The sequence below is a fragment of the Chrysemys picta genome, chromosome 7, assembly GCF_011386835.1.
Source record: "Chrysemys picta bellii isolate R12L10 chromosome 7, ASM1138683v2, whole genome shotgun sequence".
NCBI classification, from domain to species: Eukaryota; Metazoa; Chordata; order Testudines; family Emydidae; genus Chrysemys; species Chrysemys picta.
In genome coordinates, this window is record NC_088797.1 from 34,015,401 (window position 1) to 34,150,102 (window position 134,702).

A 134,702-nucleotide genomic window follows, 5' to 3' on the forward strand; every position below is an offset into this window, starting at 1 on the left:
GTCTGCAAGACAGGTGCCACCTTTTCCCAGCAGTGCTTGTAAAACACCTGGGAACCTGAGAATGGCACCGCTCTGCTCACCTCCTGCCCCATATGCCCTGATTCTCTCTCCCAGAGAGCACTGCTCTCACCCCCACACACACTCAGTACAGATCCTCTCCAGCCCAGGGGACGAAGCCTCTCCCACGCGCACTGTACAGAAGCCAGGTGGTTGGTAGGTCTCTCTGTTATGTTTCATTTATTAGCGGGTGTACGGAGCGCACCTGGCCCAGCCTGACCTGGCTCTGCTCCCCAGCTCCTCCCAGCCCTGTTCCTCGTGCCCCACCCCCAGTGCGCAGCTCCCTGCACCGGAGCCACAGAGATGGGGGCCATAGGACCCCTCGATGGCGCAGCAAGCCCCCTAGCTGGGGACAGACATGCCGAGAACTGGCACCACCTCCTGCATTTTTGAGGCAGCAAGGGGGAAGGTTGGGGTTCAAAGCACTCCCAGAGGGGGAAGGGAGATGCTGAGACTGGGGAACGAGGGGGGCTGATCCAGGCTGGGCAAGCACGCATCTACTTGGGCAGCAGCAAAGACACAGAGATTAGGCAGCTCCTAGCTAGAGCTGGGCTTTGGGGAGAACTGGGGGTAAGATGTGGGGGATAGAGGGTCCTAACCCAGACAGATCCCCATCCATCTGTCCAGGCCGCATAGGGCTCCACAGTGTCGTCGTTCCATGGGGCAGGGTGGTGGTGGGGGAATCCAGGGCAGGTTCCCCCCCCGATCGGGGGGAGGGGTGTCGATCCTGTGAGGTGCAGCGGGGGCTCCCAGGGTGGGGGTTACAGGTCGCTCTCCCCGTACAGGGCGCTGGAGAAGGAGACGTAGTCCAATGCGCCTGACACCGTGTCAGCCCCACTGTACTTTGTCATGCGGCTGATGCAATACTCGGCCTGCTCCGGGGGCAGCTCCCGCCGCAGCTCCTCCACGGTGATGTAGTTCTGAAAGGTGAGAGGGGAGATGGTTAGAGGGGAAATGGTTAGGGGGCAACAGCCCAGCCCCCCCTCCCCACCCATCGGGGTCCTGGCTAGCCTAGGGAGACGAGCACAGGGCAGTGCAGTGCTGGAGTGAGGTCTGTGGGGCCCGTTCAGGCCTGCACTGCCCACACTCACTGTTCTAGCACAGTCTCTCCCGGGGACTTGCTGCAGGGCCACCCCACCGGTGCCACCTGGCCGCGAGGGTCTAACTCAGCGGTTCTCAAACTGTGGGTCAGGACCCCAAAGTGGGTCACGACCAGAGCCGAAGCTCAAGCCCAACTGCCTGGGGCCAAAGCCTGAGGACGTCAGCCCTGGGTGGCGGGGCTCAGGTTACAGGCTCTCTGCCGGGGACTGAAGCCCAGGGGTTCAGCCTTCGGTCCCCCCTCCTGAGGCTGTGTAGTAATCTTTGTTGTCAGAAGGGGGTCACGGTGCAATGAAGTTTGAGAACCTCTGATCTAACTACATGAGCAGATGGCCCAGATCCAAGATGCTCTGAGACCCTAGTGACGCTGCATTCAAAACTGGGGAGGGGGGAACCCTCCTGAACCGCAGCCTGTGACTCAGGGTCCTCGACAGCTTGGGGTAGGGGTGCGTCCCTGGAGGCCAGTGGAGGCGGCGTGGAATAAAACCTGCCCCCCACATACCTTCACAGCAAACAAGAGACCCGAGGGAAATTCCAGCAGACCCATGGGAGCTGGCTCAGTGTGACCTAGAGAGGCTACCAATCCCATCATGCACTGCAGCAAGGCCAGCCCCATGCCTTTCATCAGCTGCTACCCCACAGGCCCCAGGGGTTGAGGAAGACGCTCCCAGCCCAGCAGAGCCCTCCGAGAGGTCGGGGGGGAGGGGTGAGGGGGATATGGCTGGACTGACCTTGTCTGATGCCAGGATCTTGAAGGAGGCCACGACCTGCTCAGCCGTGTCGGTCTCGGCCGTCTCGCGGGTCATGAAGTCGATGAAGGCCTGGAACGTCACCACGCCCGTGCTGTTGGGATCCACCAGCATCATGATCCGGGCAAACTCCACCTCACCCTGGGGGGTAGGAATGGGGGTGAGGCTGGGGCTGCACTGAGTTAGGCTCAGGGCTGAGCCCAGTGTGGCACTAAGGGGTGCTGTGCTGCAGGGAGTGGGGCAGGGGCTTAGTACAACCAGTACTGGCCCTCCTGTGTGGGAGGGTCTCTTACCAGGTCATAGCCCATGGAGATGAGGCAGGCACGGAAGTCATCAGGGTCCATCATCCCGTTCCTCTTCTGTGGCAGGAGACAGGGAGGGAAGAGAAGACGTCAAGCCAGAAATGTGCCCCCAGGGTCCAGACCGGCCTGACAGGGGTGCAGCCCAGGCAGCCTGAGCTTCTGCTACCAGTGAGTTCTCCCCAAAGCCCCGCAGGGACCTCCACTAGGGTGCAAAGCTTCACCTCTGTGAGCCATTCATGCCCCCACACACTCAGGCTGTGTCAGGATTGAGGGGCGTTGGCAGAGCTGTGGGTTGGGACTACGAGGCACCAGCAAAGCTGGCTGTGGGCAGCAGTGGTGGGGAGCTGGGTTACCTAGATGGGGGACAGGTGGGGGGAGTGGGGTTATCTAGAAAGGTTATCAATGGGGGCGGGGCTATCTGGGTAAGAGTGGAATTATTGAAGAGGGTTATCTATGGGGGTGGAGCTAACCAGGCAGGGACGGGGTTATTGATGGGGGCAGGCTGTCCAGCAGGGGCGGAGTTATTGATGGGGCAGGGCTATCCAAAGCGGGCAGGGTTATTGATGGGGTGGGGCTATCCAGACAGGGGCAGGGTTATTGATGGGACAGGGCTATCCAGGCAGAGTCAGGGTCATCAGGATGCGGGGGGGCCGTATCTCACCCGATCAAAGTGGTTGAAGGACGCCCGGAACTCGTTCATCTGCTCCTGGCTGATGCCCTTGGCATCGCGGGTAAGGATCTGGTTCTCCACCTCGTTGATGGTTCGGGCAATCGTCGTCAGCAGCTGCTCCCAGCCCACCCGGATGTGCTATGGGGACAGGAGAGGGGATCACAGCACCTGGGGATCACCCCACCAAGATCACCCTCCCATCACTCTTGCACATAACTACACACCCGAAGTGCCCCATGCACAAAGCACAATCACATGTCCCCTCATGATTCATGACAACCTTCCCCTCCAAACCCCTCCCCTGAGACCCTCTGCCCCTCTCAGAGTACCCTTAGTCATCCCCTCCTCCCAAGTGCCCCTGTCAGCCCCCGATCCCTGCTTGGAGAGCCCCCCCACAAGGAGCCCCGCAGCCCCATCTGGTCTCTCACCTCCATAGTGTAGCTGGTGTGCTTGTTGTCAAAGACCAGGGCCTCTTGGATGAGCTGGTGGTCGCCCTCCAGCTTGTCGATGTTGGCCTTGTAATTAATGATGTTCTGCTCCTGCTGCTTGAGATGGTTCATCTGGTCCTCGAGGGAGCCACTGATGTCCACTGAGATGTGCCCAATCTCCTGCAAGGGGCAAGGGGCTGTCACTGGGTGAGGACACTGTGCCCTGCTCTTCTTACTGCACCCCACTCCCTTCCCAGAGCTGAGAGAGAACCCAGGAGTCCTGGCGCCCCGCTTCCCACTCCCCCGCTCTAACCATTATAGACTCATAGAATCATAGGAGTGGAAGGGACCTTAAGTGGTCACCTGCACTCCATCAGGACTAAGTAATAACAGGACCATCCCTGGCAGGTGTGTGTCTAACCTGCTCTTAAAAACCTCCAGTGATGGAGATTCCACAACCTCCCTGGGCAATTTATTCCAGCCTGACAGGAAGTTTTTCCTAATGTCCAACCTAAACCTCTCAGGCTGCAATTTAAGCCCATTGTTTCTTGTCCTATCCTCAGAGGTTAAGGAGAACAATTTACCTCCCTCCTCCTTGTAACAAGCTTTATTGTACTTGAAAACTATTATCATGTCCCCCCCTCAGTCTTCTCTTCTCCAGATTTCCCTCACAGGTCATGTTTTCTAGACATTTAATAATTTTTGTCACTCTTCTCAAGACTTTCTCCAATTTGTCCACATCTTTCCTGAAATGTGGCGCCCAGAACTGGACACAATACTTCAGCTGAGGCCTAATCAGCGTGGAGTAGAGCAGAAGAATTACTTCTCGTGTCTTGCTTACAACACTCCTGCTAATACATCCCAGAATGATGTTTGCCTTTTTTACAACAGTGTTACATTGTTGACCCATATTTAGCTTGGGATCCACTATGACCCCCAGATCCCTTTCCGCAGAACTCCTTCCTAGGCAGTCATTTCCCATTTTGTATGTGTGCAATGATTGTTCCTTCCTAAGTGGAGTACTTTGCATTTGTCCTTACTGAATTTCATCCTACTTACTTCAGACCATTTCTCCAGTTTGTCCAGATCATTTTGAATTTCAATCCTATCCTCCAAAGCACTTGCAACCCCTCCCAGCTTGGTATTGTCCACAAACTTTATAAGTGTACTCTCTATGCCATTATCTAAATCATTGATGAAGGTATTGATTAGAGCCAGGTCCAGAACTGATCCCTGCAGGACCCCCCCCTTGTTATGCCCTTCCAGCCTGACTGTGAACCACTGATAACTCCTCCTGGGAATGGTTTTCCAAACAGTTATGCACTCACCTTATAATTAGGGCCCTACCAAATTCATGGTCCAATTGGTCAATTTCACGGTCATAAGATTTTTAAAATCGTAAATGTCATGATTTCAGATATTTAAATCTGAAATTTCATGGTGTTGTAACTGTAGGGGTCATGTCCCAAAAGGGAGCTGTGGGGGTGTTGCAAGGTTATCGTAGGGGGGTCGCAGTATTGCCACCTTTACTTCTGTGCTGCTGCTGGTGGGATGCTGCCATCAGAGCTAGGTGCCTGGCCAGCAGCCTCTGCTCTCCGGCCACCCAGCTCTGAAGGCAGCACAGAAGTAAGGGTGGCAATACTGCGACCCCCCCCCCACCATCAATAACTTTGCTACCCCCCACAATCCCCTTTTAGTTCAGGCCCCCCAGTTTGAGAAATGCTGGTCTTCCCTATGAAATCTGTATAGGTAAAAGTACACAAAAGACCAGATTTCATGGTCCGTGACGTGTTTTTCATGGCCTTGAATTTGGTAGGGCCCTACTTATAGTAGCTCCATCTAGGTTGCATTTCCCTAGTTTGTTTATGAGAAGATCATGCGAGACAGTACTAAGGCCTTACTAAAGTCAAGATCTATCACATCTACCAGTTCCCCCCATCCACAAGGCTTGTTACCCTTGTCAAAGAAAACTATTAAGTTAGTTTGACAGGATTTGTTCTTGATAAATCCATGCTGACTGTCACTTATCACCTTATTATCGTCTAGGTGTTTGCAAATTGATTGCTTAATTATTTGCTCCATTATTTTTCTGGGTACTGAAGTTATGCTGACTGGTCTGTAATTCCCCAGGTTGTCCTTATTCCCCTTTCTATAGATGGGCACTATATTTGCCCTTTTCCAGTCTTCTGCAATCTCTCTCGTCTTCCATGACGTTAGAAGATAATTGCTAATGGTTCATATATCTCCTCAGTCAGCTCCTTGAGTATTCTAGGATGCATTTCATCAGGCCCTGGTGACTTGAAGACAGCTGACTTGTCTAAGTAATTTTTAACTTGTTCTTTCCCTATTTTAGCCTCTGATCCTATCTCATTTTCACTGGCATTCACTGTGTTAGACGTCCAATTACTACTAACCTTTTTGGTGAAAACAAACAAAAAAAAGTCATTTAGCACTTCTGCCATTCCCACATTTTCTGTTGTGTTTTCCGTCTCATTGAGTAATGGGCCTACCTGTCCTTGGTCATCTTCTTGCTTCTAATGTATTTGTAGAACGTTTTCTTGTTACCCCTTTATGTCTCTAGCTAGTTTGATCTCGTTTTGTGCCTTGGCCTTTCTGATTTTGTTGCTACATACTTTTGTTATTTGTTTATATTCATCCTTTGTAATTTGACCAAGTTTCCACTTGTTGTAAGACTCTTTTTTGAATTGTAGCTAGAACCCAGGAGCTGTAGCTAGAACTCAGGAGTCCTGACTCCCAGCCCAGCCCCCTCCCAACCATTAGTCCTCACGCCTTTCCCAGAGCCGTGGCTAGAATCCACACATGAGCTCTCACCTCCATCTTGGTCTGGATCCAGGGCCCCAAGACATTGGCCTGGGCAGCGAATTGGCGCCGCAGCCGCTCATTGGCCTGTTGCCGCGCCAGCTCCTCCTGCAGCGTCTGGTCTCGGTGTGGCACCAGCTGCTTCACCTGTGGGGGAGGGAGCAGCAGGTGAGAGGCTGTGGGACAGGGTTCCAGATGGGAGGAGGCTGAGCGCAATGGGCTGGGAAGGTGGGGTTCCAGCTCGGGGAGGCCAGGGCCCAAGAGCAATGGGGCTGGGGAGGCAGGGCCAGACAGAGAGGCACTGACAGACAGGCAGGGGGTGTGATGCCTGTGGGGTCAGATGGCTAGCTGGACAGGGGTGGAACAGACACAGTCAGCAGGAGGGAGGGTCAGCTGGGTCCCCGCTCCCAGTGGCCGCACTCACCGTGTCCCACTTGCTGGCGATGTCGAGGTGCGAGAGGTTGGTGTAGGGGTTCACCCCGCTCAGCTTGATGCCGTAAGTCTGGGCGATCTTCTGGATCTCGTTCTGGATGCCTAGGATGGCCATGCGCTCCTTGTCGGCCTCGGGCAGCGTGGCCTTGAACTGCTCATGGGCCGTGATCAGGCTCTGTGGGCAGGGGGACAGTCGCCATGGGGAGAGTGTGGCCCGAAGAGCCCCTCACAGCCCGTGGGCTGAGGGCCCACAGCCCTGTGTCAGATCCAGCCTGACACCCTCACTGTCCAGCACGCTGGGGGCAGAACGTGTCCTGCGAGGTCTGGTGTGTACAGCGGTGGCCCGCTGGTCCCCAGAGCCCTGTCGGATGCCTGTGCAGGCTCTGCCCAGAGTTACCGATGTGCTGGTTGTATGTTCGTACAGGGCATTTGGGAGGCAGAGCTCACACCCAGCCTGGACAGCGCAAGGGGCAGCGACCCAGCTGGCTGGTTGGACAGTGACAGGATATTTACATTAAGCTAACAAGAGGTGAAAGAGACACCTGAGTGATCATGCCTGGGACAGAGCCTGCACCCCAGGCCGCCCTCTGGCTCCGGATGCAGGGACAACGGCCTCTGGTGACACAGGGGGAACAATGAGACCTTCTCGTTACCCGTCACGGAGGGGCCAGAGGAAGCAGAGCCTCTGAGCCTAGGAAAGCTGGGACCCCGGGCCTGGGGGCTGGAGATGCTGCAAACTTGAAGTGGATGAGAAAACTGCTTGGGCAAAGGCTGGAACTTTGGGAAATGAAGTGTGATAGCTAGAAAGCGGGTTTTGTTCTCTCCAGCAAAGCTCTGTCTTGCTGAGGCTGAGGGGTAACACCGGGGCTTACAGTTCTGGACACCTAAGCAGAGCAACACAGGGACACTGTGCCCGACTGTGCCGCACCCCATAGACCCCCCACTTCCCTCGACCCACTCCCACCCAGCCCCAGCCCTGCCACTTCCCCTAATTCCCCCCATCTCCCCTGACCCCAGAGAGCAGTGGGCCGAGGGATTCATACACAGAGAGGAAACTAAGGCACAGAGCAGGAAGGTCAAAGGCAAAGCCAGGACAGAACCCAGGAGTCCTGGCTCCCAGCGCTCCCTGTGGTAACCACTAGACCCCACTCCCCTCCCAGAGCCAGGGATCTAGCCCAGGGGCCCAGTGGGCCACACCTGGATCTCCTCAATGCTGTGCACGATGAACATGTCCTGCAGGTCCTCGGTGGCGCCATCCATCCAGTTGTTGAAGGGGGCGGCTCTCTTGGCAAACTCCAGGTACAGCTGGTCGATGGTCTCCAGCAGCTTCTCCACCCGCTGGGCAGGGGCAGAGCCAGAGGGTTAGAGGGGAAGGGGCACCACCATCCCCCCAGCCCCTGCACCGGAGCAGGCCTGTCCCCCGGCCAACTCTGGTTGGCAGCAGGAGCTCCCTGCCATCCGGGACCCCCTCTCACCTCCAGCGCGTCCCTCCTCTTCTGGGTCAGGGTGCCCAGCGTGTCCCATTGGTCACAGATGGCCTGGCAGCGGGAGTTCACCGACGCGGCATCATGGTAGTCCAGCTCGCTGCGGGGGAGGGGAGAGATGGTGGGAAGGTAAGGGCAATGAGCCACGGGGCAAAGCACAGAGCCACTGGGCTGCCATGGGGCAAGGCACAGAGCCACTGGGCTGCCACAGGGCAAGGCCCAGAGCCATGGGGAAAGGCACAGAGCCCTGGATATTGCCCACCTAGCTAGGGACACCACCTGCCCGGGCACTAGGAGCTGGGTGGGGCCTCGTGGTTAGAGCAGGAGGCTGAGGGCCAGGACTCTTGGGTTCTCTCCCTGGCTCTGGCATGGGGATTTTGACCGGGGTGTGTGTCTCAGGCCCAGCACTTACTTAAGCTCCTGGGCGATGGCGGCGATCTGCTCCACGCGGTCCTGGTGGGCGGCCAGGTCGCTCTCAAAGGCCTCGTGTTTGCGCATCAGCGCCCGAACCTCCATGAGTGAGGCTGACTCATAGTCCCTCTGTGAAAGCATTTCCTCCTTCCCTGCAGGGGCAGCACAGTCTGAGCCTGGCCAACCTTCTCCACCCCCAGCCCACCAGCTCCCGCCCTTTGTACCTCCTGCCCCTCACCCTATGGGCCTCTGGGGCACAGAGGAACCCAGAGGGCTGGGAGGAGCCCAGGGCAGGGGGGCAGGGCCTGAGAGGTAGTGCCCTCCTGGGGCGGGGACTGGAGCAGTTCCCTCTGGGGGAGATCCACAGTGGGAGTACCCCATAGCGGAGGTGTAGGGGAAGGCAGGGTGATCCCTGTAGCAGAAAGGGGTATTCCTGTAGTGAAGGATGGGGGTGGGGGGAGCCCTATAGCAGAAGGGGCTGGGGGGATCCCTGGCCCAGGGGGGCAGGGGGCTGATACCTCTGGTCCAGGACTCGTGCAGCGTCGCCTTCTGCTTGAACTTCTCAGCCAGGTGCTCCAGGCGCTCCAAGCGGCGGATCTCGGTCAGCAGCCACTCCTCATAGCCCTTCTCCACCTGCTCCAGCCCCTTCCAGGCGTTGGCGATATCCTATCCCCACCGCAGACAGAGATGCGTGAACCTGGGCGCTGCCCCCTCCTCCCACACACACAGCACCAGGGGAGTGCTGGAGCAGGCCACCTGTCCTGCCTCACCCCTGCCCGTCCCCTGGGGCAGTAGCACCCAGATCACAGCCACCCTATGCCCACCTGGGAGGCAGGAACTGCCCCCTGGACACACCAGCCTGGGCCCCATCAGCAACTGACAAGCTCTGTGATAGTCCATGCCCTGTGTGTGTCCTCACCACCCTCAATACGTGGCTCCACACAACATGGGCACCGCCTCCCGGGCACACATGGCTCCCCACCCCATGGGCACTGCCTCTGGGCACACATGCCTTCTTGCCCCCTGGGCACACATAGCTCCCTACCCAGTGGGCACCACCCCCCGGGTATACATGCCTCCCCACCCCCTGGACACATGTGGCTCTGTGCTTCATGAGCACCATTGCACAACAGGGATGTGTCGGTCCCTGGTCCATGTGGACCCATGTCCCATGGATGTGCCATGCAGGCCTCATCCCCACTCAGGGTAGCAGAGGCAGTGTCATGGATGGATGGCAGATTCCCCTGCAGGTGCCAATGGCCCCATGGCAGGTGCGTGGCCTTCCTGTGCCATAGCTCACCGACACCATCTTGCCCTCGGAGGGCATGAAGGCAGGCCGGTTGCTGAGGCGCAGCTTGGTCTGCAGGGTGTTGAAGTTGATCTCAAGCTGGCATTTCTCCTGCACGCGGGGTGGTTTGTGGACTCGGCGATAGTCCCGGAAATCCTCCAGCTTGCGCCGCATGGCGCTCATGCTCTTCTCTGCCACGCGGTTCTCTAGCCATGGGATGGTGCGCCGGATCCACTCCAGCAGCTGTAGGGAGCCGTGGGAAGGGTAAGGGCCAGCAGGGGGCAGTACTGGGTCACTCCAGCCCCTATAGGCCCTTGGGGGAGAGCCACAGGCACATAGCCCAACACTAGCTCCTCACTCCCCAGCCTGGCCCTCAGCACCCCTTCCCTCCCCCTCCCCCCCCCAAGCATTAATTAATACAGCTGTACCTCATCAGGCCAGTATATCACCCCCACTGCACCCAGGGGACCTGGCTCCCAACCCCTCCCACTGCTCTAACCCACTAGATCTCCCTCCACTGCTAGAGCCAGGTGAGAACCCAGGAGTCCTGATGCCCATTCAAGGCCTTGCTGCCTCTCTCCAGTGAGCCCAGGTCTGGGAGCAAGCCCCCAGCAGGTGTCGGGCGAGGGGGCATGGCTTCTTCAGGGGAGGATGGATTGATACCTCGCTTGCCAGCTTCTCGTACTCCTCCATCAGTTTCTCGTTCTCCTGATTGACAGCCAGCACCTTGCAGATCCTGTTTGCAGCCGTCTCGGCCTGGGGTGGGGTGGGGGGAATAGAGCAGCCTGAGCACAGTCCTTCCCTTCCCCTGACCGAGATCAGGGCCCCCTGTAGAACATCTTTGGGGCCTCACGGGAGAGAGCTGTGCTGGGCCCTGCATGGACCCTGAGCAAAGTCAGGCACCTGTTGGGCAGGGTGCTGCACAGACGCCCTCACCTGAGATCGGGACCCCTGTTGTGCCAAGCATTGCACTGATCCCAACAGAGACTGGGGCCCCATGGGGGTGGGCACCACACAGACCCCGACCAAGACTGTCCCCACCCCCAGCCCCATTTGCACTGGAGACACACACACACGCACGCACGCACACGCACCTGCTCTGCTCCAGCAAAGGCATGGTAGAAGCAGGACACGTAGGTCATGATGGCTTTCTCGTCTGGCTTGGGCGTGTTGACAATATCTGCAGAAAGATGCCAGCAGCTCAGTGGGGGTGGGGGAGCGATGGTGTGACCTGGCCACACACCCTGCGCTTGGAGTTTCAACTACTTCCCCCCCAACCCAGCACCCTGTGTGACCTCCTACAGCCCCTCCGTCCCTCCCTCCTGGAACACCTGTCCCCAGTGCACTCCCCCCCAGCCCCAGCCCTTCCCTCGGGATGTGCCTGTGAGAGAGTGGGAACGTTTCATAATATTTTTATGAATCCTATGTGTGCCTCAGTTTCCCCCTGTACTTCGCATGGCTAGCCAGTGGGGGGAAGGGATTATGTTTGCTCTCAGGGCTGGTCTACACTAGACACTTACAGCGGCATAGCCATGTCTCCCTGGGGTGTGAAAAATCCATCCCCCATGATATAGCTATACTGACCTCCCCCCAGTGTGGACAGGGCTAGAAGGATAGAAGAATTCTCCCGCTGACCTAGCTACCGCCTCTCGGGGAGGTGGGAAACTACAGCCATGGGCAAAGCCCTCTCCTGGTATAGGTGGTGTCTACAGTGAAGCGCTGCAGTGGCTGAAGTGTAGAGATACCCGGCCCAGGAGTCACAGGGCTGCATCACTTCCCTGCTAGGCTGGAGTGAATACATTTGTTAAGAAACTGGCTGAAGCTGACCAGATCAACAAGGGGGCCAGCGAGACAACGCCAACCCAGAGAGTCAGGGATCTAGGAGAGGGATGTGAATTCAGCCCAGCCCAGCCTGGGTACCAAGGACTAAGCCTGGCCCAGGAAGCCCAACATCCAGAGCCTGGCACTGGAGGTGACTGCGGCTGGGCTGGTGAATTGCTCTGGGCTGAGCAGATGGACTGTGCTGGAGCCTTGATTTCTTTGTATGAATATCAGGACTCCAGGTGACCCACAAGCCCTGCTCCGTTTGGAGAAGGCTCTTTGGTGCCATGGCAGATCCCAGGTGGGGGTGTCAGTCCTGAGGGGTAGACAAGGCTCTGCCAGGAGCTTGTCTCAGCTGGACTCGCAGGGCAGAGCTCATGGGGTGAAGCAGGGGGGCAGGAGCCCCGGAGCTCAGTCTAGGAGGCAGTGAGGCCACATGGCCTGTCCTGAAGGGTTCCTCCACGGGGGGGGGAGGGGGTCTGGCACATGTAGGGGTTCCTCTAAGAGAGAGTTTCAGAGCTGGGATGTAGCGCAGATCCTGGGGGTCTATGACAGTGTCCCCCAGCCCCTGCCTGGAAGCATGCTCCCCCCCAGGCTGGGCTGCACAGGCCCAGAGCACCAGCTGCCCTGGGCATTAGAGCCATGTCCCCTGGATCCACGGCCCGCAAGGCCATGAAGGGTGGGGAGAGTCTGGCTCCAGGCCCCTCATTCCACAGAGCATCCCAGTGTGGTGGGTCAAGGGGACAGCCTGAGATCCCCACAGGAGGAAACGGAAAAAGGGACACTGGAGAGAAGGATTCCCTCTTACCTACCCACCAAGGAATCAGTGGCAGAGCCAAAAACAAAACCCAGGAGTTCTGGCTCCCAGCCCCCTGCTCTAACCCACTAGATCCCCTCCTGAGCTGGGAGAGAACCCAGGCGTCCTGATCTACAGAATCAGGTCTGGGGGCTGAAGCGGGAGCTCAGGTAGGAAGAGGATAAATGATCACATTTCCAGGGCCAAGCTGGTTCAGCCAGACCCTCACAGGGCCCAGGAGAAGGGTCGGGGTCAGAGGTCAGGATCAGGTTCAAGGGTTAGGAGTTGGGATTAGGACTAGGAGCCAAGATCAGGATTAGAGGGCCGAGGTCAGGCCAAGGTTCCAGGGTCAGGGTCACGCGAAGGGCCAGGCCAGAGCACTGGGTCCCCAGGCCCCTCTGTGCAGCTTTCGGAGTGCAGCGCCCGGCCCTCACCTTCAGCGTCCAGCATCTTGGGGATGTCGAGGTACTTCTCAGCCACCTCAAAGGCCGTGTTGAGGTTCCCGATGGGGTCATCCTAGGCACAGAGAGGCAGAGCCGTGAGACTGCGGGGGGGCTTGGTGACAGGCTGGGGCAGGGGGCAAAGAGGGCTGCGTGAGCCACAGGCAAGGGGGGCACCATGAGAGGGACGGGGCCCTGCAGGGAGCAGGGTAGGAAGGGGGGCCTGAGCCATGGGGTGGGCACGTCAGCAGTAACAGGGAGGGGAGGGCGTTCACGGGGACAGGAAGCTGCTGCTCAGAGCTCGGATAACAGGTCAGGGACAGGGATCTGGCCAGCAAAGAGCTGAACGTCCTTGGGCAGAAACAGCTGGGGGGAGGGGGGAGAAGAAAACTAAATGGGGGGCTGGGGCAGTGCCAGGAGCCAGGACCAATGTCACTGGGCTGGTAGCTGGGGAGGGCTGTCCTGTGGTAGCAGGGAGCTGGTGGGGAAGGGGATGGGAGGAGGGGAAGCAGCAAGGGTGGGGGCTGGGGCAATGGGGGGAATGCCTGGGGAAGGGTGGGGGAAGACAGCAGGGGCAGGGGCTGTCGCACCTTTCTGAGCTTGGCATAGTCAATGAGGTCAGGCCGGTGGCGGTGGATCAGGGCGCACAGGGCCAGCCCATCCTTCCAGCTGCGCCGCATCCGGGGGGAAGGAGAAGGAGAAGTCGGGTGATCCTCGGCTATGACCCCTGGCCAGCTGCAGGCGCTGTGCTGGGGCCTGGCACTACACACACACCCCAGCCCCGCCCTACGCTCCCTCCTCCGGCCCAGCTGCCCCTGGGCTCCTTCACTCAAGCCAGCACTGCTGGAGCTGCTGCCTCCTGGGAGTGGGGCTGAGCCCTAGCCACCTCGACTCATGAAGGCTGCAGGGCGAGGGCGCCCCTGGGGCCTGCCCCAAAGCCCCGAGCCCCGAGTGAAACCCCCCTCCCCACAGCGCCCCCTACCTGATGTGGAAGTTCTGCACATTGACGTTCCGGTACGGAGCTGTCTTCCTCTGGCACCACAGCAGCAGCCCCTCCTTGGCCGAAGTCTCTGCAAGAAACCAGGTAGCATGGCTCAGACCCCCCTGGTCCAGGTGCACGGACGGGCTGAGAAGCAGGAGATGGGTTGGGGGTGGAGTGCCCCCTGGCAGGAAGGGCCTGCAGTGCAAGGGAGAGCCTTACCCACAGCCCCCCATTGGTGGGTGTGTGGGGGCAGCAGGGATGTCTTAGATTCATGGAGTGCCAGCCCAGAAAGGACTCAGACTCAGACTGTAAGGTCAGAAGGGACCATTATGATCTTCTAGTCTGACCTACACAACACAGGCCACAGAATCTCACCCACCCACTCCTGTAACGAACCCCTAACCTATGTCTGAGCTACTGAAGTCCTCAACTTGTGGTTTAAATACTTCAAGGTGCAGAGAATCCTCCAGCAAATGACCCGTGCCCCACGCTGCAGAGGAAGGTGAAAACCCCCCAGGGCCTCTGCCAATCTGCCCTGGAGGAAAATTCCTTCCCGACCCCAAATATGGCAATCAGCTAAACCCTGAGCATGTGGGCAAGACTCACCCGCCAGACACCCAGGAAAGAATTCTCTGTAGTAACTGAGATCCCACCCTATCTCGTGTCCCATCACAGGCCATTGGGCATATTTTACCGCTATATTTTACCAAAATTAGGCTATCCCATCATACCATCCCGTCCATAAACTTATCAAGCTCAGTTTTGAAGCCAGATATGTCTTTTGCCTCCACTGCTCCCCTTGGAAGGCTATTCCAGAACTTCACTCCTCTGATGGTTAGAAACCTTTGTCTAATTTCAAGTCTAAACTTCCCGACGGCCAGTTTATATCCATTTGTTCTTGTGTTCACATTGGTACTGAGCTTAAATAATTCCTCTCCCTCCCTGATATTTATCCCTCTGATATATTTATAGAGAGCAATCATATCTCCCCTCAGCCTTCTTTTGGTTAGGCTAAACAAGCCAAGCTCTTTGAGTCTCCTTTCATAAGACAGGTTTTCCATTCCTCGGATCATCCTAGGAGCCCTTCTCTGTACCTGTTCCAGTTTGAATTCATCCTTCTTAAACATGGGAGACCAGAACTGCACACAATATTAGATCACCCAGTCTGCCCTGCTGCACAGCCCAGGCCAGAGAACCTCACTCAGCTACTACTGCATTGCACCCATCACTTCTGTTTGGCTAAAGCATTTCAGGCCTCAGGAGACTGACCTGTTGTGAGCCCCAGGCCAAAACCAGCAGAGACCCAGGGGCCACGAATGCCCAAGCCCCCTATGATGACAGAGAATGGCTTTGGCAAGGCCCAGATGATCCCCGCTGGTGACCCATGCCTGTGCTGCAGGGGAAGGCGATAGGTCCCTGCCAATCAGACTGAGGTGAAATTATTCCTGACCCCCAATCTGGCCATCAGTGACCCTGAGCATGGGAGCAAGACACACCAGTCAGGCAGCTAAGCCAGAGTCTCTGGACCATCTCAGAGCACTAGCCATCCCTACATGTGTCTCATCTTCAGCTATGGCCGATCTCTAATGTGTCAGAGAAAGAAGGAAAAAACACCCAGACATAGCCGGCCAATTGTGAACTGGAGAAAAAATTCCTTCCTGACCCCTGCCCTGACCAGCTGCAGCCATGAAGCATGAGATTAGATTATAGTCAATACTGGGGTGTAAGGGTGAATATGTGTATGGCTATATACAGGGATGTGTAATGTATAGGAGGTGTATGGAGTGTGCCGCTAAAAGGCATTTGTATGGGGGTGTATAACGTACAGGGATTGGTATGGGGTATACAGTGTATAGGAGTGTGTATAGGGGCTGTTCGGGGTGCATAGGGGTATGTGCATAGGATATGTAGGGAGTATATAATGTACAGGGGTGTATGGGGGGTGTAGTACAGTGTATAGGAGATATATGGAGTGTGTAGGGTCCATGTATAGGGGTTTATATGGGGTGCATGATTGTGTAGATGGGTATGCATATAATAGTGTATAAGGGTGTGTATAGGGGCCATATGGGATATATAGTGTACAGGACTATGTATATGTGGTGTGTATGATCTAATGTATAGGGGTGTAGGTGTGTAGAGTATAGGAGTCTATGGAGTGTTTAGTGTATAGGGGTGTGTGTAATGTATAGGAGATATATGGAGTGTATAGTGTTTGGGGTGCATGTACAGGGGTTTATATGGGGGGGTGTTTGCAGATAGTTATGTATAGGGGCTATATGGGATGTATTGAGTAGAGGGGTATATATATGGGGTGTGCATGGAGTGTATTATGTATAAGGATATGTGTGGGGTGTAGGTATAGGGGTGCACAATATATAGGGGTATGTGTAGTGTCCGGGAGATATAGGGAGTATGTAGTGTATAGGGTTTATATAGGGTGTATGTGTATGTGGACGGGGTGCAGTATAGACGGGTGTCTGGAGTATACGCTACAGGAGTTTGTATCGGGGAAGGGGGTGTAAAGGGGCAGAGCCCAGCCCCGCACTCACCTTCCACTGAGATGTCCTGGATGGCGAAGCGCAGGATAATTGTCCAGATCATCCCCAGAGTCATCTTCAGATTCCCGTCCACAATTTCTGAAGGAGGAGCGAGGGAGAGTCAGAGCGGGGTTGGGCGAGTGACAGAAAGAGACGGGTGTCCAGGGGGCAGGGGGAGAGATGGGATGTGTCATGAATATAGGGGGAAGGGTATGCCAGCCCATTCAGTAGCATAAAATCCCTCCTTGGCAGCTATACTGGATTGCCTTACCTGTAAAGGGTTAAGCAGTTCAAATAACCTAGTTGGCACCTGACCAGAAGGATCAATGAGGAAAGAAGATACTTTCAAATCTGGGGGGGAAGGATTTGTTTTGTTGTTCTGTGTGTTGTTCCCTCTCCGGATGGAGAGAGAGAAGCCAAACAGGTACAACATGTCCTGAAAAATATACCTGGAATAATCAATCTAAAACCACAGAAACTGTGAGTAAGGCAAGGAAATGCGTTAGGTTATCTCTTGTTTTGGCTTGTGAATTTCCCTATGCTACAGAGGTAGTTTCATTCCTGTTTTTGTAACTGTGAAACTGAGCCCAGAGGTGGAATCCTCTGCATTTTAAATCTTTTTATCACCCTGTAAAGTTACCTTCCATCCGGATTTTGCAGGTATGATTCTTTTACTTTTTTCTTTATAATAAATGTTCTCCTTTTAAGAACCTGATTGATTTCAGTGTCCTAAAGACAAAGGGTCTGGTTGAGCTCACGTTGCTAAGGCAACTGGATGGTATTTTATTCTTAAGCCTCCCCAGGAAAGGGGGCAAAGGGGGTTGGAGGGATATTTTTTGGGGGACAGGGATTTCAAGTGCCCCTTCCCTGAATTTTGTGTAAATCATTTGGTGGTGGCAGCAATATACCATCCAAGGACAAGGAAAGAAATGTGTGCCTTGAAGAAGTTTTAACCTAAGCTGGCAGAATATAAGCTTAGAGGGTCTTTCATGTGGGTCCCCACATCTGTACCCCAGAGTTCAGAGTGTGTGGGGGGGTACCCTGACAGAGTGCATAGAGATAGAGAGATGGGGATGCACGTGCAGGGAGAGGAGAGCATATGGGGGTGGACAGACGGACAGACAGAAGTAAACCCAGCCCCAGCCCCGCAGTGTTTGTGCTGCTTGGGGGGCCTGCACATCCCCAGTCCAGGCACCGCTGACAGGCAGCCTCCCCCTCCCTCGAGACAGAGCAGCCCATGGGATTATGAGGGAACATGGCTCAATCTCAACCCAGCCCCCCCGGCCCTGCATGGAGGGTGGTGCCAGTGCCTGTGGCCACCGTACCCTCCCAGACATGCACAGCGCCAGAGCAATGGGGCTGGCATCGCCATGGTAATGGGACATGCAGGAGGAGACTGCGCCAGTGCTGTGGACCCTCATCACCCTAGTCAGGACTGCTTCCCCCCCCCGACCCCACTCACCCTCAGCCCCGATGGAGACCAGCTTGACCCCCTTGCTGGAAATGAAGTCCAGGGCCTTGTTGACATTGGCGATCTTGTGGAAACGCATCTTGCCCTTGTCCGGCTTTGGCAACCGCTCACCTGAGGGGTGGGAGGAGAGTCACCAATCGGGGGAGGAACAGAGCCCCCCACACACCCATGCACCTGCCCACTCGCCTGGGGGCAGAGTCAGTGATGGGGTGAGGGGGTCCCCTGCCCCCCCCACCTGACTGAGAGGGAGTCAGCAGTTGGGGTGGGGAAGCAGAAATTCCCCCCCCCTCCACCCCCACATACCCTCCTCACACACACTCACATCCGGGGGCAGAGTCGGTGACAGACTCGCCCCCATCTCAGCCACACAAACCGGGCACTCCCCACATCGCCAGGCCACAACACACCCTACCACACAGACACCCAAGCACTGTGACACAGACAGCCCCACATTGCATAATCCCTTCGGGTCCAGAGCCCCCCACACACACACTCTGCAGCTTGGCTACACCCCGGTGACTGCACCCTCTGGGTCCCCCCAAGTCTCCCTTATCTTCCCACGGATTCTCTCCCACACACTCCCACATGGCTTCTTGCCCCTCATGGCCACTGAACCCTCACCGGCAGCTCCCCATGGCTTCTTGCCCCTCCCCTCATCACCCCCACATGGCCCTCCGTGGATCTGTACCCCTTGGCTCCCCCACCTTACCCGAGATCACCTCCAGCAGCAGCATGAGTTTCAGCCCATTGCGGAAATCCTCCTCAATGTTCTCGATCTGGGTGCCTGCCTTGCGCAGGTGGGAGTTGCACCAGGCTGTGAATGTCTGCAGGAGAAGATGGGGGGGGGGTTAGAGAGACCCCCCACAGCCCTTCCCCCCGGGGAACAGGACAGCGGAACGAGCAGGAGGGACTGGGCTATTCCCACGCCAGCACCAGGGTTGGTGTTGGTAGGGACAGGCTGCCCGCACCTCACATAGCCCTCCATTTAGGGTGACCAGACGTCCCGATAAAATTGGGACTGTCTCGATATTTAGTTACAGAGAGCCCTGTGGCACCTTTAAGACTAACAGATGTATTGGAGCATAAGCTTTCGTGGGTGAATGCCCACTTCGTCGGATGCATGGGACATGTCTGGGACATGCATCCAACGAAGTGGGTATTCACCCACAAAAGCTTATGCTCCAATACATCTGTTAGTCTTAAAGGTGCCACAGGACTCTCTGTTGCTTTTTACAGATCCAGACTAACACGGCTACCCCTCTGATACTCGATATTTAGTTGTTTGTCCCACGTCCTTACCGTTGTTTGGTATTGATATTGTCCTGCTATTTGCATTCCGTTTCCCCCCCCCCATGTGTCCCGATATTTTGTTCCTCTCATCTAGTCACCCTACCCCCATTGCTCACCCTCCCTGAGGCTTCTTCCCCATAGCTCCCCCATCCTCACTTCACAGCACCCACCTCCCCCCAGGACCACGTCCTGCTCAGCTCCCTGCATCAGCAGGATCAAGGCTCTGCTCGCTGGAGGGGACCCAGCCCAGCTGGGTTCCCAGGGCACTGTGCCAGGCCCTTGGCACAAGGAGCTGATTCTCACCAGAGCCGGGGCCCCCACAAGCCTTACCGCACAAGCCAGGCACAGGCTTGACTCCCACATCGCTGACCTCTGACCCTAACCCCACCCTGGGATGGGCAAGCCCTGCCCCAAACATCAACATCACCAAGCTCTACCCTTAAGCCCACCGCCAACTCTGGCATCACACGGTCCTCTGACCCTAACCCCGGTGAGCCCCACCCCAACACTGGTATTGGCCTGCCCTGCCCCTAACCCTGCTCCCCACCCCAGTCCTGGGGACCCCACACCTAACCTGAGGGCTGGCCAGCCCCACCCCAACGCCCCCTATTGCTGAGCCTTCACCCTCTTCTTTTAACCTACCCTCCCAAACCACATGGACCCTGCACCTGCAACACTCCCAGCTCCTTCACCCTCTTCTTTTAACCTACCCTCCCAAACCACATGGACCCTGCACCTGCAACACTCCCAGCTCCCCCTTAATGCACTGCTGACCCCGGGACTCCCTGAGTTCTACTAATAACACAAACGCTGCTGGCCCCCACTGCACCCCTCCTGGCTGGCTGCAGGGAAGGGAGAGAGAAAGAGAGAGAGAGAGAGAGAGAGAGAGAGAGAGAGACACTGTTCCCCCTGCTGGTGCATGTCCCTGCCCACAACGCCTCCCCATATTTAGCCCCAGCCTGGGAGCCTGGTTGTCCGGGAGTGGGTGCGTGAGTCAGGCCTACAGCAATGCATCGACTCGACTCTGCAGATCTAGATGGCACATGACACCGTGCCTGGTGGGGGGCAGGGTGTACCTGGGCATCCCAGAGGGGTGAGCTCATGATTGGCAGGCCGCAGCCAAAGGGCCCCGGCTGGCTGCCACCCCCACTCCTGAGAGGGGACACTGGGAATCCTGGCCCACAGGCCCCCCTCCCCTTCTCAGTGCAGAGTGTTCCTGCTCCCTTTGCCTGCCCGGCCCAGCGTGGGGTTGGGTGGACGGGACACCCCCCACCCCCACCCTGCAGACAGGATGCAGCCTCATTCCTAACATGACTAAGATAGAACATGGCAGGGGGAGGGAACAGCTGTTCTAGTCCCCCACCTCCAGCCACCCTGAACAGAACAGCTGCTGGGATTCAGCGTCTGGGATTTCCTGGGCAGGGGGATGGGCTAGATGGGACCTGGGTGGCTCTAACCATAGTCCCACTAGCCCTGCCACCCCTCCCACTGCACAGCAGAGTATCACAGAATGCATTGCTGCCCCCCCACTCCATGTGCCCCTCCCACCCCTGGGCACACTAACACTGTTGGGGTCACACCTTCCGGCTTCCCTGGTCCCCTAGGGTGAGCGAGCTCCTTTGGGTTTAAATGGGAGTGGAGATTCCCAGGACTCCGGGAGCTGGGGATTGATGGGAAAGACCAAACAGCAGGAGAGCTGCAATGAAACTACAGGGGTTGGCAGCACCGGGCCTGGGGGTCTGCAGAGCCCCACTGTAAAGCACCTGGTGCACATGCAGGTGACTACGTGCGTGCTCGCATACTTCTCTGTGAGGGGTGGGGGAGTGGTGATTACAAGGTGTGGCATAAATGGCCTGGGCGTTAGAGCAGGTCTATAGCCGAGGATATTTCTCTAGTGTAGGTCTGACTCCATTCGGGGGCACTGTCACTCTCTTTTTACATCCTGGCCCCAATTCTCTCCCTCAGGGGGCCGTGGGGCCCTCTCTCACACACACACAGATCTTATGCAATACAGCAGAGGCGATGATACACTGCCACACACTCACACCTTGTAGCTTTAAGTCCCTATTGGAGAGCTGTGGATGCCCCATGCTGAGGGTCTGCAAGACACAACCAGGTTGGAAGGAGGTTGGTTGGGTGAGGGGAGGGGGGTTAGGATGCCCCCTGACTGGCAGGATTATCTAGGGTCATCCTAATAGTCCCTTGGAATCACCCTCCACCTTGCACTCTATTCCTCGCCCATCCCCCATGAAAACTCTACTCTGCACTGATGCCGCAGAGGACGCCCTGGCCCCGTGCTTCCCACCCCATCCCGGCAGCACAACACAACAGCTGAGCAAGAACTATTCCCAGGGGAAAGAAAGGGAAATCCTGAAAATTCCCAGCCAGGAAGAGCACAATGGGAAAGCCTAGCCCACACCCACCACAATCTCCTTAGGATCCCTTTGGGACCTCGCTGAACCATAAAGAAGGTTTAAAAGATGTAAGCTCAGGGAGACTCTATGGCTGATGGGAGAACTTAAAGGGTCGTGGCAACCTAAGGAGATGGACTGAAGGGGGAAGAGTTTCTAGCCGGACTGATTCAAGATCTGTGGCACTTTGGTATCTTTACAGTTATCTGAATGCTCCTAATTAGAACTGACCAACAACATATGGGAGAAGAGCGCTCATTGTTAAAATCACTGCTAGATGACAGTAGCTTCTAGGGGCCTGTCACGTTGGTCGCTGCAGAAACCCACAGCGAGGGACAGTCCCTACCCCAGACAGCTCACAGTCTGAACAGACAACGAGTGGGAGGGGAAAGAAGCACCAAGAAAGGCCAGGACTTCCCCAAGTTCTGCAGCAGAGCTCGGAATAGGACCTAGGAGCACCCCCGGCTCTAGCCCACTAGACCTGGGGACAAAACCCTGCAGTTCTGACTCCCAGCCCATCATGCTACCTGCAAGCCCCTGTGCCCTGTCGCGAGCTGAGCTCCCTGCCCAGACAGACCCAGCTCTGGAGACCAGGCTGGATGATTTATAAATAGATTCTTCCTGCCTTGTTGCAACATTTTCTCCAGCTCAGCCACAGGGTTATTTTTAGGGGGCCCTAGAATTTCATAGCATCATCCAAATGCCAAGCTGCCACCTCCCGCGCCTGAGCAGGCCCCCAAGGTGTCACCAGGGATGTGCACCCCCCCTTGAGCTCTGCCAGAGGGCTCAGTGGATGACACAGAGATGTGGAGCAGGCGCCTTTTCAGCATCCAGCCCCAAGGCCTGAGCGACAATGAAATCTTAAGGGAGGCAGCATGGTCTAATGGCTTATGCATTGCACCTGCCATCAGGACACCTGGCTTCCATTCCCAGCTCGGCTACTGGCCTTGAACAAGCCCTTTCCCCTCTCGGTGGCTCCATTTAGTAGTTTTCAAGGCCAGAAGGGACCATTAGATCACATAGTCTGCCCTCCTGTGTATCACAGGCCAGAGAATGTCCCCCAGGCACCCCTGCATTGAGCACTGTGAGACTTGTATTGACTAAAGCATCTTCCAGAAAGGCAGCCAGCCTGGAGCTTAGGGTGACCAGATGTCCCGATTTTATAGGGACAGTCCCGATTTTTGGATCTTTTTCTTATATAGGCTCCTATTACCCCCCCCCCCGCCCCGATTTTTCACACTTGCTGTCTGATCTCCCTGCTGGAGCTGGAGAATCCACCCTGCCCTGGGGGGTTTGTTCCACTAGGTTGTCACCATCCCTGTAAAAAACGGGCCTTATTTCTCATTTGAGGTTGTCTGGCTTTTACTCCAAACCTAGTACGCCCACATCTTGAATACTGCGTGCAGATGGGGTCACTCCATCTCAAAAAAGATATGTTGGAATTGGAAAAGGTTCAGAAAAGGGCAACAAAAATGATGAGGGGTATGGAACAGCTTCTGTATGAGGAGAGATTAATAAGACTGGGACTTTTCAGCTCGGAAAAGAGACGACTAAGAGGGGATAGGATAGAGGTCTACAAAATCATGACTGGTGTGGAGAAAGTGAATAAGGAAGTGTTATTTACTCCTTCTCATAACACAAGAACTAGGGTCACAAAATGAAATTAATAGGCAGCAGGTTTAAAACAAAGGAAAGGACGTATTTCTTCACACAATGCACAGGCAACCTGTGGAACTCTGCCAGAGGATGTTGTGAAGGCCAAGACTATAATAGGGTTCAAAAAATAAGTTCATGAAGGATAGGTCCAACAATGGCTATTAGCCAGGATGGACAGGGATGGTGTCCCTAGCATCTGTTTCCAGAAGCTGGGAATGGGCGGCAGGGGATGGATCACTTGATGAGTACCTGTTCTGTTCATTCCCTCTGAAGCACCTAGCACTGGCCACGGTCGGCAGAGAGGATACTGGGCTAGAAGGACCATTGGTCTGACCCAGTATGGCCGGTCTTATGTTCTTATGGTTCTTGTTCTGCCTGTTTATGCTAGATTGAAGAGCCCTCTAGTACCCAGGGCTTTCTCCCCGCGAAGGTCCTTGTACACCGTGATCAATCACCTCTAAATCTGCTTTTAGAGACGCTAAACAGATGGAGCTCTTTCCCGTTCTCATAATCAGGCATTTTCTCCAGCCCTTGAATCGTTTGTTGTGGCTCTTTTCAGCACCCTCTTCAATTTCTCAACATCCAGTCTAAAGTGTGGATCCCAGCGCTATACGCAGTCCCAGTACCAGCCCATCAGTGCCATGTCCTGAGGGAAAATCACCATCCAGCTACTCCTGTTTATTCATCCATGGGCCGCATTCGCTCTTTTTGGGCAGTCACACTGGGAGCTCATGCTGAGTTGCTGGTCCACTCTGACTCCCTAGGTCTTTTTCAGTCACTGCTTCCCAGAACACTGTCCCTCATTCTGCAGGGGCTGACCTGCCCTCCTTGGCCCCAGGAGTATAACTTTGCATTTGGCTGTATTAAAACACGGGGTTTGAATGGGCGCACTCTACCAAGCGATCAAGGAATGGCCCAACCTGATCACACCATCATCTTTGTGTCATGTGCACACTTCACCAGCAGTAACTTTATATTTACTTCCTGGTCACTGATTAAAATGTTAATCAGCACCTGGCCTGGAACCGATCCCTGCAGGACCCCACTAGACACACAGCCCTGCCTCTCCGGCTGGAGCTAAATGACTCTCCATTCACAGAGGCCAGCAGCAGACTCATAAGCCCCTGTACAAGGCCCAGCCCTACCAGGGGACTGTGCCAGGTGGGTTTCCTAGACACGAGCTCTCAGTGTAAGGGCTAATGTGATCCCAGGATGTGCAGACCGTGAGTGGGCAGTGCAGGGAGGGGATGGGGCCTCTGTACACAATGTGGCAGAGCCCACAGCCCCACTGTGAAAGCCTGGGGAGGGGCAGAGAGGAGCCACAGGAACGGCCCACAGGCTGGGATCCTGCCACCTGGCCAGACACTAAAGCAGCCCTGCAATTCAGAGGGGGCTGCATCCCAAGCTAGAGCCGCGAACATGGGGACATTTCAGACCTGAGGAGGCTCATGAATCTCACAGACAAAAGCTGAGCAGAGCCAGGAGCCAACGCTGGCCAAACCCACCCTGGGAAGAAGGGGAAAATGTTTAGCAGGGATTTCCTAGTGGGGCAGCTCCCCCTGGAATGGGCGCTGAACAAATCCTAACTGGGATCAGCCTCTGGCGTACTAGGCGCTGCACAGACAAGAGACACAGCCTGCCCCCAAGAGCTCAGACAAATGGGCAAACAGCAGCATCAAGAGTAACTTGCCCAAGGTCAAAGGCAAAGGTGGGAATAGAACCCAGGAGTCCTGAGTCCCAGCCCCACCTCCTTCTCAACCACTAGATCCCATGCCCCTCCCAGAGCTAGGGATAGAACCCAGAAGTCCTGGCTCAGAGCCCCTGTGCTCTAACCCCTAGACACCATTCCCCTCCCAGAGGTGGGATTAGAAGCCATGCATCCTGGCTCACACTCCAGCGTCCTAGCCGGGGCTATATCAGCATAGCGAGGTAAGTCGGAGATGTGAACAAAACACCCTGACTGCTGTAGCTCCCAGAGCCGACACAGCTGTGCAGACGAAGGGCATATGTAGACATAACCCTTCCTTTAGGGAGGGGTTCCTACCCCTTTTGTCGGTGTAAGTTGTGTCTACACCACGGGGCCATGCCGGAAAAGTCCCAACAGACACTGGTCTATGCTGCCTGGCAGGAGGCTGGCCTGGTGTGTCTCTGGGGAAGCTGCTTTTGCTCCCAGCCCCTACCCCACCACTCCCCCAGCCACGCGCCGGCACTCTGGCTCCCGGCTCACCCAGCAGGCATCTACCTGGGCAGCGGGAGCTGCGGCACAGCTGGATTTCCACTGGCACTGGGAAGCTCTGTCCTGTGCCTGGCAGCGGGCTGGGATCCCCTGGGGCTAATCCTTTGTTATGGCAGGAGTATTTGTGGCTCATTCCCCGCTATTTACAAGGGCTTAAGGGATTTGGCTCCAGCTAACACAATAGTCTGAGGGGCCGCCCTCCCTGTGGGTGCTGGTAAATACGCTGGGAGCTGACGCAGCATGGGGGGAGGAGGGAGCTTCCCCACTCCCAGCTTGGCCTGTGCTCATCCACCCACATCTACACACACTGCACCAGCATCTATTCATCTGGCCATCCAGCACCCGCCTCCAGCCATCCAGCCTTCCCTGGGCACCCCTCTCTCCAGCCAGCCTTTCTTCCCTTCTCCCCATTCCAGTCATCTCTCTGTCCATCCATCCCCACACATCCCTTCCCCCATCTTCCCTTCCATTGCGGGGGTCAGGGAGAGCTTTGTTCTCCCGGCATGTCTCCAGTTCCCCACCCTGCCCATCTCTTGGCCAAGGCTGCTCCCTCTGAGATTCACTCAGGCTCTCTGCCCTCTCCAGCTTTCACCCCCCTCCACTAGTCTCGTTCCCCTGATGCTCAGCCACACAGACCTCCCCCCATCCTGCCGGTTGCTCAAGAAAGTGTATGGCTGCATCTCGGCCTCCTCCAGTTGTGGACCTCCAAGCAGCGAGCACTTGAGCATCCTCAGGGCAGATACCTCCCTGCTCCTTCCCCAATTCTGGCTGTACCCCACAACTAAGAGATACCCCTTCCATCTCCCAGCTGAGACCTTGCATCCAGTCCTGGGGCTGCGCTGTGAAAGACCAGGGAGGAGGGTGCACAGAACGACCTGCCTGCTGGGAACCTAACTGCTGGCCAGAGACTGAAGCAGCTCCCATGATTCAGCATGATGGGGAATGGGGGGATGTGGATGGACCTTGATCCAGGGCTAGAGGCACCAACATGGGAGATTTCTGATCCATGGGGACTCGAGAATCTCACAGACAAAGGCCTAGCAGGGCCAGTGGCTGGGAGCAGATGCTGGACAAATCCACTCTGGAACGAAGGCAGATGTTTAGCAGGGAGGGGGATTCCCCACTGGGTAGCTTCCCCTTGGATGGGGGGAGGAGATTCTCCAGTCCTTGGGGGCTTTAAATCCAGGCCAGAAGGCTCTAGGCGATGGTCCTGCCACCAGATCTGGACTGGGGCAGGAATCGGCTCAAGGGAAGGTGCTGCAGGGGGTCAGACTGTGTGAGTCTAAGGGCCCTTAGCATAGACAGGAGCTCCTGTGCCGGAACAGCAGCACATTCCCAGCCCTGCTGCAGTGTGGTCCCTCCGCACATGCCCCAGCCCCTCATGCAGCCATTTCCACAGCTTACACTGGCCTTGTGCAGGGCAGAGGGAGCACATGAGAACAGGGCATTCTGGGTAGAGTTGGCCTGTGGACTGGCTATGTGGGGCTCTGCAGAACATTCGGGGTAGAGCAGGCCTGCGAGCTGGCGGTGGGGCACCTGCGACAGGAATACCAGGAAACCCTTCTCCCAGAAGGACTGCAAGGTGCTCTGCAAACACCTGTCTGTAGATAGCACTAGTCCCATCCTACAGACAGGGAAATCGAGGCAGAGAGACCGGTGCAATGTCACACAGCAAATGTGGAAAGAGAACCCAGTAGTCCTGAATTCCAGCCCCCCCATCCCCACTCTAACCATTAGATCCCACATCCCCTCCCAGATCTGAGAACAGAGCCCAGGAGTCCTGGCTCCCAAGCCAGTGCCCTAATCACTGGACCCCACTCCCCTCAGCCCCTGGCACTCACCCTCCCCCAGTCCCACAAGCACACAAACACACAATCCTCTTGAAGCCACTTGCTCTGCCCATGGGAGCAAGTGTGCCCCCCCCCCCCCCCCCCGTCTCTGTAGTTGATTCACGGTCTCTTCCAGACCTCTTTAAATAGCCTCTCCCACAGGAGCCCAACAGCAAGGCCCACCCAGGCTGTGGGGCTGCTGTAGCCCCCACCCCACCCTACCCCCTTCTCCTAGGCCATAGCCTAATTAAGAGGTGTCCTCTTCCAAAATACCCACATGAGCTCACCCCACCCGGGAAGCAGCGGGGGGCGGACAGAGGGTGGGGGGGGCAGTTTATTATAGAAACCACCTTACAAGGACAGGGCGTCTGGAATAGCAGCAGCCACCTGATCCCCCTTCCCAATCCCCCAAAACACTCGCATCAGCAGGAACAGCTTCCCAAGCACATGAAACTATCCCTGCTCCACTAACAAGGGGGTGAGGGACTCAAAACAGACAATCCCCTGCTCTGATCAAACGCCTATTCTTTGTACTGGGGTAGTGCTGAGGATCCCCCGTTGTGCTAAGCACGGTACAAACACAGAACAGAATGACAGTCCCTGCCCCAAACAGCATACAACTTAATCAGACACTCTGGGGAAAAAATCAAGACATGCAGATTCCTCCAACAGGCGGCTTGGGGGATGGGGATCCCTGAGGGGGTGTTAGGTTCTCAGACGGAACAATCGGGCAGGTCACCTGTCTGTGTCATGTTGGCACCCTCCCAAGCACTGACACACTGGGGTGTGCACACACACAAACACAGCACTGACACATCAGAGTACACACACACAGACACCCAGAGCACTGATCTGCATAACACTGGTACACAAGGGTACACACACACACACGCACATGCATACCCAAAGCACTGACACACTGGGTTCCACACACACATACGCACACACACAACTTGTGCACTGGGCCCTTCCCTGACAACTTAACACAAGAGTCTAACAAAGAGCCGGTGCAAACTCGCACAGGCGTGGCCCACTAGGGTCAGCTCAGGGCCCACCTACCCCAGTATCCTGTCACCCCAATACCCAGCACTAGCTGCTCAGAGGAAGGGGCAAGAGCCCTGCAGTGGTAGGATAACCTGCCCCCAGAGAAAACACCTTCTTGACCCCAACTGCTAGAGTTCAGGGTGTAGCAGTGAGTTCCACAGGCTGACAGGACCGTGTGTCAATGAGACAACAGGTGAGCAGGGACAGGCAAACATCTGTATGGGGAGGGTGGGGAGCGGTGGCCCAAGCGCTCTAGTGTGAGCGAGTGGTACTTGTGGGACTCAGGGCAGCATTGTGCAGGCTGGATAAGGGCTGGCAATACCCAGCCTGCAGCTTGACCTAGACAGCAGCACCATTCGGTGGGGACTTGTGCCAACAGAAAGGGCTGAATTCTGATCTCCAGAGTCACCCCCTGACTGCAACGAGACCAAGGCCGGATTCTGATCTCAGCTTCCCCAGGACCAATCCAGAGTCAACCAGAGATCCCCAGAATTGCCCTGGTGTAGGGAGGATCAGGTCCTGCCCTGACCCTACATCCTGACTTTTACATTGGAGGCAACTACTTCAAGGAGGGTGGCATTATCTGTGATGTGCCCCTAGCCGGACAGTGCTCCTTGCCAGGAGGGGCAGCCTGGCTGTCCCCTGGCCACAGAGGCTCTAATAGCCTTTCCTCACCTGATGTAGCTGTGCCACCTCCCTGGATATAGGGTGCCAAGTTAGAGCCTGGTGTTATTGCCGCACGGGGCACAGGCAGAGAGGATCCCGGGGGGCTGGGGATCAAGATTAGGGCTGGTAGGAGGAAGGAACATCCCACCTTGTGCCATCCCCACCTGCTCAAAGCTCCCTGCAGCAGTGGCAGACCAGGGGAGAAAGACTCCAATGGTTTGGGCAGAACCAAAGGAAGGGGACACGTGGCTCCCGCGCCCGACGAAGAACAGCAATGTGCACGCCTGCCATATTGCAGCCCCCTGGGCACGCCTCAGCCGAGAGTTCTGTGGTGCTGGGACCAGGGGCTTTGGGTTAGCAGTTTGGGTTGTGCTCTGGCTCTAGGGGTTCCTGGGCCCGATCCACCTGGGCATAAGAACATGGACTTGACAGAGGTTCCTGGGGAAAGGGACACAGAATTCGCTGGGCCTGCTCCTGCTCCGGCTCCCACCCACGCCAGTGGTACTGCATCAATTGCAAGGGAGACAGCCTGGATGTGTTGCGGGCTGAGATCAGGATCAGGCCCACTGCTCTCTGGGGGTGTCTCACTTTGAGAGTGTGTGTGTGAGAGAGAGAGAATGGGGGGAGCTGTTGTGTGTCTGTGTGTGTGTGTGAGTTTGTTGTGGGTCACTGTATGCGGGAGGGTAGTTGTGTGTAGGAGTGGGATTGTTGTAGGTTAGTATATGTACGGGGTTGTATGTGTGTGAGAGTGGGGTTGTTATGGATCAGTGTATGCAGGGGAGTTGTGTGTGTATGATAATGGAGTTGTGGGTCAGTGTACAGGGGGGTTGTTGTGGGTCAGTGTATGTAGGGGGGTTGTGTGTGCATGACAGTGGGGTTATTGCGGGTCAGTGTATGCAGGGGGGTTGTGGTGTGGGGGTGAGAGTGGGGTTGTGGGTCAGTGTGTGCAGGGGGGTTGTTGTGGGTCAGTATGCAAGGGGGTTGTGTGTGGGAGTGGGGTTTTGTGGATGGTCAGTGTTTGCAGGGAGGTTGTGTGTGTGTGAGAGTGGGGTTGTTGTGGGTGAGTGTATGCAGGGGGGTTGTTGTGTGTGGGAATGGAGTTGTGTGTCAGTGTTTGCAGGGAGGTTGTGTGTGGGAGTGGGGTTTTTGTGGGTGGTCAGTGTTTGCAGGGGGGTTGTTGTGGGTCAGTGTTTGCAGAGGGTTGTTGTGGGTGTATGAGTGGGATTGTTGTGGGTCACTGTATGCAGGGGGGTTGTTGCGTGTGTGTGAGTGGGGTTGTTGTGGGTCAGTGTTTGCAGGGGTTGTTGCAAGGGAGAGTTTGGGTGTGTGGTGTGTGTGCGTGAACCAATCGCCCGAGGTTCTCACAGCCACTGCACACACAACATCTCGGCCCAAGCGGGCGAGCATGCCACATACACCTGGAGGAGCCTGGTGCACCGCCTGCCCCGAGCCCAGATTGCCCAGATCGCAGCGAGGCAGGTGGATATATTTAGCCCAGCAGGGCTCTTGCATCCCCATCATTCCTGACATAGTTTGGATGCCACAGACTCTGTTCCAGGACACACGCGGCCGCCTCCTCGAACTCCCCACTGCTGGCGTCACCCATCTGGGGCTGGGGGCTGGGAAGGGGCATCAAGCCGTATCAGTTACCCTTGCACAGCAGCTGCCTGCTCCAAAGATCACCTCCCCACACCCGCCACTTTGGGGCTTGGCTCCTGACAATCCTACATGGCATGGAGCCCGGCTCTCCAACCTTGTGCACTGCTTGGAGACTGCCCTTGCAGAGATGGGGGCTTCTGCCTGCCCCTGTAACCCGGGACACCTGGGGCTGCCCATTGCAGAGATGGAGCCCTGTGCCCGGCCCCTGTAACTCCAAGCACCTGGCACCGCTCGGAGGCTGCCCTCACAGAGATGAGATCTGGCCTGCACCCACCCGTGTAACCCCTAGCACCAGTCAGTGGCTGCCCCCCAAAAGCCCCAAATCTTTACAGTAATGGCATCCCGTACCTGTCCATCCAGTGCCTAACTCGGCCTCTCTCCTGCTCAGGATCCCCCCCTCCCCCGAGTCCCACCTGACTCTCTCGCTTGCAGAGATGGGGCCCTGGGCCAGCTTCTCACCATAGTGCCTGGCACCTCTCTGAGGTTCCCACCCTGCTGAGTTTCCCCCATGGGCCCTGACTCTCCCCATCAGGCAGACACAGCACCTTGCCCAGTTCTCCAAACCTGGGTACCATGGGAACCCCCCCACAGCAGCTCTCGCAGGCTCCCACCCTGCTTCCCCTGCCCATAACTGTCCCCCATAGCCACCCACCTTCCTCTGCTGCTTCTCCCAGGCGGGGTCCAGCAACAGGTCCCGGTCCCAGTCCTCCTCCTGCTGCATGTACTCTTCGGTCATCATGTACGAGTGGTTGTACTGGATATGGCTCTCTACTTGCGTGGTCATTGTGGCTTGTCCTCTTGTCCCTCTCTGCACGTCTGACTGTCCCCTCTTCCCCCTTAGCCTCCGGTTGTCCCTCTCACAGGCCCTCCTCGCTGCTCTGTACTGCCCCTTGCCCAAGGCACCAGCTCCCTTCTCCTGGAGGTCAGATCCCCCTGCCCCTGGTGGCTGGCAGCTTTGCCCTGTCCCGAGCTCCTGGTCAAAAAATACCCACGTGACTGGTCCCCATTAAGTATTATCAGCCTGGGGAAGGGGGATCAGGTTCCACCTTTAAAAGGCCAGGGGGAGGATATAGAGGGGCTGTCCTCACCAACCAGGGAGGGTGAGGACAGCTGCTGGCAGGCCACAGACCCGACCCTCCCTCCTTGCAGGCTCTTAAAGGGACCTTGTACCTGGAGGGGAGGGAGGATGGCTTGCTGGTGGTCTGGGGACAGGAAATGCACAATAAGCCCCAGCGGGAGCTGGGGGCGGCCAGTTCCCAATGAGGAGCAGAGGTGTCAGACCTGGAAAAGGCCATTAAGTCATCAGGAGGAACCCAGGGCCAAGGAATGAGCTGGGAGCAGGGATAGGATGGCGTCAGCTGCAAAAATCAAAGGGAGGCAGCTTGGCCAGTGATAGAGCCAGGACTCCCGGGTTGCACTCCCAGCTCTGCCAGTGCCCTGTTGTGTGACCTTGACCAAGTTCCATCCCTGCTCAGTGCCTCAGTTTCCCAGCTCTAAAATCAAGGGACTGACACTCCCCTCCCCCCCCCCCCCCGCACCCCACACAAAGCTCTTGGAGATACTTGCAAGAAGCACAAGTCTAACTACCATTCTGCAAGTCCCCTGCAGGGAAGAACATGTCACTGACCAGTGCCATGCATGGGGGGAGACCTGGGAGGGCAATACCATATCCATCAGCCAGCACCTGGCAGCGAAGCTGTGACCTGGTACCCCACCCCCATCCCAGCAACACATAAACACCCCAGGCACCTGCAGGGGGGCTCAGGTGGGGAGATTGCCCCGGGAAGGGAAAGCTGTAGGGACTAGGGGAGCTGACTTAGAGAACACTGATTCCCCCCAATTCAGCAGCACTGCAGGTCTCAAGTGCCCTCTCCCTGTGCTGTAGCTCTGGTTACACCAGGGCTATTATTAGCAGCACAGGCTGGGCTGGGCGCTCCCAGAAGTGGCTAGCGATTGTGGGCCGGAGAGGAAATCTCAAAGGAGGACCCAAATTTCCAGGTACCTGAACCCTCACCTTTTGCAGACCGGGCCCATTTGCCTCCCCAAAAATGGCAGTTCCCCCTCCACCCCAAACACTAATCGCTTGGCTCTGGGATTTCAAGGCACTGTCCAGCACTGCCACTGCCTGGCAGCATGTGTCCAACCACAGGGTGTGGCATCCCACAGGACAGCATGTGGAATGGTGGGTGTCTCTGGCCTGCACTTAGCAGGGGAGGGTCTGTACCAAACAAGCAACCCAAAGGAGATACCATGGAATGAACCTCCAGGGCAGGGGCTGGACTGCACCGAGGTGTGGCAGCGGGACAGAGCATGGGCCCGGGAACAAGGGGGTAGGGTGGCCACCTTGAAAAAGGGCAAAGCTCTGCTAATTTCATCTGAGACCTATGGGCATTGTGGGCCCTCAGGCACGGTGACCCCATTCCCCTCACTGGGCACCATGACTCCCCTGGGCACCATGTCTCCCCCAGGCACGGTGACCCCGCTCCTCTCACTGGGCACCAGGACTTCCCCGGGCACGGTGACCCTGCTCCCCTCACTGGGCACCATGACTCCCCCGGGCACCATGTCTCCCCCGGGCACGGTGACCCCGCTCCTCTCACTGGGCACCATGTCTCCCCCGGGCACGGTGACCCCGCTTCTCTCACTGGGCACCATGTCTCCCCCGGGCACGGTGACTCCACTCCTCTCACTGGGCACCATGTCTCCCCCGGGCACCATGTCTCCCCCAGGCACGGTGACCCCGCTCCTCTCACTGGGCACCAGGACTTCCCCAGGCACGGTGACCCTGCTCCCCTCACTGGGCACCATGACTCCCCCGGGCACCATGTCTCCCCCGGGCACGGTGACCCCGCTCCTCTCACTGGGCACCATGTCTCCCCCGGGCACGGTGACCCCGCTCCTCTCACTGGGCACCATGACTCCCCCGGGCACCATGTCTCCCCCAGGCACGGTGACCCCGCTCCTCTCACTGGGCACCAGGACTTCCCCGGGCACGGTGACCCCGCTCCTCTCACTGGGCACCATGTCTCCCCCGGGCGCGGTGACCCCGCTCCTCTCACTGGGCACCATGTCTCCCCCGGGCGCGGTGACCCCGCTCCTCTCACTGGGCACCATGACTCCCCCCTGAGCATCGTGATTGGTCGATCGCGGTTTCTGTCAGAGGGAAGGTTGGGCAAAGGGGCCCTCCCAGCCCCTGATTGGCCGGGCGCGCTGCCGCACCCGAGCTGGAGGCGGAAGCGGAGGCCGAGGAGAGTGAAAGAGAGGCCTCCCTAGAGCCCCGACCCGGGACAGAGACCCACCCCCCCCGGTGCAGAGATCTTGGGGAGGGCACCAGGCCCAGGAGAGACGCCCCCTCCCCTTAGGGCAGGGTGGCAGTCAGCACCCCCGCCCCACCCGGCGGGAGAGGCTGATCTGTGCCCCTGGGAGCGCTCGCGTGGGGCGCCCCCTGGCAGCCATGCAGGCGGGCTGGGGCGGGCGGTGGCCGCGCCTGGATGCCGCGCTGTGCCTGCCCCTGTGTGTGACCGTGGCCCTGATGGGGGCCTTGTGCATAGAGGTGCTCTGCCTGCTTCTCTGGGCTGCGGAGCCCACCCAGCTGCCCCTGGCCCTGCACCTGCCCCTCCTGCTCTTCCTCCTGGCCAACGTGCTGGGCAACATGGGCCTCTTCGTCACCACCAGCCCAAGCATCAAAGGTGTCATGCTGTCCGAAAGCGCCGTGGGACAGGGCTGGGAGTGAGTATGGCTGGGCTAGAGGGAGGCAGAGGGCTCTCCCACAGCCCAGAGGCACCTTCATCTCAGGGCCAGGTAAGGGATCCCTATGTAAACAGCCCTGGTACCCCACTCCAGAGGTGGCTGCATCTCTGTGCCAGGTGAGAGATGGGATCCCTGTATAAACAGCCCCACTCCCCTCTACCCCCATGGCGGCTTCATCTTTGTGCCGGGCGAGGGATGGGATCCCTGTATAAACAGTACCTGCGCCCCACCTGAGGCAGCTGCAGCTCAGCACCGGGCAAACTTTAGGTTGGTGCTAGAGCACTGTCAGCTGCCATTCGCTGAGTTTGTGAGAGAGCTCTTCTACAAGATGGGGCATGGCAGTGGCCTGGGATTGGGATGGGGACAGTTGCCCATTGTCCTTTGCTGGGGACTCCCTGCCCAGGACTGCCCTGCTTTTGGGGCTGCCACTCTATTTCCGGCCCTAGGGAAAGCACAATATGACGTGCTATTGGAATGGGGGGGGGGAGAGAGAGACAGAGAAACGCTGCATCACCCCCCTGATTCCCTTCCAGGTACTGCTACACCTGCCAGTCCCATGTCCCCCCCCGCTGTCTCCACTGCTACACCTGCAATGTGTGCATGCTGCGCCGGGACCACCACTGTGTGCTGCTGGGCCAGTGTGTGGGCTACCATAACTACCGTTACTTCCTGTGCCTCCTGCTGCACGGCTGGGTGGCCCTGCTCTACGCCAGCCTGCTCAACGCTGACATCTTCATGGACCTCCTGCACGAGGGAGTCACCCTGCACAGCATCGTCCTCCTCCTTATGCCGTGGCTCATGCTGCTGACGGGTACAGCCATGGCAGGACCTGCCGGGAGGGGTCCATCCACATGTGGGGACTGAGCACCACTGGTTTCCCTGGGACCAAGCTGTTCTCAACTGGTTTTATTAAAAAAAACCCCTAGGAAATACCTAGATAAAAAAACTTTGTGAGTTGCAGCCGAGCCTCGGGAACATCAGATCAAAATTTGGTGATTTTGGGCATCAGCCAGAAGCTCCATAAAGGGCCCTGATTTTATATATTGCTGATCCTCTACCCTCTGAAAAATAGAGCCTTTTAGGACATCTCCTTGGAAACTGAGAAACCCCTAAATCACATGTTGCTTTTGCAGATTGTGGTTTGAGTGTGCACCTCGGGGGCTCTTCCAGCATAGGCAGCTCCTTAGAAACCCCACAACCCATTCCCCTGTCACCTGAGCCACCAAGCCCTCCCTCAGTCCCTACTCCAGAGGCCACTATGATATCCCAGTATAAACAGTCCCTGTGCCCTACCCCAGAGGCCGGCGCATGTCAGTGGAACAGGGAGCAGAGCAGGGTTAATGAGAACATGCCAATACCTGGTTGTGACTGGGGGATGCTAGGTGCACCCTTGGGGAATGCTAGGTGCACCCTTGGGGAATGCCTGGCTCCTAGCACTGACTGCACCCCCTTGTGTTTCCCCAGGCCAGGTGAACACCTCGACTTTCATCTATGCTTTCATGGCTGACACCTGCGTGGTCAGTTTCCTCTTCTGCTCCGGCTTCCTGTTCTTACACGTGCTGCTAAGCCTGCGTGGCCAGACGACCAGGGAGTGTTTTGGGAAGAGCCGCTGCTATGACCTGGGCTGGCGTCGCAACCTGCAGGAGGCATTGGGGGACAGGTGGCACCTCGTCTGGCTGTGCCCGCTCCTGGCCTCTCCCCTTCCTGGGAATGGCCTGGCCTTCGAGAGCAGAGCTCTCCGCACTGAGCCCTCCACCAAGGCAGTCATTTTCTGAAGGTGGGTTCAGGAGCCACTCCCAATGCTGAGGGGGTAGGATGTGCCACGGTCCCAGCCACTTTGCCAACACCAGCTGACTGGCATAATGGGTAGGGCACTGGGGTGCAGGACTTCTGGTTTCTGTTCCCAGCTCTGCTGCTGACCTTGTACAAGAAGAGAGTCTCTAAATACAGCAGAAATAAGAGTAAGACTAAGGAAAGTGTAGGTCGTTACTCAATGGGGAAGGAGAGCATATAATGGAGGAGAGAGAGAGAAGGTTGAAGTGTTTAATGCCTTTTTTGCTTCAGTCTTCACTAAAAAGGTTAATTGGGAGCAGATGCTTAACAATTACTATTAGCATGGGGGAAGGATCTCAGACCAGATTAGGGAAAGAACAGATTAAAGGAGATGGGGGGAGGGAACAATCTTCATATATGTTAAGGGTTGTTGTAAAGAGGCCAATGTTCTCCATGTCCACCGAAGGTAGGACAGACAGTCATGAGCTTAATCTGCAGCAAGAGAGATTTAGGTTATAGTAGGAAAAACTTCCTAACTATAATGGTAGTTAAGCTCTGGAACAGGCTTCCAGGGGTGGTTGTGGAATCCCCATCAGTGGAGGTTTTTAAGGACATGTTGGACAAACACCTGTCAGGGATGGTCTAGGTTTTACTTGGTTCTGCTTCAGTGCTGGGAGGTGGACTTGATGGCCTCTTAAGGTCCCTTCCAGCCCTGCAGTTCCATGATTTTATAGTATTTAGATAAGTTAGATGTATTCACGTTGGCAGGGCCTGATGAAAATTGCCCGATGGTACTTAAGGAACTAGCCAAAGCAATCTCAGAACCATTATGGTGAGGTCCCAGGGGACTGGAAAAGGGTAACATAGTATCTGTCTTTAAAAACGGGGGAGGGGGGAGTAGGACCTGGGAATGTATAGACCAGTCTGCCTAACTACAATACAGGAAAGATACTGGAACAAATGATTAAACAACCAGTTTGTAAGCACCTAGAAGAAACTAGGGTTATAAGAAATAGCTGCACGGGTTTGTCAAGAACCAATCATACCAAACCAATCTAATTTCCTTCTTTGACAGGGTTACTGGCCTAGTGGATAAAGGGGAAGCAGTGGACATGATTTCTGGACTTTAGTAAAGCTTTTGACGCAGTCCCACAGGACAGTCTCTTAAGTAAACTAGGGAAATGTCGTCTAGATTAAATTGCTATAAAAGGCTGCACAACTGGTTGAAAGACCATCCTCAAAGAGTAGTTCTCAATGGTTCGCTGTCAAACTGGGAGGATGTATTCAGTGGGGTCCTGCAGGGGTCTGTCCTGGATCTGGTTCTATTCAGTATTTTCACTAATGCCTTGGATGATGGAGCGAAGAGTATGCTTATAACATTTGCAGATGATGCCCAGTTGGGAGGGGCTGCCAGCTCTTTGGTGCATGGAATTAGAATGAAAAATGATGGTGATAAACTGGAGAACTGATCTGAAATCAGCAAGGTGAAAGTCAGTACAGACAAGTGCAAAGTACTCCATTTAGGAAAGAAAAATGAAATGCACAACTATCAAATGGGGACGTATTGGGTAGGCAGTCGGGTTGCAGAAAAGGATCTGGGGGGGTAGTGGATCACAAATTGAACATGAGCCAAGAGCATGATGCTGTTGTGAAAAGGGCAAATGTCATGCTGGGCTCTGTCAGCAGCAGGGGGCGGATGGAAGACACAGGAGGTAATTGCTGTGCTCTGCTCAGCACTGTTGAGGCCTCAGCTGGAGTGCTGGGTCCCGTTTTGTGTCCCACACTTTAGGAAAGCTCTGAACAAACAGGAGAGTCCATAGGAGAGCAAGGATTTGTGAGGAACGGTTGAAAGAATTGGGCATGTTTAGGCGAGAGAACTGAAGGCTGAAGGGGGACATAAGTCTTCAAATATGTAAAAGGTTGTACTAAAGAGGATGGTGAGCAATTGTTCTCCATGCCCACCTAGGGTAGAACAAGAAATAAATGGCTTAATTCACAGCAAGGGAGATTTAGGTGGCTATCAGGAAAAACTTTGTAACTCTCAGGTGGTTAAGCACTGGAACAGATCACCCAGGGAGGATGTGGAATCTCCGTCACTGGAGGTTTCAAGAACAAGTTAGACACACACCTGTCAGGGATGGGCTAGATCTATGTAACGCTGCCATAGCGTGGGGCTATGGATTAGATGGCCTCCTGAGGTCCTTTCCAGCCCTACAATTCTATCATTCTACATCCTTTCCCTGCTCTGTGCCTCAGTTTCCCCATCTGTAAATGGGAATGATCCCTCACTAGATGAATTCACTAATGAGGTAAGGGTCAGCAGCTGGTGGGCTGAGGGACAGACCGGCACTCAGACAGAGAGAGAGCCTAGCTCGAGACACTGCTGTTCTATTGGTATTACCTAGGTAGCACCTAAAAGCCTTGCCCCCCACAAGATCAGGTGCAGCACAGACACAGTGGGAGACAGGCCCTGCCCCAAGAGCTCTCAGTCTGAACAGACAAAGGACGGAAAGGAAACAGGCACCAAGAGAGTGAAGGGACTCCCCCAAAGTCACTGGAGAGTCAGCAGCAGAGCCAGGGACAGAACAGAACCCAGGAGTCCTGGCTCCCATACCTCCCTCCTCCCCTGCCGCTCTAACCACTAGACCCCTCTCCCCTCCCAGAGCTGGGGATGGAACCTAGGAGTCCTGTTTCCGAGCCCCCACACTGTAACCCACTGGCCTGTCACCCTACTTCATAATCAGTTCATCCCAAGCTTAGGCTACTCTGCTCCAGTTATTGCTGGTTGTGGAGCTGGCAACCTCAGGCCTGTGGGAGGGGGAGTGAATTTATGCTGGCCAGTCTGTGGCTGAGATCCAGGGATCATCCCCCACCCTCTCTCGTCCCTGTCAGGCATTGAGAGGGGCCAGAGATGGGGGACACAAAACTGCTCTGGGTTTGTCCCATCGGAGGCCTGGCCCATGATGGCCCAGGTCAGCTCTGATCCCTCCCTCTCTGATTGCAGGTCTCCTTCTGGATGGCGCTACAGTACTGCAGTGGGGCTGGCACTGGGTTTGCCTCTCCCCGGAGGGGGAGCGCTGCCGAGGGGCAAGTGTCAAGCTGTGTCCACTGCTCTGCCCCATGGATTACTGGCACCTGACCTGGGTCCTGACACTGCCCGGTGGGTGATTGAGCCAATCTGCACTGGACTCTGCAGTTGTTGGGACTGTTGCGCCAGGCACCGGACAGACTCCAACTGAGATTGGGGGGCCCTGTTGCACTGGGCATAGTGCAGCCCGTGAGCAAGATCAGAGACCCCTGTTGGTCCAGGTGCAGCTCAAATACAGAATGAGAAACAGTCCCTGCCCTGAAGACCTCACAGTCGTAACAGACCCAAGGTGGGAGGGTAAACAGGCACCCAGAGGAAAAGGGACTGCCCAGCTCAGGGAATAGAGCCCAGGAGTCCTGGCTCCCAGTCCAGTGCCCTCCTGACTGCACTAACCTTTTGTGGTTCCCAGTTCTGCTCCATTTAAAGCACTAGCAGCACAAGACCACCCTTCTGCGAGCCCAGGGCTAAAACTGCTTGTCTTCTGTGTTTGCACAGTTCTCCCATGGCTGGCCCAGCCCAGCAGGACAGCCCACCCCCCAGAGGCTGGAGTCATTGCCTTACCCAGCCACTCTCCCGGGGGGGGTCCTTTCCTCTGGCACCATCCCCACTGCTCGCCAATAAAGGCTCCAAGCCCCAGGTGCATGGTGCCTGAAGATTGATTTGTCTGATTCTGGAGGGGCCCGTTCTGAGCCCCAACCTGACCCCCTGCAGCCTTTCCTGCCCCCGGCCCAGATTTGGGGGTGGGACCACAGCATGGCTTTTAGAGCTGTGCAGCCTGGATGTAAAGTCCCCAAGGGGTGGAGCGTTCCCCTATCCCAGGAGAGCTGCCTTGCTGAAGAATCCCCCTCACTGCTAAACCTCTGCCCCTCATTCCCCATCTGAATCTGTCTGGCATCGCTCCCAGACACGGACATCAGTTGGCCTTTGTCCTTGAGATTCCCAAGGCCCCTAGGACCAGCTCAGCAGGGATCCCTGGGCACTGGTGCAGTGGCTGCAGTGCTGGCCCTTGTAAATTCTTCCCCACAGGGCTCAGCTGCCAAGGCCAGGGGTTGCAGGGTCCTTTAGCTGAGCTTCTGTGTCTCTTGTGTTCAGGGGAGGGCCAGGAGCCAGTGTACATTGGAAGACCATCAGAGCTGGGCATAGAACCCAGGTGTCCTGGCTCCCAGCCTCCCACCCCTACTCTAATGCACTAGCTTCCCTCCTCCCCCCAGATCTGGGGGGAGAACCCAGGAGTCTGGGGCCCAAAGCAGGGAAAAGACATGGTGTGGCCTGACATCCTTCCCCTCACTGTCACTCTTCACACACCATTTCCCCTGCATCCCTGGTGGCCAGGAGCCTTTTAATACAGAGCCGTGGCAGTGTCTGGGCGAGGGCTGGATCTGGGGCCTGTCCCAGCCTCATGGCTGCAGTGCCTGGGCCTCCGGGCACATCCTTTCCCCACAGTGTGGACAGCCCGGCCTTTTCAGTGGTGGGGAAAGTCCTGCTCGGCTGTCTGCAAGGAACAGAGGGGAGAGAGTAGTGTCCTCCACTGTGGTCTCCTTTCTGATTCCTGCCCAGAGGGGACGGAGCAGCATGGTGCACTCGGGCATGGAGCCAACCCTGACTTGCTGCACCATGGGGCCCCCACAAACTGAGCCCTACCCCAGGGGGAGAATCTGCCCCTGGACTACTGCATCTGGCAGCGCAATGGCTACTGATGGCTCCCTAGCGGTGGGTCCATCATACCCAGTATCCCGCCCCCTTCCCTGCTACTCTGAATCAGATCCCTGGGCCCATCCCACGTGGTATCCCCCCTCCTGGCTCAGACCCATGGGCCCATCCCACCCAGTATTCCCACTCCTGCTATCCTGGGTCAGACCCCTGGGCCCATCCAGCCTGTTATCACCCCTGGGCCCATCCAGCCCGGTATCCTCCGCCCTGGCTCAGACACCCTGGGCCTATCCAGCCTGATATCCGCCCTCCTGCCTCAAACCCCTGTGCCCATCCAGCCTGGTATCCTCTGCCCTGGCTCAGACCCCTGGGCCCATCCAGCCCTCCCCTGCACTGGATGCCGGTACCCCACCTCGAAGAAGCTGTCGACAATCTTGTTGGTGGTGGCGGCCTGGGAGCGGAACTGCTGCTGGAGGTGCTCAACTGACGCCATCAGCTGCAGGTAGGTGAAGAGCAGCTGCTTCTCCCTGCTGGGATGGGGCAGAGTGACTTCCTCGGGGTCAGAGCCTGCTCTCCTAAGGGGTGCTACCTCCAGAGTCCCCTCCTGCCAGGGCCCCTCTGGATACATGTGCCCCTGGAACTGATCTGTGGTGGGCGATACCAGGCCAGATGGGCCTGTGGATCTGATTGGGGGGGGGGGGGCAGATACCAGGCCAGATGGGCCTGTGGATCTGATGGGGGGGGGCAGATACCAGGCCAGATGGGTCCATGGATCTGATGGGAGAGAGGGGCTGGAAAGGCCCATTACCCCACTCTGACGTGCCCCATGTTGGCTATTTCCACATGGGATGGAGGGAAGAGGCTGTGCTATGGGGGCCCCTTACCTCTCGCTGCCATCCATGTGCTTGATGAGCTGAGCCAGGAAGGCTTCATCGTCCTCCAGCTTCATGTGTCCCTCTGTGGGGGGACAGAGAGAGACCTCTGTGGGACTCCAGCCAGGCGGGAGACACCAGCCTCCACCCACCCCAGGGAGGAGAACCCACAGCAGGGGGTGGCGTGTGGGTGAGACGAATTTGCTGGATCTCAACAATGGCCTGGAACCCTCTTGCCCCACAGTGTCTGGGGGCTGAACACGTCATGGAGACAGAGAGCCCCCTAGAGGGGGTTCCCCACAGTGCAGGCACTTGGGAGCCTGGTATCCAAGGGTCAGACCCATGGGCCCATCCAACCCGGTATCCCCCACTCCCTAAACAACCTCGGGGGTGGGGGTCATACTGCCCTTTTGAACTGTCCCCCACCAGCCAGAGGTAGAGGGAGGGGAGCTTACCCTGGGCTGGCTTGCCTGATACAATATCTTCTATGCTGCTCTCCTTGGGCTGCAGCAGACTCTGTAACACAAGGGTGGGGGGGGGGAGAGAAGAACAAGCCCAGCATTAAACATGGACCCGACAGGGGGAAAAGCCCATTGTCCCCTTGTTTCAGTGGGGGAAACTCAGGCATGGAGGGAGTCGGGGACAGAACCAGGAAGAGGACCCAGGAGCCCTGACCTCCACCACCTCCTGATTCTAACCACTAGATACCACTCTCCTCCCAGAGCCAAGGATAGAATCTAGGAAGCCTGCCCCACCCCCCATAACCACTAGAGACCATTGCCCTACCAGAGCTGGGAGTCCTAGCTCCTAACCAAACACCCCTGCTGTAATCCACTAGACCCCACTCCCTTCCCAGGCTGGAATAGCTGGGCTGCTGAGACAACTCCCTCACATGCCTACTTCCCCCATTCCTTAGGGTGTGGGAAGAGGCACCTTCTGCTTCTGCAGCTCTTGGCGCTTGATCAGGGTCAACTGGAAATTGTCCACCAGGACAGCAATGACCAGGCTGAGAGAGAGAGAGAGAGAGAGAGGGGCGTGGGATAAGGCTGGGACACGGGTCCTTCCCCCTCTAAGGGACACCGGCTCTGATCAGGTCCCCAGGTGTGGGAACTGGCTGGCTCAAGCTGGGGGATATGGGCCTATTTCCCTCTCCAGGGGCTGAGTGCCATGAGGGAGGAGGTGTGTGGAGGGGCATAGGGATATGGAACTAGGATGAGGAGGGGATGGGAGAGCTGGGGTCAGGGGAGGACCAGTGTGCTGAAGGGGCTGGACTCACTTAAGGAAGGTGAAGTACTCAATGAGGATGTAGGCCATCAGGAAGAAGATAATGTATGAGGCACCTGAAAAGGGAAGGGTGAGCTTCTATTGGGCATGGAGCAGTGTCAGGAAAAGAATCCAGGAGTCCTGGTTCCTGGCCATAACCCAATATATACCCAACCACTCTATAACCCAATAGATCTCACTCCCCTCCCAGAACTGGAGCTAGAACCCAGAAGTCCTGGCTCCCAGCCCCTTGTCCCCCTTGCTCTAAGCACTAAGACCCCCCTTCCCTCCCAGCATGGGGATAGAACACCAGGGTCCTGTCCTATGGTGCAGGGGTGGGGAAGGTGTCTCACCCCCTTGGACGCTGTCCAGGTAGATGAAGGACCAGTCGTCTAGCGTGAAGAGCTGGAAGAGGGTGAAGATGGTGTCGAAGAGCTCCCCGAAGCGATGGGGGTCAGAGTTCTGGAACAGGTCATGCAGCACCACCGAAAACATGACTGGGGGGTGAGGGGGTAAGGAGCAACAGTGCTGTGAGCCAAGGACCTCCCAATGCCGCCTGGGGAGGGGGGTGCAGAGGGGTTACAGGAACCTGCTGAGTCTGACATATGTGGTCTAGTTCACCAAAGAACATCATGTGAGGTCTCAGATACAAGCCGGCGTCACTCCGCTATCATCAGGAAAGGCACGTGAGGAGGATGCTGTGTAAGGAGTTCTGTACCTGCACTGACAATATGGTCTGACAGCTGTGGCTGGGGCCACCAGCAAGGGTAGAAAAACAGGTTTCCTGTCAGACGAGGGCCAGTTAGCCATGGATCTGTCTGCATGCGTACTGTGTACTGGCTCCTTCACAAGGGGTCGCCTAGCACCAGTCTGACTGCAAATGAAGGCGTGCAAGAACTTCAGAAAGAAACTAACAGGAAGAGAAAGTGGGGGAGGGGGGAGACCTTACCTTGAGATGCACTTCAAAGGTTTGCTTGACTATATTTGGGGGGCAGAGAAAACAGACAGGAATCCCTCACCTAGGAAGGGAAGGGACAGCAGGTTTGCTTCCTGAATGTGGGATCTCAGCCAGGCTTGGTGGAACATACTGGAGTGACCTTTAGGTGAGATCAGGCTCTTTCAACAGGAGGGTGCCCAGAGAGTTAAGCTGAGGTGTTAGAAAGTGGGCAACAATTTTGTTTTGTGTCTTTGCTTCCAATATGTCACTGGAGTCTCAGTTCCCGGACAATACACTTATTGTTTTCCCTATAAATGCAGGTGCCGTGGTGCCAGGCAAAGGGGTGGGCCTGAGCTGACTTACCAGCTGCTTTGTACAGCCCCTTTGGGAGCAGTAAGCCTGGGAAGTCTGGGAGTGTCCAGCGGCTAAAGGGCTGGATCCTGCAGGACATGCTTCGAGCACTCAGGGCTGGGGTGTGCCTGTCATGACCTGAACAGAGAGAGTGGGTCTTGCGGGGGCCTGGAAGGCCGGGCTGGTGCTGCCAGAGGCTGGTGGGTTTAGGCAGCCGATCTATAGTAGGCACAGACAAGGCTGCTTCATGCTAAAGGCAGGTGGTGGTGAGGTGCCTCCCAGCCCTGGCAAGCATCAGGTACCCCCAGGAAGAGAGCCCTTGCTGCACCCTGACCCCACAGGGGAGAGAGCCCCGCTGCACCCCCTCGCCTTCCATAGCACCCCCCATTCATCTCACTGTGGGGAAGGACAGAGCCCCCTCCTCCCGCCCCATGGCAGGATACAGAGGCAGGTGAACATCAGCAGCAGGATGGCCCCGATGGACGGGCCAGACAGCGCGAAGGTGCTTGTCAGCTCCTGCAGGTTCTCCAGCACCCTGGGGGCAGAAATAGGGGGTTTGTGGGGGGCCTCAGGGCTGCAGGAGACCCATGGGATCTGCTGTGGATGGGGCACTGGCCAGAAAAGAACCCACTCATGGGGGTTGTCCCAGGGCACGTGGGGAGGGGAGTGTGAGGTTACCAAGGGGGACAGAGGGATGGCACTGGGGTCAGCAGGGGCGTGGTAGCACAGGGCAGGGGGACAGCACCTGGGGGACAGGGAGAAAGCAAGGGGGGAACCCAGGTGGCAGAGCACCCAGGGGGTAGGGAGCAAAGGGGCACCCAGGGAGGCACAGCAGGGAAGGCCACCCAGAGGGGCAGGGAAAGAGCAAGGGGGCATCCAGGTGTCACACCAGGGGAGGGCCCCTGGGGGGCAGGGAGAAGGCAGGGGTCATAGCAAAGCTACAGCACCCAGGGCCCCAGCTCCATTGCCCAGCGCTTCACTCCCTCTACCCCTCATGCCCGCCAGGCACTGACCGCAGTGTGAGCAGCAGCCTCAGGACCCGCACAGCCCGGACACCCTTGAAGACGCGGAGCACGCGGAAGAGGCTGACAGCGTTCTCGTGGGTGTTGTGGCCCGGGGAGATGAGGAGCGGCAGCACAAAGTCCAGCACCATCATGATCATGACGAAAAAATCTGTGAGAAAGAGGGAACAGCCTCGAGGAAAGGAGGCACTACTACAGTTCCCCAACACCCACTTCCCCTGCACACGCACATCACCCCCTCCCAGGCACTCGCCTGCTCCCTTGCCCCGCTGCCCTGACCCCCAGGCCACCCCCAGGTGGCTCGTCTCAGCCCCCCCATGGACCCCAGCCACTGGGAATCTCTCTGCCCCACCTCTGAGTCAGGGTTCCCTGGCCCCCTCCCATGGTAACCCACCAATGTCATTCCAGGGATTGCGGAAGTAGTCGAGGTCCAGGGCGATGAGTTTCAGCAGTGCCTCCAGCACGTACACACACAGGAAGACAGCGTCCATGGCAGAGAAGAACCACTCTGAGGGGGTGAGGGGGCTGGCGTGAGGTCACGTACCCACTAGGCAATTCTGCCCTCACCATCCACGCCCGGCCTAGAGAACAAACCCTGTGTGACAACGGGCACCCACACGCTGGACTCAGCCCCTTCCTGAATGCAGACAGCATGGCCTAGTGGGAACGGGAGCCAGAACTCCTGGGTTCCCTCTCTGGGTAGAGGGGTTCCTAGTGGTTAGAGCAGGGGTGCTGGGAGCCACAAGTCCTGGGTTCTATTCCCAGCTCTGCTACTGATCTCCTGTGTGACCTGGGGCAACGTGCTCCCACTTGGTGCCTCAGTTTCCCCATGTCTATTCAGACTCTGAGCTCCTCTCACCCAGGTTAGCAGGCACTACCATAATACCCAGCATAACCATGAGCTAGTCCCTGAGGTGAGATGGACACACCTGCTTGGAAGGGGAAATGGGGTGACCTCAACGGGGGGTGGCAGCATCTCTTAGGTTAGCAGGGGGCACTGGGAAGACCACTGTCTGGGTGAGAGGGAACTGGGCAGAGAGCAATAGGCCAACCCTATGACTGGGTGATAGGGTGTCCTAGGGTGAGTGTGGGGCAATGGAGCAACCCCAGGCTTGGTGGAAGACAGTGGATCTGGGGCAGGATGGAAGGGGTCAATCCCGATAGCTGAGATGGGGGAGCAATGGGGCTATCCCCATGTATGGTGGGGAGGGAAATGGGATGATTCCCATGGCCAGACAAGGGCAGGAGGGGAGCAATCCCCATGGCTGGGATGGATGGGAGGGGTAATGGGATGATTCCCATGGCCAACCCAAGGCCAGGGGGTGATCCCCGTGGCTGGGACGGGGGGAGGGGTAATGGGATGATCCACATGGCCAGACCAGGGTGTGTGGGGGGGTGATCCCCATGGCTGGGATGGCGGGGAGGAGAATGGGATGACTCCCATGGCCAGGCCAGGGCGGGGGCAGCCTTACCTCCACGGACCTGCACCGCGGCGAAGGTCTGCACCACCAGCACTGCCGTGTGGATGAAAACCACAGTGAGGATGAAGAGTTCGAAGGCCAGCAGATGAGTGAGCTTGTGGATGATGGCCCGCAGGGTCAGCAGCCGGGGCAAGGTCCTCTCCCACGCCAGGCGCAGCAGGACCATGGTGCCCCTCCACTTCCGCCCCTGCCGGGGGTCCTGCTTCCCTGGGCACAGATGCCACAGATCAGCCATGGTAGGGAAGGAACAGGACAAATGATAGTTATGGGAGGCGGGGCAGGGCGGGCTGTGGGTTGTATGGGGGGCTGTGTAGGGGGCAGGAGCAGCCTGTGGGGGACTTGGGGTGCAGTAAGGTTCCATGTTCCCTCTGGCTCTCCTCAGGCAGTGGTACTGGGGCTTGGGGGGGGGAGTATGGGGTGTTTGGGGGGGGTTGCAGGATGGGGAGAGCATTATAGCGGGAGGAGCCCCATCTTCCCTTTGGCTCTTATTGGGGAGAGGTGTTGGGCAGTGGGGGGTTGGAAGCTGGGGTGGGGGCGTATGCAGAGGGGTGGGGGGATGGGGTGTCCAGGGAGCAACCTATTACCTTTCAATATCTTCGTGGGGTGGGAGGAGGCCGAGGTGGCTTGCAAGGAGGCCTGGGAGACAGGGGGCATCTCCTCCTTGTATGGAGGCTTCTCCATCTGGATGCCGGACACAACAGGCACGGTCAGGTAGTCCATGGTGTATGTGTGCCCCAGCTCCCCGTGACTGGGATCCTGCAACCCAATTCCCTCAGCGACCCCCAAATGCCCCTCCCTCCTGCTGTCGTGTCCCCAGCCAAGCCCACGTCCCAGACTGATTTCCTGGTGGCCCCAGAACCCTGGGGGCCTGGAGGTTCTAGATCAGAGCCCCCGCCTTTGTAATGCTGTCACTGTGGTGACTCCTAAACACCACAGTGAGGGGAGGGGACAGGGCAGGGGCCTAGGAGGGGGGTTCTGTAGGACCAGGGTGGGGCTTAGCAGTATGGAGTGAGCCTGGGTTGGGCCCCAGGAAGGAGCTGGGGGGCAGAGCATGGTCAGGGGGGCAGGGCAAGGTGAGGCCTAAGGCTGTAGGGAGGAGTCGGGGATGGGGGAGTGTCTGGGGGGGGTGCAGAGTAGGAGGTGGAGGGGGCAGGGGCTCTGTGAAAGGGCGGAGGAGGCAGGGATAGGGCCTAGCTGTCTGGGGAGGACTCTGTGTCGGGCCCAGGGTGGGGTGAGGGGGCTGTGAGGCCCAGGATGGGGTGGGTGTCTGTGTGGAGGGGTAGGGCAGGGAGTCTGCAGAGTGGGGTGGGGGCCAGGAGGAGTGTAGAGCAGGAGGGGGAGCACTATTGCAGCTCCCTGACCTGCTGCAATAGCAGCCCCTAGTGCTTTCACTTCCTCTCCCCTGCTCTCCCTTCCCCCCACTGTGATGAAGGGTCCTATCCCCTCCCTCCTGAATCTGGACTGTACTGGGAGCTCTGGCCTATGCTGTTCACCCAGAGAACCTAACCTGGGTCCGAGCAGGACAGCTCCAGCCCATCCCCATTGCCCCACTGCCCCTGTGCCTGTGCAGGCCCATCGTTCCTGACAGATCCAGCTGAGGGTGTGGAGACAAGGAGCTGGTTCCGACGCCACTTGGGGAGGGGGTGACTCCGGTTTCACCCAGTGGATCTGAGATCAGAATCGGCCCCTACCCACTGCAGTCAATGGGTGACTCTCGACTGACCCCAGGAATCAAGGGGATCAGATAGGGACCCTACATTAATGCAATGAATGAAAGTCATTGGGGCTGAGTTAGATCAGTGGCTCTCAACCTTTCCAGACGACTGTACCCCTTTCAGGAATCTGATTTGTCTTGCGTTCCCCCAAATTTCACCTCACTTAAAAACTGCTTGCTTATAAAAACAGACATAAAAATACAGAAGTGTCACAGCACACTGTTACTGAGAAATTGCTGACTTTCACAGTTTTACCACATTATAAAATAAATCCATTGGAATATAAATATTGTACTTACCTTTCAGTGTATAGTATATAGTGCAGTATAAACAAGTCATTGTCTGCATGAAATTTGAGTTTGCACTGACTTCGCTAGTGCTTTGTAGGTAGGTTGTTGCAAAACTAGGCAAAGATCTAGACTAATTGATGTACCCCCTGGAAGACCTCAGCGTACCCCCAGGAGTATGTATACCCCTGGTTGAGAACCACTGAGTTAGATGACAACTGATTGGTGACCCACCATGTCCAGCACCCCCATCTCACCCTGTGAGCCCCCTTCACCAGGAACCAAACTTGGGATAATTCATTACCATGCGGGTGTTGCTTTGATCGGGGAACACCATAGAAATGCAGTTATTAATACTAGCAGAGATGCAAATAGGAACCAGGAGTCCTGGTTCCCCCTGCCCCATCTAATCCACTAGACCCCTCTCCCCTCCCACAGCTGAAGACAGAACCCAGGAGTCCTGGCTCCCCACCCCCATGCACTAACCCACCAGGCTGCAGACCGCTCACATCATTATCAGCAGACAGCTCCGTCCCTCGGGGAGCAGAGAGTTAACACTGCATTTCCTGCAGCTCAGAGAAGCCGTGGGGCAGGCGGTGCAGGGAGACAGTGTGGGGACTGTGGGGGGGAACGAGAAGGGACCCCTTTCTCTCCTGCCTCCTGCCCTGCCCCATCCCCACGTGAGACCCTCAGGAGGTGTCCCCTGAGGTTGCGGATCCAGCACAAGACCCAGCTTTCCCGGGCACCCGGTGCTGTCCATGGCTCTGGAGTGCCAGCCCCTGGGCACAGTATCTGTGCGCCTGCAGATTGGGCTGTCCCGAGAGTCATACATGCTTCCCCCAGAGGAGCTGGGTTACGGGCACCTGCGGCACCTGGCAGTGGAGCTGGTGGAGAGGAAGGTAATGGGGCTAAGCTGGAGGGGTGTTGAGAAGGGGAGCGCAGGTGAAAAGGCCAGGATCCAGGGTGTGGGGATGGGAAGGGGCCCCCAGAAGGAATCACAGAGGTTGTGCCCAGATGCCCATGCTGGGTCACGGAGACACCAGGGGAGTTTGCTCAATATCTGATTAGTGCTTGGAATTTAGGGGAGCAGCTGTGGAACCCAGCAATGTCCTGACTTCCAGCCCCAGCTGCTCTAACCGTGAGTCCCCACTCCCCTCCCAGAACCGGGGACAGAATCTGAGAGTCCTGGCTCCCACCAGCCATGTTCTAACTACTAGGCTTCACTCCCCTGCCTCAGCTAGGAATAGAATCCAAGAGTCCTACCTTCCAGCACCTCCCCTGTTCTAACCACTAGACTTCACACCCCTTCCTGAGCTAGGAATAGACCCCAGGCATCCTGCCCTCCCTCCCTTTAACCACTATTCCTCCTCCCCTCTTGATGCCTGGAGATTGATTTGCTGTTCTCCTGAGACAGATTAAATGAGGCACAGCCTGGGGGAAACACAGGGCTGGACACTGCAGTGTCCCACAGATAGGGTAGCAGATGGGAGGTGCTGGGCTGCCAGGCGGCAGGTGGCTCGCTCCCTGGGGAACCTCATGGCACTCAGAGCCCTTGGACAGCACCCTTGAGGGAGAAGGGGGGGCGCATGGTGTGGGGCAGGGGTCTGATCTTACCAGGGGACCTGCAGACAGGATTCGAGGTCGGGGAAAAGATGATGTGACCCAAGTGTAGGATGACTGGGGGGATATAGAGCCCTGGTCCAGGGCCAAAGCGGGAACATCCTTAATATTGGGGGAGGGTCTGAGCCTGAGCCTGCCCCCCTGCTGCGGACCTGCGCTCTCTCATTCACAGGAGGGTGGCTATTCAAAGGTTCCCTGTCTCCCCCGCATTTCCTTTGCCCCCTGCCCCCTCCCCGCCAGTTTCCATCTCAGGACAGCACAGGGAGCACTTGGGTGGGTGGGGGTGCTGCAGCAGCCATGCTGAGTCAATCTTTCCACTGCGGCTGGGGTCAGCGGGGCCCTGTCCCTCCTACCTGCGCTCTGAGGGCCTGCCCCCTCCCCGGCTGCCCAGTCGCCCTGCACCGAGCAAGTGAGAGAGGAAACCGCCCTAACCAGCAGAGCAGCTTGTTTCCGCTCCGTGCTCACTTGTGGCATTGCAGGGGGGGCTCGACTGGCTGCAGGGAGCGGGGAGTCTCATACAACTAGCCCTGTACAAACAGTCCCCGCGCTGAACCCCAGAGGCGGCTGCATGTCAGCGCCAGGCAAGGGATCCCTGTATAAACACCCCATGCAGCCCAGCCCAGAAGCAGCTGCCTCTCAGCACCAGGCACAGAAGCCTTGTATACAAAACCACCATGCCCCACTCCAGAGGTGGCTGCATCTCAGTGCCAGGCGAGGGATCCCTGTATAAACAGCTCCTGCACCCCACCCCAGAAGGGGCTGCATCTTGGTGCTGGGTAAAGGACCCCTATATAAACAATCTCCATGCCGCACCCCAGAAGCAGCTGCATTTTAGCTCAGTGCAGTTACAATGAGAACACACAGCATTTCTGTATCAATGCGAGCATTCGAGAAGTGATACAGGAATCCAGGAGGCTGGTGTTAGTGGTGGGACTCTATCTGTGCTCCCCTCTCTCTCCCAGTGCATCTCAAGCCCTGGCAGGCTGGGGGCTCTGTGGAAGTTGTGCGGGTGGGGGATTGCTCAGCCAGGGAATGGTGCTGGGAAGAGCTGGAGCCCGCAGCCTGGGAGCAACAAAACCTGGAGCTAGAGAGAAGACTTCATGGCTATAATAACCAGTCCTGTTCCGGTCCCATCTTCCCCCGGGGGAGGCGCTAATGTGAGATCACAGGCCAACCTTTACCAGCTAAGAGCAGGCCAGGCTCTCATGGGGGGGCGAGGTTACTGTCTGGCTCCCCCATAATTCCCCAGAAAGAAACCACGACTCCTGAGTTCTATGCCTGGCTCAGGGAGAGGAGTGGGATCTAATGGTTAGTGCAGGCCTGGGCGGGCCAGGAGTAGGGTTACCATACGTCTGGATTTTCCCGGACATGTCCGGCTTTTTGGGCCTCAAATCCCCGTCTGGGAGGAAATCCCAAAAAGCCGGACATGTCCGGGAAAATAAGGAGGGAGGGCCCGGTGGTGCTCGGCCGGGGGCCGGGGCTGGCGGTGCGGGGCCGGGGGCCGGTGCTGCGAGGCCGGAGCCGGCGGTGTGGAGCCGGCGGTGCTCAGGCGGGGCCGGCGGTGGGAGACCGGGAGCCAGGCTGGGGGCCAGCGGTGCTCGGCAGGGGGCTGGGGGGTGCTCGGCTGGGGGCTGGCGCCCCAGGGCCCAAGCCGAGCCGCGTGGGAGACGCCGGGGCCAGAGCCTCTTGGCCTGGGCTGGCCGGCCGGCCGGCAACCACAGGGAACTACTCAGCCGGACTGGGCCGCCCCAGCCCCAACTTATCTGCTGCCTCCCTGTTTCAGGCTTCCTGCAAACATTTGATTAGAGGGAAGCAGGGGAGGGGGAGGAGCAGGGGGCGGAGCGTTCATGGGAGGGGGCAGAGTTGAGGTGGGGACTTTGGGGAAGGGGCGGAGTTGGGGCGGGGCCGGATCCCCGTGGAGTGTCCTCTTTCCTTAAAATTAAAATATGGTAACCCTAGCCAGGAGGCCTGGGTTCTAATGCCATCTCTCTCCTAGTTCCCTGAATACGGCTTCCTGGGGGTGTCGGAGAAGATCATGCTGTTCCGGCATGACGACGCATCAGAGAATGTACTGGAGCACCTGGGGCCAGACAGTGTCATGCGCGCTGGGGACCTGATTGAGATCGTGCTGTCGGGTGAGACAGTCCTGGGGCACCAGAGCCTGTGGATACCGAATAGGGCCTGGAGGGGAAAGGCCTCAGCTTCCTCTCCCTGCCCCATCTGAGCCACCCAGTTTCCCACCCTGGGGCAGATCAGAACTGGCGCCCCCTAGAGGACAAAGGCCCCTTGTCCCATTCCCCCATCCCACCCAGCCAGACCCCATGCCGTAGGGGCAGATCAGAGCCAGTTCCCCACAGAAGAGCAGGCCTTGGACTCCCATTCCCCCTACCAAACCCACCCCTTCCTCACTCTTCTCTCTCCCCCCAGCCTCAGTTTCCTTGGATTTCACTATCCGGCCCCATGTGCTGCTTGTTCACTCCTACAAGGCCCCAGCCTTCTGCGACTACTGCGGGGAGATGCTCTGGGGGCTGGTGCGCCAAGGGTTAAAGTGTCAAGGTATGGAGCAATCTGTGTCCACCCCTTCCCTCCCACCCCTGGGACTGACCCAGTCTCCTGGGTCCCTCCGCCTGACCCTAATCCTCTCCCCCTTCGTGGGTCCTTCTGGTGCCCATAACCCCTCTCTGCACCTGGCCTGATCCCCTGGGTCCCACTGGGCAGATGATGCTCCCTCCAGATCTCCTGGGTCCTTTTGGCACACCTCTCCCCAGGCCTGGCTGAACTCCTCAGCCCTTTGCGCACCAGTAGTCCCCTCCTTCCAGGCCTGCCCAATCTCCTGGAGCCCCTCTGGGGCTCCCAGACCCATGGCCAGGGGGCCCATCTCCCCCCCAGGCCTGGCAGGGAGCCCAGTCCTCACTCTTCCCTCCCCCCAGGCTGCGGGCTGAACTATCACAAGCGCTGTGCCTTCAAGATCCCCAACAACTGCCGTGGTGTGAGGAGGAATCAGCTGGCCAGTCGCTCACTGGGTGCTACCACCAGCCCCAGAACCCCTGGCCTTGGCCAGAACGTGGGGGGCAGCCTGGAGGAGGTAGGAGCCGGGACTAACATAGCCAGGGGAAGGATTCCAGAGGGGAATGGCTCTTGGGTGTTGGGAAGGTCAAGGACTTCAGATGCAATGGATACACTCTGCAAAGGAATATGACGTCTGCTCTAGCAACTACACCCCACTCCTCTCCCAGAGCTGGATAGAACCCAGGAATCCTGGCTGCTAACCTCCTGCAGTGATGGCTGGATGGGATGGGGAAGGCCAGGCAGAGACTCAGGATAAATCAGAATTGGGGGTGGTTGGCAACTTGGCTGGAAAGTGGGGTGCAGTGAGGGACAGGGACAGTGCGGAGTTGGGGGGAGGGTGGGAACACTCACCACACTCTAACATGGACTCTGGTTCCCCTGCAGATCAGTCACTGGAAATGGGGCCAGCAGACGCAGGGCCCTGCACTGATTGGCCGCCCGCTCTGGAAGGACTGGATGGATCTGAACAGGGTCAAGGTGCCACACACCTTCCAGGTCCACTCGTACACCCGGCCCACTGTGTGCCAGCACTGCAAGCGCCTGCTCAAGGGGCTCTTCCGCCAGGGGCTGCAGTGCAAAGGTATCACCAGCTGGGACCACACAGAGGATTGGGGTACAGGGCTGACCCCGGGCTGGGACCCTGCCAGGATTGGGGTGAGGGGCCTGACCTTAGACTGGGACGCTGCTGGGATTGACTTTGGGGTCACTGTGGCCCCACTGGGCTGTAGGGGTACAGAACTTGGCAACCCAGCTTCAAGCTCTGCCCACATAGCTTCCCCATTCAGCACTGGAAGCTCCTTCTGATGGCATGTCCCAGCAACCACCCCAGCGAGGTGCCTCCTTTGAGTGCTGTCTGCTGGCCCAGGGAGGCTGCGTTCACAACCACTTATCAAGAGAACCCTGTACAGAGAGCTGGGAGTCACGGTCTCCGTGGCCTCTCCCCACCCTTCTGGGGCTGACAGGGAACCAGCAGAAACAGTCAAACATGCCAGGGGAACCCACATCATGGGTTCAAAGGGAGAAGTGGGGAGGATTCAGGGGACAGAGATAAAAGGGAGGAGCTTCCCTTGATGTAACCAATGAAGCAACACTGCCTGAGTCTGCAAAGAGCCTGAGCCAATTGCTCTGAGGGGGGAACTACCCCCCTTTTGTCGCAGTGGGAGGTAGCACCCAGCCACACTGCTCCAGGGACCCCAGCAGGAAAAGGAAAGCTGGATCCCGGCTGGCCCGCTGCCCCACGCTGCCGCCTCTCTTCTCTCCCTGCCCAGACTGTAAATTCAACTGCCACAAGCGCTGCGAGCAGTTCGTGCCGGATGAGTGTGTGGGGGAGGGCCTGGCCCCTGGCACAGCAGGTAAGGACGGGGCCACAGGGACGGGGGGGGGGGACGACATACCCAGCACTACCCCATTCACGGCCCCAGCTCTGCCCCCTGCTTAGCTTGCTCACTGGGGAAGCCTGACCCCTCCCGGAGTGCCCCGCACTGCTATCCCACAATGCATTGGGCACAGCCCAGTGACCCTGTCTGGTCAGCATTAAGGCTCCACTGCTCTAAGCTTGGCTGGGCCAGAAGCTCCACCCCTCGTTACCCTCCCTGTGCTAGGGATAGAACTCAGGAGTCCTGATTCCCCCCTAGGGCACAAACAGCACTTTCCTAAGGAGAGGGTCCAGAGCACTCCCTGCCCTGTCTTGCCCCCAGCTTAGTCTCTCCCCCCACTCTCTTCTGTCCCCAGCCCCACACCCTCCGCACCCCACCCAGCCTGCACTCACCCCCTGCCAGTCCCCCAAATCAGCCCTTATTTTATTACACTGCCTCTGCACCCAGCCTCATGATCGCCCCCACACCCCGCTCTGCTCCCAGCCCTGAGCTCTCACCCAGAGAGGTGTCAGGCTGAAGAGCACTGTCCCCCCCCCAGAGCCCAGGCAGTTCTGGGAGCCCCAGGCCCCATCCTCTTTCTGCGTCTCCTCTTCTGCAGGCAGCACAAAAAGCTCAGACTCAATCTTCCCACCCTCCTGGGGGCTGGGAGTGCCCAGTGCCCATGGGTGCCAGGACTGCAGAGGTAGGGAGGGCCTAGGAGGGGTACAGGGTCCCCACACGCTCAGATTTGGCCTGGTCACCCCTCTGGCAGGACAGCCAGGCTCAATTTCCAATTCTAGTCAGGGGACAAGGGGGGGCCTGAGCCCTTCTTTGTCATACCCCTGCTTCCAGCCCGTCTGCTCTAACCATTAGCCACCACTCTGCTCCCAGAGCCAGGCATAAAACCCAGGAATCCTGGTGCCCAGTGGCCCCGCTCTAGTCCCTATTCCCCCTTGTGTTTTCCCTGCTGGCCTCACAGAAAGCAGGGTATCACACTCTCCCCCTTCACCTACACAGATGGCGAGAGCCCAGAGTGCCCGTCTAGCAAGCCAGAGCCAGTGGAAGGGGAGGCGGATGGGGAGGGCACCAGTGGGCACGGGCTGGCAGAGGACACAGAGGAGACAGAGCCCAACCCTGGGACTCTAGAGGCAGAGCTGCACACCAGCCTCAGGTAGGGACCCCCCAAGGATGGGTATGCGGGGTGTGGGGGAGGCTGCATGGTTCCCCTGGGCCTGCTGCTCCATAGTACAGAATGGGAAGGGTATCACCTATGGGGTCAGCGAACTCAGGAATCCTGGTTCCCAATCCCTGCTCTAACCACCAGACCTCACTCCCCTCCCAGAGATGGGCATAGAACCCAGGAGTCCTGACCCCAGGGAGCCTGGTGGGTGGTGGAAGGCTGTACCTTTGGGGGCTGAGGAGTCGAGTATCTGAGTCCCCGTCTCTCCTGGCGCCAGCCCCTGTTTCAGCAGCTACATCCCCTTGATGCGGGTGGTGCAGTCCTGCCGGCACACCAAGAGGCGGCGCAGCGCCGTCCTGCTGGAGGGATGGATGGTGCACTTCACTAGCAGGGACCCCATGGTGAGTGCCCTGGCTGTGGAGAGAGGGTGGTGTTACAGGAGGGTCGGGGTGGAGCCTCAGGCAGGCTGGAATGGGGGATGGAGTCACAGGAGAATGGGAGGCAGGGATCATGGATGGGCAGAGGGTGGGGCCACAGATGGATCAGGAGATGGAGCCACAGGTAGGCAGGGTGGGGTGGAGTAACAGGATGGGGCACGGGGTGGGAGGGTGTCAGGGAGTGGGGCTTGTGGCTGGCCAGGACTGGTTATGTGGGGACTGAGAGGAGGAGAGGGGGATTATTGGCCAGTCTCATTTCAGGGCAATGTTGGGTCGGGGGGGGCAGCAGAGGTTTGGGCCAGAGGGCCTTGGGATGGGCACATGCCCCCAGAATAATATCTCTGTGCCCCCCAGAGGAAACGCCATTACTGGGTGCTAGACAGCAAGAGCCTGAGCTTCTTCCACTGTGAGAGCGGAGGCAAGTTCTACAAGGTGAGGGGTCCCATTCCCTACAACACCCTGCTTCCCCAGAGCCCCAGTCCAAAGCAGCCTGCACTCCCCCCGCAGGACCCCCCTTCCTGATTCCTCACGCCAGAGGAGCCCAGCCACTGTCCAATGGTCTTACTCTTCCTGCAGGAGCTGCCGCTGTCTGAGATCCTCCAGATCCGCCCCTGGAAGGAGCTGACACCCCTGGCATCCAGCGGGAGCCCCCCCTGCTTTGAGCTGGTGACGGAAGCCCTAGTGTACTACGTGGGCGAGCACAGCAGTGAGCGGGAGCCAGGGCAGGTCTGGGCAAGGGCGGAGGCTGGAAAGGCCTGGGCCAGGGCCATCCGCCAGGCCCTATGGCCCGTGAACCCTGAGCCTGACGGCTCTGTCCAGGAGCCCAGTGAGTACCATAGGGAACCCTCTACAGGCAGCCATGAGCCCCACCCCAGAGCTAGCTGCATCTCAGAGCTGGGTGAGAGATCATCCCTAATTCAACAGCCCCCATGCTGCACTGCAGAGCCAGCCAGACCTCAGTGTTGAGCAAGGAATCCCTGTGTTAACAACCCCTGGGCCACACCCCAGTGCCAGCTGCATCTAAGTGCTGGGCAAGAAATCCCTGTATCAACAGCCCCTGTGCCATATCCCAGAGACAGTTGCATCTCAGTACCAGGTCAAGGATCCCTGTATAAACATCCCAAGTGGCCATCTGAGAGGTGGCTGGCTCCTGCTCCCAGGAGAACAGGGTAGTGGGTCTGGATGTCCCAGTCAGGCCAGGTTCTTCTCATGTCTCCATTGTCTTGTCTCTGCAGATTCTGACTATGAGTCCCCAGATGACACGGTGAGTTGGAGAGGGTGGCACTGGGGAACCCTAGGAGTTGTGGGGTGCTTGGTCTGGCACAGGGAAGGGGATGAGCAAACATGGGGGCTGGTGTTGGGGTGAGGAAGCCAGGCATAGGGGATGGTGGCAGGGGTGGCAGGAGCATTAGGCCTGGCTTGTCAGGGTACCATGCTTCAATCCCCCCAACCCTGTCCTTGTCCTTCACCCCAGGACATCAGCCGTTCCTATCAGATCTTCCCTGACGAGGTGCTGGGCGCTGGGCAGTTCGGGGTGGTGTACGGCGGTAGGTGCCCTCCCCCGCCCCAGCTCCCATCCTGGCTCCCCCCTCCTGTGTTCCCCAATAATTCCCCTCCCTCTGTGCTGATCCCCCTACCTCCCCAATAATTCCCCTCCCTCTGTGCTGATCCCTCTACCTCCTCCTTGGGCACAGTCTGGGATCTCAGCTTGCATGTGCGCCCCTCAGGGGCAAACGTGGTCACTACAGCTCCCCAAGTGCCATAGCCATGCCCATCCCATCACTGCCATGCTTCCAGGAGCATGGTTTGCCCACTGCTCACCCATGGTGTGCTAGTGCACATCTCCCACCAGCCCTGCCCCACACCCCTCCTGTCCCAGCTCTGCCTCCCCCTCTGCCCCCCAGCCCTGATACCCCTGCCCTGATACCCCACCCCAGGAAAGCACAGGAAATCTGGCCGGGACGTGGCCGTGAAAGTCATCGACAAGCTGCGCTTCCCTCCCCGGCAGGAAAATCAGTTCCGCAATGAGGTCTCCATCCTGCAGGTGAGCCACTGGGGGTGAAAAACACAAAGACCCTGGTGGGAAGGGAGGGGATGTGTGGAAAAGGGGACCCTTGGGTGTACAGAACATGGGGACCCCCTCTGGGAGGGGCCACCACTGATAGGCCCAGAGATCTCCTCCCTGGACATGTTTGGCTGCCTCTGCCCATCAGCCCCAGTGGGGGAAAGGGGACAATAGCTGGACAGGCAGCACTCCCTCCCCCAATGCACTGGGGGCTTTGTTGGGGCCCTGTCCCCTGGAGGGAGCTCCAAGGCAGTCCAGCACCAGCTAGCGGAGAAGGGCCTGCAGGGTTAGAGGCAGGTCTGAGTGGTGGGGAGGGTTCTTGGGCTGTGTGTGTGTGTCCTGGGGACAGGGGAGGGCTCCAAGGCTAGGGAGGATCCCAGTTCAGGCAGTTCCATCTTCTCCCTGCCAGAGCCTGCACTCCCCCTGCGTGGTGCACCTGGAGTGCATGTTCGAAGGCCCCGCCCGGCTCTTTGTGGTGATGGAGCGCCTGCGTGGCGACATGCTGGAAATGATCCTGTCCAGCGAGACTGGGCGGCTGCCCGAACCCCTTGCCAAGTTCCTCACTGCCCAGGTGGGTGCCCCAGCTTGCTCTCCCCGCCCCAACCCCCTGGAGTGGCATCATTGCAGAGCGAGGAGGACCAAGGAAACTGTCCTGCCTGGGGCTCCCCACAGGTGTCCCCTGCGGGCATGTTAATGATGCTGCACCATCCATGATCACAGCTTGCATACTACTCAGAGTCCTTGTGAAAATATACACACCCACATACACTGCTCCCCCACAGCATGCCACTCCCGTCCCCCCACATGCTGCTCTCCGTGCCATGCCAGTCACTCTCATGCACTGCTCCCCATCGCTGCTTATCCCCAGCGTGCCCACCACTGTGGTCCTGTCACCATTGCATACCACACCCAGGCTCACCACTCAGCATGGTGGTATACTTGTGCACGTCAGCACTGCACATCATTGCACACTCCTCACCATCACTGTGCACATACACACACAATCCCCTCTCTGCTCCCCAATGCCTGGGTCACGGTTCACAAAGCACTCATCAGCGCATGTGAGCGTGCAACAGCCCCCATGCCACATCCAGTCTGTGCATGAGCCCATCAGATACTCCCCCACACACACGGCAGGTAACCACCCCCTCCAGTAACGCTCCTCTGTGCTTGCAGATCCTGTCTGCCCTGCGCCACCTGCACACCCGGAACATTGTGCACTGTGACCTCAAGCCAGAGAATGTGCTGCTGGCCTCGGATGAGCCTTACCCCCAGGTGGGACAATCCCTGCACCGCCTCCCAGCCCACCTCCCTGAAGCCCTGTTCCACCCCCTCAACCCTCTAGCCCCCTCTCCCTGAACACCCATCCTAGCTCTTGCATCCAACTCTCCCTTCCCCTTTCAGCCAAGACTGTATTACCAATCTTGGGCCAGACCAGAGCTGGCGTCGCCTAAAGGGGACAGGCCCCTACCCCGAGCCAGCCGGTCTCCTCAGAGTCAGGCCCTCCCAGCAGGGAAATGCCCCATATTCCCCACCCTCATGGTAACCCCTCACCTCTCAGGTGAAGCTCTGTGACTTTGGCTTTGCCCGCATCATTGAGGAGTCATCGTTCCGGCGCTCAGTGGTGGGGACCCCAGCGTACCTGGCCCCCGAAGTGCTGCGGCAACATGGCTACAACCGCGCCCTGGACATGTGGGCTGTGGGCGTCATCATCTATGTCAGCCTGAGCGGGACCTTCCCCTTCAACGAGGAGGAGGACGTCAACGATCAGATCCAGAACGCGGCCTTCATGTATCCCCGGCAGACCTGGGCCAGCATCTCCCTCGAGGGTGAGACCGCCTTGCATCCCCTCACACTGCCCCCTCACTTCCAGACTGGTCCTTTTGTATCCCCGGCAGACCTGGGCCAGCATCTCCCTCGAGGGCAAGACCCCCCCACTCCCCTGCGGCATGCCACTAGCAGCACACTGCCCCTGCACCTCCAGAACATGGCCTGTATGTACCTGTAGCATCCCTAGGGCACCACCAGAAAATTTGGGTGTTGCAGGCCCTGGCAGCCAATGGCTGTGCTCCCTGGGGGGAGGAGTTGGGGAGAGGTCTTGGCCTATGTAACCCCCTCCTTCCCTCCCAGCTGTCAGCCTCATCCACCAGCTGCTGCAGGTGAAGCTGAGGAAGCGACTGAGTGTGAACAAGGCGCTGAACCACCCCTGGCTGCAGGTACCTTCCCTCCACCCCTCAATCCCTATCCACCCAACCCACATCCCTGCCTGCAGATACCTTCTGTCCCACAATCCACACCCCATAACACACCTCTTCCATCCCCTTGCACTGTCTAGCTCCACGTAACCTCCCTCCACCCTAGAACTCAACACCCTGCTCTCCCCTGCCCAGTTCACCCCAGTCTCCAGTCCCCGCTCCCAACAGTAAATGGCTAACTCAACCCCCTCCCTAGCTCTCCCCATCCCCTGAAGATTCCTTCCTCAGCACACGGTGCATCCCTGATAGGAGGAGCCTGGACTCCCCCCAGCACCTGTTGATGAGCTATCTCCATCCCCCCCAGGATTTCCAGACCTGGCTGGCCCTGCGGGAGCTGGAGACCCGTGTGGGGCAGCGCTACCTCACCCATCCAAGTGACGACGCCCGCTGGCAGCGCCTCGCCCGTGAGCAGGGGCTGGCCTGGCCATCAGGGCTCACCGTTCAGCCCAGCCTGGAGGAGGAAGGGGACAGCGACAATGCAGGCGAGGGGAGCTGAGCCCTCCAGCCCAGGACTCACTACTCATGGGAAATAGGGGGTGTGGGGACCCCTCAGCACCACATTGCCCCCATAAACTGATTTCTCCAAACTTGGTGCCATGTGGTCTGTGCAGGGTGCGTGCCCGTCTTGCTGGAGCCCATTCGCATGTGGGGGGTGTCACAGGCTCAGATTCCCCTGCACAAATGCTGCCCTAGTTCAGACCCCTCCAACATGAAATCCCCCACTCTGAACCCCAGGCCCACCATGGTGCGTGCCTCCCCTTCCCCATTGATCCCATCCACCTTAGTATCCCTAGTCCATTGCTCCTTGATCAACTGCCCTGCATATGAACAACACCTCCCAACCCCAGCTACACGTGACTAGCAGAGAGTTCACAGCAGCTGCTCACAGTTTCACATTTATTTCAAAAGCACACAATTGGAGCCCCATCCCCCCAGGACGTAGTGCCCCCTTCAATGGGGCTGGGCCCTGCTGTCCTCGGGAAAGGCAGGAGGTTGGTGTGGTGTGAATCTGTCCATTGCCCCCAATCTGGGGACTCTTCTCTAACTGTCCAGCGACCACCCTCCAGGATCCTTGAGCAGTGTGAAGCACCCTCATTCCCCCCCCATCACAGCTTCCTGTAAGCCCCCACGGTGAGGTCAAAAAGCTGTGGGTTGTAAACCTGGCCCTGCTTGTCCAGAAGGAAGTAAAAGGGCCGACCCTTAACCTTGAGGGGAATCATGGCAGGCACCTCAGAACGATGAGCCATGCAGGAGACCTGGCGCAGGGGCACAGTGAAAGACGAGCTCAGCCCGAAGGGATAGTAGGTGCTGAGGGTCACATCCCGTCCCCCCTGGCGCAGCACGACCTGCCACACTGAGCGGCGTGAATACACAAAGCCGGCAGCCACGATCAGTGAACCTGGGGTGGGGAGAAAGAGAGAAAATGAAATCCCCAGATGCCATCCACCATACCCAGACTGGGCTAGCAGGGGGCTGTGGGTTGGGAGGGACTAGCAAAACTGGGGCGGGGGAGGGAGCCCAAGGCTGGATACCCAGGGGCTGCAGATTAGAACTGAGGGACATCAGCAAGGCTCGGGGTGCAACCACCCCATCTCCCAGCACCAGGATTTAGCTCTGAGTTTCAGAAGCCTGATTCCACTCAGCTGCTCCAGGTGGCGGTAGCCCAGGCCCAGCTGTGGGGCAGAACCAGGCTCTGATCCCAGATCCCTCTTCCCCAGGGCAATGAACTGGACTCAGATCCAGGCAGCTCCTAGGCACAGCTCCCTGTCACCGGCCACCCACCCTAGGGTGGGCTCCCTCCTCTGTGGAGAGAGAGTTCCGGGGGAGGGCGTAATCCCATTACCAGTGTCTTCGGTTCATGCTTCCCCAAGGCTTATCCCTCCCCCACTTCCCCAGGATGCAAGGACTGGAATCACCAGTTCCCCCTGCCTGAGTGCTGACATAGAGGGAGGGAGGGACTCCCCTGGCCCCCAACCCCCTCTCTCCCCGGGGCCTGCTCCCGGCTCGGGTGCCCCCGCCGCCGCCGCCGCCGCCCGGGGGCCGCTCCCGGCTCTCACCTACGGTCAGACAGGACACGGTGAATCCGTAGCGCCACTTGTTGGAGGTCGGGTTGATCGAGGCCCCGCCGGGCAAGGTGGGCGCGAGCCGGGCGCTGGCCGCGGGCCGCCCTGCGGGCCGCAGCTCGCTGAAGGCGAAGTGCGCCAGGTACGCCCAGAACGTGAACTGCCCCGTGCAGAACAGCCCGAGCAAGCGGAAGAAGCGGGCCCGCTCGTGCCGGAACAGCAGCAGGTCCCGGGGCACGTGCGTGTCCAGGGGGGACAATCCGCGCGCCGGGCCCGCTAAACCCCGCGCACCGCTGAGCCGGGCCCAGGGGCCCCACACCCTCCACGTGCAGCAGTGCAGTCCCCACAGCCCCAGCTGCCCGGTCCCCGCCATCTCTACGCTGGAGCGCGGGGGCGTCTGGGACTTGTAGTGATCACGGCTTCTCCCACGTAGGAACCCAGTGCTTCTGTATAGGGGCAGGAGGCCCTGGCCCCTCCCCCGAGCCCTGGCCCCTCCCCCTTACCCACCGCGCCTCCTGACACTGGGGGATCGCTGTGCTGGGGAAAAGCCATCCGCCACAATGGAATGTGGAGAGGGCTTGGGGGGGGGGGGGGGGGGGGGGGGGGGGGGGGGGAGAGAGAGAGAGAAATTGGGGAGCAACATGGAGAGGCCCTAGAGGGGGGACTGGGGAACGTGAGGGGATGCATCCAACAGAGCCTTCAGCCGAGATTCTAACAAACACCACTTTATTGAACACGCAGGTCCCAGCACATACAGCCACAGAGAAACAGAGGGCAATGGTGCCCAGCTCTGGCCTGCAACATTCTGCTTCAGCCCGAAGACTTGGGGGGGGGGGGGGTGTCCACAACACAGATGTACAAGCAGGAAGGGTGAAGCTAGGGTCTTTCCCCCATGGGTGCAAGGAAACCCCTGGTGCCTGCTACTCCAGTGCTGCCCAGGCATCTAGGAATCTTGCAGCCCCACCCTCTGCCCCTAGCTCTAGGGTAGGGAATAAGGGAGTGTAGCCAATGACAACCCCATTGCTCCTTAGCTGAGAACACTAACCGTTCCAGATCCCACACAACCCCACAATCCCATCAGCACCTTAAGGGAAGCTTGTCATCTTCCTGGAGCTGCGCTCTATTTACCCACGCAGCAGCTACTACAATAGACCTGCCAAAACCTGGCAGGTGCTCTGCCCATCTCACTCTCAGCATGGCTGAGGCATGTTCTCAAGGAGACAGCTCCAGGGCTTTTAGGGCTGCCTTTCCCCAGAGAGGAATGCAAGTCTATGGGGGGGGGGGGGTACACGCTGGGGGATATGAACACCACAGGGTTGAAGTCTGAGGGCAACTTAGCTCATCTGCTAGGAAAGGGCAGGGGCTGTGAGCGGTACACCTAGCCCAGCTCACTGAAGCCACTCATAGGACTGCTTGTTTTAAAACATACCAAAAAAAGTCATTTTCCCCCTCCAGGCCAAAAACCTGAGGGGAAGGATTCTGGCTCTGTGCTTGAAGCTTCTGGGTGCCCCAGCAACATCTGCTTCTCAGTCTTGCTTCTGCTGCTGCTAGAAATGGCTGGAGCTGGAGGCAGGGCAGCATGGACAAGACTGTCTGTATCACCCCCAGCTCCATTGGCCTGCTGCAGGGGCTCCCCCTTCAGAGTTTAGGCCCCCTGGTTGCTCCCAGCGATGAGCCCCCACCTTTGTTATTTTAAACTTTCATTTATTTACAAAAATTGTCATGGAAAATAAAACATCAGTGGTAGGGGAACTGCAGGGTAACTGCTCACTTGAGAAATGCCACGTCTGGGATCTTCCCCTCCGTCTGAAAGAGACCAGGAACCAGTCACAGGGACTCTGGGCATTGCAACGCCCCCATCGCCCAGGGAAAGGCTGCATAGAACCCCTGCATCCTGGCTCCAAGCCCCTCACCAATTTATTAGACACCACTCCCCTCCCAGAGGCAGGGATAGTGTCGACATAGGAGTCCTGACTCCTAGCGCAGTGCCTTCTCCACAAGACTGTCCTTTCTTGTGCCTATGAGGTGCTTTGAAGCAGAGAATGATGGAACCAGGCCCCCTGAGGAAGGCAGTCCCAGGAAAGAAGATCCTTGTGGGGATAGGGAGAGGTCAAGGCATCCAAGGTGGCTCCTGGCCCCATCCCACCCTCAATCTCTGGGCACTGAGGCCGCTGGTGGGGAATGAACATGCCCCTGGCTCCTCCCCTCCACCTCTCTGGTGCAGGATTGTGAGAGACCCCAGGCCCCTGGGATAGAGTCAGGCCCAGGCACTGGCTCACCTTGAGCTGGGTGAAAACCTGGGCTGCCTGGCTGTAGTCCCAGTCGTTGTCCTGGAGGCACCTAGGGCAGAGGGACACTGTCAGTGAGCAAGTGATAGGCCATGGGGCAGCACCAACCCTCCCCACAACCTTCCCCAGGGCCTACTTACTTTTGGGACCACTCGACGTTCATGCCAGACTGCATGGCGAAGGCCTGTAGCATTTCCTGCTGCTCGGCCGACAGCGTGGGCACAGGGCTGGACGAGGGCGTGGGTGCTGGCATCACGAAGGCCTTGCGGATCTCCTCTGTGTTCGCTTTGCGCACAAACAGCTGGTCGTTCACGATGCACAGCCTGGGGGTGTGTGGAGAGTGAGGCACGGGGGGATGCTCATCCATTCCCTCCCCCAGAGCCAAGGAGATACCATTGCCCCTCCCCCTGCAATCTCCCCTTCCCCCACTTACCCTGTGATGCCAGCTGGCACAGCAATGAACATGCGGGTGAAGCCTCTCACCATATCCCGGGACTTGCCATCCACTGCACACACAGAGAACAGAGCCCAGTGAGGGGGGTATGGGGAAAGGGGTCCGCCAGAGGGTATGGGGTCTTAGCAGGGAGGCGCTTGGAAATGGAGGGTAGGGGGCTTCTGGACACTCACCTTCCTTGAAGACCCCATGGACAGCAAAGCACAGCAGGGTGTTCTGCAATATGAGAGGGGATGTCACTGAACTGCCACCCCCTCACCATGCCCATGGCCCAACGGCTTCTGCCTCCCATTGCCTGACCACTCCCCTTCTGTCCCCCACGAGCACTCTCTCCCCTCACCTCACAGCGCAGCCCGCCCTGCCCCCGAGGTGGGGGCATTTTTTCCCACCTCACAGTAGAGCCCGCCATGCCCCCAAGGTGAGGGCATTTTCCCCCACCCCTCAACCCCCCTGTCACAGCACAGCCCACCCGGCCCCTGGGATAGAGGCACTCACCGTCTGTGCACAAACATCCACCACAAAGGAGTTAACGTCATGCTGAGTCTTGGGCAACTCATTGAGGAAGGCCACCACGTTCAGCCTCGTATGCTTGAGCAATTTGAAGCGCAGGGCTGGAGGGAGGAGCGGGAGGTGAGATCCCACCCAGCCTGACAACCCAGTCACAGCACCACAATCTCAAGTCTGCCCTGCACAGAAACCCAGACCTGAGTCTGCAGAGAGCCTGAGCTGATCACTGCAAGGGGGAAGTGCTGTTTTGAGTGTGATCGATGCAGCCCCGTGGCACTTACTAGGGTCCTTGAGTTTCTTCACATTCCTGCTGCCCTTGAAGTATTCACTCAGGATGCTCCTGTTGAGAAGAGATGCCCGGTGAGTAGCTGGGGGACAGTACCCTGGAGCTTCTGCCCCATCAGCCCCACAGGGAAATGCAATGGAAACCTTCCTCCTTTACCTGGCTCTTAGATTCTCTCTGATCTTCGCAAATGGGAACAGAGGCAGCCTCACCCTACTGGGCAAGGGAGAGGTGAGCCCCATTTAACAGAGTGGGGAAGGGAATTGCCTGAGGGGGCACTGAGTTGGGGTCGAGCCAGAAACAGAACCCAGCCCCCCTGCTCTAGCCAGAAGACACCACTCACCTCCAAGAGCAGGTGATAGTACCCAAGAATCCTGATTCCCAGCCCCCCACTCCCATAGACCTCACAGCCCTCCTGTGCCAGGGATAGAACTCAGGCGTTCGCGTTCTCAGCCCTATGGTCCCTAAGGAGGGCAGTGACTAACCCCTGGTGGACATACCTGGAGGGGTTCTGGGAGAGGAAAGGGATGCTGAGGGAACAGCAGGCCCCATCGTGGTAGGCATCCAGCAGCCCCTGCCTGTCGCCAGAATCATATACAGAGTAATACCTGCCAGGGAGAGAGCGTGTTAGCAAAGAGCAGCTGTGCTGCTAGGACAGTGGCTTCACTATCCCTGCCCCAGAGCTCTCCCCACACCTCAATATCCTGTGCCCCCTGCCTGTGAGACTGGAACAACGTGATCTATATGCCCCCTCCCCATCCATCCCCATCTAGCTCCCTAAATGACTCATCCTCCCACGTCAAGGTACTTACTGCTGCAGGAAGCGCAGCACCAGCACCTTCAGGTCATCCGAGCCGAAGTAGCTGCCCTGTGGGTCAGAGAATGTGCCAGTTAGTGCCCTGGCTCGGAGCCCTTTCCCCCAAACCCCTGCCCCAGGGCTTACCCTGCTGGCAGAGCAGTTAGTGCCCTGGCTCACAGTCCATCCCCTCTCCACACCCCAAGAATGCCTTCCCCAGTCCGGCACCAGGGCCAATCCTGCTGGCAGAGTGATTAATGTCCTAAATCAAAGTCCCCCACTCCCTGGCCCCTTTACCTTGCAGGGGGGGAGGGTGGTGGGCGTTTCCACGTCAAAGACAATAGGAGGTGGGAGCTCGTGGCCGTCCTGCAGAGAGGCAAAGGTAGAGCAGTGAGCAGAGAGTGCCCCAGCAGTGGGTTCTGAACAGGACAGCCCCAGGTTAGTGCAAAACACTCACCAGGCGCAGAAGCTTCGGGAACCGCAGTCGTATGGAGCTGTCAAAAATGGGACATGAATCAGTGGGGCCAGCCAGGGCCCAGCCTGACTCCCATGGGGCCTCCTTCCCTCCCTGACCCCACCACTCTGGGCCTACCCCACATGCCCTTGGCACTGACTCTGCAGGCCACAGAACGGGGCTGCCCCTGTGCCCACCACACTCCCCCTTCCCCAATGCAGCACCCCATCTCACCCCAGCAGGGCAGGGACCCAGCGCTGAGCAGCTGGGTGGCAGGGACAGAGCAGATATCCCTCCTGCCTTAGTGAAGAATCTTGGGGCAAGAGACCAGGGCTTTACTACATCTGCTCCCTCCATATCTTGGAGCCTTGGCCAATTTACAGGCCCAGAAATGCTATGGGGCTAGTGCCGCATGGCTGAAGGGCTCCACACTTACCTGGCTCTTACTCACCTATGCGGCTATTCTCCAGTGAGGAGAGAGTGGGGGTGGGGAGGGGAAGACAAGGGCAGGATGGCAGGGGGATAGGACATGGATTCCCACAGATCATGGAGCCGCCGTCATTGCAACCAACTTACAGCTGGGGGAAGCTTCCTGCATCAAGGCCCAGATCTAATTAATGTCCACGCCATGGCACACGGGGCAGGGATGACAGAGGAGAGGGATGCAATGGCACAGAGAAAAGGAGGACAGAACAGGAGGAAAGAGGGATCTGGGAGCCCAGGAGCAGAGCCTCTTCCTCCCCTAGATGGCTCCTCACACCTACCCCAGACGCATTGGTGCTGCAGAGGTTCGAGAGAGACTCACTCTGGGAGAACACAGCATTCTGGTCAATGGAAAGCCCGGGCCTCCTGCTCCTACTCCTGCTCAGAGCCAGTCCTAGCCATGCCTGCTGCCATGGCAGGACCTGGGGCCGCTGATGGGCTTGTGTGCAGCTGCTCACCGAGAGCATGAGAGAACAACGTAGCATGTGCCAGGCCCTTACACCAGGAAGGACCCCTCTGCGCTGACCGCCGTGCGGTCTGGTTTGGCCACTGCACGGCTGTGCCTGTCTTAGGTTGTTCCTTCCGTGAGGAATCTTACCCGTCTCTGGCTAGCCAGCCATTGTTGAGGGCCAAACAGGGGGCGCAGGGACTGGCAATAACAGCAGCTCCGGGAGTGTTTGGTTCAGAGCGATATGGGGGGCAGCCCCCTAAACATCCATCAGGGGGCAGAGACAACAAGCCCCTCCTGTGTGCGACTGGGGAGACCAGGTGGCGACAGTGGCTCTCCCATGGCCAGTGTGGGAACAGGGATACTAGAAGAGGCTATGCATCCTGGAGTCCCAGTGCCCAGGCTGAGGGAGGAGGAATGGGAAGAGAGGGGGAGAGGAAAGCAGTGTAGAGGCAGAGTCTAGCTGTTACTTTAGGGGAGTAGAGTGCATTGTGGGGAAAGGGGACAGGGCTCCGAACTGGCTGAAATAGAAACCACATCATCAGCCGTGCAGCACTCAGGTCCCATGCGCCCCTGGGGGCCCCAGTGCCCCAGCCCCAGAGAGGGATGCGGGGAGACAAACACCATCAGTGGGGCCACTGCAAGAGGGGCTGGGATCCAGCTCCCGGCAAGGAGCTGGCATCTTCGTTCCGCTGCATTGCCCCGCACTGGGCAGGAGAGGCCAAGTGATTGGGGCCAGGCGATCCACGGGCCCCAGAGGCTGCCACTGACCTGACATAGCTGGACTGGTCCCGGAAATTGTTGCACAGAGGGTTTCCATCCAACCACAACTCCTCCAGCTTAAGCCCCTTCACCTTGTCCAGCTCGCACTCAGACTTCAGCTGTGGCAGGGAAAAAGAGCAGAGGGGCAGACCATGAGTGCAAGGCCACGGAGGGGTGGCCGTCGGACCGGGGATGGTGGCAGCGCCTACCTCATTGCGGGTCAGATTGAGGATCTTGAGATTGGTGGCTTTCTGGGCCAGCTCCGCCAGGTCATCCAGCTGGTACAGCTTGTTGCTGGTGAGATTCAGTGAGAGCAGCTGCAATTGCAGAGTGGACAGAGGGTCAGAGGAGAATCCAAGACAGAACTACCCATCCCCAGCAGGGTGGCATGGCGCTGAGCGCCCAGACCGAGGTTCCAGGATGCCCCCCCTCCACCCCCACCCCTACCCCTCACCTCCGGGATGTTCTCTTCAATGATTTGCAGCACAGCCTGCATGCAGTTCCGCCGGTTCAGCACCACATCAATGTTCTGTGCCACCAGGTCTGGAAGAGACGCACAAGCTGAGCACCCCACACCATGGCCCCACCCGCTCCCTCAACATCCCTTCCTCGATACCAGCCCCCCACACCTGCCAGGAAAACACGCACCTGGGTCCGTGCGAAGGTTCTTCAAGTCCAGGGACTGCTGGGACCCGTCATATCTCTTACTCATGGTGAGCTGAAAGCACAGAGACCATGGGTCAGAGGGGACTGGTCTGCAAAACCCAGCAGTGGAGGGCCTGGGGCAGGCAGGCAGGTCCCTTGCTTGGCTTCCCTGGGTGCCATGGGATGGAGTCCTGGGGAAGTTTTGCCCAGGCCCACTGCGGTGTAACAAGCTCCTCTCCCCTACACCCCACCCCAATATGCACCAGGAGCCCCCCAATCAGGAAATAGTGCCCCATTTTCTAGAGAGCTCCCCGAGCTGGGTGCGGGCTTGAAGCACCTCCCCCTGGGCCTCCCCTGCAGAGCCCAGTGGGGGCACAACAGAGCTACCCTGCACCACTCACCTTCAGCTGCTCAATCTCCTCCGGCTTCAGCTCCTTCTGGACAGACTGGGGTGGAGATGAGTGGTTGACAATTAGCACCACCTGGAACAGAGGCAAGCTGGGTCACAGAGGGGCAAGAGCCAACACTGGGCAGGAAGCCCATGTCAGGGTACTGGGGGACAGATGGAGGGGGTGCCACAGAGGGGGCCCATGCAGTGCAGAGAGGTGTCTGTCAGGCTATGTGAGGACCGGACACAGGACATGTTCCCATGCTAATCCTGCCAGAAGAGCAGAGACCTGGCCAGGCCCAAGGGGCTCCCAGAGAAAGGAAGGCACAAGGCCAGCTCTAGGCATTACATCGCTCCTTCACCCATGGGGGTCTTTCCAGCCAGGTGCTAAACACAGAATGGCCCGGGGGAGGGGGAATCATACCTTGTAATTGTCTCGATCTGTGATCTTGCGGGACAGCTGCTTGAGCGCATTGGCTGTCGTCATATCCTCAATATAGAAGTAGGCCCGGCTTTGGTCGTAGTGGAACTGAGGGAAGAAGACAAGCAAGTTAGGGAGCCCTGGTATCCCCGCCCTGTCAGGAAGAACCTGGCTGAGCTACGCCTGCCTACAGGCATTCCCATCCCCGCAGCTCCACTGGGGAAGCTGAGGCACAGGGAGGAGGACTGACTCACCCAAGCCTGCATAGCAAGTCTGTACCAGAACCAGGAAGAGCGCCCAGAAGTCTAGCCTGACTACTAGTGCCCCCCTGCTGCAACCACTAGACTCCACACTTCCCTCCCAGAATTAGGAATTGAAACCAGGAGTCCTGACTCCCAGACTCCCCTCCCTTTCCAAGAAACGGGTATAGATCCCAGGAGTCCTGACTCTGTCTCCCTGCTCACAGCTTGCATGACATCTCAGTGCAGCTCTCACCTCCACTGGAGTAAAAGGGACACTGGACAAGTTCTGGAGGGAGCTCAGAAGCCATGACTTGTCATACTTCTTTCCATAGGGAATCTAGGAAAAAAAGACACTTGTAAGTAGCATGTCAGTAAGCCGGCAGCAAACTATGGGTCTGGGAGCTAGGGAGGTCTCAGGGAGCAGCCCTGCTCCTAGGAACCAGGAGCATCAACCAGTGAACAACAAGGTCCTTCCCCCTGCCCAGGGAGCTGCCTGCCGGTCAGACACTTGGCAGCCAGGCTGGACATTATGCCCCCTTCAGAAACTGAGTCAGAGGGGCAGGACGGCAAGGTGACCTGCAAGGGATGTGCCCTGGGTTACCAGGATGTGCCAGGGCTGTGGGGTAGGGGCTTGGCCAAATTCCCTGTTCCCTCCCTCACCCTCCAGCACTCACTGTGACCTTGTACCACCTCCTCCGGCTGCTGTTGCGGCTGGCACTGCTACTCCGGTCCTGGGGAGTGAGGTCTCGTTTCACTGTGACATGGATGTTGGTGGCACCTCCCCGGCCCCGGTTATGCCAGTCATCGCCTCGCCTGTTCAGCCGTGACCCATAGGGAGTGCTGGGAAGCGGAGGGACACGAGCGCTTAGCATTAAAGACAGGGGGGATATCTTGAAAGCTAAAGGGACCCAGAAATACCTGATTGAACCCTGTGGTCATCGCTGCATTAGAATAAAATCTCTGCAGCAGCCGCCAGACACAGAGGCCCTATTTATCCCCAGCACAGGAACAGTGCAGCTTTCCCCTGCTCCCCAATCAAGAGCTGGAGTGGAGCTGGTGCCCCCTGGAGAGGAAAGGCCCCAGATCCCATTCCCTGCCTCCCTGAGCCAACCAGTTCCCTCACCTTGGGGCCGGACTGAAACAGGCATCCCATAGAAGGCATCCCCCCACCCTGAGCCATTCCATCACACACAATGTCCAACAACACCTCTCACTCACTATCTGGTTCGAAGACTATCATGGGCGTCGCTCATGGGAACATCTCCGTCGCCCTCCTCCAGCTGACCAGAAGGGCTGGGACCTGCTACACCTCGGTTCCACGAGCGGTGGTTCCCCTCACTGTACATCTTGCCTCGGAACGGACCCCGACCTTTCCTCCTCCTCCCAGCGAAGCCCCCACCTGCACTGCCCACACGGTCATCATGTTCTGTGCAGAGGAGCAGAAGGAGTATCAGACACCATCCAGCGACTTCCCTCTTTGAATGCTTGACACATGGGAAACTGCCCACACTAAACCCCTAACCCTCCTGAGCCTTTGGGTCTGCATCAGTAGAGATGAGAAAATGCATCAGGCCCTGTCGCTTCCACCCCTTTCCCAGTCCATTCCGCAGGGCTCACAGCACACCCCCCCACACACACCACTGCACCCATCCCCCCAGAGCCCCTCATCACCCTGCCCTCCCCCCACGCTGGGCTGGGAGATAGGGAAGACAGCCCCCAGCCAGCATCCCCTCCGCAGGCCCACCCCCGAGACTGGCACAGGCCCCCCAGAACCCACCCCCAAAGCCCCGCCCTCAAACCCTCTCCCCTCCAGACCCCAAAGGCCCCGCCCCCTCAGAGGCCCCTCCACAAGCCCCGCCCTCCAACCTTCTCACCTCCAGACCCCAAAGGCGCCACACACCCCCAGCGACCTCCACAAGCCCCGCCCTCAAACCCTCTCCCCACCCGACCCCAAAGCTCCGCCCCCCCAAACACCACCCCCAAGAGCTCCCAAAGGCCTCAGCCACAGCCCCCTCGCCCGCCCGCGTCACCCAGCCCCCCCTCACCGCTGTACCCCCCTTTCCCTTCCTCCGCCATCGAGGGGGGGCTCCGCGCGCCGCTGCTGGGCGGGGGCGGGGAAGGATAATGTCGCTAGTTGGCCGAGCGGGGGGAACTAGGCAACGATCCCACCGCTCGGCTCCGATCCGCTGACCGAGCGCATGCGTAAACAGCCTCCCGGAAGGTGCGCATGCGGTGGGCGGCCCGACCGAAGGCATTACGCATGCGTAGCTCAGCAGCATCAGACGCTTTTCGATGGGAGAAGTTACGCGTGCGCTGAATTCCACCTCCCCCTATTTGTTCCCGAAGAGGTGGCGACCCTACGCATGCTCAGAAAAACCGACGCTCAACGCGGCTCAGAACGCTGCGCACGCCCACAAAAGCCCCCTCTCTTTCCTTTCTGTAGTATGTGCCACGGCTGGACGGAGGGACTCTCAGGACAGAGCTTCCCCTGGGTTGAGGGTTCGAGTCTTACCTGCGGCAGCCGGGACCCCCAATTGGATCTGTGTTTAAGTCGCATCCTAGCAGAGAATGGGGCAGTGGGACCACTAGCTACCTAGATCATCTGCCTTTTCCCCATTCCCCCCCCCCCAAGATCCTGGGTTCAAGTCCCACCAGTGGATCCTTGGCTACATTCTGTGGCTGCAGCTTCATCTTTGGGCAGCTGCCCTCTCCTGCCCCCATTGGCCTCAGTTCCTGGGACCACCACTGTGAAGGTCCCAAGCTTCAGCATCCATGGGGCTATTATAACTCCTTCCATTCCTTGCACAGTGTGACAGACACCCACAGGGACCACAGCTCTGCCAAAGGTCCTGCCTTCCTTGTGGGTATAGAGGCAACATGCAAGCCTGTGCTCTTCTATCCATTAGGACAACATGACACCCTGTGCACTGGGGATGACATATATCAGAAGGCTGGTATTCCAGCAGCGAAACCCACTTCAGGGGCAAAGGGGATGTAGAAGTGTGGGGGGGGGGGGGGGGGAGAGAGCAGAAGCCTACCTTCTCCCAGTGCCATGTGCAAGACTAAGGTAAATGCACCCAGGATGAGTGAGCACAACCTCAGCCCTTTCCCACTTGCCATTTCATCCTGAGTTTTGCACTGTTTCTCCTAAAGTCCCTGGAGGCAGGAGATCACGTAGGAACCACATCTTTCATTTCTAGCCCCCATGTTTGGAGAGAAAAGGTGGAAACCCTTTTATGAACCAGACCAAAAAGAAATCAACCCCCCCACATCATTTTATAAAATAGAAATCTAGTGATTTTTATGGGGGCCAACTTTTTTTTTTTTTTAAACCCCTTGAGATTGGCACTATTTGCAACCTCTTTGGGGCGCAGGTTGTCTCTGCTCTGTTTGTGCAGTGCTAGCACAACAGGGCCCTGGACTAGGGTTCCCACGCACTACCACACACCAACTAATGAACTAGAGGTGGAAAGTGGGAGGTACTGAGCCTGGAGAGGAGCAACTGGTGAGATGAACACACTTTCCAGGGCCCTAAGACTGCAAGAGATCCCACAAACATCATCCACAACCAGAATAGGCATTCCACAAAAACATGCCCCAGGCAGTATCTTTTGGGACCATATCATATTAAGTGACCACATCACATTAATGCTTTATGCATCTCTGTGGGCCAGCGACTAAATGCACTCCATGGGGGGAGGGTTACCACAGCTCCTCCAAGAACCAATACCCCAGAGGGCGATTAAGATGAATTACTTAAGCCTTAGGTTGTAAACCCCTCCAGAGAATTGTTTCCCATGGGGAGGTTTGACTATCTGGTCCAATCTGGCTTTTCCAGAGACCAACAACGGAAGGGGTTTTGCTCTACAAAGGTAAATTGACGCAGGGCCATTTCTCTGATCCAGCAAACAGACAGGACTTTCTAAGGGGGGACCCCAACCCTTGTGGAATAGTTGGAAAGACTTTAGCCAATTGGGGCCCCATAAAACAGATGGGTGATCTGCACTATTAGCATGCCTCTAGTCTAGGATCTTCTTTTTTTAAATATGTTCTGTTATGCTTTTACCTTAAAAATACATGTGCTTAAAGAGCTGCATGGCGACTTGTAATTGCTGGCAACGCGCTGGTCATAGTCCTCAGGCACTGGCTGTGGGACAAACCTGCTTGCTGGAGATATCACAGTGTAAGGCTGTACAGCCTCAAAACCCCAGTGAGGAGGGAGTGGGATAAGGGTCTCTGCCCAGAGACCAGTGACAGCTGGAGACCTGAGTGGACCACAGGGGGAGATACAGTTGAAGTTAGCCTGAAACTGTGGCACCCACTTTGCCTTGCATTGCAGGGCTTGTCAGGACACAAATGTCTCAGTGAACCAGAATAAGCTTCTCAGTGAACCTTCCACCCATCCCCTGCAAGGGGTCTCTCCTTTCATGTCTGCTCCTTCCTGGTTCTGATGCCTGATGCTCTGAGAAGAAACTGAATTGCTGCCACTAGGCCTGGCCCTCTGCTGGTGCCCAGCACCCCCACTAGCACTTTTTAATTATCCTATTTGCAGCAGCCCTGTTGCCCCCATCCCAGCATCTGGTTTATATACAGTCTCCCACCACCACTGTCAGCTCAGCCCAGGGGAGGACCTGGTGTTCCCCTCCCTCTGCCATCTCTCCTAGAGAACAATCAGCAGGTTCCAGCTGGAAGTAGCAGCCAAGCACAGGCCTCTCTCCCTCTTTCCATCCAAACCCCAGAGGATCAGACCCAGCTGACCCAGGTGGTAGGGCAGGGCAGACTGAGCTCAGTGCAGCTGCAATGGTCTGTACGGCCCCAGTCTCTCCCCTCCCCACTTTTCTCAGTCAGAGGACACTGTCCAAGTCCTCAATGCATGAAGGAAGCGGGCCAGCTGGTTACCAGCTCAGAGGTGTGGAGAGCAGGCTCAGCCTAGGAAGCAGCAGGTCACTTCTAGCAGCTTCCCAGGTAGGAGGAGACCAGAGCACAGAGACCTCAGGGTGGCAGCTGGGCCTGCGGACATGACCCCCTGGTCTCCCCACCCAGGACAACAGTGGCATCCCTCCCCCACACCCCATGCCATCCCCAGGGCCCAGCCCGCAGGAGACACATGGCCAGCAGCAAGCTGGGGTTACAGTCAAGCTTTAATTTCTTTTCAGGCTGACTCTGAAAAGCCAGGAAGGGGCAGGTTAAACCCCTCCTCTTCCCCACAGGTCTGTCTCTCCCCCATCACCTGACTGCAAAGGGATTCTCATTAGGTAGAGGAGGCAGCACCCACATTGGAATGTTAAGACCAGGTGATTGTGGGGAAGAATCCTGGGGGTGAAGGGGGGCTGAGGTCACAGCAGGGTCATGACCGGGGGTCATCTCAGCCACCATGATCAGGCCCTTAGCGCCTGGGCTCGGCCAGGGCAGGGTTATTTACATCAACCATTGGACAGGACATTGTGTGAGAGTGCCAGCAGGGAGAGGAATAAGGCCCCTGCCCCTCCCCACTCTGCTGGGGGAAGGGGCATCACCCCATAAGGGGTTGGGGTTTAGCAAGACCATAGAGAGATGGTGAGGAGGGCACCATGGCCTAGCACCTCCTATGATGTTAAGGGAAGGAGCCACACACAGCTCACCGCAGGGACCACAGTGGAGAGGACTGAGCTCTGCCGCCCCCGCCACAATCACAGCTCAGGTGCAAGGAGCCCAGTGCTGCCTACCCCAGAGAGGGGCCATCAGCGCAGGGCTCAGAGCACCTATGGCAGCAGGAGCTTCTCTGGGGAAGTCCAGCGCGTGGTGCTTACTTAGGCAACAGGGCAACAGAGCAACAGCGTGAGGGGGGTGTAGGGGAGACACACCCACCTCTCCCTCTGCACTGACAGCCATACAGACAGACCTATCCAACTGTCAGGGCCAGCCCCAGCTGCAGTGGCGCCCAAGTGGCCGGGGAGGGGTGCAGAGTGGGGAGTCTGTGCTTGGGGCAGCCTCATAACTATGGGAGAAGGATGAGACTTAAATACACAAAATAAAACTAAGGGTGGGGGGAACGGGGCTAACCCGTCACTCAGCCAAATGCCCCACAGGGCTGGCGAAGGCACGTCCGTGGGCAACCCCTTCCCCATGCACACCAAAGAGCCGCCAGGTGATGAGTGCTGGGGGTGGGGGGCAGTTAGTCCTGGCTGTAGATAGCTGGTGAGCCCCTGCGCAGGATAGGGGGAGGAGTAGCCCCACACAAGGTGTGAGGTGGGCTCTGGTGAGAGTCCCAGCACTAGAGGTTCCTCCAACACTGGTGTCAGCACCCCACAGGCAGCACCCTTTGCTGCAGAGTCCTGGCGCTACCATACATGGGAACCAAGGCACCTGCCTGCCCCCACTCAGTCCTGGGACGTCCAGCCTGGGAGTTCCCAGAGCTGTAGCAGAGTCCACAGGTCACAGCGTGAGGAGGGAGAGCCCCTCTGGCACCAGGCTGCCCCACCTGGGTGAGAACTAAGAGTCCAGCGCATAGATGTCCACGAGTGGCTCCGCCAGAGAGAGGACGGGGGCTCCAGGTCCTGGGGGAGGGCAGGTGCAAGGGGACAGCTCAGGCCAGGAACACCACAAAGATGATGAAAAAGACGATGAGGATGAGGAAGATCTTGACCATGAGCCAGCGGTTGGAGGTAACTGACTGGAAGTATTTGAGGATCTCGGAATGCGCGGCCTCCACATTCAGCTGGGCGTCCTCCACGTTGGCATCAATCCTGTGGTGGGGAGAGGGGAAACAATTGACTGATGGGGCCTCTGGACTCCCCCACCACCAGGCCTAGCCCCAGAGGATGAGCTCCAGGCTCTGGGTGTGACAGAGATTAAGCTTGCCCCCAGGGCCAACGTGGGTGAGTTACAGATGGCCACTGTTCTGTGTGGGGAACTGGTTCCAAGCCTCAGGAATGGGGGATGAGCCCCCCACTAGGGCTGCAGGGAAGGGAGCAGGAAGCTGTCCAGCCATGCCTATGAAGTTGGTACCTCTGGATGGTCTCCTCTTGCTCTTTCACCATGTGCGCCAGCTGCTGGAAGATGGAGCCCAGCTCCACAATGGTGGATTCAATGTTCTGCATGGTGTCCGCCCGGCTCTGGATATACGAATCCTATAGAGGGGAAGGGGAGTCAGTGCCTGGGGCAGCCCTCATCCCCCCCCATCCTGTCTCTGGAACAGTCCTCCCCATTTCCCCGCACCAGCACCTGTTCGTCAATCAGCTGCAGCTGCTGGCTCGTCCGGTTGTCCATGTCAATGGCCACGTCCCCCGCCCGCCGTGGTTCATCCTGCAGCATCGCGGAGCCACCTGCAGAGAGAAGCCAGTGCAGTCAGGGCTGTCAGAGACTGGGGAGCCCCGCAGCCAAGCTCCAGGCCTCCAGACTCCAGGCTCCCAGAGGAGGAAGGCCAGCCCTGCCTCCACACAGGAAGTTACCTACTGGTCTCCCTTCCCTAGAAGATGACACCTATGCCCCCCTCAGGGTGCGCCAGCCCCCTCCCCCAAGCATTCTCCCAAGACAAGGGACTCTGGACTCACCCAGGTTGCTGGCAGTAAGGGGCATCGGGGTGCGGGAGAAGTGCTCACGCCGGCTCCGCTGTTGCTTCAGGTTCTAGGGGAGCAAGGAGAGATCGGAGCTGGGGTTAGATGGGGGCAGGCAAGGTCTCGGCATGCTAGTTCTCCCATGGAGGGAGGGGAACAGGGGACGCACTCAGATCTTACCTCTGTTCTCACCTCCAGCACTGACTTGAAGTCATTGGACATTGAGGCCAGTTTGGACTGAAAGGGAGGAAGTGAAAGGTCAAAAGGCAACTGGGAGCAGGGCCCTGACTCAACTATACCCACCCCAGCTCAAAACCACAGCCCCCTCCACAATCCATTCCCCCTCCACCGGCTCAGAGCCACCCCATTTCCCTCATCAGCTGCGAACGCCGCCCATTCCCATGCCTGTCTCTAGCAGATCTACTCCCCCTCACCTGCAGCGACACCACAATGGTGTTGGAGTGGGTCTGCACGTGCCGCCCGCTCTGGCTGCCCTTGGCCCGCACGAAGTCCTGCAGCTGGGCAATCTGCTTGTTCAGGCTGTTGATGTCCTGGGGGAGGGAAATTGGTCCACTCTCAGTTGAGGCCCACACCCCAACCCGATCCCAGCTGCCCTTTGGCTCCCACCCAGCTGGGGCTGCTGTTCACAGGGCCTTTCGTTCCTGCCCACCCCACCTCCCAAATAAAGAGGCCATCTCTGTCTCAGCCACCAGGAGATGCAAGCCTAGATCCTTCTAACCTGTTTGATGATGTACGTCAGCTCCTCTATCTCCACCGCCTTGTCGTCAAACAGGGACTTCCGCTTGGCCACTGGGGACAGAGAGGCGGTTCAAGGGGTGTCCTATGTGAGGCCAACTCACCTGGCAGGCAGTGGGGCGGGGGACAGCCCCAAGGCCAGCTCATAGGAGTCTCGGCTTATTCCCTCCACCACAAGTGCCCTGCTTTATCATGGCCCCCAGGATCAGAGCTAACAGCCCCTCACACATGCAGGTGCAGCACCCATTACCCTCCCTCGCTGCTCCTCAGCGGCCCCATAGCCCATTCCAGCTGAGTGAGACAAGTCTGTGTCTCCTGTTCACAGTGGCTATAAAGAGGCGAGAAGCCATGTTAACCCCCAGTGCCATCAGCAGCCCTTCCATGTGTGAGCCCACACCCCCAGGCAGCCCCCTCCTACTCTCCCTCTCCCCCCACTCACAGATGGTCAGCTTCTCCAGCTTGGCAAAGGTGTTGCTGAGATCTTTCCCGATGCGCCTGGATGGAGGCAGAACAGGAGACCAGAGTTCAGGGTGGGGTAGGGTCTGTGCTCCCCTAGTTGGGGCCTGCTCACTAAACACACCAGCAGGGCACTCCCTCCTTACCCCAGCCCTGACCTCCAGGACAACCCCCTCTCACCCCCATTCTAGGCCAGGCAGCCTGTCTCACCATCCCACAAGATTCCTTCCTTGCTCATTGATCCTGAGCCAGCACCACATACTCCCGGTTAACCAGCTGCTCAGCCCCCTCCCCAAGCCTTGGCTGACCCAGCCCTAGTCCAAGACCAGGTCGCTCCAGCCCCACTCACTTGGCTATGACGGTGAATTCGCTCCTCTGGCGCATGGCGTTCAGAGCGGGTTTGTTCAGCTGCAGCCCATTCTGAAAGGAGAAAGAGAGACTGAACTCAGGTGTTCTGGGGCTGAGCGTCTCCCATACTAGCAAGGAGTGGGCCTGATGCCCCACAGGAAACGAGGTCTCACCTGTCTGCTCTGCAAGGACTTGCAGGCGGAGAGGAACTCCTGGGTGCGATCGCGACACGACATGGTGTCTGGGAATGACAGGGAGGAGGCGACAGTGGTGGCAGCAGGCGGGGGCAGCTCCTGTATCTGCGAAGGTCCCAGATAAACGCCCTGATCCGTGTTCTTAGAGCCGTGGCGTTTTCTCGTATTCATTGAGGCTCATAACCTGGCGCTAGGGAGAGGGGCAGCCATGGGCTGAGGGGCTTGGTTAATGGCAGAGAACCAACACCCCCTCACCTGTCCCCATTAACCCTTTGTCCCATCCTCACTCCTCAGCACACTCACTGTCACATCATCTCCTCTGGTCCATTCATCTCTCACTGCAGCAAGGCAGTCAGGCAACTCCAAGGCACCCCTGCCTGCCCATCCAGGAGCAGCCCCTGACACAAGATCCAGACAGGGGTCCAGGCTCCTATGAGCTCAGAGGGGGATGTAAAAGGCTTCCCCAGCAGAAGCCCCCCAGACGTATCAATGCTATCCTGCCCCAAGTTTCAGTGAGGGCCAGTCCCCATGTGAGCAGCCCCAGTCAAACAATATGACACTGGGTGACAGAGACAGGCAGGGATGGTGGCAACAGAAGCCAGTGTCAGGATCAGGCCATTAGGATTAGAGTTCCATACAAGCAGAGGCAGGAAGGGGGCAGAACTGGGGGCCGGGCTCCCCAACAGAACCCAGAGTAAATAAATACTGAAGGCACTTGGGTCCCTGTCCATATGTTGGGGTAGTCAATTATTTTCTGTCGAGGTCCAAATTTCTTGGTCAAACTATAGTCAAGTCCAGATTCCAGAGACACATTTTTCACACCGCAATAAAAACAACAGGTAAATAAAAAGATTTCGGGGTCTGTTCTAAAGTGTCTGGTGGTCCAGATTTGGCCCACAGTCTTGCCTATTAACTACCCCTGTGCACCCCGGTGCTTCAGCCCACTTGGTGAGAGCTGCCCCACAGCCCCTTCTGCATACCACTCAGTGTCGCTAACCCCATTAAACAGAGAAGGGAAGGGAAGCGCAGAGCGGCGGCGGCGGGGGGAAGCGACTTCCACAAAACAGCAAATAACGGCTAGGTGGCAGAGCCAGAGAGAGCTCCCAGGAGTCCTGGCTCCCAGCCCCCCGCCCGCACCCACTGGGCCCCAGAGCAGGGTGCCTGGGCGGGGGCTCCGAGCGGGGAACTCCGGGGGGTGGGAGGAGCAGGGAGAAGTCACGCGGTAAGGATCAGCCGGGGCAGACGGCCAGGGGGCAGAGGAACCTTTGGGGAGCACTGAGAGGGGAACCCCGGGGGCTCCTTGGGGAGCACAGAGCGGGGGAGGGGGACCCCGGGGGCCCCTGGAAGGGACGCGCAGGGGCGGGGGCTGCCCCATCTGGGCCCAACCCTGCCCGGGGCAAGGGGACTTGGGGGCCCCGGTCCCGCCCCCCGACTCACCGAGACGCAGATCTACCTCTGGTTGTTACAACCTAGACCCCACCGGCCGGGTACAACGTCACTGCCACGTACGCCTCACGTAACGCGTCAGCGCGCCACGCCGAGACGTGCCACGCCCCCTCCCCGAGGAGCGGCTTCTTAAAGGGGCCGCGATTGTCATCAACAGGTTCTGACCCCTAGTAAGTCCGGTGGGGCGGGGAGCTCGCGCGGGTCGCCCCAGGGGACCAGCCCCTAGCTGCAGGTTTAGCGCGCGGCCCCTTCTGCCCGCCTGCCACCTCCTGGGTGGGGCCACACACGACACGGGACCCCTCCGACCCCCCTATACCCAGCCCCCCACAGCCCGGGGACCTCCGAAACTGCCCGTGCAGAACTGCTTTCCCCCCCACACACACGCTCCGCAGGTGTCCAGGGAGCCCACACCCTGCCATGGGGCACTGCCACCCATCCCATGCAATGCCCTGCCCAGGGACACTGGGGCCCGTCTCCACCCCCTGCCTGGGTGCAGTAAGCCCAGCACAGAAGCAGCTGTGAAAGTTATGTTTATTCCCCCTCTCTGTTAGCAGCAGGGCAGCCGTCTAGGATGGAGGATTTTCCCCAGTGGCCTTGGCCTCCTTGGGACTGCTCTCCAGGCCAGAATCGCTGGCCCCAGGCAGCGTGGTGGCAGACGTCGTGCTCTTGGTGCTCCTTGTGGAATCACGCCGGCTACCAAAGATGGAGACACGTCTCCAGATGACCCGGATGTTGAGGCTCTCAGATGAATGCACCTCAGAGGTTGGGTCCACGATCCGCAGTTGCTGCTTGCACCTAGGCCTGAGCTTGCTGTCTGCAATGGAGGAGCGTAGGCTATCAGCATGTTGACTTTCACTCTATGCATCCGAAGAAGTGAGGTTTTTACTCACGAAAGCTTATGCCCAAATAAATCTGTTAGTCTTTAAGGTGCCACCAGACTCCTTGTTGTTTTTGTAGATACAGACTAACACGGCTACCCCCTGATACTTGACAGCATGTTGACCAGACTACACGCCTACCCCAGGCCTCACCCATCCTTCCTTTTTGTTGGAATTATTTATGCAGGATATTGTCATGACACTGATTTAACCATAAATTCCTTTATTGAATCCAAAGGCCAAATGGTATTTATACAATTGCTCTAAACATGCCTACAAAGCCTAAATAATAAGCAATTTACCACATCCAGACAATAACAAAACATTTATAAGCATTTGATCATGATACTTACAAATGAGCTAAACCCCAGGGGTACTTAGACCCACATTGGTTGGCTCCAACGTGGCCAGGCAGTTATTAGCAATTAATTCATTGAGTTAACTTTTTTCTACCCTTTAACAAATAAGTGATGTCTGTGCCAGGTATTGACTTCAGCTAAAAAAACAATTGGAGACAGGTCACCCTTATTCCCAGTCTTAATCCAGATAAGATTACAAGCTTCTTTCTACTCTAGGTCTTTCCTCTCTATCTGTCCCCTCCTTCCTGCTGTCCAACAGTTTTTCCTTTGGACCGGGGTTCACATGGGCCCTAATTTTTGCAATAACACTGGTGTGTGGGGTGGGAAGGGCCATGTTGGCTCACTGTAAAACAGATTTTCTTTGTCTGATTTAAAACCATCTGCAGTTACCCGTATTAGTCCGAGGCCTTCTCTTCAGAAATGTCTCCTTATTTCATTAGTTATTCTTTGAACCAGAGATGCTCCCTACTTCATGCCTTCTGGCCCTATAACTAATTACTTTCAAGGCCATTCTTTACCACACATATTTCTTCAGCCAAACGTAAGCTAACTTGAATTCTCTATTTTTTTTATTTATTCTACATTCCCCACTTCGAAACCCTACATACTATGTGGGTTTTACTCCATTAAGCATTTCAAAATACTTCTACAATTTTATACAACTGCCAAGCTTTGCAATATAGAATTAACAGAATAATCACCATAATAACACTAGTAATTACCAAAATATTAAATGACCACCATTACTATACGGATGTAGTCCCACATTATAAGCTTGCTCTGCCATTACCAGCATAGTTGCTTCACCAACTTCCCAACAGCATCTCAGCTGTACTGTGCAATTTGGAGACTGCTCCCCCAGAGTGAATTTACATGCTGGCAACTGTCAGTAAGACATGACACCTGCCCATGTAAGTGTCCTCCAGATGCAAACAGCAGTCCAGGTCTGGGGCTTTCCAGACCTTGTAATTGCCATGCAACACCATATGTGTTGTAGAGCTTTCCAGTACTTCCACTGGTAACTCTGGCCAAGGCTTTTTTCCCCCACAAACTTCATGGTATTGGACTCTTGTTCCTTTCTTACCCTGCACCAATGAGGATTACCTCCCTTGTACCTAACATTTAGTTTTCTGTGGTCATAAAAGAGGGCAACCTTCTTTGTTCTGTCATTTAAGGATGCTTTTACTTTATATAGCATGTATTTACAATGTACTATGCATGTTATTGCTTTTGCTTTTTACCTTTCATGATAGCAATTTAATTTTACCTTGTGCATTTCCAAAAAAAAAAAAATACGTCATGCTTATAAAACAATTCAATGCTTTTTATCAATAAATTCTTTGCTTTGTTCATTTTTAAGATACAATAAAATGTTAGCTAGATGCTAACTCTTGTTGAAAACACTCCCTCATTTAATCATAGAACTGGAAGGGACCTTGAGAGGTCATCTAGTCCGGTCCCCTGCACTCGTGGCAGGACTAATTATCTAGACCATTCCTGACAGGTGTCTGTCTAACCTGCTCTTAAAAATCTCCAATGATGGAGATTCCACAACCTCCTTAGGCAATTTATTCCAGTGTTTAACCACCCTAACAGTTAGGAAGTTTGTCCTAATGTCAAACCTAAACCTCACATGCTGCAATTTAAACCCAATGCTTCTTGCCCTATCTTCAGAGATTAAGAAAAACACATTTTCTTCCTCCTTGTAACCACCTTGTATGTACTTGAAAACTGTTATCATGTCCCCTCTCAGTCTTCTCTTTTCCAGACTAAACAAACCCCATTTTTTCAATCTTCCCTCATAGGTCCTGTTTTCTAGATCTTTAATCATTTTTGTTGCTCTTCTCTGTACTTTCACCAATTTGTCCACATTCTTCCTGAAATGTGGTGCCCAGAACTGGACACAATACTTCAGTTGAGGCCTAATCAGCACAGAGTAGAGCAGAAGAATAACTTCTCGTGCCTTGCTTACAACACTCCTGCTAATACATCCCAGAATGCTCTTTGCTTTTTTTTTTTTTTTTTTTGCAACAGCGTTACACTGTTGACTCATATTTAGCTTGTGGTCCACTATGACCCTCAGATCCCTTTCCGCAGTACTCCTTCCTAGGCAGTCATTTCCCATTTTGTATGTGTGCAACTGATTGTTCCTTCCTAAATGGATGCAATCCTTCTGCGGCTAGCTTCTGTTAAAATGCTTGGAGTATGTCAGCTTGGTTTCAATGTGACATACCAGTCCCAAATAGTTTAGCTTCTATGCCAATTTTTGGCAGGTTTAAGCATTTTAAAGTTTAAATCTTTGTCCATAAAGTCCTTTTGATGGTATTTAACCATTTTTGACCAAATTACAGAGACTGCAAATGAGTGAAATTCAATAAAGTTGGTGCATGAATAAGCTAACCATTATTATACAGTATCTCCTTAATGGATTTAACCCTAAACCATTATTTGGATTTGTTTTAATTTTAAGGGATTTTAATCTTGTATTCAATTAGCTTTAGTAGAAATATTCTTTTTCCATTTATAAAACACTGCCATGTAGGTTTTCACTCCCTTAATAATATTTACTTTACACCACAGTTAAACAAAACTTTTGGACAGATTTTTAATGGTTAAGCTCCGTTTCTTATATTCACTGATCTTCCTTGGTTCTGGGTTGGCTTCTGTTTCCAAAGTACACAGGCATCTGAAAAAGAAAACACAACCTATTCTGGCTCCTCTTTGGAGCTTTTATAGGATTTTATTGAAATAAATCATTTATGTTTCTTTTATCCCTTTTACAGTATACACTGCATATTCCATGGGGAAATGCACGTTCCTTCCATACTTTAACTTCAATTTTTTATTTGCTATAACATTATATTAGCCATATATGAATTTTCATGTGAAGTGTAACGGTTTTGTGTTTACAGAATTTCCATGTACTCTTATCAAAGTGACTGATTACTCAGAGCCACCTTAAGGCTCCCTGTTCCTACATTGTTTCTCTTGTACTCCTTTCTGCTGCTGTTGCCCCAGAGGTGCACTGTCTCTTCATTCTTCCCCTGCAGTTCTTTTACCTGCTGTTTTATTACTGCAATAGGATCAGGGTGTCTCCCCACTAGCCAGGTTCTGGCCACCCCTACCACATCCTCTAGCCCTTATTTAAAAGGATCTTTAACTTTATAAAAGCATTGAGGTATCCAAAGGTTTAAATGCTAAATAGCAAAGCCAAATAACACTAGCTTCGTTAACACACCTGTGTTTTGGCAAAAAAAATGTTTGTTTTGCAACTTTGAATGAAAGATTCAAACAGATTTTTAGTGAAATCTTTTAAAAACCAACTCATTTTAAACCATACAAAATAGGGTTCTACAAACCAGGAGTGTTGGTTTAAGGCCTTAAAAGCTTACATAATTACACAAATTTATTTCCATTTTTTAAAAAACATTTTTGCTTAACTCTCCTTGCACTGCTCTAATTATTTTTACACAACCGTACCCCAATTACATTCCCTACTGGTAAATTTGGAGGCAGTCGAGTTCCAGTGGAACCCCCTTATTTCTATTTAGTGATTTTGACTAAATTGTCCATAGTCAAATTATTCAAATCAGATTGTCTCTGCCTGCAGCAGTCATGTACAATTGATTATTTACAGACTATTCGTTGGGAAAGGGGCACGTTTTCCTTCAGAATGGTTGTAAAGGCTTCTGGGGACACAAGCATAGGGGTGGTAGTCCTCACCACCTATGCAGAGTTAATTTGTGCAACAATTCCTTTTAACTCCTTGCTCTCTTTCCTTAAATCACGTACTTATCTCCTAAAGTGACACATTTATCAGATGATTTCTTGGTTGCTAGCTTATCTTTGTGCTTTTTTGTACCCATTCTTTAGCTACAACTACCGTTCTCTCCATGGTCTCCCGTGGGTATTACTCTTTGAAATTCCAGTGGCAGTCAATGGATCTCTGCCATGCCAATAATTTATCTATTTACGGCATTCAACAGACCTTTGTTGTGCTCTGCCAGGAATGTATTTGTGGCCTTCATAAGAACATAAGAATGGCCATACTGGGACAGACCATTGGTCCACCTAGCCCAGTACCCTATCTTCCAACAGTGGCCGGTGATAGATGTTTCAGATGGAAGGAACAGAAAAGGGCAATTTACTGAGTGATCCATCTCCTGTTGTCCAGTCCCAGCTTCTGGCAGTCAGACGTTTCATGAGCATAGCATTGAGTCTCTGACCATTTTGGTTAATAGCCATTGTTGGACCTATCCTCCATGAGCTTATCTAATTTTTTTTTTTTTAACCTGCTTTACTTTTGGCCTTTGCAGCATTCCCTGGCAATGAGTTCCGCAGGCTGTCTGTGCATTGTGTGAAGAATGGATCCCTGCTGTGCTCTGCCAAGCATTCTTTCACATAGGTATCCAAAGTCCGGCGCGGCTCTGGCCCAGCAGTGTGGCTCCGGTGCGGCTCCAGCCCCACCCTGGCTCCAAACGGCGTGGCTGCAGCCCCGGCCTGGCTCAAGCACCGCCAGCCATCTCCAGGCAGCGCGGTCAGGGTCATATTTATAAATGATATGGAAAAGGGGGTGAACAGTGAGGTGGCACAATGTGTAGATTTTACAAAATTATTCAAAACAATGAAGTCAAAAGTAGACTGCAAAGAGCTGCAAAGGGATCTCACAAAACTGGGTATCTGGGCAACAAATTGGCAAATTAAATTCAGTGTTGATAAATGCAAAGTAACACACATTGGAAAACATAATCCCCACTATACATACCAAACAATGGGGTCTAAATTAGCTCTTACCACTCAAGAAAGAGGCTAGGTCCACACTACCCGCCTGATTCGGTGGGTAGAGCTCGATCTTCTGGGATCTATTCGATCCCAGAAGCGCTCCCCCGTCGACTGCGGAACTCCTGCTCGCCGAGAGGAGGAAGCGCTGTCGACGGGGGAGCTTGCCTGCACCGCGTGACCCGCAGTAAGTAAACTTAGTTCAATCTAGGAAACGTCGACTTCAGCTATGCTATTCTCGTAGCTGAAGTTGCGTTTCCTACATCGATCCCTCGCCCCAGTGTGGACCAAGCCAGAGATCTTGGAGCATTGTGGAGAGTTCTCTGAAAACATCTGCTCACTGTGCAGCAGCAGTCAAAAAAGCGAACAGAATGTTAGGAACCATTAGGAAAGGGATAGATAATAAGACAGAAAATATCATAATGCCACTATATAAATCCATAGTATGACCACATCTCGAATATTGCATGCAGTTCTGGTCACCCCATCTCAAAAAAGATATATTAGAATTGGAAAGGGTACAGAGAAGGGCAAAAAATGATTAGGGGTATGGAACAGCTTCTATATGAGAGATTAAAAAGACTGGGACTGTTCAGCCTGGAAAAGAGATGACTAAGAGGGGATATGATAGAGGTTTATAAAATCATGAATATTGTGGAGCAAGTGCATAAGGAAGTGTTATTTACCCTTTCACATAACACAAGAACCAGGGGTCACCTAATGAAAGTAATAAACAGCAGGTTTAAAACAAACAAAAGGAAATACTATTTCACACAACACACAGTAAACCTGTGGAACTCATTGCCGGGGATATTGTGAAGGCCAAAACTATAACTGGATTAAAAAATAATTAGATGATTCATGGAGGATAGGTCCAGCAATGGCTATTACCGAAGACGGTCAGGGATGCAACCCCACGTTCTGGGTGTCCTAATTCTCTAACTGTGAGAAGCTGGGAGGAGACGACAGGAGATGGAACACTTGATAATTGCCCCCTTCTTCTAGTCATTCCCTCTGAAGCATGAGCCATTGGCCACGGTCAGAAGACAGGATATTGGGTTAGATAGACCATTGGTCTGACCCAGAATGGCCGTTCTTATGTTGGCCCCAGAGGATAGATCGCAACCCCTTCACTCTGGAGTTTAGAACAACTGACATTATTGTCATTTGTCCTGCCACGGGTGCCAGAACTTTGGAATTATTATTTATGCAGGCTATTATCATGATACTGATTTAACCATTAATTCCTTTATTAAATCCAAAGGCCAAATGATATTTATACAATTGCTCTAAACAAATTGCCTTCAAAGCCTAAATAATAAGCAATTTACCACATTCAGACAGTAACAAAACATTTATAAGCATCTGATTAAGATAATTACAAATGGGCTAAACGTGGGTTCACCTGGGCCCTAAGTTTTTCAATAACACTGGTGTGTGGAATGCGAAGGGCCATGTTGGCTCATTGTAAAACAGATTCTCTTTGTCTTATTTAAAACCATCTGCTGTCACCCCTACCTGTCAGAGGCCTTCTCTTCAGAAATGTCCCCTTATTTCATTAGTTATTCTTTGAACCAGACATGCTCCCTACTTCATGTCTTCTGGCCCTATAACTCATTACCTTCAAGGTCTTTCTTTACAACACATCTTCAGCCAAACTCAAGCTAACTTTAATTCTCTAATTTTATATTTATTCTACACCTTTACAAGCTCTATGGTAAGGCAAATGAAGAGCCACCATGAAGTAGTGTTGTCCAGTTGAAGGTCGGGGATCCAGAGCTCCTGGGTTCTATTCCTGGCTCTAGGAGAACAGTGGGGTCTAGCTGGTCACAGCGGAGGGATAGCTGGGCAGCAGGATGCCTGGATTCCACTCTGCTCTGTGCAGAGTAGGGATGGGAATTTCCCCTCATTGGCTCCGAGTTTCCCCAGAGAATAAACCCAAAGACATAGAGTGCAATGTGCACTGCGACCCCAGCAGACCCAGGGGTAGGAGCGTGACCTGGAGGGAGTGGGGGCCAAAGGAGCTTCCCCCCCCCCCCCAGCTGGACAGACTGACAGATTTCTATCTATCACGGAGCAGCATGAAGGACCCAGTAGCCTGCCCCTATAGGGACTCCATCCCCCATGTGTAGACCCCCACCCCCTGCGGAAGTCCCATGATCCCCCTCTTCCCAATGCAGGAATCTCCCCCCCAAGATCCCCCATACACACGTGTAGCCCCTCCCCCTGCACAGCCTCCCCCCATACCACCAGGACCCCCACTTTCCTCCGGCAGGGGTCACCCGCGCCTGCAGTTCGCGCCCCCTGCAGGGATTCCTCCCCCCGGGATGCCACCCAAGGCAGGGATCTCCCCACCTGCAGTGCCGCTGGGCCCTTCTGCTCCATCCGGCCCCGCGGCGCGGGATCCGCGGCCGGAGTGCATGCAGCCCATGGGTGCGCTGCCGCCACCTGGCGCCCGCGGCTCCGGGCGCCGCGCGGTCCCCGGGCACTTTGTGAGGTCAGCGCCCGGCGGCGCCTCCCTGTCCCAGTCTCCAGGCGAGGGCTTGGTCCGGGGCATGGCCCCGATTCCTGGGGACACACAGCGCCCCGCCCGGCTCGGGCCTGCCCCCATGGATCCATCCCAGCGGCTCCGCCCGCACCACGCCCGGAGGCACGGCCCCGCCTCCGGCTCCTCCACGGCAACCTGGGCAGACCGCAGCTGCGTTTCCCACGTGTCCTGCCCGCCCCAGGTGAGACAGGCCCCCTGGGGGCAGAGGCTCCTCAAGGAGGGGCCATGTAGGAGACTCCATGGCTGGGGGCAGGGCAGAGAGGGGATAGCCAAGGGCTAGGGCACAGAAGAGCTGCATGTGGATGGAGAGCTGATGTGTGTGTGTGTGGGGGGGTCATGTACAGGGGTCCCTCCTCCAATATCCACCCTGGGGGCAGCCCTCCCCCTATAGGCAGTGGACCATCTAGGAAAGAGCAAAGAGTAGGGCTCATGCCAATGCACCATCCCACCACACCCCCCACAGACACACACACACACACACTTCCAGAACAAGGCACGGTTACAGGTTCTTTTTACACTGCTGTGTGATGGCCATTACAGCTTGGGTGTCCAGGGGGTAGGTCCAAATCTCTTACCCAAAATATCTGCTCCACTTGCTGGCCAATGGAATGGGCCTTAATGGACCCAGCTCTGCCCTCCAGCCCCACAGTGGGCTGTGACTGCCCCCAGCTCAACCCACCTTGTCCAAGCGGGGGCAGCATTCTCTGAGAGGTTAGGGCCCTGCCAACCCCAGCTAGGGCTGGCACATTTCCACCCCCACTCCACCCCAGTCCCTTTCAGCAGCAGGGGAGAGGCTGGTGCCTCTGGCCAGCAGAGACATGAGGCTTCCCCTCCCCTTGTCCAGGCAGGAGTCCCTATGGCCGGGGTGGGGAGCGAGTTCATTATCCTTTCTGGCTGGGGCATAAGCTCCCCACTCGCCCCCCTCAAGGCCCAGCGCTTGTTCTCTTCTGCTTCTTGGGACGCTTGCCTAGCTGGGTCTCCCGGACATTGGGGTCCGCCCTGCGCTTGAGCACTGTTTTGGTAGCCACCGTCTCCATGCCATCCCACAGCTCATCTTTTTCCTCCTTCACGTCTGCTTGGGGGGCTGCAGGTTCAGGTTCTTCATCCTGGGGGTGGGGGGGGGGAGGCACAGTCAAAACAAGCAGCGCCCCCTGCAGTCCCCTGACTACGTGAAGGGGCCCCCATAGAAGGACAAGGGAAGGGTCCCTACCCATTACCTTAAGCAGGTTTAGGGGAGCAGAAGGCCCCGGCCCTGAGGTCTCTCCCCTGCTCCCTGTCCCCAACACCCTCAACCCAATAACAATGCAGCCAGGAGACAGGCAGCCAAGGTGCAGCGACCCCACAAATAGAGCTCCCACACCCAAGAGGGAGCCCCCTCTGCTCCCTCCCTTCCCACCACACTCACCTCCCACTTCTCACGGCTGGTCAGCAGCAGGCAGTTCAACCGGGACTTCAGATACACCTGCAAACAACAGGGGTCAGAGATCAGGATACAGCACCATGTCCATAAGGGAGAGGGAATCACTGCAGCTCCGGCCCCTCCCAGCAGGGGTGCTTGCATGGGGGGGCGGAGGGCGCAGCTCTCACCTTGTGTACCAGGTGCTTGTCCTCGATATTATGTACCCGCAGGAAGCGGTCAAGGCCACAGGAAGCCACGAGTGGGAGGGTGGGGTGACACTGGACGCTGCGCACACTCCCAGCAAAGCCCTTCAGGCATTTCACCAGCCGTCCTGCCGCAGAGAGAGACGGACCATCACTGAGCCAGCCCCCAGGCCCACCCCCAGAGATCCAAGCCAGAGGGCCCAGTAGCACCCTCTCCACTGACTCAACCTCAACCGAGTCTCACCTCCTAACTTTCCACCCCCACGAATCCCTCCTCCACTCCCACAGGCCAGACTTCTCCCCTGCCCCAAGAGGAACAATGTTCCCTCTCCCATACTCCCTCCCAACATTAGCCCCTCCATGCCCTGAGGCTGGCAGCAGCAAAGTGCTATGGGCTGCAGCCATGCCCCAGCCCCTGCTCACCTTGCCGCAGGTCAATGACAGCCATGTCCCCGTGCGAGCTGCCTACCACCACAGAGCTGCAAGGAGATGGGTGTTAGGCACAGGCAGGACAGGAGCCACCGCTCTAACTCCCCACCCCATGGTCACAGCGATACTCACTGCCCAGCCAGGCTTCTGCACTCCACCACCCACCAAGGAGCCATCAGCAGCTCCTTCCCCTCCACCCCAACCCACTCTCCACCCAGATCTGGGAAAAGAACCCAGGAGCCTGGACTCCCAGCCCCCCTGCTCTGACCCAGGAGCCAGTGCTGCCTCCCACCAAACAGAACCAAATGGAGGTCTGGTGCTGAGCTCTGAATAGTTCTCAGCTGCCCGCCCTTGGCATTCGTAGACGGGTGCCTCACCCCAAGCCACAGAGCCACTGCCCTGCCCTCCCTCAACTGTGTTCAGTGCCCCCGCCCCCTCAGCCGGCAGGGAGAGTGACCTACTCAGCACCAGGGGTGAGGGAGAGGGCTGTGAGGGGGTATTCCCCATAGGTTGCCTCCAGCACAGGGCGCCGCTGTGGGGAGCTGGGGTCGTACAGCCGCACCTGGGAGAGACAGAGAGGGCGTCAAAGTGGCCCCGCACACTCCCTCCTTGGCAGGCAACCACTGCCCCAAGCAGATGAGCTGGGGGCATCAGAGGTCAGTTACTGTCAGGAAACGAACCCTCCAAACACCTGAATGCCCCTCCGCCTCTCTATCCTCTGCATCTCAGACCCTGATTCCCCTTCTCCATCTGCCCAACCCCTCCAAACCCCAATCCAACACCTCTATCGTCCCAACTCTTCCCTCCATTCCCCCTGCTCCACAATCCCCCACCCTGTTTGCACCTCAGACTGATCCCCTTTCCCATCTCCCCCACCCCAAACACCATCCTGCACCTCCCCTTCCCCAGGTCCCTCTCCCTCTACTCCCAGCCTCTCAGACCCCCGTCTACTCATCCCTGCCTCTGTGGGCTCCCCAGACCCTGATCCCTTTCCCACCTCAATCCAGCTCACACCCCCACCGCCTCCCAAGTCCCTCCCCAGACCTCCTCCAGAACCCAATCCCCCTACCTACACGGTCCTCCAGACCCTAATACCACCTCCCCCCTACAAACTCCAGTCCCTTCATTGCAGCCCAATCCACTCCTCAGGCTCCTACCTGGTGGTGCCCAGTGCAGGTGACAATCTTCTCAGAGCCAGGTAGGAACTGCAGGTCACGCTCCCACACAGGGACTCGGAGATTGAGCCAGTCATTCCGCACCTGCCGAGAGGGGTGAGGCGGGGTAAGTGGAACCACAAGGCCTGGGCTGGGTTTGCTCCCACATGGCCTGAGAGGGTACTGAGCTTCGGGCAGGGTCAGGAGATGAAATGTAGATCTTGTCAGGGATTGGGGGGAGGGACGAAGGGAGGAGGAGTGTGTATGGTGGGCACAGGCTCAGGGAACAATAGGTGGGGTCAGGACAGACTCTCCCCCAAGGGGTAGGATATAGACTTAGAGCCAGGCCAAGGGCTTCCCTCCTCCTGGGGGCAGCCAGGGCAGATGCTGATAGAGGGCATGGCCAGGGCTCCCTAGAGCATGGGCTTGTAGGGGAACATCTAGGGCAAGCACTCACATTTTTGGCACGGAAGATGGGTTCCTCAGGCCGGTGCAAGTCCCAGACCTTCAGAGCGTTCTCCTTCCCACCTGTCCCCACAGACTGCGGCTGGGCAGGGTTCTGGCGCATACGGCACACGCCAGCCCCCACCTGGGTTTCCATCTAAATGGGGCAGCAGAAAAGAGGGAGTTATGATACCACCAAGTGCAGGGATCCTGGCAGGACTGAGATCCACTGCACTTACCCCTCCCCACAGAGCAAACAGGAATTGTCCCCACACAGCTCGATTCCCTGGGACCAGCCTGGAAGGCAACAGTGTTAACCCTAATCCGGCTCAGATTCCTTCCCAATGCAGCATCCCCCACTTAGCCATACCCCACCACCAACCCAGCATCCACTGCACCAGGCCTCTCCCCATGAGAGCCTTACGTTTTCAGATGAGGCATCCCGCCAGACCTTGAGGAGACCAGACTCCACACAGGTGATGATGGAACTGAACATGCCGGCCAAATGGTGGGGGTGAGAGGGAGAAAATCCAGATAGGGAGGAGAGAGAAATAAATCATTGTTAGTTTCTAACAGCAGACACGGGCCACACTCACTACTGGAATTAGGGGGTGAGATGGATGGATGCATGGATAGGCAGACAAGAAGTGGGTGTCACAAAGGGAACTTGAATCTCCTGCCTAAAGAGGGTGAAAGATGCTTCTCCCCCGCTCTCCCCCCCCCCCCATGGGTTTATTTCTTTTTGGCAGCAGGACAGATTAAGTCTCTGAGTGAACCATCCAACATCAGCTGCTGTAAGAGACAGGACAGGAGGCTAGATGGGCCCATTGGTCTGATCCAATGGTAGGCATGTGCATGAGGTTCAAGGAGCTCCCGGGACTAACCTGGTGGTGGCAGGGAGCAAAGGGTAAATGATCTAATCCAGGGCTTGGCTGCGTGAGACCCAGGGTTAGATGGATCTACAGATCTGATGGGGTGGGGACGGAGAGGAGGAGACTTGGGATAAAGGGATCCATGAATCTCCCAGGAGGAGGAGAACGTGAGAGACCTGGAGTTAGATAGGCCCGATCCCGGGTGAGAGGGGACGGGGGGGGGGGGAGGATGGGTGAAACCTGGGGTTAGATAGGCCCACGGATAAAAAGCTGGAAACAGGCACTATGGAGCTGGGGGGCAGCTGCCTGGTTCGGGGCGCGGGACCCACCTGTCGTGCACGGCCAGGCCGCAGAACGAGCCCTCCCCGCCCAGACATTGCCGCGACTCTGTGAACTTTCCCTTCTCGGTGCTGAACAGCTTCACCGACCGATCCAGGCAGCCGACGAGGATCTGGGGAAGGAGAGTGGTCAGGGGGCGCCCCCGACTGCAGCCCCTCCCCCCGCCGCCCCAGCCCTTCGGCTGCAGCCCCTCCCGCCGCCGCCCCGGGCCCCTCACCTCGGACTCGGAGGGGTCCCCCCAGCACATGGCGCAGACGCCCTCATCCCGGCGCAGTGCCGAGGCCGCCACATAGTTGGTGGCCTGTCTCCGCCGCAGGTTCACCCCTAGGAAAGAGACGAAAAATGGTCACAGCCGGAGGCAGGGAGAAGAGACTGGGACAAGACCCCCCCCCCATCACGGCCGCCCTCCCCGATACCTTTCAGGATGCCAGTCTCGGATCCAACCCACACGTGATTCCACCGCGCAGAAGACGCCATCTTGCCCCGCTATCTCTCTCTATCCGCTCCGGCTCGCTCCCTTCTGGCTGTCCTGGTGGGCCAGAATGTGCTAAAAGAGGAGGGAAGTGGTGCGGGGCCGGACCGCTTACAGTATTACGCCGGAAGCCGGATGTTAGACTTCGCGATTCGTGACAGGCCCGGGCCGGGTTTGCTTCCGCTCCGTGGTGTCTCACCGAACCCTTTCCTGCCTACACCTAGTTCTACTCGCAACGTTCCCGCCTGCTGCCTGTTCATTCTTCCCCCACCCCATAAGGAGCAGCACAAATACCATCCCTTATGGGGTCACAGTCTGTCTAGGCCCCTCCTCCGCAGAGCCCAGTTCCTCCCATCAGATCCAGCAGAGCATGGGAGTCTCAGCAAAGCCAGAGCAAGAGCAGTGGCTTGTTGGGTTCCTGCTTTCCAGAGCCTGTGCATCAGCTGCCTTCCTGAGTATGGCCAGGAAGGGTGGTCAGTGCAATGCCAGGAGCAGGGCTGGGCAGGCAGCACCCCCAGGGCACATGGCCCAGACACAGCGCTAATCCACACCCTCTGCCTCCTGGAATGGCCTGGTGACAGCAAAGCAAAAGCAGGCATGTTGGCTTAGCAGCCCCAGGTTCCCACTGCCCATGCAGTCCTGCAGGTGCCTCTGGGGAGAATGGTGTGTGTGTGCAATGAGCTTGAAGGGGGAAGCCATCTTCTCTCTAGGGAGCACCTCCAGGTCCAACACCATAAAGATCTTGGCCAGACTCTCACCCTCCTGGCATTAGAGACACAGCAGTACTCATGAGCACCACACCTGCAGAGGGAGAAACCTGTTACGAAGGGCTGAGCCTGCATCCCAGCACCCCATCCCAGAGCCCGAGACCTGACCCTGCATCTGCACCACCCCAGCTTCCAAACCTCCCCTCCCATGCCTGAGCCCAAGGCCCCACATAACCCAACCCCAAAGTTTGGGCCCTATACCTTGCCAGCTGCTGCATTTGACCCCCCAGTGCCTGGGACTTATGTCCTCCTATCCCAGTTCCTCAGGACACCACCCTGCCCCCCAGTTCCCCTGCAGAAGGGTGACAGCAAGGTAGAGAAGCTTCCCCAGAGAAACAGGCATGGAGAGGCTTTCACTGTCCCTGCAGCTTCCTCTGTGGGTCCCAGTATGTGAGCACAGACCACACATACACCTGGCTCATGTAGCTGCCCCCCACTCAGCTTTCACCTTCCCTGCCTTCAGTAGCAGCAGAGAATAGACACTGCCTAGGCACTGGGGCCTGCTCAAGTGGGCACAGTGCCCGCTGCTGCTGCATGCTGGCATAGCTAGCTCCCCTCCCACAGAGCCCAAAGTGGCTGCCACCATGGTGAGCAGGTCTCAGCTACTTGGTTCTGCCCTGACAGATGCGAGCCTAGGGCTGGCTGTCAAGGCCCCTTTTAGCAGCAGGTTTGGCTGAGGTGGGAGTTTGCCTGAGTTAATCCTGGGCTCCCCAAGGTCAGGCAGGCAGCTGCTGCGACAGGCTCAGACAGGTTAACCTCTCCCTGTTCACAGCATCTCCTGCACCCAGGAACCCATCAGCCAGATGGCCAGCTGCAGGGGCTCCCCAGCAGAGTCTGAGTGGGGAGGAAGAGAGGTGGTAACTCACAGCTCTGCCCACTGGGGAGATTGCTATGAGGCAGTTTTGGCTACAGGCATCCCACACAGCTCAGGTGCCAAGCCAGCACCTCTGTACCTTGAGGGGGCAGCGAGAGACCCCTAATACTCTGTGGCATGTGCAAACCAGAATTTCTTCAGCATGAGGGGGGGCCAGCCCAGCTCTAAGGTCATCAGGCACCCAAAGGAGTCTGAGCCTAGCAGAAGCTTGGCCCCATCCCACACATAGCTCTTTCTTCTCTATGAGCTGTAGAATCCACACTTTAGCCCTAGCATATGACAACCTAGGCAAGGCCACACACCTGCCCCGGGGCAGCTCTTGGAGCACAGATCTCACAGCTTCCCAGCCAGGGTTTGGGCAGAGGGTCCCAGCCCATCATAGCCATGGACTCCTCAGTGGTCCTGGAGCAGGGTGGGCCCAAACTAAATACAAGGGAGGAAAGTCTCCTTCACCCTGAAGAAGGGCTCGGTGTGGCTCAAAAGCTTCTCTTACCCAGAGAAATTGGTCCAATAAGATATTACTGTGACATTGCACTCCATATGCTTTATGAAAATATGCTTATGAATGTGAATATGATGTAACTGGAATATGCTTTATGCAAAAGGTCTCTTGTAAGGTATCATTACAAAGCTTATAATCTTTGTTCTTCCTAGTTGTTTGCATGAATTATTTCTATGTCTGAAGTTAGGAGAATAAGATATAAACTTGTATTACTGATGTAAACATATTAAGTGGAAGTATGTAAGGGTGCTTCAGAATTAATGAACTGTAAATGTCTTTGTTTACTTGCAAACCTTCCTATGTAATGGAGGCTGAGGTCTCACACGACATGTGATCATGTCACCTGACACTGGAATCCATCTTAAATCTGGTACTTTTCCATTTAGGAGGGGTGTGGACCCAGAGAAACAAAGGACTCTCACCTTGTGCCAAAGCTATTAAAAAAAAAGGGGGGGAGGTAAAGCAGAAGAAAGGTGGCCAGTCATGAGAAAACCCCTAGTTACCACCTGAGAAGTCTGCTGGAACTAATAAGGACTGTATTGGGGAAAGGACTGGGCCCGCACTAGGAAGGAGTCTAGTGTGTGAAAAAAGCATATTGGAACATTGCTGAGGGTGAGATAGTACCTATAATCAGTTGCATGTTTTTGCTTTATTGGGCTTGGTGGCTTATTTTGTTCTATTACTTGAAACCACTTAAATCCTAATTTTTATACTTAATAAAAATCACTTATTTATTAATGACAGGTTTCAGATATATATTGATAAGTGTGAGAATACTTACAAGGGGAGATAGATTCAATGTTTGTAATGGCTCAGCCTTGTAAGTATTCTCACACTTCTTAGCCCAGTACAGACAGTTTGATATCTTGATTATCACTTCAAAAAAATTTGTTTCTCTTACTTAATTGGCCTCTGAGTTGGTAAAACAACTCTCACCTGTTCATGCTCTCTGTGTGTGTGTGTATATATCCCTTCAATATGTTCCACTCTACATGCATCCAAAGTGGGCAGTAGCCCACAAAAGCTTATGCTCTAATAAATTTGTTAGTCTCTAAGGTGCCACAAGTACTCCTGTTCTTTTTGCGGATACAGACTAATACAGCTGCTACTCTGAAATCTGACAATTTATGAGTTTACCCTGTATAAGCTTTATACAGAGTAAAATGGATTTATTTGGGGTTTGGATAGCATGGGGAACTGGGTATCTGGGTGCTAGAGCCAGGTAACCTGCTGATCTGTTTTCAGTTAAAGCTGCAGCTTTAGGGCCTGGACCAGACCCTGAGTCTGTGTTGCAGAAGGCTAGTATGTCTGACTCAACAATATCCTGAGACCGACACAACTACAACTACACCACATCCTTCACCCTGCATTACAGAGGCAGAACTAGGAGCTGTTGTATGAGGGTCAGGGCCTTGCTCAGCTCTGGCTTATACAGCTACCCTGCAGGGAGTTGCAAGCCTGCCATTGCAGAAGTACCCAACCTGTATCAGATGGAACCTCTATGTGGATGCATCTGTGTGCAGCAGCTTAGAACCAGCTCAGCTACTGCTCTGGCTATGCTGGCACCAGCAGCTGTTATTGCACCATCCTAGTACAGCCCCTCACATGACAATCCCAAGGAGTGGATAGACATACTGTGAACTAGGGTTCTGGTCCCAGCTGTACCCAAGCAGGATTCCACCCCTTTGGGCCTGTAAAGTAGGTTGTATTAGGTTCCCACTCAGGTGCATAAGGGTTAAATACACCAGAGAAGGGAGGCATGGGCAGTGCACCTTAGGAATATCCAAGAACCCTTGACAGGAAGTAGAGCACTCTGAGCTAGGACAGACCTGTGGCCTAGTTCCACCAGCTTCACCCTCTCCAACTCAGCCACTCAATTAAAGCTGAGTGAGCCAAGAGGAGTTTAAACTCACTTGCCTGTGCACAGGTCAGTTCTAGGGCTTGCAGGGAGGTCAGGCCAAGGCAGGATGGAGGAAAGACTGATGACACGCCAGGAGTTCCCTCAGCATGACACATTCCAGCCCTGTCACACAGCAGTCAGGTACTGGACATTGCTCCTGCTCAGCACACTGGCTGAAACCAAGGACAGAGACGTGCCCACAACCCTGCCATTGTGGGCGGTACAACTTCAGGCTATGCAAGGGCTGAGAGTGCATTTAGTGTCCTGCCTCAGCTGTTAGCTGGGGATGGAGACAGCCTGCTGTGGCATGGCAGGAGTACTAGCCTCAGTCACTAGGATGCAGGACAGCTTAGGCACAAACCAGCAACTCTGCCCCTTGTGGAGACAGGGGCCCCATGGGCCAGCTGGCATGAAGCCAGAATGAGGCTCCTTTTCTTTAGCATAAGAGAGCCCAGCCCACCTCTAAGCTTCATCCAGGGAGCTGTACCCCATCACTGCAGGTATGGGTGAGCAGGGCCCTAACTCCACCTAGTAACTCCCTCCTCCCCCAGCATGACACCAGCCAGCTCATGCCCCCAGCAGGACTTGTGATGCACACTCCAAGGCCCAACATGACACCAAGGCTCCAGCTGCTCTGTGCAGAGATGTTTTATTTAACCATCAGTACACAGAACCACACACTAAGGGGCCGACTGCCCCCACCAACACTAAGCTGCTGCTGGGTTTGTCACAGCTCAGCAGGGAGAGCTCTTCTTCCTGGAGGCAGGTGTGATGGAAAAGCTGCATCTGGCCCACATGCTCCAACCTGCAGGAGGGAAGGAGACCAGTGAGAGGAGTGCCCCTGGCCAGGGGCAGACAGACCCCCAGGGTCAAGCGTCAGAAAGTACCAGTCAGTCACCAGCATCAGACTGGGGCGGTAAGTGCTCATCATATACTCAACCTCATGCCTGAGGAAAGGGAAAGGGTCGGGGGTGGGGGTGGGGGGTGGAGCTAGTCAATGCCAGCAGAAGGCACCATGCTATGAGGTGGGTGCACCAGCACAAGGAGTGAGACAGCTCATCCCCGGATGTGGGAGAGGATCAGCACACAGGGAGCAAGTACAGAGTCAGTGGCAATTACACTCACCTGCAGTGCTCGGATGAGCCATGCTTCCAGGCAGCCCTATGAGAAACAAGGGGAGAATTGCAGGAGAGCTGCTTCCCATGGCATACCCCACCCCTCACCCCAATGCTGCCGAAGTCCCATCAGACGGTTCCTTTTGGAACAGAGTTTCCTCCTCTCTCTCCACCGGCCCAGTGGGTTCAACCTTGGCAGGTTCTGGACCAGCATGGACAGTAAGACGTGACCTGGTTTCCTCATCAGGACATGGCACCTACCTACCTCTCACCCACAGCCCAGGGACAAGTGGGGCCATCCCCACCTGTATTGCTATGGAGGGAGCAGAGCTCCTCTCTATCAGTCCCTTCCCCAATTGGTGCTTATCAGCCTACCTGCAGCTCCAATGGCTGACTGCCCATTCCCTGGCAGGAAATCCAAGGCTCCTGAAACCAAACAAACAACTGTTGGAGGGCTGTGCAAGGAGCAGGCCACCATGTTCTCAACCCACACTGCTACCAGGCTCCTGGCCTCAGAGGGAACCACTCAGTCATGGGGATCAGACTGGGGCGGTAGGGGGTCTCATCACTGAGGAGCCAGAGAATGGGACAGGACCCCTGCCATAGGGCAGAGCTTGCCATTCAGCTTACAGCGAGGGGCAGGTGTGATCTCTGCTTAGCTCCCCTTGCCTATCCCTCCTTTACACCCCTAGGCCCATCAATCACTCACCATTCCAGGCACTTCAGACCACAGGCCTCTGGCTACCTGCTGGAACAAGACAACCCAGTCAGCTACTCCCCAGCACAGATGCCCCAAACTCATCCCCTGCTCTGCGCAGTTTCTCAGTTGTTCAAATATTTTCATGTTTATAGTAAATCAAAGTGAGCTAGTTTGGCTCATCATTAAAACTGCAGTGAGCACCTTTTACCCCACAAGACAGCACAGTATCATGCCTGCCACAACTGGGTGCTGACTAGGCCCCCTCGGCACTACCACAACAGGTTTAAACACACCCAGAGCTGGCTGCCCTGACACCACAACGAAGCCCTACTCCCTCCATGCCCCTTGTCCCAGTTGTTTGGGGAGGAAAATTTGATCTCAGTGATATTTGCAACGCATGCCCCAGACAGGCAGAGCTGCACAGGGAGAACTGCAGCATCTGGTCTTACACATGTTTCTATGTAAGGGACATTTGCAAAGAGCCCTGGAGAGAGTTGAAGGGCACTTACCCGTGACTCAGTGCAGTGGAGCCATCAACTCCAGCATCTTTAACCTAGGGGAAAGAGAGGTTATTTGATCTGAATCCTTGAGGCCTTGCATTCTAAACTTGCATCCCCGGAATAAGCTTCCTGATGAGGCAAAGCCTGCAGCCTGTTCATCACCAAGCCTCAGAGTCAGAGTCTCAACAGTAATGTTCAGCCGAACGAGATTCCAAAGTGAGTTCATCATGTCAGTGGGAACAGGCAACTAGGACTGAGCCCCACCCATCATCATCAGCTGATGATCTGTGCACACCCTTACCTGGGCAGCTGGGTCAGGAGCTGGCCAAGACTCTCACTCCAGGCACCTGAAAAGAACCAGAGCATCTGATTAGTGTTTGCTCTCTGCTCAGTGGTATTCCATCACCCCATTGCTCAGATACAAGGTGCACTGGGAGTACATCCCTCTCCCCTTGCTGTTTTACAGGATGCTTCTCCTGCCTGAGATGGCAGTGTGCAGAGCACGGTGTTATGGGGCAAAAGGTGTGGGTTAATTAGCCATTACACTCAGGGAACAATGTCAGACCCAGCCCAATGTCCCATCAGACTGTTCCTCTTGGAGCATGTTCTCCTCCTCTCATGCTGCAGGTACCAGTGGGTTCACCTTTGCAGGTTCTGGTACCAGAACAGACAGTAAGATAGGCACAAGTTTCCTCATTGGGATAGTGGACAGAGGGGGCACTAGGACTGTGTAGGTCACTCACCCTTCCCAGATCAAGGCATCTCACCTGTACAGAGAAGAGAATCGGGTCAGTGAGCACAGGAATGGGGCACAGCTCATTGGAGCAGAGCCAGAGCAGTCTGATCAGGGCTTTGGTAACTCAAATGCCATGAGACAAGTGTCGTCCAGCTAACATTGTGTCATCCTTTCAAACTGCCACTTGCCAACCGTCAAAGTAATGGCCCATCCCAAAGCTACAGAAGGGGAACTGGCTAGGCCCTACCATGCTAGGGACACTGTGTAGGAGATGCATTTACCTGAGACAGGCATTCACCCCAGGAGGAGTTCACCTAGAGGGAAAGCAGAGAGCCCTGTGAGACAGGTGTCTGAATGAGCAGCATCTTTGGCCCAAGGGCCAGCTGCCATCAGAACTCTAACATGCTTATTGACCAATGTTCTTCAAAACTTTTCAGAGGAACTGGTTCAGATCACATGGCAAGGGGGCTTGGGCACTGATATACCCGGAGGGGAATGCTCAGCACACACAGAGCCTTAGCAGGGCTCCTAAACCTACCTGTATATGAGGCCGGACTCCATCTGGGGGCAGGGGTAACCTGAAACAGAAAGGGCAGGTTAACCCTATTCCTAGACCAAAAATACCTCCCCAAGGATGATCTTCAAGTTCTCAGAAGTAAGCTGGCATCACAGACACTCAGCCATATGCTTGTCTGTTTGCATTCATCACTGAACAGCAGGGGAGCAGAAGCTTGACTGTGTGTCCAAGGGAAATAGACCCACCTTGCAGCCTACACTGACCAACCACTGCAGCAGTCCTCAAGCTGGGTAGAGGATTGAGCTGCCAGGCACACAGGAATGGTCAGAGCCATCTGTGGAGCCACAAATCCCCATCCTCAGAGGGGAAAAAACCCTACACACACCCCTAGATGCTACCCTAGCATGCACTACCATTTACTGAAAACTCAAAACATGGTGGACAGCTCTGCTGCAGCGAGGAGGAAGTAGAAGTTTGGATCAGTCCAATACACACAGATCCCAAGCCAGCACTGACCATCCCCCTCCACCCTGCCCAGCCATCATTCCAAGCAGGGCACAGTTTCTGCTGGTCTAAGAGGGATGCATATTTGGAGAGGCAAGGCTGTTCCACACAGGAGACAAACAGAGCAGATAGAGAGTCAGTGGATGAGGCTCCACTCAAGCCCCAAGGCAACAATATGTATCCCTGCTCCCATCCTAGCCACATTAGGGAAGACAGCTGCACCCTCACCATGGTGTAATGGAGCTGGTTTCCCCTGTGTAGACCACCCCATGTTCTATGTATCATTTTCATCAGAGATGGAAAAAGCTCAACTACTCACATGTGAAGAGGCTGCAGATGCACATGACTGGTAAGACCCATGCCTGAGAAAAGAGACACACATGAACCTTAACATGCAGTCACTGACTCTCCTCCTATAAGAGCACCATTCCTACAACCTGGTCTACCCACTCCCTATGTTAAGGGCAATGTGGGCATATGCTCTCTTCAGGTGCTGTTCAACAAGGGGCTGCTCCACTCCCTGCAGGGCTGAAGTACCAGGCCACAGGGACCTAAATGTAATCCACACCTACCTGAGCTAAAGTCAGTGCCACTCAGAATCTGGTAAAGATTTTCTCCACTGAAGTCTCAGAAAGAGAGAGTTCAGCATTTATCATCTTTGCAGCACTTCATACACCACCCTCCTCCCAAGACCAGGCATCCAATTAACAGCAATGATATGCTGCATTAACAGTGACATGTCACCACCACCCCGTAGCATGCCCGACTCCCACTTGGCTAACTTTCTATGCCAGGCAAGCATCTGGGAATTTCAGTCATTTAGACATCAGACAGTATGACACTATGGCCTTATAAATTTAGCCATGGACCCTATGGCCACCCTAAATGTCCCAAATACCAGAAACACCTGCCCCTGGGAGCTGGGCTGAGCCCTGGGAAGGAGTTTGAATGGGTGAGGAGGTGCATCTCTAACCAGTGCTACACAAGCTCCAGCATACATGAAGGCATTTGCAACTCACCTAGCAAGCACTCACGAGCTTTAAACCCTGCATACAAAGAAACAGCATTAGAAATATGGAATAGACATATGGTCCCCATGGCAAAGTGGACAACTACACCCCAACATGGGCAAGCTCCCTGATGGTCCACAGTATCATGGCATGGCTGCCCTGCATAGCCCTGGCCATAGGGGTGGAGGCAAGTCTGTTCTCCTCAGATTTATTTGGGGTCCTCACAGGGCTGTCAGCACAGGTCTGTGATAAGTCTCATCATAGAGAGAACAGCCGCCGCCCACCCCCACGGTGGGAAGCTGCTCCTCTCCCTTCCCGCCCACATTGCTGGCGAAGGCCTTCAGGCTGCCTGCAGCAAGGGCAGGATGGGGTTAGATGGGGTTAAGCCTTGTGCCCCAGGAAACAGACTGCAAGGGGGTCCCTACCAGCGGTGGCCCGGGGGGGGAGGGGAAGCGCCCCCTGCAGGAGGAGCGATGCCGCACGTGGCCGGTGCCTCTGACACATGGCGGGGGCAGGGCCAGGCGGCCAGAGAGCTCAGTCCGTGCCCAGGGCTCCTGCAGAGAACTAGCCCCCACCCACTCCAGCGCTTTCCTGAGGGGCGGAGAGGCTCCTGGCCCGCGCTCCAGGCGGCTTTGTCACGCGCAGGGATCCGCCCCTCCTCAGCAGCGGGCGCCGCGGGAGGGTTTCCCGGGGCCGCCGGGCGGAACGCTGCGGGCGGGGAGCGGGAAACGAGCAGGGCAGCAGGGAAAAGGTCCGGGGAGAAGGGGGCAGCAGAGGCGACACACGGGGCGGGTCACGTATCCCCACCACAGAGTTACGGGTCGCCTATGGGGGTCCCCAGCCTCCCCCCCGCTCCCTCACAGCAGGACCCGCCCCCCCGCTCCATCCGCAACATGTAGGGTGACCAGCTAGTAAGTGTGAAAAATCAGGACGGGGTGGGAGGGTAATAGGAGCCCATATTAAAAAAGCCCCAAATATCGGGACATCTGGTCACCCTAACCACATGGCTCACAACATGGCGGTGGAGCCTGCCCGCGCCTCCCACCCCGCGGGACGCAGCTCCCAGCCCGGTGCGCGGTCACTCCCTCCCAAGATCCCCGAGGAACCGCGGGCAGCAGCCGCCCGCGCCATAGGAGGAGCTCCCGATGTGGAGCCGCATGGCTGCAGATTGCCCCCAACCCACTCACCCCGTGATCTCGCCCCAGCAGCAGCAGAGCAAATGGCCGAGTTTACCCCCAGACGGGGCTTAAATACCCAGGAGCCAGGGGTATGCTGGGAAATGCCCCTTTCTCAGAAGGAAGCCGAATGCGCATGTGCAACGAGAGGGTCGCGGGAAGCTCAACGCTTATGCCCGGTGGGGGGCGGTGGTACGTTGACGTTCACGCATGCGCAATACGAATAAGGTGGGTGAGGAAAACGAAGAAGCGACGGAATATAAGAATGTAAGCATAGGGGGAAATAAAACGGAAGCCTGAGTACGCATGCGCAGGGAGGAAGCGGAATGCTCGAGTGCCTGAAGGCGCATGCTTATAGAAGTGGCGGGATGAGCAGCAACCTGCATGCGCAGGAGATGAGGGAATACACGAGAATCTCAGTGCGCATGCGGTCTACTGTTGGTGAGGGGACGTTTACGTACGTGGGCTGGTGATGAGCGGGCACGCGCCCTGGGGTTGTGCGTGCGAGTTTGGCGGGTGCTACTGCGGTTTTACCGTTGGTCCCCTCCATGGGGGTGTTATACTGGAATAGCTAAGCTAGGGTTACCATCCGTCCGTATTTCCCCGGACATGTCCGGCTTTTGCATCTCTAAATAGCCGTCCGGGAGGAATTGGTAACAAGGTTAAAATGTCCGGGGTTTTTTTCTCCCTCGCCTCCCTCCCTCCCTTCCATGCAGAGTGTGGCTGCTGATTGGGCGGCTAGGCCAATTGACCCACTCCCATTGGCCTCCAGCAGCCAGAGCCCTCCCCTGCTCCCCCCTCCCTCTCTCTGTAGTCCTGTGTAACACACAAACCGACCCACGTGGAGCCAGAATGGTAAGAGGAGTGAGGGGGGGCAGTCAGGGAGTGGGGGAGTGTTGGATGGGTCCCCAGCCTCCACCTGCCACCCCCCCTCCGTGCATCCCCCCCTCGGTGGGTCCCCCCCGTCCCTGTCTGCCTCTCGCTTGTCTGCTGTGCTGGCTCTGGCAGTACCCGCAGACAACTGCTGTCTGCTGCCCCCGGGTCCTAGTGCCCCCATCCACTAATGGGAAGACAGGCTGCCCTTACCCTGCCCTTCCACCCTAGCCCTGAGCCTCTCCAACACCCCAAACCCCCAAGCCTTCATCCCCACACACCCTAATCCTCTGCTCCATCCCTGAGCCCCCTCCTGCATCATGAACCCCTCATCCCCAGACCCACAGCCCTCACCCCTGCATCCCCTCCTATCCCCAAACTCCCTCCCAATCCCCCTCCCTCTTCCCACACACCCCCTCCTGCCCTCAAACTTCCTCCCAAAGCCTGCACCCCCTCCCTTTGCACCACCTCTCACCCCCAAACTCCATCCCAGAGCCTGCACCCCTCACCCCCTCCTGCACACCCACCCCCTGCCCCAGCCCGGAGCCTGCACCCAGCACCCAAACTCTATCCCAGAACCTGCACCCCTCCTGCACCCTAATCCCCAGCCCAGGACCTGCACCCCAGACCTCCTCCCCCCACCCAACCCCCCTCCCAGAGCCTTAGGCAGGTGGGGTGGGGGGTTCTGGGCACCACCAAAATTTCTACAACCCTGCCACCCATGCGAGTGGATAAGGGTCAGGGCAGTCAGGGGACAGGTAGGGTCCTGGGGGGGGGCAGTTAGGGTAGGGGTTCTCAGCAGGGGACAGTCAGGGGACAAGAAGCAGGGGGGGTTGGGGTTCTGAGAGGAGCAGTCAGGGGGTGGGAAGTGGGAGGGAGTGGGCGGGGCTAGGGCGGGGCTTCCCCCCCCCCCCCGCCCAGTGTCCTCTTTTTTGTTTGTGGAAATATGGTAACCCTAGCTAAGCGCAGTGGTTACTCTGCTTACAGGAGGCCAGTCAATTCACTCATGTAGACAAGCCCTGCGTGGGGGTCCCAACAGCTAGCTCTGCTCATGCCTTGGCTACACTAAGGACTTCCCAGCTCTGCCGCGGCAGTGCTGTGAAGCGCGAGTGTAGTCACGCCGCCAGCGCTGCAAGAGCTTTCTCACAGCGCTCTAAGTACTCCACCTCTCCGAGGGGAGTAGCTTGCAGCGCCGCGAGGGAGCGTGCAGCGCTGCAGGTTCTGATTACACTGGCGCTGTACAGCGCCGTGCTCGCTGCACTCAGGAGGGGCGTTTTCACTAGGGTTACCATCCGTCCGTATTTCCCCGGACATGTCCGGCTTTTGCATCTCTAAATAGCCGTCCGGGAGGAATTGGTAACAAGGTTAAAATGTCCGGGGTTTTTTTCTCCCTCGCCTCCCTCCCTCCCTTCCATGCAGAGTGTGGCTGCTGATTGGGCGGCTAGGCCAATTGACCCACTCCCATTGGCCTCCAGCAGCCAGAGCCCTCCCCTGCTCCCCCCTCCCTCTCTCTGTAGTCCTGTGTAACACACAAACCGACCCACGTGGAGCCAGAATGGTAAGAGGAGTGAGGGGGGGCAGTCAGGGAGTGGGGGAGTGTTGGATGGGTCCCCAGCCTCCACCTGCCACCCCCCCTCCGTGCATCCCCCCCTCGGTGGGTCCCCCCCGTCCCTGTCTGCCTCTCGCTTGTCTGCTGTGCTGGCTCTGGCAGTACCCGCAGACAACTGCTGTCTGCTGCCCCCGGGTCCTAGTGCCCCCATCCACTAATGGGAAGACAGGCTGCCCTTACCCTGCCCTTCCACCCTAGCCCTGAGCCTCTCCAACACCCCAAACCCCCAAGCCTTCATCCCCACACACCCTAATCCTCTGCTCCATCCCTGAGCCCCCTCCTGCATCATGAACCCCTCATCCCCAGACCCACAGCCCTCACCCCTGCATCCCCTCCTATCCCCAAACTCCCTCCCAATCCCCCTCCCTCTTCCCACACACCCCCTCCTGCCCTCAAACTTCCTCCCAAAGCCTGCACCCCCTCCCTTTGCACCGCCTCTCACCCCCAAACTCCATCCCAGAGCCTGCACCCCTCACCCCCTCCTGCACACCCACCCCCTGCCCCAGCCCGGAGCCTGCACCCAGCACCCAAACTCTATCCCAGAACCTGCACCCCTCCTGCACCCTAATCCCCAGCCCAGGACCTGCACCCCAGACCTCCTCCCCCCACCCAACCCCCCTCCCAGAGCCTTAGGCAGGTGGGGTGGGGGGTTCTGGGCACCACCAAAATTTCTACAACCCTGCCACCCATGCGAGTGGATAAGGGTCAGGGCAGTCAGGGGACAGGTAGGGTCCTGGGGGGGGGCAGTTAGGGTAGGGGTTCTCAGCAGGGGACAGTCAGGGGACAAGAAGCAGGGAGGGTTGGGGTTCTGAGAGGAGCAGTCAGGGGGTGGGAAGTGGGAGGGAGTGGATGGGGCAGGGCGGGGCTAGGGCGGGGCTTCCCCCCCCCGCCCAGTGTCCTCTTTTTTGTTTGTGGAAATATGGTAACCCTAGTTTTCACACTCCTGAGCGCAGCAAGTTACAAGGTTCGCAAGATACATACATAGTACATAATCAGCGTAGACCCAGATTAGGGTATGGGAGTTTTTAAAGCAGGGGTCGGCAACGTTTGGCATGCGGTTTGCCAGGGTAAGCACCTTAGCGGGCCAGGCCAGTTTATTTACCTGCTGACGCGGCAGGTTCGGCCGATCGCGGCCCCTACTGGTCCTGCAGTAGTGGGGGACAGCAAACCCACTGTTAAGGGCTCAGTCAACAGTTCTGTAGCAGCCCAGGCCCTAGGTCAGGGCAGGGCAGCAACCAAACAGTCAGAAACTCCTGGCCTAGAGAGGCTGGGACCTCTTGCTTATTGACTCAGCCCCTGCTTAAGGGCCTGAGTTCCTGACTGTTTGGTTGCTGCCCTGCCCTGACCTAGGGCCTGGGCTGCTACAGAACTGTTGACTCAGCCCTGGCTAGGGTGACCAGATGTCCTGGTTTTATAGGGACAGTCCTGATTTTTGGGTCGTTTTCTTATATAGGCTCCTATTATCCCCCACCCCGGTCCTGATTTTTCCACACTTGCTTTCTGGTCACCCTAGCCCCGGCCTAAAGGGCCTGAGCCCTTAACAGTGGGTTTGCTGTCCCCCACTACTGCAGGACCAGGACTGACCGTGACCTAGAGCGAGGCGGTGGGATACCCCACAGCCCCGCTGAGGGATGAACCGCGGCCAAGCCCCATTACATGACGTCACCCGTAGAATGTATTTAGAGTCCAAGTCACTATTGGTGTACCCCAGTGGTTCCCAAACTGGGGTTCATGAGCCCCTGGGGGTTTGTGAAATGTTACAGAGGGTTCTGGGGGACAAAATTCCCTAATGCCGGACAGAGCTGTCCCTAGGGACCTTGGGCAGCACAGGGTCGGCAGCCTGGAGCCCCTGCACTTCCAAGAGCTAAGCAGATCAAAGCAAGCATATCTATCACACTGAGGAGATTTAAACGTCAAGACTCCTTATAAGAAAAGGTGGATATCTTTTGCTGTTTTTAAAATGAAATAGGCAGCTAGTATTGTTTTTAAAATTATGAAGAACAAGTTTAAGCTTTATTGTAATGTGTGTTGTTCTTCTGGACTGCTCAAGACTTGAATGCTTGTGTAGGAGTAGCTCTTTGAGTTGGCTTCTTAAATACCTTCATGCTGTTTCACATCTGATACTCCTTGATTAAATATAGGAGCCTTGTCTTATAACAGGCTTATTCAAAGTGATACAGGCTACGAAAGTGAGATCTTAAGAGAGTGTTGCCATTTTCATGATGTAATACAAATACTGTAATGATATATAATGATTAATACTAAATAGTGTGTAATAAGCATGTCATAAAAACAAATTTTATATTTCCAAGATCACTGCTTTTATAATTTATACTCGGGTAAAGGAGAAAATCCCTGGAAATATTCATTTTTAGTACGGGGTTCACGAGACATGACATTTTAGTGAAAGGGGTTCATAGATTGTTAAAGTTTGGGAACCACTGGTGTAGCGAATAGGTACATGGGTGGGGTGCATCCCTTGGTTCATTAGAGAAGGAATCTGCTAGTCTCGTTTACTTGTCCTAGTACTGAGACTGACTCCACATGCTCTCAGCACCGAGTCGTTGTGGGGTGGCCCACATGCCCAGGGCTCCTACAACCAGGGTGTGGATCTGGACCTTATAGCCCTGGGCTTTCAGGGTGTTGGCCAGCAGGGGGTATTTCAAAACCTTCTGAGGTTGGACATCATGGAAGACCAGAGACCTGTTTTCAACTGGCACCATTAGCCAAAAAGTTGAGGCTTACATTGAAATTTCATGCAGCCCTCCTAACCCCATAGTTTTGCACATGACAACGACATACTTGAGAAAAAAGAACGAGGAGTACTTGTGGCACCTTGGAGACTAACAAATTTATTTAAGCATAAGCTTTCGTGGTCTAAAACCCACTTCATCGGATGCATGCAGTGGAAAATACAGTAGGAAGATAGGTGTGTGTGTTTGTGTGTGTGTGTGTGTGTGTGTGTGTGTGTGTGTGTGTATATATATATATATATATATACACACACACACACACAGAGAACATGAAAAAATGGGTGTTGCCATACCAACTGTAAGGAGAGTAATCAATTAAGGTGGGCTATTACCAGCAGGAGAAAAAAAACTTTTGTAGTGATAATCAGGATGGCCCATTTCCAACAGTTGACAAGAAGGTGTGAGTAACAGTAGGGGAAAAAATTAGCAGGGGGAAATAGTTTTTACCATCCACTCCCAGTCTTTATTCAAGCCTAATTTAATAGTGTCCAGTTTGCAAATTAATTCCAATTCTGCAGTTTCTCATTGGAGTCTGTTTTTGAAGGGTTTTTTTGTTGGAGTATTGCGACTTTGAGGTCTGTAATTGAGTGATTAGGGAGGTTTTTTCAAAAACCAGTCAGAGAACACGTCAGCTTCCCTAGTCACTCAATTACAGACCTCAAAGGAAAGAGGAAAGAAAGAGGGGGGGGGGGGGGGAAACACAGCAGAAGGGAGGATGGAAGTCGCTTAAAGATTATTTACAGAATTAACTCCATCCCTCAGTTCTGTGTAGAGCGAATAAAAATAATCAGCAGGATATTACTGAAGTGGTATCAAACCTTATTTTGTATGTAAGTTCTCTGGCAGGGACTGTCTTTGTTCTGTGTTGGAACTAGCACAATGGGATCTACCCTGCCGGCATGATGACTCTGTTTACTGCTTAGGTGCAAATAAAACAGGGCACACAGTCCTTTGTTTGAGCCAGATCTGTTTGCCAATTTCTTCTATGGTTTAGAACATGTGTTAATAACACTGTACAGGGACATCTTATAACTCCGCATACAATGTTGCCACATATTTTATCAGGACAATATTGACCCCAAATTATGAGTTTTCAGGTGATAGCTCACAAGGCATACTTTGTACAAAGATTATTACAACAGTGCTTAGGGTGTGGACACGGGTACATTCTGTCACATCTACCCAAAGGTGACAGCATTTCAGTGGTGGGTGAAATGATCCATTCATATCCCTTACCTTCCTCACCAGGATATCATGACACTTAGTGTTTTTATAGCTTTCAGATATTCCCAGATGGAATGTGCTAGAGAAGGGCAAAGGGTGGTGGTTGTTGTTGTTGTTATTATTATTGTTACACAGAATATATGCAAATTTCAACTTTCTACAGTCTGAACGGGACTATGTCAGTCCTGGGGTAACTCTAATTCTAAGCAGAACCAGTTAGCATTTGGGGGGAAATTTCCTTAGTGTGGACAGGCCTTTTGTTGTGTGCTTTGATAGCCCAAATCTACTGTGATAAATCAGCGTTGCCAACTCTTGCAGTTTTTTTTCCCCACACATCTTAGATATTTTTCTTAAAGCCTCTGTTCCTGAAGTCATATGAGTACGTGAGAATATCCGCTTTAATTAAAAAAAAAAAAGAAGTTTCTAGCTCTCATGGTTAGGTCACATTTTTAAGCTTTTTTCCTCTGAGTATGACCTAAAGGCTCAAACAGAAGACAAATAAAAAGAATGCCAAATTGCCAAATGATTGGCTTATAAATCACTAGATTGTAGATAATCAATCTCATAAGTTTTGGAGGCCTGACTCATGATTGGAGCACCTCCTTTAGCGAATGGTCAGGGTGAGACTGTGGTACCTGTCCATCAAGGGCATGATGTCCAGTGTGCTACTTACTCACTGACTGGTGGTGTGAGTGTTATAGTTGTGGAACCTGTTGATCTTCTAGGGTGGACTTTTGGGTAAAGTAAATCACTTGCTTACAACTCCCCTGCTGATTAATGGTTGTTTAATGCCCACCTGGATGTGGGTCACCTCCTTTGTTGTCACTGGAGAACTGACAAAGGACGACTTGCAAACTCACAACATATTTCAGTAACACCCGTACAACAAAATCTCAGAACTTCATACACACAAATACCATACATATTTTGACAGAGCAATGGGTTTCAGCAGATCATGACCTTTCCTATGATATCTTACATGGCACACTTTGTATGAAAGATCACAACCATATATGAATGATGGATGGGGGTGGGATTTACAGGGTGCTACTTTGTGGTACAGTGTGTCACAGCCATTCAATTACTCTTCCTTCAGGGTTCCAGCTTCTCCCATCTTACTTTTTGTTTTCTTTATTAAAGAAACAAAGTGCATGATGTTCTATGTTACTCACTGCCATGAGGGAAGAGACTACGTTCAGTAGAATTCCAAAAAGGTTCAGAAACATATATATGAAAAACACGAACAAAAACTGTTACACCATCAAAGGATCCCAAAGTGCTTTACAGGCATGAATTGATTAATCTTTACAATACTCCTGTGAGTATTATTCTCATTTTACAGATGGAAAAACAAAGGCACAGATGCTCAAAGCAGGTCAATGGAAGAACCATGACACCTGATTCACACTGGAGTTAAATGTGTGGGTTCAAAGTCACATTGTCAAAAGTGCAAGTCCACTGACTTTAAATGAGACTTAGGGCTTGTATACACAGGGAGTTCTTTTAGAATAGCTATTCTGGATTAACTGCCTGCATAGATGTTCTTATTCTAGAATAATCCATTTTGCAAGTGGCCTCAGCTAATTCAGAATAAAGTGCTGTTACCTGCACACTCTAGGACACCCTAACTTTACACTTCCATGGGCTCAAGGTGTAACCCGGTTAATTTGGGTATCCCCACCCTTTTCCCAGTTCCTAGGGCTGATGATGTAACCTGGCTAATTTAAGTACCCATTCTTACCCAGTTCCTAGGGCTCAGGCTGTACTCTTCTGCAGGTTTGCAGAGCCTTTTACCAGTGAAAGAGCCTTACACAGGAATATCCTTAACCTCTAATTATTAACAGTTACCAAAGCACAATGTGCATGCTAAACATACAATTCTCACCACTCCCAATAAGGCAGACAGATTTTTCTTGGTGGCTAGTCCAGATCATCTGAGACCTCAGACAGCTGCTTCTGCACAATATAGTTGGCAGGGTGCTGAGGTCTGGCAGCTCTGATCTTGGCCTATGTCCTGGCTTTAGGTTCCAAAGAACTTTCTTTTGGACCCAGTTAATTTATATAGTATGGTGATGGTGGGTGCTATTAAGACTGGAGTGCCTTCTTAACACCCTGATATTACACGGTTTTGAGGTAATTTTGATGGAATATGAGGATGTGACTTTCTGCTTCTTAGCTCATGGCTGCTGCTGCCCCTTACTGTAGAAAAAGGCCACAGACCTTACGGGACTTTTATTCAAGAAAGAGAGCATCCCAACAGAGTTAATCAGGAATAGCTATTCTGCTTTAAATTTACATCCTATCTTGTTCCGAATTAACTTCTCAGTGTAGACAAACCCTTAGGCTACTAAGTGCCTTTTGAAAATGGGATTTAGGCACTCGTGAACATTTTCTCCTTGGGAATATTTCCCACTACATTAATCACCATAAAAAGGCAAGGGAAAAGACACAAGTTTAAACTGATTAATTTATGTATGGTGCTCTGCAATGTGCAGACAATAAAAGAATCCATAGCGCAACATTTCCAGTAGGCTGAGAAAACCGAAACCAATACCTTCATCCTATTTTTTTCCAGACTGATAGTTTCCCTGAAGGGAGGTGTACTGTTCCTGAGGTATTGCAGTAGCAGGCAATGCAAGCTCCTATTCCATATCCCTGTTCCAAAAATCCATGTAATAGGCCTCAGATAGACGAAGTACCAGATATTAAATTGGTAAGAACAGATTTATTTTTAAGCTACTTTAAGTCAAACTTTTATTACAATCCTTACAAAACCATAGAAAAAAAAGTCAAGTTCACTAGAATGATTGGTCCAACGCCAAAGGCATTTTTAAATACTTTTTGCAAGCGAGTTATTTAGAAGTGACCTGTTCATTTTAAAAGTGTCATAGTATAGTTAAGTGCAAGATAAACCTTAGTTCTAATTAAAAAATCCAATGTTTTGCTTTATCTCAAAACAAACTACAACCAGATGGCCAGCCATAGAAATACAACTCCACAACCCTAACCATGATCTGCTTAGGCATGGCCCATCTAGAGACAAATAAAGGTTCAGTAGGAGTTAATTGTCCATATAGTGCCAACCACCACACTGGGCAGCAAGAATGGAGAAGGTAAACAAAAATTTATCAGAAAGAAAACAAGAGCAAAGGGTAGATCTGGTTAGTGCCACCACGGGATCTCCATTTAACTTTGCAATAGATAAGCTTGGCAGATTTTCTTTCATATATAAATTGAATAGATTACATGAATGCACCATGCATCAGGACATTTATCCTGAACATGAACATTTGTAGAAGGGTTCAGTTTTAACCCATCACATGATTTTGGCTGGCTTTAATAATAGAAAAATATCAATACAGAAACAGTGCACACAAGGCCGAGAGCCCTATACATCAAGGAAAAACAAAATAATCATAAACTGTGTCATGAGCAAAGGATATGTTGTCACTAACCAGACACAAATATATTCCCATGCACAACCCCATAGCAAAAAGGAGCATACAGCCGCTGACGAGGACAGATCAGTTTCTCCATCACTACCATGCAGTAATTTCCCCTCGTATTTCTCAAAGGAGAATAAATCAGGTGGCTAATAGCTGGTGCCACAGCGCTGCTTCCACCTTAGCCAGTTGCAGACCCAAATATAATATGATGCATGGAGCTGAGGCCAAGCTGCAGACGACAGCATGAACAATGCACTGTGGGTATGTATTCCACAGTGCCTGGCGACACAATCTGTCGCTAGGTGTTGTGGGAAGGTGGAAATGTAGTGCAGCACATCCTGGGATGTGCAAAATGTCCTATCATGCACTGCTTTGTGTCCCAGCCCTCCAATGGTTTCTAGCTTCCTTTTGCACTGTTTTTCCAATTGTCAGTCTTTGTAGTGCGAGTCAGCATTTACAGTGAGAGAGGATGGATCTCTCACTTCTCTCCTATGTGCTTTTAACTGTCATGAGGACATCGCGCATAGCAGCAGAGTTATTTGCAAAGTTACTGACAGAGGATGAATCACAGGCACCTGAGTGTGATATGGACAGCAGCAACATATCCGTGCTTTTGGCATTCACAGAGCAGCTGCATACGGTAAACTGTCACTTTTGGACTAGGGAAACAAGCACTGATTGGTGGGATCACATTGTCTTGCAGGTCTGGGATGAAGACCAGTGGGTACAGAACTTTAGGATGCGTAAAGCAACTTTCCTGGAGCTATTTGCTGAGTTGGTCCCCAACCTGCAGTGCAAGGACACCAGAATGAGAGCTGCCCTTTCAGTAGAGAAGGGTGTTGCAATTGCTGTGTGGAAGCTGGCGAATCCAGACTGCTACCGGTCAGTTGCAAATCAATTTGGAGTGAGGAAGTCCACTGTTGGGGCTATATTACTCCAATTGTGCAGGGCAATAAATCACATCCTGGTGCCGAGGACTGTGACTCTGGGAAATGTGCATGGTTTTGCAGAAATGGGTTTCCCTAACTGTGGTGGGGTGATTGATGGCACACACATTCTAATTTTAGCACCAGAACACCTTGCCTCATAATACATCAATAGGAAGGGATACTTCTCCATGGTGTTGCAGGCACTTGTGGATCCCCAGGGGCGTTTCACAGACATCAGTGCAGACTGGTCTAGAAAGGTGCATGATGCACGCATCTTCAGGAACAGTGGCCTGTACAGAAAGCTGCAGGGGGGGGACTTTCGATCCAGACCACAGCATCACAGTTGGGGATGTGGAAATGCCCATAGTAATCCTGGGAGATCTGGCTTACCCCTTACAGGGCTGGCTCATGAAACCTTACACAGGGCACCTGGACAGTAGCAAGGAGCGTTTTAACAGGCGCCACATGGGCCTTTGGCCATTTGAAAGCTCGCTGGAGGTGTCTCAATGGCAGGCTTGACCTTGCCAAGGATAATATTCCTGTGGTCATAGCCACGTGCTGCACTTTTCACCTTTAGATTCACACAGATTATGCAATGTTTCATAGAATATCAGGGTTGGAAGGGACCTCAGGAGATCTAGATTCTAGTCCAACCCCCTGCTGAAAGCAGGACCAGCTAAATCCCCAAATGGCCCCCCTCAAGGATTGAACTCACAACCCTGGGTTTAGCAGGCCAATGCTCAAACCACTGAGCTATCCCTCCTCCCTGGGTGTGGGGCACTGAGGCAGAGCACTTGGCTGCACAGTTTGAACAGCCAGATGCTAGGGCTGTCAGAGGAGCCCAGAGGGCTGCTATTAGCATCAGAGAGGCTTTGAGGAACTATTTTGACAATGAGGGGCACTAACACATGTCTGCTTTGGAGTTAAAAGCAAATTAAATTAATGGAGATATCCCATCTCCTAGAACTGGAAGGGACCTTGAAAGGTCATTGAGTCCAGCCCCCTGCCTTCACTAGCAGGACCAAGTACTGATTTTGCCCCAGATCCCTAAGTGGCCCCCTCAAGGATTGAACTTACAACCCTGGGCTTAGTAGGCCAATGCTCAAACCACTGAGCTATCCCTCCCAACCGGAGTTGCTTCCCTGGTGCATCCATGTACAATTTTGGGGCCCAAGATCCATGCAACAAAATGCTTTAGAAGCCTGTCCGCAAGAGTGAATTGATTGCTAATCGCTTTTGTAGAACACAGAATAAAAATGCTGTACCATTAAATACCTTAGCCTTTATTGTTAAAAAGGGTAAAACCTCACAATTGTGTGTAGCTCCAGCTATCATTGTTCAAGCTGTGAGAGGGGAGGGAGTGATGGGGAAACTCAGGAGTGCTGTGAAGTGAAAAGGAATGTGTAGGCATAGAGGGGGGTGTGGTTGGCAACGAATTGTGCATGTGCTGCAGTGGAGGTCGACCATGGATCTGCTCAGTCTGCAGCTGTATCAAAGACTTAAGCATCTCTGTCTGATCCTCCATAACTTTTATCATCCGCTCTGTTGCTTGCCTAGCAAATGCTGCATTGGCTTCCCAGCACTCTTTGCGTTCCCTGGTCTGTCTCTCATCATGCTGCAGCACCTATCTGAACATGTTGTCTTTGCTGCATCTCGGCTTCTTCCTTGTCTCCCGAAGCCAGTCGGCAGGGGTACGTGGTGTGTTCCTCAAGGTCTTGGCTGCTGTGGACAATGCACAGAAGAGGGATTGTTTCATTCCAGCAAATGATTGAAACATTTCAGTTAGGGTGACCAGATCACCCAAGTCAAATATCAGGACGCGGGGGGAGGGTGACGCGGGGGGGGGGGGCCTGGCGGGGGGCGGGGCAAAAAAAAAAACCAAACACCCTTCCTCCACAAGCGCTGGAGGGAGGCCCGGGAGACGCAGGGGAAGTGCGGGGCCAGGGTGAGTGAGAGTCCGGCCTGGCCCCGAGCAGGCAGGACTCAGTTGGGTGGTAGGGAGAGGAGGGGGGCGCTTGCGGAGGGAGGAGGAATGGTGAGCCTGGGGAAGAGGCGGGGATTCGGGGAGGGAGCCAATCGGGGAAGGAGCGGGGTGGGGGCGGGGGGGGGAGCACTTCCAGCCTCTGGAGCATTTCCTTGTTTGTCCAGTGTCCCGACCGCACGTCGGTCGGGATGCGGGACAAACAAGGAAATATCGGGACAGTCCCGATAAAATCGGGACGTCTGGTCACCCTAATTTCAGTAAAAAGGGCCTTTTGCAACTAGTAGCAATCACTTTCTCACTGACTCTAGGCAGGCACACAGCTCCGCGAGCACTCCAATCATGGTGAGTGTCGGGAGTGGGGGGAAAGCGGTTGTGCATTTAGTCAAAACGGTCACGGCTTGCAGGGCAGCTTTCCAGGGTACTCATTCTAAAATTATTACACATTTTTTCACAGGCGGCCAACCCGCTGGCTGACATCTCACTGCCTTGGGAGTTTAATACCAGCCTGGAGTGGCCAGTATTAATTTTTAAATCCTTGCGGGCCCCCACATTCTGCTCTCAAAGTGCCAGAGTGGGGAATCAGCCGTGATAGTAGCTAATCTGCATGGCCAAGCAGGGTGTCAATGGACATAGAGACCTGCGGGGAATCCTCTAGAGAGAGGCTCTGTAAAGTTTCCAAGAGGTACTTGTTAATCCTCTGCTGCAGATTCCAAGGGATTGCAGCCTTGTTAGTCCCCCCATTGTAGGAAACTGTCCCCTGCCATTTAGCAATCACTGGAGCTTGGACCACAGCGGCACATAGCTGAGCTGCATATAGACTGGGGTGAAAGCCGCAAGCTGTTTGCCGGCGTGAGGGATGGGGAGGAGCGGGGCTGCAGCGCGCTCGCCACTCGGGGGCGGGAGGGGCGGAGAAGAAGCGGGGCCTTGGGAAAGGGGGTGGAATCAGGGCATACCCCTCCAGCCCCCTACCATGAGCCGCTCAGGGTGGGGGGCTGGGAGCATCCCCATGACCCCAGCCCACACCCCCAGCCTTCTGCCCTGAATCCTGCACACCCCACAACTCCAGCCCTGACTCCTGCACGCCCCCCACATCCCCACCCTCACCCTGAGCACTAAACGGGAGCTCCTGCACACACACTCCTCATTTCCACCTGCACCCCTCGCACCAAACAGGAGCTGCCTCAGGTAAGCGCTCCACACCCCAACCTCTTGCCCCAACCCTGAGCCCCCTCCCTCACCCTAACTCCTGGCCAGACCCTGCACCTCTGTCAGCCATTCTCTGTGAAGACAGCCTCACACCTGCCTAGGGCGCTGCAACAATCATACACCCTTATCCCACCACCTAACTTCTTAAGAAATGCATAGAGGAAACTGAGGCACTCACACAGTATTCAGAGAGAACATTCCCACTTTGTCACACTGGAGGAGGGGCAGCTCAGTGCAGAGAGAGACAAAGAGAATGGGCTAGAACCTGGGAGAAGGTAGGTACCTGCTCTATGTGGGCAGGGGCGGGGGGATCCTGTTTACCCCTGCTGTGCTTGCAGTTTACCCCCAGCCCCTCCCTTGTTCCAGAGACCAACCCTAGCTCCCACCCCCATGTGCTTTTACCCCTGGCCCCTGCCTTGCTCCCGTCAGCAGGGACTAATCCTTCCCCCATGCCCCACTGTGCTCATCTTGTCTCGGGCCCCTTCCTCGCTCCAGCTGGGGACCAGTCCTTCCCACCCTACCATGCCCTGCTCTCAGGGTGGATAAAAACCAATGATTTAAAAAAAAATCTTTTTTTTTTTTTATTTAAATCAGATTTTTTTGATAAAATGCTTTTTGAGGAAAAATCCTATCTAAAGATAGTTTTAATTAAGATACATTATATCTCATCATGGAATAGGGATTATAAAGTCTAATTCTATAGAATGAGACAATATATTAATGTAATGTTTAAGAAAAGTTTTGCAAATGAGCAGGGGCGGCTCCAGGCACCAGCGCACCAAGCGCGTGCCTGGGGCGGCAAGCCGTGGGAGGCGGCCTGCCGGTTGCTTTGAGGGCGGCCGTCAGGCTGCCTTCGGCGGCATGCCTGCGGGAGGTCCACCAGTCCTACGGCTTCGGCGGTAATTCGGTGGTGGGGATGCTGAAGGCGCGGCACCGGCAGACTTCCCGCAGGCATGCTGCCGAATCTGCGTGACCAGCGGACCGCTGTGCTTGGGGCGGCAAAAACCATAGTCGCCCCTGTAAATGAGTTCTAATAATTCATGGATTAGGGACCCAATTTTATGGGGTTCCACAGGCTTCTGTGTAGATTATTTAGGTTAATCTTTCTATCTACCCAATGGGACTCAGTGCTCAGTCTAGAAGATACCATCAGAAATGCTTAGTTTTGCAATTCTCAAACTGTGGATTTGTCTCCAGAGGTAACATGCTTGTTAACAGCAAAAATTTTTTTAAATAAATAATATATAGAGGTGAGAAATAACAGACCTCAACTCTATTGTCCAGCTGCACATTTGTGTACACAGAATCAATCCCTTACCTCTCTCTAAAAGTTAAGTTTCAAAAAGTTCAATGAATAGAAGATTGTTGGGGGCGGAATAGATCTGGACAAGGAGAAGAAGTGTGGAGATAAATGTGAGAAGCGAGGGACATATGCTTTTTTGGTAAAATATTATGTTTGCTGTTGAAGAAAAAAATCCAGAAGACTTAACATTGTTGTTTTAGTTAAATAAAACAATGTAAATGTCTGTCTGGTGATGTTCTCCTCCTAATACAGCATGGGAAGAAAATCCTCCAAATATTTAATGATTAACCTGTTGAATTAGAGATACACCTCTACCCCGATATAATGTGACCCGATATAACATGAATTCAGATATAATACGGTAAAGCAGCACTCCCGGGGGGCGGGGCTGCGCGCTCCGGCGGATCAAAGCAAGTTCGATATAACGCGGTTTCACCTATAGCACGGTAAGATTTTTTTTTTTTTTGGCTCCCGAGGACAGCGTTATATCAGGGTAGAGGTGTAGTTCACCTCCCAATGACTTCATAAATATCTGCTTCAATTACCTTTGGTAAATGAAATAACCAAACAATCATTCATTTTCTGATATAGCTGTAAAACTCATCTGAAAAGTTTTCAAAATAAATCTGTTTTAAAAATGTAGTGTGTACCTTCTAAAAATGAAACCTACATCTATCTCTGAGTTGTGAAGAGTATGTATTAAAAGTGCATTCTTGTTGGTTGTTATAACCTTATGTAGAAAACCATGATTAAATGAAGTCTTCCTGACTAGTGATTTAAATCATGATTTAAATCAAATCCACCCTGCCCACTGTGCTCTTGCCCCTGGCCCCTTCATTCCCCAGTGGGGCCCACAAATATGTTTGGTGCTGGGCCCACAAAAAGTTAATCTGGCCCTGGCAGAGGAGTTTATAGGCACAGTCCTGGACTCGACTCAAGCCAGGGCATATCTCCCAGAAGCCAGGTTTCGGTCACTAGGGGACATTATACGGGGCCTCAGGCAGTTCTCCACAATCACAGCAAGGACCTGCCTGAAACTGATGGGGCACATGGTGGCGTGCAGCATGCCAGACTCTGACTCCAGCCATGACTGGAGCAGATTAAGTCTGTTTATTGACCGGTCTGGAACGCTCTGGACAGCATCGTAACCCTGCCCCGCCTGGTGCTGGACTCCCTCCTGAGATGGCTCGACCCGCAGGTGGTTTGTGCAGGAGTGCCTTTCACCAGCCCTCAGCCATCCCTTTTGTTAGTGACGGATGCCTCGGATCTGGGCTGGGGAGCTCATTTGGGAGATCTCAGGACTCAGGGCCTCTGGTCTCAGGCGGACCTCGCTCAGCATATCAATGTCAGAGAGCTGAGAGCAGTGTGTCTGGCGTGCCAGGTTTTCAGACCCCACTTAGCTGGCAGGTGTCTTTCAGTCCTCACGGACAACACCATGGCAGTGTTTTAGATCAACAAACGGGGGTACATGCTCCTCTCCCCTGTGCCAGGAAGCCCTCATGCTGTGGGATTTCTGCATAGAGCACTCGATACACCTGCAGGCTTCATACCTTCCCGGAGTACAGAACAAGCTGGCAGACAGTCTCAGCCGAACCTTTCACGGCCACGAGTGGTACCTCCGGTCGGATGTAGCGAGCTCAATTTTCCGTCTCTGGGGCTCTCCCCAGGTGGACCTGTTCACCACACGCAGCAACAGGAAGTGTCAGCTGTTCTGCTCCTTCATGAACCACAGCCCAGGGTCCATTGCAGATGCCTTCCTTCTCCCGTGGGGGGACCATCTGCTTTATGTGTTCCCACCGATACCGCTGGTCCATAAGGTGCTCCTCAAGATCCACAGGGACCGGGACCGAGTCATATTGATAGCCCCAGCATGGCCACGCCAGCACTGGTTCACATCGCTCCTGGAAATGTCTGTAGCGACCCCATTCACCTTGCTGCTGGTCCCGGACCTGATCATGCAGGACCACTGCCGCCTCTGGCACCCAAACCTAGAGTTGCTCCACCTCATGGCCTGGATGCTCCATGGCTAAATACTGTGGAACTGACCTGCTCAGACCAAGTCTGGCAAGTTCTCCTTGGCAGTAGGAAGCCCTCTACAAGAGCAACGTAGCTTGCCAAGTGGAAGAGGTTCTTGCTCTGATAGGAGCAACGCAATCAGTCGTCAACGCTCACCCTGATACTGTTCATACTGGACTATCTCCTTCATCTTAAACAACAGGACCTGTCCCAGTCGTCATTGAGGGTCCACTTGGCCACCATCTCCGCCTTCCATCCGGGTGCAGACAGCTTCTCGGTCTTCGCAAACCCTATGGTCGGCCATTTCCTCAAAGGCCTCAACAGGCTCTACCCGCAAACACGCCAGCCTGTCCCGGCTTGGGACCTTAACCTGGTCCTTGCCAGGCTTATGGACCCTCCATCTGAGCTGCTGGTGACATGCTCCCTGCTCTATCTCTCTTACATGGTGGCATTCCTTGTGGCAATAACCTTGGCTAGGAGAGTGTTGGAGCTCAGGGCCCTTACATCTGAGCCCCCTTACACAGTTTTTCATAAGGACAAAATCCAACTCAGGCCTCATCCAGCTTTTTCTACCTAAAGTTGTCTCCCGGTTCCACATGACCCAAGACATCTTTCTCCCAGTGTTTTACCCCAAGCCACACTCCTGCAATAGGGAGCATAGGCTTCACTCATTGGATGTGCGCAGAGTGCTGGCCTTCTATAGAGAGAGAACTAAGCCGTTCCGAAAGTCCGTTCAACTATTCGTAGCAGTGACGGACAGAATGAAGGGCCTCCCTGTCTCGTCCCAATGCATTTAGTCATGGATCACATCCTGCATTCGAGAGTGTTATGACCTGGCAAAGGTGACCACCCCGCCGATCACCGATCATCCACCAGGGCTCAGGCCTCCTCAGCTGCATTCCTGGCGCAGGTTCCCACCCAGGAAATCTGCAGAGCAGCAACGTGGTCCTCGATACACACGTTTATGACACACTATGTGATCACACAACAGGCCAGAGATGATGTGGCTTTTGGGCGAGCGGTGCTCCAATCAGTAGATGACTCCGACCCCACCTCCTGAACTTTGGCTTGTGAGTCACCTGGCTGGAATGGACATGATCACCCGAAGAAGAAAAAATGCTTACTCACCTTCTCATAGCTGTTGTTCTTCAAGATGTGTTATTCATGTCCATTCCAATACCCGCCCTCCTACTGTTATACCAATAAAATAAAAACCAGCAGGATCTTATTAAAGGGGATAAGGCAAAATGCCACGTTTATTGTGAATACAGAAAGAATCATGGTAAGCAGTCAGTTATAGCTATACCATTCCATTCAATTTCACATTCATTCATACACACACCGGTTCTGCAAGGTTGTCATCATAGTTACCAGCCTTAGAGTTGCTTGTGCCAAGCCACTGGCCAGGTGGCCTGGGCATGAAAATGGAGCCTCTTGTCAGATGCGCATCTGACGCTCCTGGAGGGTGGTTGAAGAACCAGACTCAAAGTTCTGTTTTTAGAGTCTGTCTTTATAGGAATTCATCCTCATTCAAATCCATAGGGTTTGCTTCGTCATGCTGTTTTCACATTTGAAGTGATAATCACTGTTCTCACATTTAAAATGATAGTCCATCATGCAGATGGCACAGCAGTGACGGGCTTGTTGTTATCTTGTTCTTTGGCCCCTCCATCCTTGGGGTAGTTGGGGTGGATTCCGGTTTGCCCTACGGGATCATCTGGTTATCTCCATCCTGTGCATTCTTCGGCCGAATGTTCCTGGGTAGTTATTATTTATTAGGCTGGCACTTCAACCTTTTATTACTCATTCAAACATACATTTACAATCACATCCTATTTCACTTAACTTAACTATTCTCAAATCATTAGGGCAAGACAGACTCCAATGAATCTATCCGTGCCACTTGTCACACATGAAAAAAAAAACAAGCAAGATAGGTATGTAAAAGTGGAGGAACAACAAATTTTGTTCCTGAATTCAGAAAAAACATTTGTAACATGTTGTTATCTTATCACTTTTAGGACAAACTCTTTGTCTCTGAATGTTTTTCCACAGTTAGCACAGACCTTGCAAACTAACAGGCCTGCGTCAAACTCAGCAGGCTGAGCGAACAAGCTGAGAGACCTATTTCTTTCTAATAATACAAGCCAAATCCGGGGTCTGTACTGGACCATATTTTCCCAAAAATAATTAATGTATTAATTATTACTTTTAATCCCCCTTTTGACACTAAGATTATTAATCACTAGGGTCACTTCTTATTTAATCTGTTGAATAGAAAATACTGGGAGGCGATGATTTGGGCCTGTGGCTCTAGTTTTGCATACATTGTTTTTATTCAACAGCACATTCCAAACATCCCAATTAAACAAATACAATTTAAAACCAAAACAATCAGTAGGGGGTGTAGCATTACCGATTGTATGCCAGTAGTTGTGGGAGAACATCCAGACAATATGTCATACCAATGGTAGGCTGTTATTTGTTTTTCTGCAGTGGCAATTTTTAACATGTCCCCGTTTGCATGCATAATATGGATGGTTCGGTTTCCCACATTGCTTTTGTTTGTTCTAGGAACTGTTACCTCTTTACCTTTTAACAGGTGATTGGTGAATTCCTGCCATTCAATGCCAAGATTGATAGAGAACTCAGCTAAATCAGTGCTTACAGTAAGCTGAGACTTTTCGGGTGTGGCAAATAGTAGGTGTGATTATTGGTAAACACAGTACTTACATTGCATTTACATTCCTCCACTGGTGAGTTGCTAACACTTCCATCCTCCCAAAACACCTCCTCCCAGGAATTAACACATACACATTGCCCATTATACAGTACTTTGGTTTCATTGTGTAATTCATCCCACATACAGGATCCTAGTAAAATGTCTTTACTATAGGGCTCTGGAGCTACAGGCAAGGACAAGCACACCACTTTTGAGGAGTTCACTCGGTACAACCTCTGGTGTCCAATTGCTTCCCTCCCTCCCCAGCCCACTGGTTCGAGATCTGGGGTAGCCAGAAAGATCCCATGTGCAATATGGGGAGTGGGCTAACTTTTCATATCTTTGCTTCCAGAGACTGTTGATGTGCAATCCTGACAACAATTTCTCTAATTAAAAGGTCTGGTTTTACCATGCTAGAAACATACTGCATCTACTCATATTGATAGGTATCAAACAGTGATCTTTTTCTTTGCTTTAACAAATGTATTAAGACCTTAGTGCGTCCTGATATTAACCAGAACATTTCATGTTCCAAAGTGGACAAAGCGAGTATCTGCATCTCAGTGCACCCCATGGCTGTAGCAGTATGATTTTCTATTTCCAGCTGTTTCTTATGCATCAGCCAGGTAGTAGTATTAAGCCATTGCCATAGGTCCCATCTAGCTTTCAAATTGCCAAGGCCTATCTGGACTAAATCCACATTAGCCTGTATTAATTAGATCTCTCTTGACCCTGATGGGGGGAGACTGCTGGTGCGTTCTTATCCACGCTGAAAGGATGGGGAGAGAGTAAGGTATGCATTTGGGCTCTATCTTAGAGATATTTAACCATATCAAGTCCATGTTAATTTTCATATTTACCAGAAGGGGTTTTACTAAAACCTGCCCAGGTATGGTCTGGACCTTGAACAGTGCAGGTTTCTTCATGGACCTTGGTGTATTTCTCAAATACATATCCTTTTTTTTATTTTTGTGCACAATTATTTGGGAATGCCTGTGTGTGTGTGTGGTTTTTTTTCCCAGGCAGTATACCACAATAACTATTACCAAGGTTCCTGATTTTACAAACCCATCCCAAATGTAGGGGAATAAGGGGTAGTCTGCAATTGTGGTGGTGTCTCCAAAATAACCTTTGGTTTGTACTCCCACCATCCAATTACTTTCCCTCCCCCTGGGGACTGAGATGTGTTTACCTGTAATTCTAATTCTCCCTCCCCCACATAGACATGAGTGCTTCCTAGGGGTTTTAAAACAAGGCTAGTGTTTAGGTCAAACCATCTTATTTGGATGTCTGGGTCCCCAAGTGGGGTCCATGGTGTATCTTCTGATTCTGAGCCGTTTCCCAATAGTGTGACAGCTAAAACCGTTTGACCTTCTCCCAGGTATTCTGAAGCACGAGTGTTGTTATTCCATTGCTTGTGTCCATGACTAGATACTGACGTGTTAGGGCTCAGCGCCTCCTCCGGGGCAGGTTGTTTCTCAGCTGCGACTATAAAAATGAGCAAATTAATCCAGATCAGGGACCACTGCATCCTCTGTGGCTTTGTTTCCCGTGCTGTCTGGGGCGTCATTTGGCTCCTCTCTCACAGCTCTCCCGATGAAGCGAATGTGCAGCTTGGACCGGTGTAAAACATGCACCCGCAACAAAGAGTAGCAGCAGCACAATCCGGCACCCAGCAATCCTGTGAGAATGACAATAAAAACACCACATCCACAGGTCCTGGTATCCAGTCGGCATCTGGGCATTGTGCCTAGAACATAATTGTTACAGGATTAATTCTGTGATTAATTCTGTTCTGCAAACAATTGAATCTGTGAAACGTAAACCCACATCAATTTACCATCCTTATCAATGAGGTAAATGAGAGGGCTGAGGCGATCAACTATGGAGTAGGGACCAGTCCACTTTGACTCCAGTGTGTGATCCCTTTTGCCCAATTTTAAATACATGACCTGATCTCCTGCTTCCTGCAGTTGAGAGTCCCCAGCTTTTTGCTGATCCATTCTTTTGTTCATTAGCTCAATAGCTTGAGTCACCCTGTACTGTAGGGTGCTTTTATCTTCCTGCTGCTGCTCCAGCCATTGCCAGTGCTCATGAGTCCCAGGTGGGTTGTCCCCTGTCAATTCCACAGTTTGCTCTGCTTCGATAACCAATTTCATAGCTTGCCCAAAGAGAATTTGATACAGCTGGATTTTAGTCCTAGCATATCACTGCTACGAAGGGAAGCCAGAATAAGCGGCAGCTTCTCAGGTAGGGTTACCATATGTCCGTATTTTCCCGGACTTGTCCGGCTTTTTAGTTCTTAAATTGCCATCCGGGAGGAATTTTTAAATATCTAAAAAGTCTGGGAAAATACGGACGTATGGTAACCCTAAGTCCAAAGTCCTGGGGCTGGCGGCGCTTCCTGGGGTAGCTCCCGGCGTCGGACCGCCAGCAGAAGCCTGCAGCGTGGGTGGCCCCTAGGCGCAGAGGCGGAGGGGGTCTCTGTGTGCTGCACCGGCTCCCTCCTGCCCAATCAGAGCTGCGGGGGCGGGGCTAGCAGGCGCCAGCAGTGAGCAGAGAGCCCTCTGCCCCCCCCCCCCCCGACCCGACCCGACCCTAGGGGCCAGAGGGACCTGCGGATGCTTCCCGGGAGCCACCCCAGGTAAGCACCGCCAGGACTCCCCACCTCGCCCCCCGGCAGGTCCCTCTGGCTCTTAGGGTCAGGGCGGGGCGGAGGGCTCTCTGTGCGCTGCCGGCACCTGCAAGCCCCACTCCGTGGCTCCAGCAGCTTCCATTAGCACTTTTCCCAGCCAATGAGAGCCACGGAGCTCGTGCTTGTGGCAGGCACAGCACGTGGAGACCCCTCAGCTATCCCTGATCCTAGGAGCCAGAGGGACTTGAGGCAGGAGGGATGAGTAGGCAAGCGGGACGGGGTGAAGAGGCGAGCGGTGAGCAGTGGTGGTTGAGAAGGTGAGGGGTGAGTAGGTGAGCGGGGGTGGGGGGTGAGAAGGCCAGCGGCGGGTCAGTGGGGGTTGAAGAGGCGAGTGGCGAGGGAGCCAGTGGTGGGTGTGCGGGTTGGGGTGAGGAGGCAAGAAGCAGCAAGCCAGTGGTAGGCGGAGGTTCTCAGGGCAGGCATGGGGGTTTCTGGCAGGGGAGTGAGGAGGCGAGCAGCAGGTGAGAGGAGGTGAGCGGTGGTTGGGGGACTGAGGAGGGACGCAGCAAGTCAGTGGCGGGCCAGGGGTAAAGAGGGGTGCGGTGACAGGGCCAACTGTGGAGGGGGCAGGACCTGGGGCAGAGTGGGGGCGGAGCGTGGGAGGAGCGGGGGTGGACTATGGGTGGGGCCAACACCTCCCATGGAGTGTCCTCTTTTTTTAATGTTCAAATATGGTAACCTTATCTCAGGCCAATTTCTGCCAGTGTTATCTATGACCTTTCTCAGTGCTTCTGTGATAGTGAGGTTCACTCTTTTCACTTACCCTACAGGCCTCAATCTTCTGGCTATGTGGAATTTGTGAGTAATTCCCAGAGCACAACTCCCCTACAAATGCCCCTCCGTTATCAGAGTTGATGACCTCAGGCGGTCCATATCTGCATACCCAGGACCGGCTCTGGCTTTTTGGCCGCCCCAAGCAAAAAAACAAAACAAAACAAAACAAAAAAAAACGGGGCGGCCAGAACGGCAAAGCAAAAAAAAAAAAACCTGCGGCACAGCTGGAGCGCGGGTGCAGGGGGACTGGCTGGGGGGGGGAGGAGGGAGCGGGCGGGAGAGAGAGAGAGAAGGAGGCAGCCAGGGCTACAGCAGGGGCGCTGCCACGCGGCCCCTCCCGCTGCGCTGCCGACTGCCGCGAGGGCTCCGCTCCGGGAATGCCGGGAATTTTTCTCTTTCTCTGCATTCCCGGAGCACCTCTTTTATTATTTCCATCTGGCTCTGTGTATTCATAGCCAGCACCTTCCAATTGTCTGCTCCCTTTTCCGTTCAGTTTAGCTTTTCCTGTAGAGATGCCTTTTCCTCTTTACAGGAAGCTAAGCGGAAGTAAGAATCATTACATGCCTCCCACAATAGCCAAATTGCTGCTGCAACTCTTTTGGCAGCACTAGAGGGTTTATACACGAGGATATACTGAACCAATCTATCCTCTAGGTCTGAAATGGTGCAGACATCAGCTAGGGCTTGTTCAGTCCAAGGACTGTGCCCATATTTTTGAAGGATTTGTTTAAAAGGAGTGATCTCTTTGACAAAAGGTGAGGTTGGGGCTACCTCCAGTTCTACTCCCCCTTCAGGCAAAAGCTTACCCTGCCTTTTCTTGAACATTTTTTAAAAGCTTGTTCAAACTTTCTCGTCACCCCTCACACAGGTCAGCGAGTGACACAGCCTGGATTCTGAAATCGTAGCTGAATAATATTTTTACCTCTGCCTATATATATCCTTCAAGGCCAGGAGGTTGACAAACTCCTATATCCTTCAGAGTTTGTCTGGTTGGCAAGATAGAAGTGCCAAGCTCTATAGAGCTGGCGGTGTGTACACCAATTTTCACAATAACCAAGACATATGCCAATATTCCCCCTTTCGCAATTCTCCACCAAAATGTTATACCAATGAAATAAAAACCAGCATGAGCTTATAAAGGGGATAAGGCAAAATGCCACGTTGATTGTGAATACAGAAAGAGCTATAACTGACTGCTTACTATGATTCTAACATTCCATTCAATTTCACATTCATTCACACATTCATTCATACACACACAGGTTCTGCAAGGTTGTTATCATAATTACCAGCCTTAGAGTTGTTCATGCCAAGCTACTGGCTAGGTGGCCTGGACATGAGGATGGAGCCGAGTCTTGTCAGATGCACGTCTGATGCTCCTGGAGGGTGGTTGCAGAACCAGACTCAAAGTTCTCCGTTTTTAGAGTCTGTCTTTATAGGAATTCATCCTCATTCAAATCCATAGGGTTTGCTTCATCATGCTGTTTTCACATTTGAAGTGATAATCAATTACTGTTCTCACGTTTAAAATGATAGTCCATCATATTATTATCTTGTTCTTCGGTTCTTCAGCCCCTCCGTCCTTGGGGTAGTTGGGGTGGATTCCGGTTTGCCCTATGGGGTCATCCAGTTATCTCCATCCTGCGCATTCTTCGGCCAAATGTTCCTGGGTAGTTATTATTTATTAGGCTGGCACTTCAACCTTTTATTACTCATTCAAACATACATTTACAATCACATCCTATTTCACGTAACTTAACTATTCCCAAATCATTAGAGCAAGACAGACTCCAATGAATCTATCCGTGCCACTTGTCACACATGAAAAGAAAACAAGCAAGATAGGTATGTAAAAGTGGAGGAACAACAAATTTTGTTCCTGAATTCAGAAAAAAACATTGTGTAACATGTTGTTATCTTATCACTTTTAGGACAAACTCTTTGTTTCTGAATGTTTTTCTACAATTAGCACAGACCTTGCAAACTAACAGGCCTGCGTCAAACTCAGCAGGCTGAGCAAACGAGCTGAGAGACCTATTTCTTTCTAATAATACAAGCCAAATCCGGGGTCTGTACTGGACCATATTTTCCCCAAAATAATTAATGTATTAATTATTACTTTTAATCCAACACTACCCCTCTGTCGGAAGGGCCGGGAAGAAGGAAGTGAGGGGGTGGAGGGTCGGCAGGGTGCTATATTGGGCGCCATGAAGGCGTGACTCCAGGGGGTGCCCAGGACGACCCTACGGATGCTGCTAAGGGAAAAATCTTCCGGCTGGCGTGCATGTGGCGTGCACACACCTGGTTGGAATGGACATGAACAACACATCTCGAAGAACAATAATTACAAGAAGGTGAGTAACAACAAGAATCAAAGCAGCTCTGCTGAGGAACCTGCGGGAGCAGATTGCCCAGTATCTCCGCGAGAGTTTCCTGGAGATCTCTGAGGGAGATTCACGTGAAGTGAGGGAATGTATCAACAGCCTGTTCCACCGCTCAAATTAGGCATGATGTGGGAGACAAGCCTGCTTTCTTCAACCCTCCTGCCCCCAGCAATTCCCAAAATCAGATCCACTTACTGGGGCCTCCTCTCCTGTTTGTGCTTCGCCAATATCCGACTGCTGTGACCGGCTAGGCTCCTCCGGGGAGGAATGAGCTCCTGGCTGCAGGCATCTCTGGCCTCTGAGTCCTCCTCTACCGCTGGTTTCCCCTCCCCTTCTTCATCCAAGATGGCCTCCTCCTGGCTCGGTCCACTCTCCGCCGGCAATGAAGTCAATGAAGTATCCACAGGGGACTTCACAGTGGAGGTGGGATCACCACCGAGTATTGCGTCCAGCTCTTTGTAGAACCGGCAGCCCATGTGCACAGCACACGTGTGGGATTTCTCCTCTAGTTCTCCAGCTAATCCATGCTCTGAAGCAGGAGTGCTGGAGGCCCAGAGGTCCAGTCAAAGGAGGAGGTGAAGCTGCATGGCTTATCCTGGAGGGAGACCCTTAGGGGGTCTGGCACACTGAAGGGGCTCCTCCTAGAGACTTCCAAAGCAGAGGGCGTAGCACGATTCTGTGGCTCACTGACAGGCTGAAAACAGTTCCACACGGGGGTCTGGGAAGGGCAGACAAGTTCTCCCACAATACACCACAAACCAGTTCCTAGAGCAGCTTCAGGTGCTAAGGGTCTTGGGACACACCCCAGAAATCCTAGCGCAAAACACACACAGCTGCAGCGCCAGTGTGGCGATAGGCTGGGTACATGTGTGACTGCAGATGTGCCAGCCAGGAGACAGGTACACCATTGCGTCTCTGGCCCAGATCCTCACAAGTATTTAAGCAACTAACTCCCCTGGGGAGGACAGTCCTTCCCATGGGAGTGAGGTGCCTAAATACCTTTGAAGAGCTGGGCCTCAATTCCCCAAGGAGCATACAGGCATCTTAGAGTCCCGCCCTCCCCGCCCCTGCCAATCTTGGGCAGGGCCTCAATGCCTTGCTATAAAACAACGGAAATGCTGCTGAATGGGAGTGTCCATGTCCCCTGTGCTGTGGAATCTGCTCCCCAAGGAGGCTGTCTCTGTTCTCTCGTTCCCAGGGGGAGTTTGGTGGCCGGTGTATCCTCTATGGGTCCGTAGACAAGAACGGGATGGCCCTCGCTCTGTCTCACTTCAGCAACATCTCCCTCTGTTACTTCGTCACTGCCATCTCCATCCTCATCGCTGTGTACTGCTTCGCAGTGCTGCTCTACGGCATCTACAGCTGCTGCATGGACGAGAGGAGGTGGTGAGCAGAGGGGGCATGTTGGGGTGGGGAGTTAGAGCCACCCAGTCCCACCAGCTGGTCACACTGATCTCTCCCCCATCCCATTCCAGGGATCACACCTGGCTCACCGTGAACCTGGCAATCTCTGCTGTGATCCTTTTCTTCCTGCTGGTCTCGGCCTGCATCCTTCGGGTTGGGATGGACACTCTGTGCTCGTCCATCCTCCAAACCAAACTTGTGAAAAGGTAGGTGGGCTTTTCTCCCTCAGGGGAGGACCGCACTCCCCATGTCCAGAGGGACTCCCTGCCCCACAGGATCGCATCATTCCCAGCAGCCACAAGCTCTGAGTCGGTGCAAAGACCCAGCACCGGAGGGAAATCATCAGCCCGTGTGGGATTTCTCCTCTAGCTCTCCAGCTAATCCATGCTCTGTCCTTTCTTAACTCCACTCTAGCTGCCAAGAGGCCCAGCACACACAGTGGTTCCCACAGTATAATGCAGCAAGGTTCTACAACAATCTCTACAGTGCTGAGGTGAGAATTAACCCAGGGCTAGGGGGCAGCAGCTGACGGGGGCGGAGGGAACAGCAGAACTTCTGCCCCCAAGAGTTTCAAGGAGGACTAGCCATTGCTGTGAGAAATAGGGAAGCACAGCAGCACGAACACAGCATGAGCGGCTTGTGAGAACCATTATTCTCAGGCCCCTGGTTTGGGCCCCGGCCGATTAGAGGAGACCACGGGGGAGGGAAAGAGGGTGGGCTCTATCCCATTAACAGTCAGTCCCTTTACTATTAGTGAGGAAATTCCGCTTGCTGCAGTGCAGCCTGGAGTGGCAGCCGGATTTAGTATCTCGGTGGCCCCTGATGTTTGTAGGTGAGCTAAGAACGAAGTCGAACACCCTCATGCTTCGGGGGAGGAGGGAATCCCACCCCACGTGGGCCAGGTGTGGTACAGCCAGGTGAAGCAGCAGGCAGGACAGACAACTGTACAAGCAAATGGTCTGGCTGCCTCTTCCTGGGGCAGGGGCTTTGGAGGAAGTGTCTGAGGGAGACGGGCAGGGAGGGCAATACACAGCCATGTTTCACCAACCCCCTGCTACCTGTGGTTCTCCCCACTCCGACAGGCGGCTGCCTGGGTGAACTTCTTCTTCTGGTGTCTGCTGATGGTCCTGATGCTCGTGCAGCGCAGACAGGAAGCCCCGTTCCAGCTCCTGCAGCGCAACGACCCCGAGTGGAGCTCCGAGACAGACGCCATATTTGGTGCCCGGCCACAGAGGCCATGAGACTGGGAGGGACAAGCAGCCTCAGTTTGGGCAAGGGGGGGAATGTGTTTGTGTGTGAGAGAGAGAGAGCGCACGCACGAAGGGGGGAGAGGAGAGGGCTGGAAGCATCCCCCTTCCCCCTCCCCCCGTGCCTTTCTTCTGGCTTCAGGGGTGCTCTGCTTGTCCTCCTCTGGCCATTCTGGTTCTTGATAGAGAGGGAAGCCAATGGACTGGCCAGTAATCCTGGCTGTTTGGCGTGATCCCA

General features: G+C 55.1%; 9 protein-coding genes, 2 long non-coding RNA genes and 9 other non-coding genes across 29 annotated transcripts in view; 4 read left to right on the top strand and 16 right to left on the bottom strand.

Moving 5' to 3' along the window:
* Positions 1-220: 220 nt before the first annotated feature.
* Positions 221-31,747, bottom strand: ACTN3 (actinin alpha 3). Its single transcript, XM_005307974.5, has 21 exons — positions 31,233-31,747; positions 18,499-18,613; positions 17,781-17,900; positions 16,331-16,417; positions 13,779-13,866; positions 13,387-13,465; positions 12,791-12,872; positions 10,834-10,919; positions 10,403-10,495; positions 9,752-9,982; positions 8,970-9,117; positions 8,453-8,603; positions 8,032-8,140; positions 7,754-7,894; positions 6,549-6,731; positions 6,137-6,271; positions 3,305-3,484; positions 2,868-3,014; positions 2,198-2,263; positions 1,887-2,045; positions 221-977 (listed from the first exon to the last, which is right to left on the bottom strand). The coding sequence occupies exons 1-21, from the start codon at positions 31,362-31,364 to the stop codon at positions 819-821; spliced, it is 2,691 nt and encodes an 896-aa protein (XP_005308031.1). The 5' UTR covers positions 31,365-31,747; the 3' UTR covers positions 221-818.
* A 1,996-nt stretch (positions 31,748-33,743) lies between these two features.
* ZDHHC24 (zinc finger DHHC-type containing 24) lies at positions 33,744-39,838 on the top strand. 3 transcript variants are annotated; one of them, XM_005307976.4, is made up of 4 exons: positions 33,744-34,309; positions 34,864-35,141; positions 35,795-36,107; positions 39,108-39,838. In XM_005307976.4, the coding sequence occupies exons 1-3, from the start codon at positions 34,035-34,037 to the stop codon at positions 36,103-36,105; spliced, it is 864 nt and encodes a 287-aa protein (XP_005308033.2). In that variant the 5' UTR covers positions 33,744-34,034; the 3' UTR covers positions 36,106-36,107; positions 39,108-39,838. The 3 variants fall into 3 exon arrangements, with proteins under 3 accessions (XP_005308033.2, XP_042705572.2, XP_042705573.2); XM_042849638.2 differs by lacking the exon at positions 39,108-39,838 and adding an exon at positions 37,179-37,343 and having other exon boundaries at positions 33,798-34,309; XM_042849639.2 differs by having other exon boundaries at positions 33,807-34,446.
* Positions 39,839-40,550: 712 nt separating this feature from the next.
* Positions 40,551-49,280, bottom strand: CATSPER1 (cation channel sperm associated 1). Its single transcript, XM_065552767.1, has 12 exons — positions 47,352-49,280; positions 46,759-46,974; positions 45,681-45,794; positions 45,278-45,437; positions 44,708-44,799; positions 43,330-43,473; positions 42,990-43,053; positions 42,647-42,782; positions 42,169-42,229; positions 41,726-41,798; positions 41,254-41,371; positions 40,551-40,683 (listed from the first exon to the last, which is right to left on the bottom strand). The coding sequence occupies exons 1-12, from the start codon at positions 47,485-47,487 to the stop codon at positions 40,654-40,656; spliced, it is 1,344 nt and encodes a 447-aa protein (XP_065408839.1). The 5' UTR covers positions 47,488-49,280; the 3' UTR covers positions 40,551-40,653.
* Positions 49,281-49,341: 61 nt separating this feature from the next.
* LOC101941343 (serine/threonine-protein kinase D3-like) lies at positions 49,342-61,857 on the top strand. Its single transcript, XM_005308005.4, has 18 exons — positions 49,342-49,668; positions 52,386-52,524; positions 52,817-52,945; positions 53,320-53,474; positions 53,843-54,038; positions 54,727-54,810; positions 55,831-55,984; positions 56,271-56,394; positions 56,785-56,862; positions 57,007-57,256; positions 57,666-57,694; positions 57,905-57,977; positions 58,368-58,474; positions 58,905-59,066; positions 59,672-59,770; positions 60,057-60,324; positions 60,626-60,711; positions 61,055-61,857. Exons 1-18 carry the CDS (start codon positions 49,528-49,530, stop codon positions 61,244-61,246), a joined length of 2,466 nt encoding a protein of 821 aa, XP_005308062.2. The 5' UTR covers positions 49,342-49,527; the 3' UTR covers positions 61,247-61,857.
* On the bottom strand, positions 61,634-63,270 carry TMEM223 (transmembrane protein 223). Its single transcript, XM_005308006.5, has 2 exons — positions 62,808-63,270; positions 61,634-62,149 (listed from the first exon to the last, which is right to left on the bottom strand). Exons 1-2 carry the CDS (start codon positions 63,184-63,186, stop codon positions 61,857-61,859), a joined length of 672 nt encoding a protein of 223 aa, XP_005308063.1. The 5' UTR covers positions 63,187-63,270; the 3' UTR covers positions 61,634-61,856.
* Positions 63,271-64,496: 1,226 nt separating this feature from the next.
* Positions 64,497-73,237, bottom strand: NXF1 (nuclear RNA export factor 1). Of its 2 annotated transcripts, none has more exons than XR_010589085.1 (21): positions 73,030-73,237; positions 72,203-72,410; positions 71,659-71,824; positions 71,238-71,321; positions 70,746-70,850; positions 70,335-70,415; positions 69,937-70,006; positions 69,743-69,831; positions 69,498-69,605; positions 69,298-69,407; positions 67,599-67,635; positions 67,439-67,507; positions 67,158-67,213; positions 66,846-66,953; positions 66,344-66,402; positions 65,945-66,166; positions 65,729-65,895; positions 65,535-65,607; positions 65,242-65,424; positions 65,093-65,153; positions 64,497-64,619 (listed from the first exon to the last, which is right to left on the bottom strand). XR_010589085.1 is itself a non-coding variant. In XM_005307979.5 (21 exons), the coding sequence occupies exons 1-21, from the start codon at positions 73,058-73,060 to the stop codon at positions 64,581-64,583; spliced, it is 1,896 nt and encodes a 631-aa protein (XP_005308036.1). In that variant the 5' UTR covers positions 73,061-73,234; the 3' UTR covers positions 64,497-64,580. The 2 variants fall into 2 exon arrangements, 1 of the variants encoding a protein (XP_005308036.1); XM_005307979.5 differs by having other exon boundaries at positions 65,729-65,771; positions 66,051-66,166; positions 73,030-73,234.
* A 2,870-nt stretch (positions 73,238-76,107) lies between these two features.
* On the bottom strand, positions 76,108-81,852 carry STX5 (syntaxin 5). Of its 4 annotated transcripts, none has more exons than XM_005307980.5 (11): positions 81,711-81,852; positions 80,253-80,463; positions 80,081-80,151; positions 79,715-79,770; positions 79,259-79,329; positions 78,954-79,070; positions 78,700-78,756; positions 78,517-78,589; positions 78,188-78,288; positions 77,972-78,093; positions 76,108-77,709 (listed from the first exon to the last, which is right to left on the bottom strand). In XM_005307980.5, exons 2-11 carry the CDS (start codon positions 80,442-80,444, stop codon positions 77,550-77,552), a joined length of 1,020 nt encoding a protein of 339 aa, XP_005308037.1. In that variant the 5' UTR covers positions 80,445-80,463; positions 81,711-81,852; the 3' UTR covers positions 76,108-77,549. The 4 variants fall into 4 exon arrangements, with proteins under 4 accessions (XP_005308037.1, XP_005308039.1, XP_042705563.1 ...); XM_005307982.5 differs by having other exon boundaries at positions 81,727-81,845; XM_042849629.2 differs by having other exon boundaries at positions 80,253-80,486; positions 81,711-81,815.
* LOC122173644 (uncharacterized) lies at positions 81,750-82,649 on the top strand. Its single transcript, XR_006174283.2, has 2 exons — positions 81,750-81,889; positions 82,271-82,649. It is a non-coding gene; the product is annotated as an uncharacterized LOC122173644 (long non-coding RNA).
* Positions 82,650-90,770: 8,121 nt separating this feature from the next.
* WDR74 (WD repeat domain 74) lies at positions 90,771-96,521 on the bottom strand. 2 transcript variants are annotated; one of them, XM_024100340.3, is made up of 11 exons: positions 95,540-96,521; positions 95,341-95,447; positions 95,114-95,235; positions 94,337-94,400; positions 93,926-94,069; positions 93,472-93,573; positions 92,776-92,876; positions 92,309-92,364; positions 91,871-92,016; positions 91,689-91,745; positions 90,771-91,389 (listed from the first exon to the last, which is right to left on the bottom strand). In XM_024100340.3, the coding sequence occupies exons 1-11, from the start codon at positions 95,598-95,600 to the stop codon at positions 91,207-91,209; spliced, it is 1,143 nt and encodes a 380-aa protein (XP_023956108.2). In that variant the 5' UTR covers positions 95,601-96,521; the 3' UTR covers positions 90,771-91,206. The 2 variants fall into 2 exon arrangements, with proteins under 2 accessions (XP_023956108.2, XP_005308041.2); XM_005307984.5 differs by having other exon boundaries at positions 91,871-92,013; positions 95,540-96,509.
* Positions 96,522-100,508: 3,987 nt separating this feature from the next.
* Positions 100,509-100,576, bottom strand: LOC112058799 (small nucleolar RNA SNORD31). The gene has a single exon (XR_002887973.1). It is a non-coding gene; the product is annotated as a small nucleolar RNA SNORD31 (small nucleolar RNA).
* Positions 100,577-100,877: 301 nt separating this feature from the next.
* Positions 100,878-101,002, bottom strand: LOC112058801 (small nucleolar RNA SNORD22). The gene has a single exon (XR_002887975.1). It is a non-coding gene; the product is annotated as a small nucleolar RNA SNORD22 (small nucleolar RNA).
* A 259-nt stretch (positions 101,003-101,261) lies between these two features.
* Positions 101,262-101,329, bottom strand: LOC112058798 (small nucleolar RNA SNORD31). The gene has a single exon (XR_002887972.2). It is a non-coding gene; the product is annotated as a small nucleolar RNA SNORD31 (small nucleolar RNA).
* Positions 101,330-101,570: 241 nt separating this feature from the next.
* Positions 101,571-101,641, bottom strand: LOC112058797 (small nucleolar RNA SNORD29). The gene has a single exon (XR_002887971.1). It is a non-coding gene; the product is annotated as a small nucleolar RNA SNORD29 (small nucleolar RNA).
* Positions 101,642-102,116: 475 nt separating this feature from the next.
* On the bottom strand, positions 102,117-102,186 carry LOC112058805 (small nucleolar RNA SNORD30). Its single transcript, XR_002887979.1, has one exon. It is a non-coding gene; the product is annotated as a small nucleolar RNA SNORD30 (small nucleolar RNA).
* Positions 102,187-102,528: 342 nt separating this feature from the next.
* Positions 102,529-102,655, bottom strand: LOC112058800 (small nucleolar RNA SNORD22). Its single transcript, XR_002887974.1, has one exon. It is a non-coding gene; the product is annotated as a small nucleolar RNA SNORD22 (small nucleolar RNA).
* Positions 102,656-103,073: 418 nt separating this feature from the next.
* On the bottom strand, positions 103,074-103,150 carry LOC112058802 (small nucleolar RNA SNORD28). Its single transcript, XR_002887976.1, has one exon. It is a non-coding gene; the product is annotated as a small nucleolar RNA SNORD28 (small nucleolar RNA).
* Positions 103,151-103,334: 184 nt separating this feature from the next.
* LOC112058803 (small nucleolar RNA SNORD27) lies at positions 103,335-103,403 on the bottom strand. Its single transcript, XR_002887977.1, has one exon. It is a non-coding gene; the product is annotated as a small nucleolar RNA SNORD27 (small nucleolar RNA).
* Positions 103,404-104,298: 895 nt separating this feature from the next.
* Positions 104,299-104,374, bottom strand: LOC112058804 (small nucleolar RNA SNORD26). The gene has a single exon (XR_002887978.1). It is a non-coding gene; the product is annotated as a small nucleolar RNA SNORD26 (small nucleolar RNA).
* A 1,716-nt stretch (positions 104,375-106,090) lies between these two features.
* The window catches only part of LOC135972596 (transmembrane protein 179B-like), a 29,446-nt gene continuing 834 nt past the window's right edge, over positions 106,091-134,702 (top strand). Inside the window, exons 1-5 of one of the 3 annotated variants that reach the window (XM_065551147.1) lie at positions 106,091-106,162; positions 133,012-133,199; positions 133,289-133,423; positions 133,632-133,710; positions 134,300-134,702. The exon at positions 134,300-134,702 is cut by the window's right edge and continues 834 nt beyond it. In XM_065551147.1, coding sequence (XP_065407219.1) covers positions 106,106-106,162; positions 133,012-133,199; positions 133,289-133,423; positions 133,632-133,710; positions 134,300-134,458 — 618 coding nt within the window. In that variant the 5' untranslated portion in view covers positions 106,091-106,105 and the 3' untranslated portion in view covers positions 134,459-134,702. The remainder of the gene's footprint in view (positions 106,163-133,011; positions 133,200-133,288; positions 133,424-133,631; positions 133,711-134,299) is intronic. The other 2 variants (XM_065551148.1, XM_065551149.1) reach the window with 2 other exon arrangements.
* On the bottom strand, positions 124,431-129,676 carry LOC135972597 (uncharacterized). Its single transcript, XR_010589087.1, has 2 exons — positions 129,419-129,676; positions 124,431-127,710 (listed from the first exon to the last, which is right to left on the bottom strand). It is a non-coding gene; the product is annotated as an uncharacterized LOC135972597 (long non-coding RNA).

What these genes read in the sequence shown, in the direction of transcription:
- ACTN3 (XM_005307974.5), bottom strand. Translation starts at nt 31,364, where the DNA reads ATGACCACGCAAGTAGAGAGCCATATCCAGTACAACCACTCGTACATG. An exon ending in GGGAGAAGCAGCAGAGGAAG is followed by an intron (nt 18,614 to 31,232) that starts GTGGGTGGCTAT and finishes CTTCTCCTGCAG; the next exon opens with ACATTCACAGCCTGGTGCAA. An exon ending in GCACGAGTCCTGGACCAGAG is followed by an intron (nt 8,604 to 8,969) that starts GTATCAGCCCCC and finishes CTGCCCCTGCAG; the next exon opens with GGAAGGAGGAAATGCTTTCA.
- ZDHHC24 (XM_005307976.4), top strand. Translation starts at nt 34,035, where the DNA reads ATGCAGGCGGGCTGGGGCGGGCGGTGGCCGCGCCTGGATGCCGCGCTG. An exon ending in GCCGTGGGACAGGGCTGGGA is followed by an intron (nt 34,310 to 34,863) that starts GTGAGTATGGCT and finishes ATTCCCTTCCAG; the next exon opens with GTACTGCTACACCTGCCAGT. An exon ending in GTGGCTCATGCTGCTGACGG is followed by an intron (nt 35,142 to 35,794) that starts GTACAGCCATGG and finishes GTGTTTCCCCAG; the next exon opens with GCCAGGTGAACACCTCGACT.
- CATSPER1 (XM_065552767.1), bottom strand. Translation starts at nt 47,487, where the DNA reads ATGGACTACCTGACCGTGCCTGTTGTGTCCGGCATCCAGATGGAGAAG. An exon ending in CAATCCCTGGAATGACATTG is followed by an intron (nt 45,438 to 45,680) that starts GTGGGTTACCAT and finishes TCTTTCTCACAG; the next exon opens with ATTTTTTCGTCATGATCATG. An exon ending in ATCAGGCAAGCCAGCCCAGG is followed by an intron (nt 41,799 to 42,168) that starts GTAAGCTCCCCT and finishes GTCCCCCCACAG; the next exon opens with AGGGACACATGAAGCTGGAG.
- LOC101941343 (XM_005308005.4), top strand. Translation starts at nt 49,528, where the DNA reads ATGGCTCTGGAGTGCCAGCCCCTGGGCACAGTATCTGTGCGCCTGCAG. An exon ending in CGGCTCTGTCCAGGAGCCCA is followed by an intron (nt 57,257 to 57,665) that starts GTGAGTACCATA and finishes TTGTCTCTGCAG; the next exon opens with ATTCTGACTATGAGTCCCCA. An exon ending in CGGATGAGCCTTACCCCCAG is followed by an intron (nt 59,771 to 60,056) that starts GTGGGACAATCC and finishes CTCACCTCTCAG; the next exon opens with GTGAAGCTCTGTGACTTTGG.
- TMEM223 (XM_005308006.5), bottom strand. Translation starts at nt 63,186, where the DNA reads ATGGCGGGGACCGGGCAGCTGGGGCTGTGGGGACTGCACTGCTGCACG. An exon ending in CGTGTCCTGTCTGACCGTAG is followed by an intron (nt 62,150 to 62,807) that starts GTGAGAGCCGGG and finishes TCCCCACCCCAG; the next exon opens with GTTCACTGATCGTGGCTGCC.
- NXF1 (XM_005307979.5), bottom strand. Translation starts at nt 73,060, where the DNA reads ATGGCGGAGGAAGGGAAAGGGGGGTACAGCG. An exon ending in TTGAAGAGAACATCCCGGAG is followed by an intron (nt 69,606 to 69,742) that starts GTGAGGGGTAGG and finishes CTGCAATTGCAG; the next exon opens with CTGCTCTCACTGAATCTCAC. An exon ending in TCCCGAAGCTTCTGCGCCTG is followed by an intron (nt 67,508 to 67,598) that starts GTGAGTGTTTTG and finishes GCCTCTCTGCAG; the next exon opens with GACGGCCACGAGCTCCCACC.
- STX5 (XM_005307980.5), bottom strand. Translation starts at nt 80,444, where the DNA reads ATGAATACGAGAAAACGCCACGGCTCTAAGAACACGGATCAGGGCGTT. An exon ending in AGTCCTTGCAGAGCAGACAG is followed by an intron (nt 80,152 to 80,252) that starts GTGAGACCTCGT and finishes TTCTCCTTTCAG; the next exon opens with AATGGGCTGCAGCTGAACAA. An exon ending in GAATTCACCGTCATAGCCAA is followed by an intron (nt 79,771 to 80,080) that starts GTGAGTGGGGCT and finishes GCCTCCATCCAG; the next exon opens with GCGCATCGGGAAAGATCTCA.
- WDR74 (XM_024100340.3), bottom strand. Translation starts at nt 95,600, where the DNA reads ATGGCGTCTTCTGCGCGGTGGAATCACGTGTGGGTTGGATCCGAGACT. An exon ending in CGAGACTGGCATCCTGAAAG is followed by an intron (nt 95,448 to 95,539) that starts GTATCGGGGAGG and finishes TCTCTTTCCTAG; the next exon opens with GGGTGAACCTGCGGCGGAGA. An exon ending in TGTCATTGACCTGCGGCAAG is followed by an intron (nt 92,017 to 92,308) that starts GTGAGCAGGGGC and finishes CTCTCTCTGCGG; the next exon opens with CAGGACGGCTGGTGAAATGC.